Raw genomic sequence first — 144,179 nt, 5'->3', positions numbered from 1 at the left:
GTACTTCATTCCATCCATGCTCTCATCCATCTTGACAAGTTTCCAAATCCTTGCTGATGAAAAGCAGAATTAGAATATAATGCTGTTACCACCATACTTGACAGTATGGATGGGTTTGACTGCGTGAAGCAAAATGATTGGTTTGCATCAGAAGAAATGCTTTTGATATACAGTACTGCAGGCCAAAAGGTTTCAATTTTGTCTTGTCTGACCAAAATGCCTTTTGCCACATTTTAGCGGTATGACTTAAGGTTGACTTTGTTGCAAAGCCCATGTGGGATTTTAGATTTTTCTTTCAGTGTTGACCCATAACGATTTTCTGCCATCTGTCACTGATTTCTGTAACTCTTAGAAAATCGCTGACTGATTAAGGACTTTACAGAGACAGGCTTTTTTATTCTGAAATTATGAGAACCACTATTATTACACACAGGAAGAGGGCACTCAAGTAATTCTGTGGCTCGCTAAGGTGTGTGGACACAGCAACGAGTCTGAATACTTCATGACTTTTCAACTTTTTCATGTAAATGATCTATTTACTTCTTTCTTTTGTTTTTTGCTTTGAATGTATGGAATACATTGTGTATGTATAAGAAATATAATTGGTACTTCAAAGTGCCATGACTGTTTTAAAGAAAAAAAAACATGAATGCTCCGAATGTTTAACAGTTTTTGCAAGGCACTGTGTTTACCCTGTTTTGAAACCTGCAGGCTGACACAAAAGAAATAGTGTGGTATATAATAGTGGGTATAGAAGAAACAACATTGTTATAGTAGAAGCCCAAGTCTTTTCAAAAACTCAAAGGGCAGGTTTAAGGAATAGTAATATGTGAGCCTGGTCAGTACCTGGATGGGAGACCTCCTGGGAAAAACAAAGGTTGCTTCTGGAAGAGGCGTTAGTGGGGCCAGCAGGGGGTGCTCACCCTGCAGTCCATGTGGGTCCTAATTCCCCAGTATAGTGACGGTGACACTATATTGTAAAAACAGGTACCGTCCTTCGGATGAGACGTAAACCGAGGTCCTGACTCTATGTGGTCATTAAAAATCCCAGGGTGTTTCTCGAAAAGAGTAGGGGTGTAACCCCGGCATCCTGGCCAAATTTCCCATTGACCCTTACCAATCATGGCCTCCTAATAATCCCCCTCTATGAATTGGCTTCATTACTCTACTCTCCTCCCCAGTGATAGCTGATGTGTGGTGAGCATTCTGGCGCACTATGGCTGCCATCGCATCATCCAGGTGGATGCTGCACATAGGTGGTGGTGGAGGGGAATCCCCATTACCTGTAAAGTGCTTTGAGTAGTGTGTCCAGAAAAGCGCTATATAAGTGCAAGCAATTATAATTAATTATTAATATATTCCAATTCTCGTTGTTTTATGCATTTCATGTCAACTTGTCAAGACAAGGTGTTTTTTTTATTTTTTTTGATTTATAGTATTGAGAATTGAACTAATAATACTATATACTAAATATATACTTTGTTATGCATAACAGAGTGGTTCAGTACAATGGCACAATGGTTAGCATTGCTGCCTCATAGAACAGGGGCCCTGAGTTTAATTCCTGGGTTGTTATCTGCATGCTATCTGTGTTGGCATGCTCTCACCATGTCCATGTGGGCTTCTCCCAGATGCTTTGATTTCTTCTCACAGTCCAAAGGCATGCTGGTAGGATAATTGGATTATTGAATATTCTTTTTGGATTCCTGTATTCCTGTTGTGCGTGTCTGAGTCTGTGTGCGCTCTGCTATAGACTGGCTTCCCATCCATAGTATATCCTGCCTCGTGCCCAATGCTTCCAGGTATAGGCTTCAGGCCACCATGACCCTGAAATGAATAAAGCAGGTATCCAATTAAGTTTTCTTTTGATATAAATTGGATACATACATTTTATAGTACTAGCTTACTCCCATAAGACTGAGAGATACATGGATAAACAGAGTAAATTCTACATGTAGTAACATTCAATTTTATCAGGTTCGAAAATAGAAATGTTGCTATAAATGGAGTTGATATGTGATCTTAGAATACATATGTCACAATTTCAAGACATGCATATTAGAGGGACTGTTTATTTTGTTGTGGTTGAAACCATAGTTAAAATCAAGGCTTTCCTCAAGTTATTGCTCAGGTTTGTCTGATCTGGCTGCAAATAACAACAGATGAATGACCCATTCAAAATATATATATTATATTAACCTGTGTATGTGTACCATATACAGTATGGAGTCTTTCTGTTCCTTTTTGAAAATGATGAACAAAAAGGAAAAAGTTTTCTCCTCGCTCAGATGCCTCACCTGGGACCAGAGAGAGTGCTGATTGTTCTACCATATTTAGGATGGGCCTTTTTTCTTTCAATATTTCTCTTAATGCCTTTCCTACTGTACGTTACCTTCATGCTCCATGCCTGTAATCATCTCTTTCTTACTTGTTACTTCTTAAATACCAAACATTCTTCAATTTTATTGTGTCCTTAAATGATTTCATAAACAAAGATTAATCAATTTTAGCCATTTAACTTTTGATCTGATTTCACATTTGTCTAATTCTGCCATATAGTTTTTCTTTCATAGTCTTTTCGTAATACAATAAACTATGCAATGAATACAGTACAAGGCTAGATTAAGAAAGGTTGTGTTTGTAACTGTCCTTTTTATCTTTGCGGATGAGATTTTATTTAAACAGATTCCTGTCCAAGAATAAAAAAAAACATAGGGCTTAGTAAAACTGTACTTCATCACTTACTTCAAGGAAAATGTTAAATGGTCTGTTCAGGAAAGTTACAAACCATGCAAGTCCTGCAGAAAAAAAAATATATAAGAATAGTGTCATGGAAAATACATCTATATAGAGACTGCTACAAATTAATCAACTTGTGATATTCCAACTGTGTATTTTGGAATAAAGATCTGCTTTTGTATTTTTGATAGATTTCAAAATCCTACCATTTGAAATGGACTGAACAAATCTTTTTCAGAAAATTTTGTCTGAAGGCTTAGTGACATAATTTCAGACAACATCATCGTCTGTGATATTTTTAATATGAAAAATAAAAAACACATTGAACAGATTTTTATTCTTTATCTTTTAATGCACAGATGTTTCAGGACTTACAAGTCAAGAAAGTGACTTATTAAATTTACAGTAGCATGGGAATCTCCCAGCAATATATTAACAAAGCAGCTGTTGAGTTGTCCACCTCCTTATGGACTGGGTAATTCCCATCAACATTTACAGTACAAGTTTCATTATACCAGATAGATTATTTTGAATTACCTTTGTGTTTGTGATTTCTTTAATAAACTGGGTAACAATTTTACTTCAATAACATTTCTGTTAGTAAGGGTTTATATTCAAATTGTAGAAGATGAAAGATTTTAATACTAAATTGGTTATGCTTATATTTATTTAATTACACATTAAACTGTTTTATTAACTTTAATAAACATGAGTCTTTCATGTTTGTTCAAAAAAGTTTTATTGTGTAATTTTAATGCATACTACTGACCTTATCTAGGCAGCTTTCACTTCTAGATATCCATAGTCCAAGTCACCTTAGGTCTGTCCAGAAGTGGTAGGCTCTGGGAACAGTCTTTCTTAGATTTCCTGTTTAGTCTATAGATTTTCCCTTGGGCGCTTACTTAAAGAGAATAAAGAGGATGAAGCTGTGCTTTTCCAGGTACAAAAGTGTCTGCAGTCAGAAAATTACCAGTTACCATCTAAGAAAATAATAAAGTGTTAAACCAGAAATAGTCCATAATAATTACATTGTGATTTATCACTAAAATGCTTCTATGAATGGAGATTTACAGATCAATTATTGAATTATGCAACATCTTATTGTTGTTTGAAAAAAATATATAACTATTAATATGTTCTTTGACATTTTAACTGTTTCTTCCTTCAAACTATCACTGCTCATTATGTAGCTAACACTCCCCTATCAATCAGAATTCTTTTAGAACCTGAAAATAATTGCTCAAAAGTCATGTGATAAGGCCAGATGTGCCAATTGTGTGTGTGTTATTCTTGAGGATTGAAAAGGAGTATATAATAAATGGAGTTACCATGGGTCAAGAAAATTGATATAATATAATAGTCATGATTCAATATCTACCTTTCAAAACAGTTGTTTTCCAGTTATCAGATACAATATTGAGCATTTTGGTATTTGTTACTGCTTGTTACATCATGTTTAACATGTAGTGCAGATTACAGAGCCCATTTTTGACACAACTGAATGTGGATTTATAAAACTATACCACCTCAAAACGTGATTTATATGCCTAGTAGGAATTCTTCTTTGAATTTTACTGTTTCGTGTGGTTTTCAGTCATATGTGTGGTGCAATTAACTTCCTAAGAATACTGTGTTGTATCCTGCTCACTCTATTATCTAACAAAAATAGGTATACTCATTTAAAAAAGACTATGCTTTATTACTACTTTCAGACTACAGAAGTTTCAGAGATGTAAAAGTATTCCTAGTGACATCTACAGTCCATATTTGCAGAGCTACCCCATTGTGCATAATATAATCCCACACTCATTTTGACTAAATTGTTTTAGATCTGTATTTAGTATTTTTGTTAATTGATTTAATAATCATTGTATTATAATCATATTACAGTCACAACGTCCATGACCAGGTTGTTAAATCTGATTCTCTGGAATACTTGAAGAAAAAACTGGGGCAGACTCTTGGATAGGCCAAGTGCCCCCCCCACATTGAAGTCTTTATGTACAGTATTTGTATGTTCTTATGGGGTGCAGGTGCTGAATTCCTGGGGTGCTACAGTGTCTGCATGGAGGTTGTATGTTCTCCTTGGGTGCGTGTGAGTTTCCTCCTGGTGTTCCACTTTCAGTTCAGAGACTTACTGGCAAGTTAATTGGCTTCTGGGAAAACTGGCCCTGGTGTGAATGTGTGCATGTTTGAGCCTCTGCATGCCCTGTGATGGACTGAAGTCCTGTCCAGGGTGTTTCCTGTCTCGTGCCCACTGCTTGCTGGGATAGGCTCCGGCTCCCCCCGTGACCCTGTATTGGATAAAGCAGTTAGAAAAAGAATGGATGGAAGGATGTTTTATGGCAAACCAGGCAGTGCCTGTAGTGGGATATTGGCACTTCCCTTGGTTGTAGGCATTCAGCTTCATCTCATGTGTACCATGCACTAGAATTGAAACAATATCCCGCAACAAATATTCTGTCCTAGCATGTTTTTTAATCTAATAAGGCCATAAAACACTTTATGCTGGAGTACATTTTCAGAGATTCATTATCACTGTAATGCTAATGATTAATTATTGATATTTTCCAACCTTTGTTGTCAATATAGATTATAGTTTTGACATAAATGATCTGTAATCAGTTGAAGAACTGTAAAATAAATTTGATAAAACATAAAAAGGTGCCGGGCAGCACAGTGGCGTAGTGGTGAGCCCTGCTGCCTTGCAGCAGTAGGGCCCTGGGTTCAGCTCTGGACAGTTCTGTTCTCCACATTTTCGTGTGGGTTTCCTCCTGGTGCGGATTTCCTCCCAAAGTCCAAAAATATACTAATATATGTTAATTGGCTGCTTCTGGGAAAATTGTCCCTGATGTGAGTGTATGTGTGTCTGTATCTGCCCTGAGATGGACAGGCATCCCTTCCAAGGTGTACCCTGTCTTGCTCCTGTTGCTTACTGGGATAAGCTCTGGCTCCCCTGTGACCCTGAATTGGAATAAGTGGTTAGAAAATGGATGGATGGTTAAGAAAGTATTCCCCAAGGGATGATTCCTGGGCCATTGCTCAAGAAGTTTGTGAGTTTCTTTCACATGTTTTGATGTTTGGAAAATAATTCTAACAACTATTGCAAACATTCTGCTAATTAATCGCTTAGGCATTGTAGACTGTGTGTTGGAAGCAGTGCCCAAGATAAAAGGTGTCTGCTAGGCAAATAAATAATAAGGAACAAGTAAAGTAATAGGTTTATTCCATGCTGAAAAGCGAAGAAAAGAAAATGAAAAGAAAGAAAACACAACGTTTCGGCTGTGGAGCCTTCTTCGGGTGTGAGAAAGTCAGGGCAGTAAACAAAGGTAATGTAGCATAGGAGAACAAAAGCTGGGAGAGAGGAGGAGCGGGAGGCAGGAGCAGGGGACAGACAGAGTGGCCAATCAGATAGTGTGAAGTCAGGATAGGTGGAGAGAGGTGTGAAATGAAACCTACAATGAATAGAGAGAATTTAGAAGATGATTAGTCTGTCGTTGAGAGAAGGAGGAAGGTGTGATCCTAGCTGCAGGGTAATTTTAGTTTCTGTAGTCTTTCTGATGTAGGAGTTTGGAAAACCATCTTTGAGAGAGATTAGTGTGATCATGACTGTCAGAGGTGAAATGAGAAACAATAGGCTTGGAGAAATCTTTAATCTTCACAGCAGCTACCCACCTGAAATAAATAATAATACAACTGTTTCAGCATCTGCCTATGTGAAGATTTCCTGTTCTCTCTGGGTTAATTTTACTTGATACTCCATTACTCCCATGATAACACACACTCTAACCTAACAGGTCCCCAATAGCCAATAGAAAATGGCTTGATTTGCCACATCCTGGGTGCACATACTGTACACAAATAATCGTTTCTGCTAATTGCGTTTATTTTTTCAACATTCTACAAGGCTGGGTTTCATACGCTTTCTGCTGTAAAGGAAGACATTTAATTGAAGCAATATATATTTCATTAAAGTTTGCTTTTCATTTTTGATACTTGTTGTGTTTTGAAACATTCAGTAAATGGAAATACTATTTTTTTACCCGAATCTTGACATAACTAGAATCTGTAACATTTTCCACAATTTTTACTTAAGTATTATTTATTTTCTAACTTTTGATCTTCCATCAGAATAGTTGGAAAAACCAAAACCAAGCATTTTCCTTTTAAAGCATTATGCAACAATATTCTTCTTTTATCCAAGCAAACTGAGCTGCCTCATGGTGTCAGAAAGCAACAGGCACATTTTTACCACATGAGGCTCTACATGAGGAATTTTCTGTTATGCAGCTATAATTCGCTGTTTCTTATTACTAGTTATTAAGTGAATCACAGGATGAGTAATGCACAAAATATTTATTGTTTATACATGTTGTATACTGACACACTTTAGGTCTCATTAAAAGAGGAAAAGCTTTTTCAAAAAACACAAGTTTATAGATTGTTTGCCAGTTGGCATACTGCCACTTCATTAAGGAAACCACCTCAGGCAATTATGATCCAAGAATTGCAAACCCACAGAAAAGCACATAAAATCTGCAGTAATCCTCTGTTTGAAAAAATGGCAGGTTGCTTGACTTTGGACTGGTCTGATATAGTATAGAAACAGATTATGCTAGGTTAAACAAAATAAGGATAAACTAGAAGTAAAATATACAGCTCTTTATTTTTGTTTTCATTTTAGAAATTCATTTTGCAAACAAAAATAAATGCGTTTACTCTCATTTGTGGTTATTGTCATAGGATGGTAGACAAAAAAAGACTTAAATATTGTGAATAAAACTGAGTTTGTAATTCATTATATTGATATTAATAAATCGTAAACATTTTATATACTATTGTATACAGTATATAGGGATATACTCTAACTGCATTGAGGCAAATGGTACTACACAAGGTAGTCCGAATTGCAAATGGAGATGTTTGATTGTGCCTCACATGGTATGAAGTGCATTTTAATTGTTTTGACTTTAAATATGTGACAATAGCTGTGATTTCCTTTAGAATGATACTGTACCTTATTTGTAACCTTCACATGTGTATCAGTGTTTTTTTATTTTATCAGTCATGATGAACTAAAGTGGTTCAGGTGGGTAGCTGCGTCAGCAGGCATAGGCTGCAAAGGAACAAGTAATAGGCTTATTCCATGCTGAAAAGAGAAGAAAGAAAACACAACGTTTCGGCCGTGGAGCCTTCTTCAGGTGTGAGCCTTCTTCAGTGTGCTCACACCTGAAGAAGGCTCCATGGCCGAAACGTTGTGTTGTTATATTTGATCAACACAGAGGGCTAGATATGTTAGAATGTAGGATGATACATAGGTTTACTAAAGAAAGCCAGCAGCTATATCACCCTCTAAGCAGGTGTGATCTCCTGGAAGCTAAAGTTGCTGCTGCAAGAGGTGTTAGTGGTTCCATTAGGGAGTGCTCACCCTGTGGTATGTGTGGATCCTAATTCCCCAGTACAGTGATAGGGACACTATGCTGTGAAAAAGGTGCCGTCTTCCGAATGAGATGTAAGATTTAAGTCCCGACTCTCTGTGGTCGTTAAAGGGGCACTGCAATCCCAATTTCTCACACCGGTTATTAAATCTCGGTAACAAAATAAATTAATTAATCGCAAAATCGTAAACTATGTGAAAGTACTGTATAGTCGCCATATTCTCGCAAATTGCTGGTCTCACCACGGGCAAGAACGAGAGTTCGCGATAATTAAGTACAAATAGTGCAGCAAACATTCCAGCATGATTTGCATGCATAGTTAAGAAGTAGGTAGTATTTGTTGGAAAAAACGTCTTGAAGCCGAGAGCAATATTCAAAGAGATGCATTCACAAGCCTGCTTGGTTACAATGTCATAGGGCCACTTCATGACTAAGTTTTGTCGTTTCGTTCTGAATCTCAGACAATGACAGCAATATGGCGCTGTGCATTCCTGGAAAGTTTGTATGTTTTCTGATGTAAATCAGAGGTTTTACACGTTACTGTGTACATTTTACTTTCATTGTGGTTTGAAATGCACTCATCAATGCCGATTCTTTATAATCCCGAAATATAAATATAGCTTTAAAAATCCCAGGGCATTTCTCAAGAATATAGGGATATTGTCCTGGTGGTCTCGCCAAATTTCCCCCCTGGCTTTTTTCAATTATTATTTTATATTAATAATATTTATTATTAAGAAGGCTTTAAAACTATCAATATTACAGCAAAATTTAGAAACACCAGTGTCAAGATTAGTAAAACACTTAACAGAGCTCTTATTGAAACTGATGATTTCAATAGCACCTCTGGTTTCATCTAAAATACGCAGAGTTAAGCTGAAAATCCAGGTTCCCTGTGTTTTTAAGTTGAAACATTGCATTGCATGTTAATGTCTCACGATTCATCAGGCAGTAAAAACTGTAAAAGCAAGAATACATAGAATGAGTATTGAAAAACAGTCATTATTTCAAATACTGTAAACATTTCTCTTAAAGTTTCTTTAAAAGAAGATGAAGACATTAATAATATATTCCTCTGCTTTAAAACAGAGTACATGAAGCAACATACAGCCACAGAGTGACTCCTCTTGGTTGATCTTTCTGTATCAATAGAAACAGTAAATTGAGTAATCTGTAGTTTTAAATGTTTGAAATTATATATATATTTTAAAACTGAAAACTAAACCACAGTAATATAGTAATAGGCCATTGGTTGGTGCATTATGTGAGAAAACTATAAGATAGCCTTTAGCTATAATATGCTTGCCCAGACAAACGTGCATTCCTGTCTGAAGTCTTGCAGTCAGAATGTCTAGCATTAGTGTTTCAGATTTAGAAAGGTTTCTTTCCTCTCCACAGTCACAGAAGGCCCTTATAGTCCATCGGGTCTGCTTCAAATTAAGTATCAAACACATTTTCTGTGAGCTAGATGTGAAAGATATGAAAATCTTTTATCTTTGTACTCAGGGCTCTGTCGACTTTGTTTTTTTTCTACAATGGAACATACAGCTGTGAAGAAGAACACTTTGATTACTTATTTGACGATATGGTCTTACTGTGAAAACCATTACCTTGTTTTGCCCTAATATATGTATACTTACAATATACTGGTACTGTATATATTGAACTGTAGTGAACAAATAAATGGGTGAAAAAGAAACATTTATATATTTTACCCGATGTTTTATTATTACCAAAATATGGATTTATATAAACACGTGTAGACATCAACTACATGTATCTGTTCATGTAAATTAATATATTTCATTAAACATTATTTTCTGTCATTTTACCAGATGCAAGCAGCAGTTTGACAACTTTTTTTCAATATTCTGTAGAGCACATGCCAACCAGATGTACACACATCATGATTATCCATTCAGGATAAACAAGCTACTGTATTAAACTAAATTTCAAATATAGTACAGTTTCCATTTTCAAGTATCTGTTTTCTGCTTGTCTCTAGTAATGGATGTTTGAAGCTGGAAGCTGGATTCTTATGGACTACTAAAGAAAGGCAAGTTTATAATAGAAAACTATTGTCTTACAATCAGAAAACCAAGGCCTAAATGCTTTACTTCATATTAGCTCTTACCTCTTTTAAAGAATATTAAAGTACTTTTGTAGTCTATTCAAGTACCATTCAAGATGCAGAAATCATATTGTTCAAAATACTATGTCTGTTATAGAAGAATTTATTTTATTCAAATAAGAAAGCCAGGAATACTTTAAAATATAGGTTTCTGGGGATGTTTTGAATTGGAATTTGAATCTGCAGTATACAGAAAAAATACAGCAAAAATTAATTAGAAGCTTATGAATCTCTTAATTTGCAATTCATTACAATGCCATAGAACAATTAAATCTTGTTTTTTACATGTAATTTAATCTATATGCAGATATGCGTGCAAGTACAGTATATTATGTTAAAGCTATGTAAATGCTAATCTTCTTTAAAAAAATTGGTAGTTGTGAGCCAACTGCTTTTTAGCTCTGAATAAAACATCTATAATACAATATGTCTACATCTGTTTGAAATGCACAAAACGTTTAGCCAGAATTTCAGTTCTGGTTTACTGCATGGAAGACCACAAGTCAAATAAAAGATTTCCAGGGAGTTAAAACATCCACTGAAAGGGCAATCATGTTATTCAGCTACTATACAAACTGTTACAATCTCATTATTCGTAATTTACGGAGGCACTAAAGAAAATTATTTTGCCATTTTGACATAAAGGAATATGAAATTGCATTTAATATGATATGAACAGAATACAGAGCCCTATGAAAATAGTCCTGAAGAAATTATATTTTTTAATTCAACAGTTGGATTTTTTTTTTCATTTTCCATAGACATTCATGCATTGCATATCTAATAAAGAGTTCTTTATATTCTACCCACTGACCTGCAGGTTTAGATTGCCTGACAGATGGTAGCGAGCAAAGAGATTGTGTTTGCTTGTAAAATGAGTTTTTCTCACGTGGCCACACAGGAGTTGGAATTTAGGATAAGGTCTAAATATCGAGGTAGGAAACTGGGATTCACTCCAAAGCATAAGTTTAATAGCAGTACTTTTTATCAGTTCAATATTTAATTTTTTATCACAGCATACTTGCACAAACACTGGGCCTGAGAAGACAATTTAGATTAAGCTTTATTTCATCTTGGCAAACATAATTTAGGGAACAAAACAGAAAATCGAGATTTTGCAAGAATCATTGCGTACTATCGGTAACATGAAAAATAACGTAACAAGGTTAATATCAGAGACAGCCACAAAGAGATATTACATTTTAAAATGCAATGTGAAGTAAAATAAGAAGCTTTGGTAGTTTCATATTTGGTCCTGTTAGATTTAGATCTGATTACAAGCTGTGTGAAGAATAATAATGTCTGTATAGACATTCTATAGATATAGACCAAAACATTTGCTGTTGTTCAAACTTCTTAAGCTAAAATTATGCAGCTGTCATGTTGCCTCCATATATTATAATATATACTACATATAAGAATATTAATATTATTATTGTTGGTACTAATGACAAGTAACATTTGTCATTTTACTGTACTTCCAAACCATTCTGTATGTGTGGTAACAAACAGCCTGTTTGAATAACTAGGAGGAAGTTTGCTTTTTCAGGGTTGTAAAAGAATGAATTAGTACCACCCAGTCAGGTCTAAGAGCTACCAGTTGTGAAGAATTCCTGGTTTCACTATCTGAAACTAGAGTGAATTGGAAAGAAATGTTAACTTTTGTGTTAACTGTGTTCCCCAGAGAAATCAGATTCTCTAAAAGGTCACCAGTTTGTGTGTGGATAATAGTGATACACTTCTCTTAGATTCACTGGAGGAAGACAAGAAGAATTTCCACTGATAACAATCATACAGATTGTATTTTTGATTGAGATGTAGTAAATCTTAAATATCACACAGCATTAGTAATTAGCATTAGCATCCACAGCCATGGTTGTCCCAGGCAAAGATAATATATTATATATTTCATTCTAAAAACATACTACTGTACATGCATATTGTATATTGTCTTACCAAAATATTAGAGAACACTTTTAACAGCAGGTCATTGCATATCCAGTAGTGATTACAGATTCAATATGTAATTGATTTTACTGGGTGTTTCCAGTTATCTATGGAGATACAGTATCTCAGTGGCAAGACAAGAAATCAGCCATCTCCGTTTAGGTCAGTAACGTCTTTCTACATGAAGCATCTTGCTGATGTTTCTGATGCCAGTAGATCCTTGTGGCTGACGAAACTCAAAATGAACACCTCCCCAAATAATCACACTCATTAATGAACAAAACTCAGATAACATTTTATTATTTAAATGTTGGCTACTAATTATTGAGTTATTATTTTCATACACATTGTATTGTGTATAAAATGTCTCTTATGGTACATTAGCTGAGCACAATGAGGAAAAGCCCTGACCTGTGAATACTATTCCCAATACTGACCCCAAGCTTCTCTCCCCATTTGTGTGTCTGTGTGTCTCATGGAGAGCAAGTTGGGGTATGTGAAAAGACAAATTCCTAATACAAAAATTGTATATGGCCAAAAAGTGATCTTATCTTATCTTATCTTAAATATGTGGCAAGGATGTGAATGGGATTTTCTTGCATCTGAGCCTTTCCAGCCCAGAGATGGTGAGATCCAGTGTTTTGTGTTTTCTTCGTTAGAATCCCCTTGGTGCTCACTACTGGTACACTATATGTTTTCATGACTATTAACTGGGATAAGCAATGTTCTGATGTGTTTTTCAGACACTTTGGTTTAAATGATTATTATGACTCTTTCAGAATGATAGTCATCCAACTTGAATATATGTATTTTGGAAAAAAAGTGTTTTTTCTAAGTTCTGTTATATCTAGTTAATTTTGTAGTGTTCTCCAGAAACGCTTGTATATTGACATCAATAGGCTCAATTTATCATCTGTTGTAAATAAGTATGTAATGACTTACAGTGTTTGCCAAGTGTGTATTGAATCAACCAGGACTGCAGCCATCAAGTTGGAATAACTATAAAGGCTTTATGTAAGCATTTGTATAAAAAGAAACCATTGTATTCTATTCTAATGAGAAACGTTCATGCACAAAATTGGCAAATTAAAATAACCTTTGTTCACATCTTTGAATGAGAGAGTTTATGTAGGTATTTCATTCAATAAAGGATTGTATAGTGTAGATATTCCTTTGATTATGAAAATTGTTCTGCTAGGTCTGTAATGTATGGGAGATTCATTGCAGTGCTGAGGTATCCACTTTTGCACTATGAAAATGAAATTTTTGTTCTTGTCTGTAAAATAAATCTCTAAGCTACATAAGTTTCCAGAATAAAACTTTATACGTAGGAAAAAATGTAATTAGGAGTCCTTAAAGCTCTAGCCCTTAAACATTTTTGATAAACCATTTTTGAGTTGGAATAATCCCAAAAGCTTTCATAAAGTTTCCACAGGAATGTTTGCATATTAGAATATGGGTCATATTCATGAAACCTTTACAGTTATTTTAAATTAGGATCTGTTTTTTTCTTCATAAGAAAACAAAAATTATAATGTGACCTAAAAGTTTTGATTAATATAATCTTCAACAATGAAAAATACTCACAGTTGTCGCAACTTTACCTTACATTAATCTTTAACCTTATTGGTATAAAATTATGTGAACTTCATTGCAGTTGTTGATAACAGTGATTTGTTGAATCTTCATCTAATCAACTGTATTGGAACATTCAAGACTATAGAAGATTCTTATGAAACATACAGTAGCATAGTTTTCTCGTTATTTATATGTACTTCCCTTGTGTGATGTATGGATGAAATAATATAAAAACATGCCTCTGCATGAAACCTGATTCCTGGACATTCCCTAGTAGTTACTGCTGTGGCTATCTAGGAGCCTGAACAAGAGCAGTTCAGTGCAGCGCAGTTAGGATTTAGATTGAAGAGTAAATGTGAAGTCCAGGAAATTCTCTGTTTAGGTTTATATTAAATAACTAAGTGTCTAATCCGTCTGACAATAAAGGTGACCGTTCGATAGACATGCTAAACCAAATATAAGTAACAGAAGTCCTGTGAAGAGACAGAGTAACATGGCTTTTATGCTAGGACTGGCCCACAAAAAGTTTTTAACAAAGGTCTCAGCTATTGAAGTGAGCATCACAGTCATATAAAGACTAGGAACAACAGCAAATATCTGATTTAACGATGAACTGTCTGATCTCATTTTTGTTTAATTCATCTACATAACAGGAAAGCAGCAGATATTGTAATCTTGTTCTCCAGGGATCTCAAGAAAAGAAACACTAGAAAACTAGTATGTTCCCCCATTGATTGTTTGATAACACACACCAGAATACTGGTCCAAAAGCAATTCCTTGTTTGTGAAAAAATATTTTTGAAAAGAACAAGGTTTTCACTATGGATTTTGAAGAATGAATATTCCACATTTAAAACACTAATCTGGTGGTTTAGAAACAGCACAATTGTTAATCTTTGTTCATTGTACTGACATTTCTGGCCACTTCAAAATATTTTCCAGATACAATAGTTCCATTCTTGTGTTATCATGTCACAGGTCTCAGCTTTCATCGGATGACATTTTTTAGGCAACATGACTGTGACTTGGGATTAGATGAGAGTAAACAATTTAAACTTTAAAACTTCAAAATGTGTTTTTATGTACTTTCTTTGTTGAAAGAGGAATTGTTTGGATGAACCTTTGATTACATTTTAAGAATGAATATAGAACATAATTATTGATCTTTTATATCCCTTTTAACATACAGTACTTCACCATTATTGACAGACCTAAAATAAGCATGCTTTCTGTGAAGACTAATTGCACAGTTTGTTACACATTATTTAAGGAAATGCTCTTAAGATACACTAAGCAACATTTCCAAAAGTTATTTTCAGACGTACAGGTATTTTTGGCCTAAGGCTTGAGATGCCTCTTTCAGTAGCTCATATATATGTTGTTTACTAGTTGACTATAAATATGCTTGAGGCCGACAAATGTTTATGTACAGGTAACAAAAATACTCTACACTTACTAAATTCCCATAAAATAGAAGACAATATACATTTTTAGACAACTTTTTAGGTTCCCTTCTTATGGGTGATGAAACACAGTCTTATCAAGTTTGAAGAAACCATATAAAAACATGTTTTATTTGAAATCAGTCTGAAACGCCAATGTTATTGTTTAGGGTTGACTGGATTGTGATTATATATGTGGTATTATTATCATACACAAAAGTAGAACAAAAATGCATACTACATGTGTATATATTACTGTACAACAGATCAAGTCAGTCTGTGGTTTTTGCATGATAACTACAGCTCTCTGGTGTAGTTTCCTTCAAACTAAAAACTGCATTACTCCAAAAGAAAATGAAAATATTGTCTTTCATTTTTTGGAAAGCTGGCTTTTGTTTACTAAAATGCCTCTTTAATTTATTTTTTCAAAGGACACCAATTATAGAATAATTATACAATAACGTTGTGTTACAGTTTGGCAGATACTATACTGGTTGTATAATCACATGGTTTCAGCTTCAGAGCTGGAATACAAACCTGAAGTTTTATAGAGAATTGAAGACAAAGCATTTTTCATGCTAAGCTCTTTGCATTTGTGTCAGTTGTGTAGTGTATGACCACCATTTAAATTTAAGTTTTGGCTTACATGACTTTCTAGCACTAAAATACAACCCTTCCCATATAATTGTGACTTTCATCTGTGCTAGGATGAAGCCAAACTTGAATGGTGATTTACACAGTGAACATTGTTGTGACTGACTTTAAGCCTTCAGCTTGACAGCCTTCATCTGTCAAGTCTTTTATTTCTGTATACCTTAGTAAAAGGAAATTAGTATTACTAATTGCACCCTCTTGAAAGTTTAATAGAGACAATTTGCATGATCTTTTTGAAAAAAAAACCAGCAATTTCAAAACCATATCTGTCCTGTTTAAAAACTGATGCTTAGATTATGTTGCACTTCTAAAAATGCATGATGACCAATTTCTCCACATTAAAGCAAACACTTTCTTTTTTATTGCTTGTGATAAGGCAGTTAAATTATACTAATTCATTTTGGTTTCAGTCTTAGGAAACACCATGAACTGGAGGTCTGTCACTTTTTGTAGACCTGTGGTAAATGTACTCTGTGTTCCCCAACCTTTTCGGTTGTAGTTCCCTGTGTGAACATTGCTGTGTTGATAAAGGTATGTATAAACTGACAGACTATTTCATTATGTTTTAGGTATTTGTCTACAACCTGGACTTCAGATTAGTCTTGTTAGGAATTTCTGAAATCATTTTTACTGTGAATGATGCATTATTTTGTATCCCTGAATATGCGTATCTGCTTGTCCTTTGTCATGCTCTACAGTCTGATCATCTAAAAAAGGAATTTTTATTTAATTCTGTGGTGCTAATGAAATACTGGTAACTCCAAAAATAAAAAAAAAACATTTGAGTAAATGAGGAACACAACGTAGATTGAAAGCAGGTGCTTCCACACAGGTGTGGTTACTGAATCAATTAAGCAATTGTAACATCCCATCATGCTTAGCGTCATGTATAAAAACTGGGTTTGCCCAGTTGCCCATTCTGGCTACCACGGCTAGCAGCATGGCTAGAAGAAGAGATCTCAGTGGCTTCGAGAGAGGGGTGATTGTTGGGGCACATTTGGCAGGAGCTTCAGTGATGAGGGCTGCTCAACAGGCTGATATTGTGGAAAAGTGGCTAAGATGATGGAAGTCTGAGGGACAGACATCACCAACTAGGGGCAACTGTGGGCGAAAGCGCTTACTCCTGGACCATGATGTCCATGCATGGGTTCAAGATGCAAGGCGAAACAGACGAGCAACTCTGATTTAGTTGACACCAATCTAGGCATAAACAGGCCATTTCATCGAGTACAGCCCATCAAGAACTTCACAGACATTGATAATCTTATTACACCTAAAAAATCACTTTAACAATTAAAGTGGTGCAGAGAACACAGGCAGTGGTTTACCGAGCTGTAGAAAAATGTCACATGGTTAGATGAGTCATCCTTCACCCTGTCCTCACCAAGCAGACAAGTATATTTGGCCCGTGCCAATAGTAGTCTATAGGCTTGAGTGCTTGTTTCCCACGGCAATGGCTTCTGGTTGCTCTGTTATGATGTGAGGTGCATTTTCCTGGCATGGTTTAGGTCCATTCAACCCCTTCCAGGGCAAGGTAAATGCCAATAAAATTAAAGCCATTCTGAGTGATCATGTTCATCCTATGATGAAGCATTTCTATCCTTAGGGGAGTGGAATCTTCCAGGATGATAATCCCTCTATCAACAGGGAGGAGTGGTCACTGAATGGTTTGATGAGCATGAAAATGATGAAAACCATATGCCATAGCTGTCACAGTCAGCATTGTCACAAGGGGCATTGAGGTTGCTCTGTCTGCTTTTGGTGGCCCAGCTTCCTTTTAAAACTCTTAATGTTGGTGTTTCCTTTATTTGGTAGCTACATGTAGATGAAAATGTTATTCAAAAGTCATGTCAGATGTACAAATGTTAATTAGAGCATTGTTAAATTGTTTTTAGCACTTTCTTTTGGAGGAGGCATAACACAATGGGAGAAGCAGTCTCTTTGTAATATTGTTGACCTGTGGCCCACTATCCTTTGTGGTACTTTTTTTGGCAACGGGAGTGCCATCTATCCCTGGTAAAAGAGATTTAGCTTATCCGGTTATACAGTATGCTCTGTTTGAAATCGAATCTGTTTCCTAAAACCTTTTATAGCTGTTCCTGTGGCTCATCTGCCACATTTCACTGCAGAGCTGGCTGAACTTCAGTGCATGCTTTTTGGTTCATGTGGGGCTTTATCCTGAGATGGTCTGGCATCCTCAGTGAGGATAAAAGCTACTGTCTTAGTATAGGCTCTTACTGTAATGTTAATGACTTGATAATCCAGTAAATGAGGCTGATGGCTATAGAATAAAGGCCACAGTGGTTTAGCAGAAAGCATTTTGTTATTTTAAACTTTTCTGTAGTGGTAAATCCAGAAAAGACACCTCAGATAAAATTCTTATTCACAACGACAACCTGGAGAGTATGCATTTACACAGCAGGGAAAGTAATGGACCAATTAAAGTGTACCTTCTGAAGAGTACAACTGCACTGTCCACCTGGGATTTGAACCCACAACCCTCTCTTCCAGAGCCCTAAACACTACTCCTTTGTTTTGAAATGCAAGATTTCAAATTGTACTGTAGGGTTTAGGGCTTGGAAGTCTCCCACTGAGCTCAAGTGAGTAAGAAAAAATAGTTTGATAACTTCCTCTTCACCCTTATTATACTCACTTATATAAAGGAAAACAGTTCCGTAGGTCAGAAGAATTTAACAATTTTTAGAAGAACAAAACAGAGTGTGCCATTCTGATTAGGACTACTTTTAATAGTAGTAAAATGGTACTATGACCATCTAGAAATACAACTTTCAGTATCATCTAAGTTCATTTACAGTACACTGAAGCACAACTACTTAGTTTGACCTTTAAGGTGTATTTTGCATATTCTAAAGATACAGTATATTGGGTTGTCAATATACAAGGAAATTAATCTGTAAACAACTTAAAATAAGATGGCTCACTCAATTCCTTATTTTACAAAAACTCAGATCACCTTTCAAACATAAAATACTTTAAACCACTGTCATTATGTTATATCCCTGATGCTGACTAAATTAGAAGCAGACTGACAGAACCGATTTTTGAAATGTAATTAAGGAGTACAAGGAAAATATATGTCTAAGACATCAACACTCCCTCTTCCGGTTATGAGTTTTTTCTTGTAAGGAATTAAATTATACACACTTTATTAAGCAGAAGCAGATTCGCTCCAACTGTATTCAGCTGTGTCTTGAATAGAATTCAGACGAAAGAATAATGAGAAGAGTGACAAAAATCAATAGTATCATTATGTTTTATAAACCAAAAAACAATACCTTTGTTGATGATATATTGTAAGATATTAAGAAAATAATAAGTAATCAAATGCTGATCATTATTCCCTGAATTTAAAATTAATGGCTATTGATTTACATAGCAAACTAATCTTTTTTCTTGTTAAGCGGAATCTTTGGAGCTTAAACACTGAAGAAATCATAGGAGATACATAGTATCTTGCAATATTTAATTTTCAGAATTGATGTGACTTATATTACAAATATGAGCAACAATTTTATTATTTGTTCATTTTTTCAAACATGCAGTACAGACACCTCTTCATGCTTATTGTAAAGTATTTTACAATACTTTTCAATATTGATAAAGCTTTTCAAAAAGAACATTTTCTTGAAAAACAATATATTTTGTATGACTGAAAGCGACCTGGGAGAACACAGGAAATCAGCAAAACTGCAATATGATGATAAATAAGGAAGAAATAAAAACATAAAGAAATAAACGTTTGTTTACAGCTTACTCTTGTAGTCCTAGCATTTCATACCAAGCAGCTTTTCATCTAAATTGAAATATTTTCATGAAACACTTTATTTTCACAGTTCTAAAAACAGTTTAAAATGGTTTAGTTAACAAACATATACCTTCTGTCATTACATTGTAAAATACAGTATTATTAAAGTTAAAAGATTGCACTGAATTATATAGCTACCACCTGTAGTTCTTTTTTCCTGAGCCAATGATGATTTTTAAAATTATTTTCAGACTCATGGAAGTATATCCAAAAAGTACAGACTCCCTAAAGCTGGGCTTTCAAGAATTTGAAAACTTTTTTTTTTGGCCTCCACAAATTATATTTGTGGTTTTGCATTCAGTTCATATTAATTATAAGATCCATACTGTCAAGCTATATTTTGGTACTTGACATGCTTTAAGAACAACTATATATAGTGACCTAGATAGGCTGAATAGTGGCTTCCCTGTCTGTGTCCTGAAATGTAAAATTACATTACAAGAGATACTGGTTTCCTACAGTACTCATTCAACATACAGTAGGAGCCAGTGAAAAAAAGTTTTTCTCAGCCTGGCAACAAATGTTCTAAAAGAGAAGGAGTCATTGTTGGTAATGTTTTCAGAATTGTGTGTCACAACCCCCCAGAAATGTAAGCAAATGCAGGAGTTAAAAAAATAATGATATTTATTTGATTTTTGTAGGAGAGTTCCAATATTACTGTTGGAGTTTCTCTATAAAACATGTCATATCTATGCCAAGGAAAATTAAACACAGGAGTTGCACGAGGCATAAAGCCGAAGAATCACAACGACAATGAAATGACCATGAATAAATTGAAATACATTTCTAATATAAGATAAATTGCAATTGCCTTTTTTCAATTGATCAATAATTTCACATGTCAGACCTAGCTAGTCCAACCCCAACACTAATGCCTGTAGCACTCCTCTCTGATAAACTACGTCTCGCCTTAACCTTTTTAAAAACTGGGTCTTAGTTTAAGTTTGGATAGTTTGATTTATCCTCATACTGTATATCCATCATAACTGAACCCAAACACTAACCTTTCCTCATAGAAAGTTAAATCCAATAAAATAAAACCTAACTGCAGTTCAATCCTGCTTAGAAAGCAAAGCAGAAAAACCTACCTCAATCCTATCCCTGGCTCCTTACCTAAATAAGATGGCATTTATTTAACCATTTCATCACATCTTAAGTCTTAACACAAAGTCAGAACCAAGCTTAAACCTCAACATATTTTATGTAAACTCTAATTCTCAGTTAACCAAGCTATAACAGTAATTCCAGACCTAGTAGAATTTCCTGACAATGAAAATCTAACCCAAATCCATACAATATATCCACCCGCAAACCTCTCAATGAGAGGCTGGCACTGTGAAACTTGGGAACAGTGTTGATTCCCATTTCGGGCACACTAGTCCTGCTGCTTTGGAATGGTAGGAGCCACTGACACGTGACCTGCTGCAATATATCACTGGCACGGACACCACTTAATCACTGCTGGAAAATGTTCTTGGCATTTGACTTGCTCATTTGCTGCTGTGGTACATCTCTGTATGACCATCTCTCAGTGTACCACATAGCCTGCTGGGTCCTCTGCTGGCATTCTGTGCAGTTCATAAGTCATTGGGTCAGCTGCTGGGTCTCTCACTCTGGGTGTAATCAACTCATCTCTCACAGAAGCTTGGAGCTGATATCCTGCTGCAGGTTCTTACACAGTGAGAAGATGAGGTCTGCTCCTCTTTAGCTTCTGCAGACACTAATAGTTTCCTTCTTGCCAGTGTTTGTATTCTGAAAAGGTAAAGTACAGACAGATCATTAAAGAGGTGTCTTTTTCAGTGTGCTTGAACAGCTGATGGTTTACCATGTGCCTAACTTCTGGATTCTGCATATTGATTGAATCTTCAGCTCGATGTGAACTTTAAAAGTTACTCTGTTTTGGAAACCATCCTCTTCCTTCTGGTGTGTTATCAAACAGTGTCTTACACCCACTGTGACATCATGGCAGTATTTGGAGGTGCTGAGACGAAAACAAGGATTTTAAGGCAGGATACCCAAACTTTATTAAACTACCCAAAGAATGAACTGTAACACAGTAACAGTGATGAGCAGACAATCTAAAAAAAAAAATTCAGGCTTCTTACAGCAGGCTTTCTTCTAGAGTCCCTAAACAGCCAGCCCTGTCAATTAAACGTACTGTAATTAAACGTAATTTAAATTTGTTCAATAGCTGAAAATAATAAATCCAGCTACAACAAACTTCACCCTGTTAACATATATCATGTTACTGGCATATCTGACTGCAAACTTACAGTACAAATGATGAACTGCAACAGGTTTCCTGAAGGAGGGAATTCCCTGAGGTTGCTCATTGTTTGAGGATTCCCTTCCCTCCCTTTTTCATATGTACAGCACGTTCAAATTGCACTGCAGCCATTTAGTCTCCTGTTTTGCCAAATTTCTGTTATTTCTTGACTCACCAGTCCAGCAACTGTAACCATGATTGAATTCTACAATAAGCAATATACTGACTGGAATCTATTTAGGAGGAAAAAAATGAAGTTTTTATTTTGTGCATATGATTTAAATATCACTTGAAGATGTATTTTAATACGTATAAGAAAAGTCCTTCTGCCGATATTTTGAAAGTAATACGGTATAACCACGCTGCAGTTAACTTTGTTGTTCAAAGCTTCCAATATCGTTCCGTCTGTCCTTTAATCCTTCTGCATTTTGATCTCATTTAAGTTTTTTTTTAAAAACAATTGCTCGACTTACTTTGACAGCACGGCTCTTGCACACAACCGCGGCTAATAGCCAATCGTTTCCATCTGTGAAGTCAAGAAGTTGCGTTTCATTCTTGGAGATACCCATGGAGATGCCTAGGTCAACCGAACTGATCAAATATGCGGGACAAGGAGCTGGCATTGCGTGCTTATTCAGGAGATAGACAAACACCATAGACTGCTTACATGGCTATTCACTGTCGCACTCTCCTGTCATTCCTTTCATTCCCAAACTACTCCAAGAAAATTGATGGAGTTTTTTGGAAAGCAGAGGAGGGAGACTTGGCAAGCGGTCTAAAACCGATGGGAGGATCCCAATGCAGATTTTAAGACCGGTGATTTGCTAACTGGAGGTTTTTTTCCTTGTCATTTTGCTGTGATCGTGGGTCTGGTTTGCGGTGCTTGCCCAGCCCTCCTGACGGTGTGGCTTTAGGGGGATCGGATGGTCTTTGCATTTTGATTAAAGCCCAAATACCTTCAGTCTGAAGGCAGGGCACAGGGAAGGGAAGATCGGAGGGGCCTGGAGTGGCTGTGCGAAGAAAAAACATTGCTTTTCACTTATGGCTTTGTAGAACAGATAAATCACATTTGGGATTGTGGAAGGGACTGAAATTCGTATAAGTTGAAGCCGCCCCGTTTTGTTCACAGTTGTGGGCGCCGATCATGGAGATGCAAAGGTGGTCCACAAGGTGGAAAACGAAAAGGTGGCTGTTGGACTCCACTTTAACCACATTCATCACTTTTACTTTCGTTCTACTGGCTGCAAATGTCAGAGCAGGTAAGAAATGGCAGGGGAAAAAAAAGCTTATGGGAAAGTTTTAGGCACTGTCAGTAAACTGAAGGCACCAAATCTGACAACAAAAATGACTTGCTTTGCCTGACCTCATATGATTATGGAATTCCATGTTTTTAGAATTGCAATGTTCCCTTAACCATAATTTATTCCTTCACATTTATAGTGGACAAATCAATCAGTTCTATACTGTACAAGCTAGCATTATCGATAAACACAGTATAAGCAGTGCCAATATACGTTTGAACCTACAGTGTAAAAAAAAAATCAATACTTAGTTCACATATGTACAGTATAAAATGTACATGGGATCAATACACATTGGATTAGTTAGCGTTACTCCAAAGAGTAATTTTGTTTCCTTATTGTGACTACAAAACTGTAAATAATATTGAACTTAGTTAAACATATTTTAGGTAAATTGTTTAACTTTTTTTTCCCGTTAAGATTTTTGATCGATTCGGTCGTGAATTCTTGGAAAACGATATGGTTTTTAACTTGCTATTTTTATATGAACGCTTAAATGCACGCTTTGAACGTGCAGTTACGATGCTGTGGATGTACCCGAAAGAAAGAATGCGTTCTCTTTAAAACTGCTTTAAGAAATTTGTCAAGAAGAAGTCCTTTGTTTGAACTGGTGGTCCGTTAGGTGTGTGTGGACACGGTTAGCAGGGTGGAATTCCACAGGGTTGAAGATTGCAGCCTCACAGTTTGGTAAAGAATTCTGCAGCCTCAAGAGAGGTGCCAGTCAGCTATATTCATGACTTAAGGGGATGAAATATTTAAGTACTACTGAAGATCCCCTAATGATCCTTTTCCTCCTAATGTGGATCTCAAGTTTCATTGTTGAATTTTTTTGCTTTGAGTCTGTCTTTTAAGTAATTTTACACCGAGATTACTTTTGGCTTAATGTAAAATCGCCAATGTATTTTACATGTGCTGTTATACATATTGCTTAAAATCCTATTTGATTTGATTTTTTTCATTGAACTCAATTATTATTTTAACTCATGTATTCTTTGGTATGTGTGTGGAGAGCTGCTGTGTCTAAGTGGCACGATGTATTGTACACATATTTTTGTATCCTCAGAAAAGTACTGTTGTCACGAAACTTGATTCGAGGGCGTGATAATCAGTGCTATTTTTTTCGAGCTCTAGTTCACATCCCTTCCTTTGTCGTAACTTCTGAATTTTTTTAGTCTTCAACTATTGGAAAAGAAACTGGCACTGAGAATCCATCTACTCTCCCAAAGTTAAGAAATACTTGATGCTAGTTTAACTGGTTCTATAGTACAGTACAGTATATATAATCTACTGTATATGGAATTTGTATATTTAGTTTCCAGTTATTCCCCAAAATTGGATTAGGCATCCTAACAATGTGAAAGATACTGGTGTCAAAATGTAGTAAAATTATATACTGTATGACAGACTTAAAGCATGAACTGTTACAAACTGAAAAATACCCTTTCACCATACTGACCTAGTTCTCACTGAAGCCCAGAGCACATTTTAGTATAGTTTTGGGTTGATTTAAAGTGTTAAAGTTAGTAAAGAAGGATAAAGTGACTGATTTATAGTATACCTGAAAGCTGTTGTGGGAATGCTATTTTTAAGAATCTTGTACACCCAGAGACTGCAAATATCCCACATAGAGAGCTAAGCAGTTATTTAGTGTTTGTCTACATTGCACTTCCCTATTATTTTAAAGGCTTCAAAGAGCAGGCCACTATGGGGGCCTAAGCTTGTTTCTTAATTGTGTCTGAGTCATACAGTAAGTACCGATGTCCTGAAATTTGTTATATTAGGTGCATTCAGATGTCTGCAAGTCATGATGGATTTTGTGAGTCAGGAAATTTAAGAAATAATGGTTTGATTATTTTAGGTAATGAAGGCCTTTACATTAAAAATGGATTACAAATTAATCACTTATCACAGTAGGGAACAGTTTTAGGTAATGTAATATTGTTTAGCAAGTACCTACTGGTTGTAGTTCAAAAAGCAAAATAATTAGTTTTAAATGTAGATCCAGACATGTTTTATGTGGAAAAAATGTTTTTCTTTGAAAACCAAATATTTGGGGAAATAAACACTTTTCTGTATTTAACTTTACACGTGGCCTTGCCACAGTTTCAGTAATTTTTAAGCTTTTGGTATTTTCTTTGTACCACTTTTAATGTATACTCTCTCACTAAATCCTATTGTGTATTAAAAAAAATCTGTGAGTTTCTGCCTTGAGTATTAAATGCACAGACATACAGTATTTCCAAACTCTAATGGCTCTGCTTATTTGGATTCTGGATTAAATGCTTGCTTTTCAGAAGTGTACTGAAGTTATATACAGTATAGCATACTAAGGGCATACAAATTTAGGAATACATTTTGTACTGCATTCATTTTTCATATATAAATCATATGTATGTGATTTATTGGACTCATGTAGACATGAGACTTGAACATCCCATGTCTTGTGAATGTCTATTACAATGTAAATGAGCAATTATAGTGTGATTTACAACTGTTAATTTGGAAGTTGTGACTTGTCAACCTTTAAAACAGCAGTACTTCATACATTAAGTAAGTAGTTTTGTGATATGATCATTGGATTTATTCTTTGACTGCTCGTACTAAGTCAAAATATAGGAATGATATTGAAAGAGAATTCAAAAAGATCAGTGGATGTTTTAATTCTGTGATTCCAAGCATAATACATCCTTGTTTAAAGTCTGAGTGTGTCACAGTGCTTTCAGAGAAGAAGGATTGTGGATGAATAGATTATTTGAGTCCCAGGGATCTGCAGGTGAAAAGGTCCTTTCTTTTTTCGCAGTACTCTGCCAATGCTGATATATGAAATAGCAAAGGTACACAGCTACCGACTCTTTCTTTTACCTGTTTTAGTTTTGTGTACGATTGTACAAGGAGATGGCCCACATGTAACACGTACTTCCTCAGACAATGCAATACCCTTTAATGATGCATTGTAGATTTACCTGTAAACCTGAAGGGCTTTAAATCTTTATATTGAGGCTGATAAAATGTTTTCTTTTCCTAAACAAATCATAGTATTTTTAAAAAATGTAATGGGTAATGCTGGAAATTGGCCTCTTTAGAGATCAGGAAAACTATTAATGTTTAACTGTCTGTGCATTAGCCCCCCTCTGCTTTGCATTAACTCTCTCCATTTTGACTCCATTTTGAGTTTTTAATGCACCTTTTATTTTGCAGATACTCTACAGCTGTTATTTGTAAAGAGGTGGCACTTTATTTATGCAAAAGCAAAGGCAATATATTATTCTTTCATCAGGTGCAGTATTTTAAGAGTTGTGTGCTCTTCTGTGGTGTTTGAAAGGATTCAGACTGCTGCTGTTTTCTGGCACCTACATGATAAGGTCATACCCTGGCCAGATCTGCACATCTGGAATACATAGAAGGCCTGCTGGTATGCAGAGAGGCATTTTGTATCTCACAAAGAAGTCCTTACTTTGGTTTAAAGAAATGATTAGCTTCAAATATTTATCATATATAAGGTTGATAACATAAATGTCTCTTTAGCTTGGTGTTTTTTAGAAAATTGGAGGTTTTCTTGGAGTTCACTTGTTGATACGGTTTAAACATTGATAAATATTATTTGCACATGTAATTGGCCATTTCTTTCTTTTTTTGCTTTTTGTTACACATAAGCAATAATGAGTTACAATGGTCTCCTGAGGCAGGACATGTTCAGTAAGCACACAAACTAGCCAACAAAAAGAGGTTTCCTTCAAGAGAGGGAATAATAGATGTGACAAGCCTTTGCCGTTCAATGATTTAAAGGGTCATGATTGTGTTTTCAGCTCTGGGAATGTGGTGTTTTGAAGCCTAGTAACAGCTTTTAGCTTTGTGCAAAGCCCAGATTAGAAGAATTTTAATTAAGGACATTTCAGTTGCAGTTTGGGAGATTTGTCCTGGTGTCAGAAAACTCTCAATACATATGTTTTATCACATGTGCATTACTGAAGGTCTGAAGAGTAGAGGCTAAAACGTTGCAAGTGCCAGAATTCTAATTAATCCAATATGCATACAAATAATACTTCAGAGAGCAGTCTGTGGATCTAACACCATGTTGTGCAACAAGAATAGATTGATACTACCTGGTTTATTTGCCATGATATATTAGTAATAAAACATAGATTATTAAAATCAGCTTACCCATAGTTTATCTGGAGTATTCCTTCACATGGGTTCCTGAGGAAGTCATGCAGATTCGTAAGAGCTAGATCTGAATTGGCTAAAGATAATTATGGAAACACTTAGTGATACTGTATGTACCAAATGAAATTAGTTTTTAAAATATACTTACACCTTGTCTCAACAGATTTGATTAATACATTTATAAAGTATTTAAACAAATAATTATCCTATTATCTTAACATTAGTGTTACATAGACTCATATACTGTACCATAGGTTTTGTTGTCTCATATTTTAATGCAGGTTAGTTAAAATTTGTTAGATGTCATTTCCCTCATGGTTTTGCATTTTCTTTTCAATGCACCTTTAAACCATTTGTTTTATTTTTTCATTCTGTGAAATTCATTTTTATCTTACTTCTTAAAAGGAGTTTTCACAAATCTGGTGCTGACCCTAGTGAACCTAACATACAACTGCATTTTTAAAGTTAAAGTTTAAAATTCACTTGTACTAAAAAGGCAACCCAACTTCATTTTCAGATAAAATGGTACAGTACATGCAAAGAACACCATAGAGTAGAAAACTGCAGTGCCATGCAGATATTGTGTGTAGTATGCACAAGGAAGGAAGCAAAACCCTAAGATACACTTTGTATGCCAACACACACATGGAGTGCTGAGCTAGATTCAATGAGCTACTTTTAGCTGTCACTTGTATAATCAAGCTGTCTACTGTTAAAATCTTTCCTGGAGCCACTTCTTTTATATGGAAAGAATTTCCCTGTATTTATTTAATGTAACTGTCTGCTAAATTTTGGTTTCTTGACAAAGAAAAGTTTGTTGGATATAGCAGACTATGTATTTTCTATAGCCTGTCAGAAAAAAGACAGAATCAAGTTTTTTAGCTGAGTTCCTCTCCCTCATCAAGTGTTTAAGAGCTCACCATATTGTGTTTCTGCTGTGGATGCTATATCCATTGTATGTGCCCCCCGAATTGCTGTTAGTCTTGCTTGGTTGCATATGGTATTTAGGCAGTGTTCTGCAGTCCTTATGAAGGAGAATACTTTTACTATGACCACTGAGACCTAACTTTGACCACATTTTGGTTTGCCATATTTCCGTCCTAGAGATGGTTTTTCCATGATGTATAGTTGACAACATGGTTTCCTTATTTAAGTTGACTATTAAGCATGATAAATAGTTTATTTGTCATTTAAGATGTTATAATATACACTAATTATGTTAAATTAGGTTTCTTAAAATGTGATTAAAGCAAGTCTAAAAATATTCCCTTACATACTGTAAACTTTAAATAATTATGATTTTCTGCTTTAGTTGCCTATATGTAACACATTTTACTTTTACATTTTCATGAAGTGTTATTAATGCAGAATTGAGCAAATTTGGTAGCTTATTCCTTGTTATCTGAGATTGGACTGCAAAACTCAACATAGACATGCCTATTTCACATACATGTCACACATGAATGATGTTAAAAGTCAGACTTATCATCACAAAAACAAATATATAGAAAACACTCACTATTGAGTATTCACCTACATTGTATAATATCTCATGGAAACTCAATTTGACAATGTGGTTTGTAGTATTAAAGAACATAATGCCTAGATAAGAAGGTTCAAGTAAAAGTATTTTCGTTTCCTTTATATTCTACATTTGCGTCTAAAATCATAATTTTGATACATTTACCTAACTCATCCTAAAGTCCTTTAGATCTAGCTTTTTTTCCCTCTTTTTATGTTGAACATTGTTTCTGACACATTATCTAAAGAAGATGAGACTGTTGTGTCCATTACAAACCTTAAGTCCTTTCATTCCAATTTAGATCCACAACATCAATGAGTGATACCATATGCTTTTATTCCAGACTGTTTTGATTTCGAATAGCAGAGAAGCAGGGTCCCCAATTACACCAGCAGCAATAGTCTTTTCATCTTTACAGGCCTATTACTTATGTTTCTCATAAAATACAAGTGCTCAGCCTGTAATGACAATTTTGTAAGTTGTCGCATGCTAACAGAGTACAGAGGGCCAAGAGGAAATGTGTTTCAGAAGAAGTTTTTCTAAAGCTGTTTCCCTCCAATAAGATATTTTTGTTTGTTTTTATGACAAAAAGATATTGTTTTTAATTTGTTTTTTGCAATATTTATGTGCAAAAACTATGAGGAAGCTGACTGTAGTGTTTTAGGTCCCTTAGTAAGACTCTTATGCATAGTTACAAATTCTGTGTGATGTAATAGAACATACCTATATTACCTAAAAAGCAATCTTGCACTCTTAAGAATGGTTCTGCTAAGAGGATTTTTTATACAAAAAAGGGTATGTTTTCTGGTAATAATAGATCTATCCCAATAGCAATCACTATTGAGGGAATGTTTACCGACCTCATGGAGGTAGTGATGGAAGATTCTTAGATTTTGTCTTTGGCTTTAACCTGGTTGTCTAAAGGGCTAAAAACCTGACCATCTGGATAAGGGGAAGTGTGTCCCCTCCCCCACTTTGACTGAGATGAGCCCAGGGGCAGCTGTAAGGGCAATGAAGATGGGACTAGTGAAGTGTTACTGACTCCTGAATGCTGTAAAGGAAAGTCTAGTGACTCTTATTTATATTGAGGAGGGAGCAGATAATTGCTTATAAGAAGGACTTATCCGCTTCCTGAACATTGTAAACTCCATTTGCAGATTAACAAAATATGTAATCATGTCATCAATACAGTGCTTAGGTAGCACTTAAAGATAATGTAAAAGATCTCAGTTGTAAAGTTTGCATTTTTAATCTAAAGGTAATAAATCATTAAGTCCTTAAAATTGTTAAATTAACCCAAAGAGGTTACTTTCATGTTGAAAGAAGGACTAACAACATTTCAGCTGGAGAACACTCCTAAAGAACATACACACATTTTTGCTTTCTACATTTCAGCATGGAATTAACCTCTGCTTCTTCCTTTTCAGGGTTCACACTACCACAGTCCCCCCTTTGAAATCAGTATAGACTGTTATGTAATTTGTGAACCCATTAGAGTGAAACAGACATCAAGTGTGTATATTTCTCTGCTTCTTTTCTACAGCTGATCCAGTTGATGTGCTTAAAGTATTAGAATTTCATAATAGCCCCGAAGGAGTAAGGAAAACATCAGGGTTCTGCACAAATAGAAGAGACTCACAACCAGACACAGCCTACAGTGTCGGAAAACAAGCACAAATCAGTGCCCCAACAAAGCAGCTATTTCCAGGTAAGTAAGACATTACTGTATTATCTGTCCTTTTGGGATTTGTTTTGCTCAGTAATAATAATACATATTTGATTATTTATTGTAATCTAAGAAGTAATTTAAAGATAAGCTTTTATTTTATTTAAAATAACATATTGTGAGGGTTTCAGTGCTATACTTTGGCCCTCAAAGACATTGAAATTGGCAAGAAGTACTTGCTACAACTGAGCAGTAATTTCTTATGAGACTAAAACTGTAAAGGTGCCATGCCTTTTGCTTAAATAAGAAACTAGCTTTCTATAAACTAGCTATATTATTTTCTTCAGGGGAGGAAATGTTTTCAAAACAATATCTTTGAAGCGGTTTACTACAGTCTAAAGAACCATTCATTTTGGAAAGGGATATACCAACTATCAAGGGTAGAGGGAATTTAGGAAAGAAAGAAATGCCCATCCAATGAAGAATGCATACAAAATGGCTCATAGGTTATTATGTAGCAATAATTCCTTCTTATGATTTTTAAGTTTGAATGCACATTTAAGTATGTATTGTTATGAGTGATAAAAAAAGTTTTGGAAGCTCTTGATCATTCAAAAGCAGACATAAAAAATAAAATCTTTCTATTTAGAGATTGGAGAAACAGATTTTAAACTTACTGTTTAACAGGCAGTTTTTAAATGAATATATGTTTTGATAATTGGTTGTAATGCAATGGAAAACGACATTCAAGATAACAAATATAATTGTCTTAAACAGTATAACACACAGTTAAGCAAAATTGAAAAGGCCTTGGAACATTATGTGCTCAGTGGCTGTATTGTATTATTATTTTTTGTTATCATTAAATATGTATTGCAGTCATTTTTGTACTGTATATGTTGAAAGAAAAGAGCACAGAGGCTTCCACAGTGTATGAACTTAGCTAATTATTCAGAATATAGTATGTAGATCGTATTTAAAATATTCTACCCAAGAATGCCAAGAGAAGTAGACACACAATGTGTTGTTATTCTTTCCCTTTCTAAACCTGGCTTTCATTTTGAAATACACTAAGCTGGTTCATTTTGGACTTTTAATCACATCATGACAAAGAATCTTCTTTTTCCATTTACTTTTAATGTGAATTAAGCTCCATTAGTGTTTGTAATAGTGAATCATTTGGTAGATCTTTTCAATGTGCAACATTCAATCTGCGTGTTTTGCAATTAAAAAGCCTTCTGCCAATCTAACATTTTTTAAAATTACTCTTTCTATGCAATAGGAGGAGTGTTCCCTGAAGATTTCTCTATCCTAACAACAATTAGGCCCAAGGCTGGGTTACAATCGTTCTTACTGTCAGTGTACAATGAGCAAGGAATTCAGCAGCTTGGAGTAGAAGTGGGAAGATCCCCAGTGTTCTTGTACGAGGATCAATTCGGCAAACCTGCCCCTGAGGATTATCCTTTGTTCAGGACTTTAAATCTGGCTGATGGAAAGTAAGTGAAGGAAAACAAAACAAACTATTCATTTTGAACTACTTTTTCCTATCATTGATTTCTCAAAAAAGATTTATAGGTGTCAAGCTCTACTGTACTGTTGTGAAGCTGTAAGTTCTTAAGCTTGTTTTCTACAATCTCTATGTCTTTATAATGCTGTTCTTGAAGTGTTTTTACAATATACAGGTGATGCAGTAATAAGCAGTGTACTTCATATTAATTTCATGGTAGCAAATGAACCATCTGTCATTGAAGTTGATGACTGCTGCTTTGTGATTCCTGTGCCTTTAGATGCTCTTTGTGCTGTCTTTGAAATCAGGTGCTGGATTTGGTTGCCGACTATTTTAAGTAAACTCTTATCTCACAAAGCTAAGCAAAAGCAGATTCTTATGTTTGGAATAACTGTTGATGTACAATTAAAAGCGTTTTGAAACAGAAAACGGAAAAGCTAACACCATTCTATTAAAGTTTTTAAAATAGTAAATAGATGATATGCAAATTTGCCATTCAGTGATTTTACTGATGAAAAAAAAAACTGTGAATCATGGTAAGAGAGGCTCTTACCTCATTAGCTGATGGTTACTTACTGGGTGTTGTAAGCTTGTTCTCACTCTAAGGAGCAGCTTTGTGATGCACACCAGTAACCAAACAAATATAAGGGATTGTTATTGTATCCACATATACATATTGTTTTATTATAGTCTTATTAACTGTACGATGCTCTTTTTTGTGAATAATATAAAATGCATTAAGTGTTTTCATTAAATCTTACATTTACCTGAACCTCTTTTTGGCAAGTATAGTTGAACAGTTTTGGAAAAATATATTTTCCAGACTGGAATGCATGCCCTTGGTACACTACAGTCTTGCAGTTGCTATACATGTGTGAATCTACTCAGATTTTAAAAACAGTTACTCTGCAGGCAGTGGCATTCATGTAGTGTTTTCAAATGATTGCATTTTTTTCCATAAGAAAAAAGATCAATATTAAAATCCATTAAATCAACACTGTTTTAATATTATTGATTGATGACCAATAAACCATGAAATAGTAAATACAGAGATCTCACTTTACAGATTAAATATTACTGTAAATCAATGCCTTACATATTTAAATTATATACAAAGACTGCCCTTTTCATACTGAAATAGTAATGTGTCATGTATCCTTTTAAAAAATAAAAATTTCCTACTCTGCAAAACAACAAAGAGCAAATTGATCATATTGATAACCCTGAGGACTGAGACCATCTGATCTCATTTATAGCTGAGCACACATAATTGCTGCCTGTTGTCCAGGAACTAATGCTCTCAGTAGAGCAATTTAGTGTTTCACTGTCTGGCCGAATTCCAGGAGAAAGGAAAGGGAAGGGCTAAATTGCCACTGATCATTTAAATTATTATCAAATTTAATAATTCCCTATGCAGTACACAGTGTATTGCTGAAAATAGGATTCAGCGTTTTGGTAGGCTTCTTATATAATTTTACAAACAGAGATGTGTGATAATATTAGTCCTGTTGGTATGAAAAAGTGTTTACTTAGCTAAACAAATAATGTTGTGGTAGCATGGTAGCATCATAAAAATCTCGAATGTTGATGAAAAAACACTGTGGCAATGCCTATTTGTAAAACTGCTGGGGGTGGTGTTGAAACATTCCTGACAGTGATGTCACAGCCAAAATGTAATTTTAACATCATGCTGTAGCATCTTCAATTGTCATCTAGAGATTTTGTAACATTCTGACATCTTAATAATATTTATGAATATAAAACAAGTGATGCCTTTCAAAAATATACACAAAGTGTCTCATGTTTTTGTAAAGCTGCTACATTTCATTTGAATGTCTAATACAACCAAACTGCTTTCTCCCAGTAATAGTGTAAAACAGTTTGTCTAAAGTAACTAAAGCACAACCTTCCATTAATATTTGGAAGTGCTGTTATAACATTTTGAATTAGATGGGTTTTATATTTCACTGCAAACAACTTCAAAACAAGAACTTCAAAACTCTTCAAGATTCTGTCAATTCTGTCAACCAAAGCTGGGAATGAACTGCCAACTTGTTATTCATGTTTTAATTTCCAACATTTGTTTTTAGTGCATGCATCAGTTTTAAGCATGACAAACCAAATTTGAATAAAGCCTAATGGAACACAGCAAATGGTTTTAGTTAATAATTTCCTCATCACTCACTTTGAGTGATTCTATTTTCAAATAATTTTAAAGTTTAAAAACGCTTCATAGAAATCATAACCTTTCTGAGTGCAAATGCAAAAAGTGGATTACAGTATATTTTGGGAAGCTTTGTATTTCCTTGTAATGTGATTTTTTTAAAGAACACTGTTAGAGGCTGTTCAAGCAGTGACTTTTGGTGAGCTTATGTTCAATGGCCAGTAATTTCAAGAGCTTTGAAAGTCTCACACCTGGACCGCTGTAGATCTTAAAGCAGGTACGGTGCTCTTTTGCAGCCTTGAACAATAATGTAAACACCTAAAAATAAAATAAAGACACATTTCCATACTGGCGTACTACAATGTTACTATCTATACATTGAAGGCATTATAAAATAATTTATTAGCTTCTCTATAGGTTTGTGTTTTACAAAAGGAAAATGTTTTAGTATGTTTTTATTCATTTTGAAAATGATACATAACTTTTGGTGTCCCTTTCATGATGTTAATAATTAATCATGTTTTGGATAATTTAGGGGAAGTTATACTGTATGTGTATTACACTTTCTAGAGTAACGGTGATTGAAATGCTTTAAAGTTAGCGATGATTTTTAAAAACAGGATACCAGTACATACATAGACGGAAATGGGATGCGACTAGGGAAAATTCAGGCGATTTATTATGGATGTTTTAGAAAAGTTTTTCACGTGAAACAATCATTTAAAATACTTTAAAAATGAACACCGAACAGTTTAGCTCTCAATTTGTTTTGCTTCTGGGGACACTGAGAAATCATTATCTGGTACTCTTTTTTTCTTTAAATTGCTAATTTGATTTATTTCTGATAACATACTAATCCTTATACTAAGGCTTATATGTAAACATGGGTCTCTGGAGCTCTTTGTGACACACTTCCTACAATGTTCACCGTAACTGTCACACTGAATAACCCAGATGAAGGATTTGGATTTCTATTTAATGAGTTTAATCCAGTGTTGCAAAGGCCAGAGAGTGGGGGCAAGAATGCAGTGTACCACTCCTGGAATGTATTATTTAAATGTAGTAACAACCTGACCTGCCTGGGAGGTAGGTGTTTGATTCACATTGCCTGTTAACTCTTCGTCTCCTACATGAGTTTTGTTTTTTGAGCATGGTTTTCCCCCTTCTTTTCAATTTGAACAGGTGGCATCGAGTAGCTATCAGCGTTCATAAGAAATCTGTAACCTTCATTGTTGACTGTAAAAAGAAAATCACAAAACAACTCGGCAGAAGTGACCATGCAGTCATTAACACAGAAGGCATCACTGTTTTCGGTACCAGGATTCTCGATGAAGAAGTCTTTGAGGTAATGCAATACTAAATTATTCAACTTAATTAGACATATGCAGGTTCCTAAGCTAAAAAACCTCAGTGGAAAACTTCAGTACATATCTATAGTATGTATTTTCCACATGGTACTGTATTTTGTTATATTTCTTGTATGGACAGAAATAGAATGATTACTGATTCTAAAGTGAAGATTTACTATCATGCTTGTGAAATTGCCAAGCACAGTATACCATGATGTACTTCTTGGCAGCAGTCCAATTAGAAAATGTAAAACAAGGTCACTATGTCCTAGACATTATTTTCTCACAGAGTACGTTTAAGAGAGAATGTAGCACAACACATATTACATAAATGCATACATTTTCAAAGCCACTGATGTAAAAAGATACAGCTGAACATAGGGTGAAAAAAAACAGGTCTTATTAAATTAAAAAGCCTGTATTTATTCCTGAAAATATTATTTTGGTTAATTTGTATTATTCTATTTAAGACTTTTTGTAAGTAAATATTGCCATTTATGTAAACCTCTAATACATCTGTAAAAAACACAGATGTAGTTACTCTGAAAATGGTTATTCTGGGGGGAAAAGCTTCATTTGAAAGACATTAACAAGTTTTCAAAGAAAAAAAGACCAAAAAGGTAAAGCAGAAAAAAGTTATTCCATGAGTCATCTGTAGCATATTCAAATATAACTGAAACAAGTATTTACCATATTCATTTTCTATATAGTATGTGCACATTTAATTTCTTGCAACAAAATAATATTGGGCAGAAGCACAGGCTCATAAAGTACAGAAGGATGTACCTTGTAATTTGTGAATGGATAGTTTGATGTGAAAATATTTTCAACAGCACTAATCAAAGTTTTTGAAAACCAGTAAGAGCTAGTAATTATTACTACATCCAACCTTTCCTTAACATTCTTAAAATAGCACTATATGATACATTTTATCCTGTCTGATGCTATTTTAATTATTGTATTATATTTTTGATTGTACGTTTAAATGCCTAACTGTTGTGGGAAGACTCCCTAATTTTTCACAACAGAAAATAAGGTCATAAATATCTAATTACTGTAGGTACAAAAATGCTTCTACTGTATGTACAACTATATGTTATATTTTTCCTTTAGATTTGTTTCTTCTAGCTTTAATTATGACATGGGTTTTCTTTGCCAGGGGTTCTCAGTTCTTTGTTTATTTGAAACCATATATTCAAATTCATTTTTATTCCTACCAGTGTCCTAGAGGTGCAAATGTAATTCTAACAGAACATTGGAAAAGCTTTCAACAACATTGAAGCTTAACAATATATTGCAGGGAAATTTGATGCATCTTTGTGGAATGCACATTAATAAGAGCTGTGTGCTAAATGTTTGCCTTCAGCTAAAAAAAGACCTGAAAACACCAGCTACTTAAACTATATCCCTGCCTGATTAATTTTCAATCAACAAAAGTAATCGTTTTAATACTACACATGAAGCCCACACAATGAAGCCTATACTGTAGGGCGTTTGGTTGTGTGTGACACAAATGTGAGGTTGTAGAAGGGCCTCTCAGCATTAGTATTTAACTTTAACAGTAGATTTTAAGCCTCTCAATCTTCACTTCCTGTCATGATTGCCCTCCTTAGCCTGTAATTAAACTTACTTAAGGCAGGACGAGCACTAAGGCTCTTGGATTGCTTCTAAACAAAATCATAAAGGGAGTTTTAGGTTTTCTGTACCATTGCAATGAAGCAAGTTGGTTCAACTGCTGTTTTGCCTTTTGTTTTCCAAAAGTTTATGTTTGTAACTGTTTATTACAAATTCGACTTATTTTTTCAGTTGTTTTTGTTGTTGATTGTCTGTACAGGACTCTTCTTTTTCTAAACACCACAGAAGAAAATAAAAAAATACAAGTAACTATTTAACAAGCTTAAAGCATTTTAGCAAATTAATAATATTATTTAGAGGTAGCAAAAGAGTTTGTTTTTAAAAATACCTAGATACCCGAGCCAAGAAAGATAACAGAAATCCCCTTGCTGTGACACCTTTGTCTAAGGCCATTATAAAAAATCAAAAGAAAAATATTTCATTATTTGTAATATAATCAAATAATTATTTGATTTGGTTCATTAGTTTTATGAGAGAAAGAGTGTTAGTGGGATTTTATACTGACATGAGCTGTTATCTTTAAAAAAAACATATTTAGGAAACAAGAAAGGGATGCTTATTTCCATAGTACTTGTGCAATATAGAAAGATAAGACCTTAACCACTTTGGATTTTTTTCTGGAGTGCTGTAAGGAATATACCGAATAATTAACAAATTTGTGGCACATTATGGCAGTTGATTTACTGCAGGGGAAAGTTGTATGGGACATCTTTAATGCTAGTGGGACTGTGGGCAGCAGTTTTATATTACTTTCAGACCACAGCAAATGTGTTTGTCATCCACATAATTACAGCCTAAAATTCGCCAAAATCGTACTTGCTATCCAAGGTAAACAAAATGTTCATAAGTCTAACAGCTTAAGTGACGCCAGTTTTGAACTTCAATACCTATTTAAGAAAGTCTAGAATGTGTACTAACACCACAGTCTAAACTATGGCTTTATATTACTGTATGTCTGTGTTTCTCTTTTTTTTCTGAGAGCTTTGTGTTTTCATGAAAATATACTGTACTTGGAAAGACAAGCAAGCCAAACATTACAAAGACTGCACGAGCAAAGCTGGGCAAGCTAACAGACTTGAACCATTTTTGATTGCTCTAAATAGCACCACAGTCTACAGTTACTATTTGGTGCAATGCATAGGTTAGCTGTCTGTAGGCAGGAAGTAGTAAGAAAAAAAACAGACATTGGCTTTACAATTATGTTAAAATATCATGAAGAACCTAGGACTAATGAGAAGTTCTCATTATGAATAAATCAGACTTGATGGCAATGTGTAGTGACTTAAAAGATTGAGTCTGCTGATCAATTTTGAACATGTTTTCTTTGAAACAAACAGAAAAATGAAGAAAACTTTGAATGCTCACTACAGAAGAAACTGTAAAGGATGAAGTAAAGTGTCTCAGAGATAATAGAGAACTTTTAGACGACGAGAGGAAAATGACTGCTGTATTAAATAATAATAAATAGAAAAAAAATATTACAAGCACTTGACGCCTTAAGGCCTGATGTTATTCTAATAATTGTACTTGGGAAATAAGAGGTGTTATTCAGTGACCATTAACAAAAGTTAAGTTAAATTAACAAAAGCAACTGTCACTCAGAGGTGATACTAATTAACTGGAAAATGCTAATATAGCACCTATAAATAAAAAGGGCAACAAAATTGAACCAAATAATTATAAACCAATATGTCTTATATCTATTAATTGTAAAGTTAGTATGAAAATTATCTTTAGAACTAAATTAGCGGATCATTTGTATAGCAATGGGATTTAGAGGACAGGTGGGATTTTGAAAAGGTAAGTCTTGCTTAATTAACTTTACATAGTTCTGCAAACAAGGAACAGTCAGCAGTTATCATTACAGAACCTATGATATTGTATGTCATAAAGTGCCTCATGAGAGTCAATTGTCAATTGCAGGAAGTAGGCTTTGAAGGAAATGCATGCAGAGCTTGATGAAGATGCTTGAGAAAAATGCAAGCAGAATGTTAGGATATACTTGTTGTAAACTAAGTTATGGAAGCCGATAGCGTGTATTCGTTCATGAAATGGCTGGATGAGAACCTTGGATCAGTTTAAAGTTAATGCATAAATATTTTAGATGTGCTGAATGGCTTCCTTCTGTTTGAAGCCTTTCTTGTGTTGTTGTGTTTTGTACACTTCAACATGTCAAAAATATTCTCTGCTGAAGACCGAATCATTACCATTTCAATGAGACACTGATATTTTTTTCTACATCTCAACACACCTCTTTCACTTTGAGTTCAACAAAATAATCCTCATTTTACCAAATTTTCCATTGATATTTTAGTAGATTTCCCTGTTCTCTCCTTTTACAAAGTTGCATTTTTCACAGAAGAAATGTTCTCAGTGTGAAAACTTAGTTTTGGGTGTACTACTGTACCAAATCTTAGATGTAACATGATGCTAAATCATGGAAGAATCCTCAGTGAATCCTAATGAATTCTCTGAATGGGAGAGCAAAGACAGTGCAGCTTGATCAGCCTGCAACACTCCATATGAGGATATATCCATATCCCCAGGGGGATAAATACAGTAAAGTAATTTGAACTGACTTGAATTTTGGCGATAGTACTGTATGAATAGGTAAAAAATCTGTATTTGCTCCATAGCTTGGAAGTAGGAAAATATGATCAGGCTTAAAAATAGCAGCTGTTTAAAATGCTGAGAATTACTGGCTTTGGATGGAAAGACCATTTAAAACAAATCCAAAAAACATGCCTTTTCAGAGCTATCTGCTCTTATGTTTCAAAATCTCTTGTCTGTGTACCAGATTTAAAAAGAAGAGAGCTCAGCCTGGGTTCTAGACCATTTACTATTTATTGTTGAAAATGAATACAAATCTGTCTCTGTGTCTCTGTTGAGTAAAATTCTGGATGAGGATGTTTAGTTCTCTTTGATGTATATTACAGGTAATGTGTAATGACAGAAAATTGTTTTTTGTGGGTTTTTTTGTAAGCTCATCCTATAACAATGGAAAAGACTTGTGATCTAGAAGTGTGAGAGCAGAGCTAACATTTTTTGGCTCTGTTACATTTTGGCCTCATCCTCTTTGGCACAAGTTCAAAACCAATAACAGCACAACTTTGATCTTTTGGCTAGTAAAATACTGTATTCATTCTAGAAATCTGTGCTTCACAGAATATTTGACCGTTTTTAATTTTAAACAATAATATCAAGTAAGGTAGCCATTTGTAAAGGTAACCAGCTATCAAAGTATTGAAAAGAGTTTCTAAAGCTAGAACTATTTATATACCACAAAATACAAATGTTTACCATGCATTGTTCTGATTAGTGGATTGTATGCATATCAAAATCGTTTTTGATGCTAGACCTCCTCATATCCTATTAACAATTGTACCTCAATTTTATCCCCACCAACTTTCAGCTGTGAAGCACACTTCATGAATGAAAGTCTTTCATTTCAATTCCACACTTCTTGATCCCCAGCTCAAGCCCCCTGTAGAGAGAAAGCCATGAGACCAACTATTCATCAGAGTTTTGACATTTCTCGTCAGACTTATAGATGTTATCCCCTTCTCCTCTGTTCTGCACTCTGTGAAACATGCTTTACTGCTTAACTGGTCCCAGTAGAACGATAAGATATCAGTTGACTGCTCATTGCATTCAGTTTGGGGATTTGGTTGAGTTCAGTAGCCACGGCAAAGAGGATGTGGGGAGATATTAAAGTCAAAACAGCTATTGAAGTATGCATTGTGAGTTGCTGTCTGGAAATGGCATTAATATTCAATCTGCAGATGGCATCTGTCTGCCCTCAATACTTAAAAAGAAACTTTATCCCTCCTTTGCTCACAAAGGCTGTATTTGATGAGAGCTGAAAAGTCTGGAGAGCATAAGCCTTTTTGTTTTCCTTAGTTGTCTGTGTCTTTACTCTGGTTCAAAACGTAAATCTCCACTTCCCCTGCTTCATACAAACAAACAGGAAGTCTCAGTATACTGCAGGTTTCAATATGAGTGATTTGTGTAGCTACTGGTTCACAGCTGAGGCAGATGTAGCGCATAATACCTTTAATGTCTTTCACTTATCTTTTTGTAATTAACCCCAAAAAGAGTTAAAACAATCATGTTATGCACAACAATTATTTGGATTTTTCTAAACTAAAAACTGTTTCCTGACTTCCACTAATATATACCCTTATTGCACTTTAAGGGATACTGATTAATTTGATACTTTGAATTGTGCAGAAGAATATAAAACAATATGTAACATTAATTTTTTCATATTTACATATAGTACAGAACATATAGTATATTGTTACTAAGTAACATTTCAGTAATGAAAGTACTATAAGTATATTACTCTAATGATCAAGCCTGTCAGTGACCACAGTGCATTCCACTGCATGCTACTGAACTATAGCAAATTCAGCTTTGACCCGTGATAAAATCTTGACATGCATATTTCTGCCATCACCTCTTCTGAATGGGGGTACCTTCTAAAAGTTTGCTCCAAAATCGTGGTAGCATTATTTTAGTACCTACGGTATTTATTGGTTATCTCAGCTCAAAGGCTGACAGAAATTTGTGATCTATAAGACAAAAATTGTACAGTACTTAGTCATTACCTGGAGGACATTCTTGGTATAAGAGTTTCAGCTATTCTTAAATAAGTATAAACTATTGTTTAGTATCCAAAACCACAATTGATTGTTATCATACAATAAAATTCTGCCCTTCCTTCATTAACTTTCTTTTCTTTCGTTACATTTTTAATAAACAAAACTAAATTGATATTTATGTTTAACTGTAATGTGTTCTTCTTCACTTCAGAGTGTAATATTAGTGAAGAAATAATAATTGCACCATCTTCATTGTACTACATAATGTTATCAATGATGTTTTCGAACATATGTTTTCAGCTTTCTCCTAGTTGCTTGTGGTGTAGGATGGTATTGAATACATTTATCTTTTTTGTGCATTCATAGTTGATCTGAATTACAGGCTGTCCTTCATCTAAAGTTAAGGCTACTATATCTATAGTTAAGGCATGTCTACAGGAAGATATTCTTAGCTATTGTTGTGACTGTAGGGCATTTTATTAATTTGGTAGGTGTTGACTCAGGCTTAGCATGTATTAGGGCTTGCCAGGTGTCCATACAGACTTGACCGTTTTAAGAAACCCACATGTGCTCTCAGGTAAAAATTCCAGAACTTGCATATGCTGGATCATCATAACAAGACGATTAGCTCTACATTTCTGTTGGGACACTTTTGTTTTCTGTTGGCGAGAAACTAATATTAAATTAGGTAGCCATGTATTTTTGGGAATGTTTTAGGGAGTTCTTTGTATAGAAATCTGGACGTAGAAATCAATCCTTTCTTGCGCTCTCTCCTCATCTTTTTTGTCTCCTTATCTGTTTTAGGGTGTATACGGTATGTGGGGCATACTGTATATACAGAGAGATCTCTCAAAAATAAATACTAATTGGATACTTTTAGTTTGATAATTTGGGGTTCATGACATGGAACCCCATGTTGGAGGTAATGCAAATTAATAGATGAGATTTTGAAGCAAAAATATTTTTAAGAAGCTACCAAAAAATGTACTACTTTTCCTTTTAAGGAGAAAACGGTATTTTATTTAATTTGGCAATATACTGTATTACAGGAAATTATATAATATCTATAAATGTTCTGTATATTACTAATAAATTAATAGTACACAGAATTTAATTTTATTACTCTTCTTATTTAATCCTTTATCACTAATCATTTGAATTATGCATATTTTTGTTTTAAATAATGAAATTATGGCTAATAAAATATGGTTTACTTTATATTCCATATTATGGGAATCCTGAGCTGATTAATTTCTGTTGACTCTATAGAAGTTTGCGATCTGACAGCAGGTGTATGGATGACAAATGACTGGATGTCAAAATTATTTAGAGTTTGACTTGATCTCACTAATTTCCGAAAAGATTTTCAGACTTGGCATACACAGTAAAATAAAATTCCTGTTGTGCCAGTGCTGGCTTTCATGGTCTGGTAAATATCTGAAGCATATTTAACTTGAATATGATCAACTAAAAAGGCAAGCTTGTAAAAAAAAAAACAGTATTATTAAAATGAAAGGTTATGTGCAATTTGTACAGGAGTCAGTGGCTCTCAAAAGATGTAGGATAGTTACTTTTCTTCTTTCTATAGTTTTTTTTTCCCACTGCAAAGTCTTGTGGGTGGGTCTATTTTCCTTATAGCATGCGTAAATCTCACCTTCTGAGATGGTGTAAAAGAGGGAGATCAATGTAGCCTGCAAGACTCCAAAATTTAAAAATGTGAAGAGACCTTCTGTCCTTCCTGGCTAGGAATCTCATCCATGTTTGAAGTGTTGCTTGTTTTATATTTCCTGTCAAGATGTTTTCAAACAAACTGTGATGTTTTCACCTGGGCTTCGAAAGGCCTACTCAACAAGTTACAGCATGCTATCTGTTTCCCTCTACTTATATGAGCTTCTTTATTCAGCTGTTCTCAGATATGACCTTTTGGCTGCACTACACACACATTATATACAAAATAAAGTAGTTCATAGAAGTTAGACATATCTGTTTGTGTCTTGTATTTCAGCTAAAGGTTTAATATACAGTAATCATGCAAATATATATTTATAGTCATTGTCATTGTCATTGAAAATGTTATAACATCTAAACTAAACAATTTAAGTATTGTTTGAGATATATTTCTATTCGGTCTGCAAAATAAAGCTAAGACTGAAATGTTTCCCATTATAAAGAAAGAATGATATGTTAATATTCTTTCACAGTACAATCTTTAGTAAAGTAAAGATGTAATGTACTTATTTAAAGCATGAATAGAACAATACAGCATTTAGAAATGAATCTGGATTTATGATGAATAGTAAAAGCTTAAAAATTGTAAATTCAAATTTTACAATTTTCAATTCAAAGTAATGTTCAGCATTGTAATTGTCTGTAAATTGTAGGAGTTCTGAATTTCATTTATATGTGTGTGGTAAACTTTTATTAGTGAAAGTCCTAAATACATGTTCTGAATTCCTAGATGAAATATTTTATGGTAGGGATGATAGAGTGATTTAATTCTCAACATTATTGTTGAGATTTGAGTTCATAACTAGCATTTGGGATAAAGACAATCCCTAATCCCTGCCTACCACCTGTTTTCTAGGATAGAAATATGGCACTGTTTGTCATGGTAACACCCTTCTACCATACCCACTGCCACCTTTAGTGTAGCAGCCCTTTGTTTTGTTGTAGGTGGTTTCACACTTGTTCAACCTTATGGTTAGTCAGTCATCCCTCAGACCAAGTGGGTTAAAGGCATATATATCTATAAAAGCCTTTTCTTTTTCTCAGTTGCACTGTTGGTGTCTATGTGTATGTTCCTATTTAAGCTTTGTGTTCTTTATGTAATTTAGCTTTCTTTATATGAAAAGCTTTAAGTTAATACAGTATGCTCTTTGGCAATGCATACATATTCAGTGACGCATAGAATGATTATGGAATAAAACTCTGTTTTTAAAATAGAATCAGTTCTACTTTCTCCTAGACCTGGATAATGGAAACTACAACACTATTTTTTCATTCTGGGGTTCGAAAGAATCAGCAGTGATGAGTGCATTTCAAACCACAATAAAAGTAAAATGTACGGTATATAGTAACTTGTAAAACCTCCAATTTTACATCACAAAATAGACTAAATTTCCAGGTATATGCAGCTGTATTCTGTGATTCAGAATGAGGCAACAAAACATCCAGTGACGTGAAACAGCCCTATTACATTGTAAACAAGGCTTGTGAATACTGTACATATTGTAATATTGCTCTCAGTTTCCAGGCGGTTTTGCCGACAAGTACAACTTACTTGTTACACTCGTATATTACATTACATTAGTCATTACAGTGACTAGTGAGCAGGAAGGGCAGCTTCATGACGCAATTTGTCCAACTCTCGATCTCGCTGGTGGTTTGCGACAATATGGTAATCATGCAGTACTTTCACATTGTTTGCGATTTTGTGTTCAATTCAAAATTTGTATTTTTTTCTATACCGTCAATGAATTTATTTTGTTACAGAGATATTGAGAAATTGGGACAGCAGTTGTCCTTAAACACTTGGACTGTTTAAGACTTTTTGAGCTAAATGCAGTATAAAAATTTATATTTAAGCTATATTATGATGGAAGTAGACCAGTGCTACAGTGCTATGTAAAGATATTCTCAACAATGGGGTGATTCAAATCTAGTAGTATTACAAACTGTATTTGAATCACACCTATTCAACAACTAAAATCTGGTTATTGTGAGTGAGAGCATAGAGCACAGAGATTATTTGGCCACCGTTCTGACATGAAATAAAATATTAGAAGCTCTTTATTTAGTTAATTATAAGAGTAATTTAAGCTTGCTGTGTAATGAATCATTTTCGATCTAATGGTCATTTCAGTGGTTGAAATCATTTTGATTATATGAAATGTACTCTTACGTTTTTATTCTGATTTGCTTGTGTGATTCACAGAAGATTCTGGCTTCTTTGTGACTTTATAGACAGTAAATGTACATGAATGAATGATTACACAATGAAATTCCTGTTTTTCATATAAGCTGATGTCACACACTTAATACTCATGTTTTTTTTTAACAACGAGCCATTCAAAATTTTTACCATGTTGTAAAGTTTGGGAACCTTGTCCATGTGCATTACACAGTCCAATGTTATGAACTCCAGAAATAATCTGAATGTTGGCCATGTTTATGACAGATAGCCAATGAATATAAAAACGGTCTGTATGTCATTTACTTAATAAATATTAGACTTTTAAGTGGGTATTATCAAATTTACCTAGCATATCAAAGTGATTTTCAAGTAAGGAGCTACTTACAGAAACACAATTAAAGCATTATGTTTCCATATGTTTCTTCACATAACACTTAACAAACTTTAAACATTGATCATTTCAGGGTGACATCCAGCAGCTGCTTATTGTGGCTGATCCCAGAGCAGCTTATGACTACTGTGAACACTACAGCCCAGACTGTGAAACTCCTCATCCCAATGCTCCCCAAGCTCAGGAACCCCAGGTGGAGGAAGAGGTCAGTATCTAACTAAGGTGTTTACTTAAGGGAAGAGTCTCGGGAAAGACCACTGCTGTCTTTTAAAAGGTACTGCATCCAGTAAATAAATAAAATTAAAGCAGTAATAACATGTAAATAAGCTAATTGTCTACTTCTCATTCTATTATGATTTCTGTGTTTATTGTTGAACAAATAATTTCATTCACATGACACTGACTCATATAATCTTCTTAAATTGCTGTTTTTCTGTTATCAAACTGTTTCAGAAAAAAAACTTCTCAAAGCAGGTTGCCATGATTCATATAACGAAACAAATAGCATTGCACAGGGAGACTAAAGAAGTGTTATGAACTCAGTCATGTGTGCCTTTGATGTACTTCCCAGAGATGTTTCTGCATCAACAAAGTTAATGTTTTAACTCTAAAATATTATTTTTTCCTTTCCCAGAACAGTTAGATTATATGGCAAATCTAAACAACAACAGAGAAGAATAAATACACATCATATTACAATACATGCAACACATTAAAAAAGCAAAACCAGAGTTATTAATACTTGTCTTGATTGATTTCTTGAAGCATACTGTATAAATAAAATATTCTACGGTATTAAATCAAATGTATCGCAAAAAAGCAAACGTTTTCGCTTGACAATTTCATAAAAACATCTGTTTGTTCATAATAACAATAATAGAAACAATGTTAATAGTGTTTGATTTTCCATCGTGGAATCTTGGAACTTGATTCTTCAAAACAAATGTGTTGTCATTCCCTATATTAAATTGAGCGTTTAAAAAGTTCATATCAAAGCCAAAGTTAGTGTTAATTCACTAACCTCTGAATGAATCAAAAGATCAGTTTGTGCTTGTGCATTTGCTTGATTAAATTCAGAATGGCTTTTTTTAAAGAGTACATTTTTTAAGGGTGTAATGTGACAAAATACAAAATATACAATCAAGAGAATCTAAGAGAGTAACCTGTTTTACCATTATAAGAAGTATTGTCTTGTCTTGTGAGATTCTAGATTTTTGTGAAATTTTTTCCAACATATTGTAGTGTTCTGTTGCGATTTTCCAGTGGTATTTCACTAACTGATGAGATCACAGTGGAAACATTTCCTTGCCATGAAGACAGAGCCCATTTTCTTCTTGCTAGTGATTTATTCCGTTAATGACTTTTGCAGATTGTCCTTTACACAGAAGGAAATTGTAGACGCATAATCTTTAGAGCTCCTACACAGCCAGCTTGAATTGGCTTCAATTAGTAGATACTTTCCTTAACTTAAAAAAAGGAATATCTTAAAATGATTAATAATTAAATTATTTTTGTCATGCCTGATTTAGATATCTGCTTAAAATAAACATTTAAAACCAATGAGTTAAATAAATATCGGTTTCTTGTCTCATGCTATTATTTCTTGGATTTTGTTGGCAAAATGATCTCCAAAACAAAGGAATGCACCCGCTCTATCATTGCAATCTTCACTACATTTCATCTGCATACAACACTGTTGTTCAATGATTCGTATAATGGTATTTTTTAAAACACGGAGCCATTTTTATAAGTTGTTATCATTTTCTGACCTTAGTTTTGCGTTTGATGATGTGATACAGTACACCACCTCATGCTAGACTGACCCTTGTTAGCATGTGTCAGCACAAGTGTTTTTATTTCGTTTTTGGTTTGTCATTTTTTATTCCACCAGCAGACCTTCTATATTTCATTCAGATATTCAGCTCCTCTCCACAAATGCTTTTGGCTTCACTCACACTGTAACATAAATTTACTCACTGCCTTCTGTTTGTTTTGTTTTTTTTCTCCAATACAGCCTTTTGTGGCTTGAGGAAAGCAGCCAACTCATCAGCTTTTAAGTTTTTTTATTAGCGGAGCAGCTGTATTGGGACTAACATTTATCCTTTTTGATGGATGAAGAGATATCAGGGTTTTATTGCCTGTTAACATCATTCTCAATTATTTTAACTACTGATTCTCCAAAACTATTCAATTCTGTAGTTCAGACAAGCCCTGCATTAGTAAATGGGATTGCAGTATCCTTGGTTTCAACCCACTTGGCCACAGGGGTAACCCCTTCTTAGACAACTGAGGTGTCCATCCCCCACAAGTAAAGTGACCCAAGAGCTGCTGCATAGGCATAGAATGGGGATTGTGGAGGTTTGCTGAGCATTGATCACCGGGGAGGAAAGTCTGCCTCACATTTGTAGTGATGTGGTCACAGGTGATTGGCAGGAAAAGGAGGCTGCTCTTTCCGCCGAACATTTGTTATTAACTACATTAACAGGTCTAGCTGTAGAATTTAATCACCTAAGAATTTAAGAATCCATTTTTATATTAAAGCTATTCACTGGATAGGAAAATCAATTTTCCGTTTTGTGTAGTTTGTCATTAAAAAAACCCAACTGGTTTAGTATGTTACTTAAAAGCAAATTCAGCAATTTGAAGTAAAAGAAAAAAAATCCTAATCCAATTGGCCATTGTTGAGAGATCATGAACTGTGCTCCATTAGCTAATATGTAAATTTTGCATTGCATTTTAGCCTTAGAAAGTACAATTACTCTTTGACCATAATATGGCCACCAAAGTGGTATAAAAGTCCTTAGTTGGCTCAGATTTTTAGTTTCGGCATACAGTATGTTGTAGAAAATGCAAATAACAAAAATCAGCCTCATTGGCAAAACTGCTTATCTTGTTCTGTGTTCCAAGATTGTCTGGTATTATTTCTGTTTGAAGTAGAGGAAACAGAAATAACAAAATAGACATGAAGGTTTAAATGCTTTACTGCTGTGTTTAACCCTTATTGCCATGACAACAACAGATTGATTTATGCAAGGGACAGCCCCTCTCTAAATAAAACTAATGCTTAAGGACACATTCATTGTTGTAGTTTTTTTTTTGTTTGGAACATTAGTTCAATCTTAAGACAAGTCTAATAAACCTTTTTATGCTTAGTTTAGCCATAAAGCTATGCCACAAGACTAATAAAATAAAAGTACTATGGGATTATTGTGAAGAAATCCAACATTTCTATTTTAGAGCCTTTAAAAACTCAACAGATGCAATTGATTCCAGCACTTAGTTGTGGCATTTTTAAAACCTCTCAGTATATAGTGGTACATGAAAGTGTTATTTAATTGTCTCAAAGACTACTAGTACTGATTTATTTTATCTTACTTAAACGTAAATATATAATATACATTAATATGCAGTTCATTAAAGTCAAAGCTGGCATTGCTGGCAGTAATCTGAGTTTAAGAAAGCAGGGTCTATCCCATTTCTCTTATCTGTCAGTTGTATCATTAATATAAGACAATTTTCCATTTTCATTATGTGGCTTTCATCAAAAATAATATGTTAATGAAACCTGTCTGTACAGTATACTGCATATACTGTAAATATATATATTCAAATATATTTAAAATTGGTTCTTAAATCCCCATAGACAGCAATGGAGATTTAGCTACCTAATGTTCTGATCACAAGGATCAATGTCATTATTTAATATTTTCCTCTTTCAGTGGATTTTCTATTTATACTTTCAAGCCACTGTATTTAATATGATAAAGTGATACAAAGGCAGATATAAACCTGCAGCAATAAGCATTTGGGACAAGAAAAGCTATAAACATGCAATAGATCTGATTGATAGAGTAAAGCAAGGCAAAATGAAAACATGCACAGAACAAGGTGCATCGTGCTTTCTTAAACAAGGAGACTTGCACCAGAGCAAGGAGATTTGAACCGTATGAACTTGCTGTATTATTGATGACTAAAAACTGTCCTCAAAAACATGCAAAGTGTTTAACAACTAACAGCACGTCAAAATGTCTGACAACAGGTACTGGCGACAATACAGTATGTCACAACTGTTGTGACTATGACATGTTTGACCACCTTTTCCTCAAAAAAGGTTTTTTAAAATTTGCTTTTCCTAACATTTCTGTGCTTGGATTTTTCCTTTTGCGATCTAGTACACTACTACTGATGACTTAGTAGATTACAGTGAATTCTATGACTATGGTGGAGAGTTATATGAAACTGAGACCCCCCCAACTGAAGAGGCTTATACGCAACCAAAGGTAAAAATAAACACTGGCCTGTTTGTCCTGTGGTGTCTCCCTGTCACTCATTGTGTGAACCCCCCTCCAAGAACAACACCACTGTGTGTGGTCTTTTCATGTCTTCTGTCCATCGCCTTTGCTTTATGTCATGCTGAGCCTCTCTCATTTTCTGACTGAAAACAGTTCAAATTTCTCTTTCAGGTCAGAAATACCTGGAAGGTAGAGGTGCAGTTTATTCATGTGCTCTAACATTTCCCTCGATACGTGCTGCTTCTCCCCTTTTTCTTTCTTCATCATTTATGTTTATTTCCATTCCATCTTTCGCCCACGTTTTTTCAGAAAAAGAAACCAAATTCCTTCAGCAAAAAGAAGAGAACGGCAAAGCCCAATAAAACTAAGGACAAACCCCTAAAGGTCACAACCAAAAAATCTGAAAAATTAGCCGCTAAGAAGAAGAAAGTGATGCCTGCAACCCCAGCAAGATCATCAGTCATACTAGGGGTAATGATAGATCAGACAATCAAGATCTTCTTATGGCCAAGATGGGAAGATCTCTGATAATAGACTAAACTCTGCCTAACCCCCTTAGATACACACAACCCTAGATGACACTAGAGCCTGGCAAATAACCGGAGTTCCTCTTACATATCCTTTTTCTATTTTAATTCTTCCTTGTGTTATTTTGTTTTCTTTTTCTTTCAATGTGACATGAATTCAGCTAAACAATGTAGATGAAGATTACTATACACCTGACAATGACTTCGGAACTGTAGAAGGTTTTCAAACTCAATCTCCCACTGAATCAACTGGACCAAATGAGGTAAATATTCAACTTTTTTTTTATTAAACTGTGCAGTGCTTGAAAAGTTAACCCGACCCAGGCTGTAAGAATCCACTCTAAGAAGACGTAAGACCGAGGAAGTTGACGGTATGAAAAGACAAAAACAAAACAATTCAATGTAATTGTTCTGTGCTGAGTAAGAAGATGACTCCAGCAGTGGAGCTTTTTTACAGTGAGCGCTACAAGACATAAAGCTAAGAAATGCATTGCTGAATAGTTAGACAGGACATCTTGTTTTGAGACAATCCAGGAATTAGTTAAAATTCAACTTTACCTGTGTAATGGGTAATCCTCACAACTAAATTCATATTTTGGCTAAGAACACTGTAATATGACAATACAGGAATTTAATATTTTCAAGAAACTGGCTATAAAAACACATACATTAAAATTCAGGAGACATTATTCATGAAAGATATTCTTTATAAAAAGTTATTATGAATAGTATAGAATGATGTAAAAGAGCTTCCTAAATACATTTTCTAGCTTTATGTATTTTATGTTAATGATGGGTAAGGCTGTATTAGGTATTAAGTATTTTATACAGTAATTTCTTGATCTGTAATGTATATTTTAATTACAGAAACCATATTAATAGGACATCTTAAATACAGCTTAATAATTATTATTGTCCTTGTAAAGTCTGTAATGAACAGCTTGGGTAGATGTACTAAAGAAAACAGTTTTGGAGACATATGTTAGAAGATCACCTCAGCAGGCAAACTGATGTATCTGACCACCCTGTAAGCTTATATACAGAGAAAACATGTCAAAAAACAATATTTCATAGCACAGATGGAGACCTCTGGTGGCAAAAAGCATCAGAGTTTGGGAATTCATTTGATTCTTAACAGTACTGCTCTTTTAAACAGTGATTAAGTACATTTGGAAATGCCCTGAATAATAAAAGGAAAAAGAGTTCTGTACACATATCCTGTTCAGTAACTGCCAAACAAGATACAATTTTACAACATTCTGTCCCATCATTAAAACGGATATAGCACTGTATCTGTAACTTCCAAAAGTTACAGTTCCATTTTTTGTTCTGTTTTTCTCTTTTTGACTTTCTAGTTAAGTTACAGCCTTACCTGTGATTCACAATATCAATAACAGACAAAGCTCTTTAGAAGTAATTAGAATTTGTAGGTATGATCAAGACTACCTAGAGCTGAAGTCTGCCTTCAATTTAAATAATGCTTTAGATGCATTTTAATGCTTATTTATATCTTGTAAGTATACTGAAATGAGTTGATCAAATATTAGTTACTATTAGTTTTTAACTAAACTTTGATCAGTGCATTTCAGGCACCCTTTCAACATACAATCAACATACATTTTTTCTAACTCAAGCTGCAAGGATGTAATGTGACTGTTGTTTTTAGGCAATGGTACAATACAGAACTGTGAACATTCTCTTTCACGTTCTGGACAAGAGTTTGTTCCTTTGAAGAGCTTTTTCAAAAAATGCACCATTTTTTCTCTTTCTCTGTGATTGTTCAGATTAGCTTTGTGTGTTGCATCTGGTGTAGGCAAGTCAATAGAGAGGTCAAAAATAACATTACCTCTGACCCTTGAGATGCACTAAACTTCAGTAATCTGTTGATTTATTAGTGTGGGAATGTGGCAGAAGTAGAATACTGCACCAAACCTACTTGAAACCTTATAAGGTTATCGTACTTTAGAGTTAAATATGCTTTGTTGTCCCGCTATAATTTAGTAAGTTTATTAAACATCTTATCAGAATATGTACATATTGAGTTGAAAAAAGTATGACACATAGTTCACTTAGAAATTACAAGTTAAATTCAGTGCAATTTATTTGCTGAGCATTTTGAAATATTAAAATTTGTATTTTGTAAAGAAATTCTTACCTGATGGAATTTAATGAATAATTTGTACTGTATTGGCAATAGCCTGATATTTCACTTTTTGTTTTGAATTCAATCGAAGCAAAATTTAATATTTAGGTGAACAGAATGACTTTTTTGAACGCGGTTTCAAAAATATTGCAATCAAGTAAAGGAATAGTAATAAGTAGTAGTTACAATAGTTTCTACACTGTGAAAGGTTATGCATGCTATTTTAAATAAGAAAGTGTGAAATATTTTATGCACATAATTTGCTAATATCTTAGACCTCAAATTATTTTTACTTCAAATCGTACTGCTAATACCTTATTTCTATCACTGTGTGAACTATGAGAAAAACAGGTTCAGTTGTTTAATTAAAACCATTTACTTCTTATGCAAGATAAAAGCAAAACCCAAAAGAATTTATTCCATACCCTTGATCATTAGGGATGCCAAATTAAAGGGGTAATATTCCTTCAGTTTTGCAGCAATTGGTGATTCTTCTTTGAAAAAATGGTGCCTTATGAAGTTACCATGTGCAATGAATTAAATTGCACAGGAGTAACACATGTTGCTACTAAACAGCAACATGCCATTGTGATTATAGCAAAACTATTGCACATTCGATTAAGAAGTAACTGCTCTACATCAAAATTAAGGTGTTACTGTTCTGCAGTCATTAATTTGTTTATGCAGACTTTCTTAATTTGCAAAGCTTTGTTTGAATAGTGAGTGCTCTAACTGCTTAACTAACAAACATATTCCTTCCATTGCGATACCATCTGCTACATTGCTTGGAATAGAATAAGGCTGTTGAAGAGGAATATTTTGACGCATATGTAACTGGAGTGGAGAATGGTCTGGAGCCAAATATCACTGAGGAAACGGTGGAAATCAAGGGAACAGTGGATCCAGGTGCCAGTGAATATGATTTTAAGGAGTATGACCTTAAAGAATATGATCTTAAAGAAACTGAAAAAAACTATGATGGGTACTATGATGAATATGAGACAGTACCTACTGTTGATGAGAAGGATACCTTTGGGCCAGGTGTTCCTGCAGAGACTGGTGTCACAGAAAGCAACGTAAGTTTTTTTCCAATCCTGCACTACTGGGTGTGACTGTTTGCATTATAAAGTAAGGATTCTAACCTCAAAATGTAGAACTCAGACACTAGCAAAACAAAACAAATTCTTTTCACCTTTTTGTTTATGATATTTGCATTTTCATGGAGATAAAATATCAGAATGATATTGGGGCCACATAATTCAGACCCACAGACTGGCTTATTGTTTCTGAGAAATCTTTATTTCAATCCGTGAACACGTCAGTAAATGTGACAATAGACATTTGTATATTTTTGTGTACATTTTTATATCATTTAAATAGAATATTGTGAAATGAAGGAAGCTGTTCATTTTCTAATTTTATTAAAACTTCATAATACCACATAAATGCATTTAATTAAAAACAATAAGACAAAAATGATACACAAGCACAAAATGTAGAATAAATTGGAACTGCTTGAAACTTGTTGTCTTCACAAAGCAGATACAGTAAAAAGTAGCATTATGTTAATTTAGCATTAGTTGGAAAACAATGTTATTATGTAACAATTTTTAATGCACAAACCTCTATGATGACGAGTCATGATGCTTTCTATTGAAGTTGCACAAATACTTCCAAACAAAATTAATTCTGAAAAATAAAGCATGAATAAAGAAAAGAACAGCCAAAATTCCGACCTTGGATAATATCATATAATCATATAATTATTGTAAATGTATCACACTCTATGAAAAATGTCATGGAGACATTACTGTTTAAACCTTGCTGAAAATGCACTCCTCCCTCTACACTTCATCCTGGAGGTTTCAAGAGCATTTTGTCAAGTGCTTGTTTCACATATGGCTTCAGGGCAGATCACCTATTCCACATTAAAGATCCAGCTGTCAGTGACAGACACAAATAAAGAGGCTTATAAAATGCTGCAATATTTTAGTATGTTTTCATACCTTTTTTTTTGGAAACTGCTTATGTTCCATCTATCTGTACTCAAAACTCAAAGTTGTTGATAAACATTGACAGTGGGCATATTTTGTCTTATTTTACTGTGATCATTTTAAAATATTCAGTATGGGAGATTAGACCATATCATATTCATATCTGTTATACACTAGGCTTTGATGATTTAAAGCTCTCCAGCCATATTCTGTTGCACTTTGCAAGACTTTTGGGATGATGTAAATATCACTTAAGGTGGGAAGAGTTATCTTGCCGGTCTTGGGTTTTCAACATTCAACAAAAAAGATCTTGAAGACTTAGCTTCATTCTTAAATATCACTCATGTGAGATGATTGTAGATATACAGTAACATAAGCTCTGAAGTTGACAGCTCCTGCTCAAGTTTTGTTCCTGTTACCTTGTACTTCATTCTTTCAGGATGGTTTTCACATGGTCTGACATTGTTAGTTGTTACAGACAAGTTATTATCACTTTAAACAGGCTGGTTATTAATATCTTTACAGTATGCAATAATGTAATAAAAGAAATGCATATAACTCATATATCTGCTGAACTACTGAACACTGAAAACACTTATGAATAAAATGGAACAAAATGTATATGCATTTATATTTTCACTGCAGTTATTGAAAAGTGACATTATGAACACACTGTACCAATACTTATTCTGAGACTGCATAAAAATAATATTAACTTAATACAATGACAAATAATAAATGCTTGTAGTCTAATTGGGTAAGCAACTCACTACCTTAGCTACCTTTGTCTGTCTCTTCTTCTGTCAGCCTGTCTCTTTCTCTATTATATCTTCTAACACTGTAATTATACGCATATTATATGTACACATAGAAAATCAATATTTTAATAAGCATATTAATTTCTCCTTGATGTGCTGAATGTAGACAATGTTAATTTGTCATTGACATATTTGTAGGTAAATGGCGGGGGGTATTATGGAGAGAAAGGAGAGAAAGGTGAACCAGCAGTCATTGAGCCTGTAAGTTTGACTTTTTTGTAAGCTGTATTTCAGATATAAAATGTTAGAAATACGTATTACCTGTGCAATAAAATCTTTAAGGCATAGTAATGTGAACCTTGACTTCAATTTACATACTTTGTGTTTTGTATTACTCTGTCACACAGAGAGGGAGAGAGCAAGCACATTTATAAGGGGGTTTAGTTACTGGTTTAAACCCTGTATTTGATTCTTTTATGTGCACACTCCATGTAATACTTTCCAGTGATTTATAACTTGCTGTAAATACTATTATGTCTTTAAGGGAATGCTTATAGAAGGACCCCCGGGATTAGAAGGCCCTGCTGTGAGTATCAAATTTGTTTAAACATTTTTACAAAAAAATGCATCTACCATTTTGTATATTTTAAAATGATTTTTAAAAAAAAACAATTTTGAGGAGAGCTTTCTCCTTGGTCTGCATTTCAGCAAAGCGGAGACAGTAAAACAATGCTTTGCCATGCTCGTTTGCGCCATTGTGTTTCGCGTTGAGTGTGTTTTTTATTTGTACATGCAGGGATTTGATTTTTGTTCTGTTTTCTCAGGGTCTTCCAGGCCCCCCAGGTCTACAAGGTCCTCCTGGCCCTTCCGGAGATCCTGGTGAGAGGGTAAGAATTCCAATAAGAATCACAGCCTCTGACAAGTCCTCAGTAAGACCTAATGGAGGTCCTTATCTAATGCATCACTTCCTCTCATTTGATAGTGCTGTGAAGATTGTTTCAATGTTGCTGAATTGTGTCTGCAGGAAAGTAATGCATTAGTTATGCTGGCTCATTATTAATAAATAGAATAATAACAATATAACAGTTTATTAATGCCCATTAAAACTTACTACGTGATATACAGTATATACCTTATTTCAGTAGAAATACGTTATAAAAAACATAAATGTTTCTAATGAAAAATCAGTGAGTATAATCTGATACATGTAATATTTTGTGTATTGATCAGCTGACCCACTGTAATGATCTTTTTTGCCTAGTTATTTTGGTACACTTTGTGTCATACCGTTCGAAACTGTGAACTACTTTATGGTAGACTTGTGCATCGGTCATTTTGCATTATTTCTATTCTCTTTCATTAATATATAAAAGCCATGCAGCTCAAAAAGCAATAGTTAAAAACCACTATATGGTAAATCATTCCACAAGTAAGCTTAACAGAAGTCTTCAGACAGCTAAGTACAGTGTGACATGGAAAATGTCCTTATAATTCAAGGAATAATTGAAAAAATGAAATACACTTAAGGGCAGTGAGAAATAGGATATTGTAAATATTGTTTTGATTTTCCTTGTACTGATTTCATGGAAGTTACTGGTTTTCTCTGCTTATTATTGAGGTCGTTCACTCACATGACAGTCTCAATGGCCAGATACGTTCATTAAAAATGTTAAATTCCTGGAAACATTTATTCTATGAATGTTGAAGGGCCTTGAAATGTTTATAGTTGATTGTTTGTGAGCATAAGTGTTACTAAAAGCTGGATTACTGTTTGTTTTCAAAACTTCGGTTATTCATTCATCTCTGGTGGCTTACCCATTTAAAGAGAGTACACTCGGGACCGACAAAGAATTCAGATCTTCTTGTGCACCAGCTTTTTCGTGCACACAAACATACATTTTCGTTCTCGGTCATTATATGAACACAAAATGCAATTCCATTGTTTAAAATGAGCATTTTATGCTTTTAGCAATCGCAAGGAAGTAACATCATATTTTAAAATACAACAATTTCACTCTTTTTTGGGGTCAGGCAGGAAAAAAGTCATGTGCACTAGATGGCGCTGTCTACAATAAATCCCTGCAGAACAATGACCAATGAAATGAACACTATACTAGTATAATACTAGTATTTTCAGACTGTAAATGAGGAACAGATGAAAAGCAGTGCTTTGAACATATATCGTAATTCTACTACTTCTATTTACCCAAAACACTATATTATTGTTTTCGCTAAAATATGCATGATATCAGCTTGAACTAATGAAATATGACTAACCAGTTTTTGAAAGGATTATATTATAAATCAGCTCAGTATCATTAATTAAAATAAATTCCTGGAACTCTGATTAAATCCATTTTGGGGAATAGTCTCCATGGAATAAAGTCAGAAACCCTGCAGTATAATACGTTTGTGATTTAATTAGGAAATTCTTGATACAAACCTTTTCATTTTCTTTGTTGAAGATTTTTTAAAAAGTTCAAAAAGATTTTAGTAATAGAAAAGTATAACACCTTTTATTCAGTTACTTAGAAAGCAATGGGGATTTAAGGACACATGTGCTTTGTATATATTGTCCCTAGTGTTTGTCTTGTATTTGGGATGATGTATATTAACAAATTAACATCCATAATTACCATGAACAGCATAGTTTTACTGTTACACTGTTATATTTTCCTCCTTAAATACCCATCCAATAGGATATACAGTACAGGGCTGTGGAATAATTTTGATGTCAATTAATAGGTTCAGGGTCCTTTATGCAAAATATTTAGGTGCTTAAATTCCCTTCTGGGATTCTCAGAAATGTCTGCTTTTTATGTCATGTCATTAAGAGACCTTTGTGTTTGAAATAGTCTATGTATTAATAAGAAGCCTTCTCCTTTTCCATTTTCATGTGGTCAAAATAAAATATAAAAGTACAGTTTACTGTGTATGAGAATCAGAAAAAAAATATTTTATATAGGGATAGTTTTAAAATAATTATTCAAGCTGTTATTTTATATCTTGTACAATGAAAGCAAATCCTTTTAAAATCCTCTATAAAGAATTTACATGGTTTCAATTAAATAGTACTTACAGTAGTAGTCATGTAAATTAATTATCCACCACAAAAGAAACAAAGTTCCTCCAAAGCCCTCCAAAACAAACGTGCCCTAATTTCTTTGGCTTTCTCACTTCTCCAAGGCTTTGAACAGTATGTTTTGGATCAAACTTACTCTTCCATTCTCCAAAAGCCTTTATGGTTATGAACAACACCTTGTATGAAGGATTAGGACGTCTAAATTAGATCATTTCTGCTTTAAAATGTTCTGCTTAATAATGTGGATAATTACATGCCTTGACAGTTTAAACATTTCGGAACACATAATTGTAACAGTCAACATCCTTCTAAAGAAACCAGACTGTTTAAGGACCTAAATACTGAACTAGAATGTTTCTACTGATAAAGTCATTCATTTCCTCTTTGCCCTTTTTTAAGGATATCATGATTTTATAATTATATATTGATTTTTAAAATGGGTAGTGAGCTTTGGCCAAAAGGTACAGTAATATCCTCAGGCTGTGGAGGATGCTTTCTTCAGCATTCTTCTGATACTTTAATGAAAGCATTCCTAACTCTAAGAATATTTGCACGTTCTTAGAGTTACCATGTGTTCTTGCTCTCTCTCCTGATGCATGCCATTGCCTGGCTTCTGTCAATCGTGTCAGCCTTTCAACATGATTTATTGTTTTCTTTGATAGGGTCCTCCAGGCCGAGCCGGTCTCCCAGGTGCTGATGGATTACCTGGGCCTCCAGGTACCATGCTGATGTTGCCAGTAAGTTGTTCATACTTTTTCTTCACTGAACCGTCTCATGTGACATTTGAAAAAAAAAAATCAGTTTCTCGTAATAAAAACGAGTTCAAATAAAGCATAGAGAAAAGGAAGACCTATTTTTTTTTAACAGAGGACTGCACAAAATATGCTTTTTGGAAATCATGACAGTGTGTTTCCTTTTGAAATGTATGGAAACAGAATATTTTCAATGGATCCATTATCAGAAAGCCTGGGAAGGGTTGAGATAACCCAGAACCTGGCCCAGAAGCATAGGGCACTAGGTGGGACTGAAAGCCCATGTTTGCCTTCTCTCTGGATGGGACACCAGTCCATTAAAGGACTGTGGAGAAAAGGACAATTTATAGCCGATAACCAATGAAAACCTAGCCGGTATATCTTTAAGAGGTGTGAGAAAATGGGAACACCTCTAGAAAGCCCCTGCAAATGTACAAATGACACACGTGGTGCCCCAGTCCAGAATATCACAGGACCCTGTGAGGAAGCAGTGTAACTGCTGTGCTACCATGCTGACCCAATTTTTGACTCATCCTCTTTCAAAGAACTGTGATGGTCTGCTTAGTATAACCTTAACTGTTATTTTTTGTAGTTTTCCATGAACTATGTCCTCAGGCTCAACAAATACCGAAGTCTTAAAAGTCCAGTTAAATGTGAAAATTAGAATCGAGATCGATTTAGCCTTTGTCAAAATAAATCCTCATATGAAGACTCAAACATATGTGTTGATGGATCTTTTTCGAAGGGATGTGAAATACTTGAATAGTACACTATGGAAATCAAAGGATTTGTTCTTCTAGATGTATTTGGTTTATTTTGTTAACAGTTCCGTTTTGGTGGGGATGGTGAGAAAGGACCAGTTGTGTCGGCTCAGGAAGCTCAGGCTCAGGCTATTCTTTCCCAGGCCAGGGTAAGTGCTGCGGAACAGTAGGAAATGACTGCCAAATGGCCTCCCACTTTAGACAGCTGTCTTTGAAGTGCTATATTGTGACTCAGCATGCCTATCTGTTTGGACAGATGCTGAAGATAGTTAAAAATACTGCAGGGGTTCAGCCCCCATACTTTTTCAATGGGACAGGTGTGTGACGTGTAGTAGCATAAAGACAGTCAAGAACTTCTGCGCTGAAATATTACTCACTTTATTTCTGATTCTTCTCTCAGGAAATCCTGACACATGCAGAAAAAAATATTTAAGACAGTGGATTTGCCTTTTCATCAAGATGCTTGTTTTGAATTTTAAATGAAAATTGAAGGAACAACACTGTTCTTGTTAAACATACTGTATGTGTTTCACTGACCTTTTGCGTGCATGATGACCTAATGACCTACAATGTCGAGAGCTTTGGTTAGCTTGACAGTAACCACTGTGTGGTCAGACATTCTTATTAATACCAGTCTAAAAATATCTGAAGTAGTATCGCTCTGAATAGATGCATAATTTCACATTTGTTTAAATATAACCCTCTAGCTTGCCATGAGAGGTCCTCCAGGTCCAATGGGTCTCACAGGAAGGTCTGGTCCTGTGGTAAGTTTCCACTGCTTTATTTTTACCACAAAATGGAATAAAACTCAACACTTTTCCTACCCTAAAATACTGCCTAAAACATAATATCTTGCACAGACAGTGGGTTAAATGTCCTCTAAAACATTTCTGCTAAACAATGTAAAATGGATGAATATGTGTTTGTTTGCACTATGATTACAAAATATTATATTGCTTTCAAATTTCACAGTTAATACTGTAACACCAAATTTGAAGAAAGAATATCAGGTTATCAGGTAAAATAATGCAGTCCTTGCACATTGTTTTTCTGGTTCATGTGAGATCCTAGTATTTGCTTCTACAGAGTAACTCTCACCATAAAAAGCTGGCTGCCTCTGTAACTTTGCTATCTTCCCATTTATCTCTTTTCATGGTTTCCATTGCCAGCAGACCAATTTACAGTCATTAACTCTCTGGTGGTTTCAAGACAAGTAAACACTTGTCTTCCCATTGAACATGAAGGAAGGCACATCTTTGCCTCAGCACAATTTGCTGAAGGCAGGGATTTCAATGAACATTAAATGTCAGTGTTCCATGAAGTTATTCTGGATTTACCATTTTGTCACTTCTCTCTTTTATATTTAATACAAAACACTTTTACACAGGAGACACATCAGTTGCAGGAATATAAAAAAGTCCTGTTTCTAAGAAAAGGAGTGGTAGACATGTCAATATTTTACACTTAATACTATTGTGAACATAATTTCTTACATAATTCATAAGGTAGGAATGCATTCTCACAGAATAAGAACACAACCAACAGTGGAACAGAAACCAAAGGGTAGAAGTGGAAACTAAGGGGATGTCTATTCAGAACTCTGATTCGATAACACCTTTGTACACAAAGGTTTTTTGGCAGCCTGGTAAAGCTATCTGGACATGTATGCAAATAGAAAGGATGAGAACCTTGAATCACCAGCAACCAGCAACCAAACAGGCTTTATGGCCTAAATGCCTTGAGCAGTAAACTAACTTAGCAGACACAGGGCACAATCCTGATGGGTCATTTGCACATTCACTCACATTTGCATACAGAAGGCAATTCAGAAACACCAATTAAACTTAATGGGAAGCATGTTTTTGTGCTATGGGAGGAAACCAAATTACCTAAGAAAACCCACACAGACATGGCAAGAATATGAAAATTCCACACAGAGGACGCCCCAGGCAAGATTTTAACAAGGATCAAGGATCCAAGAGCTCTGAGGCAGCAATGATAACCACCACACTGCCCTTAAGTCATTATATAATTCATATGTAGGATACATTTATGCTTTCATATCTTAAATAAGTAGGTGTCAGCTTGCAGAGGAACAATTAAGAGGGCAACCATAGTGCCCTGAGCTATAAGTTATATCTGGTTGTGCTAAAAAACACAGAGCATGTTATTTTTCATTGCTTTGTGTGTAACCTGCTAATTAAGAATGCCAGACTACATTATATGAAGAAAGAAGTGATATATCAAAAAGATAATCAGAGTTTCCATTTAAAAAGCAGCATTCGGCGTATTTAAAGTAAGATGGCTGGCAACAAGTTTAAAAATCTGTAAATCTGAAATCTTATGCTCTTCAGGAACTTCTGATTATATCAGAGTATGAATAGAGCTTTATTTATCTTATAATGTGATGCGAATGGCATTGAATAAAATGTGTAAATGAGCCCCTTTACGGCCTAACAAAGTCATTAGTCTTTTCTTAATTTTGTTTCTGAAATAGCTTTATCAATTTACAACAAAGTGGTGCTAAAGAGCGAAACATGACTTCAATGATACATTTAGCTCTACACCCTATGAAATGTTTATTTAGAACTTATATTTTTGTGTGTAGTATTTTTGTTTTACAGAAGTGAAATGTGTAATTAGGCTTATTTGTTAGAATGATAAAAATCAAACCTTAATAAGAAAATGGTTGCTTCGTACAGCTGGCACATGCTGTAACTTGCTAAGCATTGCCACATTCTGTATGTTTGTTGTACACATCTATATTTACTACACAATTAGTAGGTACAAGTCCATTTATAGTTCTTTACAGTTCTTTTAGCTGATGTTAAAACCTATTGATTTATCATGTTAGTGGCATTAATATCTTTACATGCCAGCTTTATTTCACATTTCCATTTTAATTTCTTGACTTTTCTCTTATCTAGGGTCTTCCTGGGTCTCCTGGTCTCAAAGGTGACAGTGGTGATCCTGGCCCTCAGGTAAGCTGTAAAAAAAAACAACAGCACAAGATGCTCCCATGTTGAAACAAACTCCATGTCAAAGGTGGATCAGTCTTGGAACCTCAACAAAAAAACTTTTCAGTTTTTCATGTTGTCAATATAGCCACATCTTGGTGGATGCCTTCATGCGTTCATCGTATATAAACCTCTTACCATAAAAGTAAATTTTGAGGTTTTAAAACTGGTCCTGATTTGTCTGGACTATATGTCAGGTGATTTACTTGCTCAAAGTCACATTCACAAGTGGTAGCTTCAGCAACACAGTACAGATGTACTTCTTCATTCAGTATTCTTGTTCTCTTTTGCTTGATGACTTGATGACTCATCATCAAACAATATTATATACTATAATACTTTCCTAGTTAACACATGCTTATACTCTTTTATACATGAAGGAGAGCTTTAGTGCTTATATTCTTGTTAAGTCTTAAGAGTTCCATTATTGTAACTATGTTTTACCATCTGTAACATCATGGGAGTGAAAAGCTCATTATCTCCTCATTAAAGATTTTTATTTGTAGACTTCTTAATTCTTTTGGTACCACTCTTGAAAACTATGGTGTATATAAAATAATGACAACCATAGCCACATGCTATCAATTGTTTATTAAGGTATTTTATTCAGGCAGGGGATATCTCACTTTAAAACAACATTTCTGTTCAAACTTGGGTTGTGTCACTGGGATTTCTTAAACACTAACTCACAACTGGCAAAGCACAGCCAGGATAGGGGCTGGAATTATTTGGCCAGAGTTTTTTCATATTTGTGGCAAACAGTGACTCTTGTGACTAATGTTGCAATTACACAATATCCAAATAGAAAATAAATGTACAATAGAAATGTACAGTAGAATGCTATTGATATGCTCCAGAGTAGTATCGGCTACTTGCTCAGTATGGTCCTGATTCCAATAGAACAGAAATAACCCTGATTTACCCAATAGTGTTCGTCTGAGATTCATCACCTATAGTAAGGGCTGATGGCCTTGCCTATGTTTGAACATTAATCATGAGGAATATATTGCACATCATCAGTCTGACACCATATTCACCATACACTGTAGTATTTAGTGCCTGTTTTGCTGAGCTGAACAAGAAACAAATCTCAAAACTCCTCGCTATGTATCTGGTGCTAGCTACAATAAATACAATTAAATATTTCTTGTTAAATGTAAATGGGTGTTGTCCAATATTTTTTTCTCTCCTGTGACCCTCCACATACATTAAGTGACATCTCGTGCCACAGCTTGAGTCTATGCCAGTAGACAAAGGATATGGAGCTAACACATACGTGTTGTTAATGTCTTATAGAGGAGGACAGACCATACTGTACCTTACTTTCACCAGTAATCCCTCTAACCCTGTTGTCCATCAAATGAAACTTCCACAGTGGATGTCTCTGGTGTCATCAGTTCTCCCCCCTATAGAACAACAGCTGATCATGACTCTCCAAGGCATTGCATTCTTATAGTGCAACTGGATTAAACTTTGAACATATTGGTGGCACAAAAAGAGATGTGCAAATCTGTGTTATTTAGGCTTTTACATACAGTATACCAAACCAATACTGATATCTTGCAAAAATGGACTCCACTTGAACAATTACTTTATGGCTTCATAACAGAAAACATCATTCATTCACATAAACCCTGAACTGGTGGGTTTTGCAGTATGCCAAGTGGATTGCTTCATTCCTTTTGGATAATTCAATCCAAAGTTTTCACTTTTTAATACAGTATTGTCTGTCTCATGTAACTAATGCAATCACTAAAAAAGCCTTTCTCAAACAAGAACGTTTTCAGGCTAGATTTAAAAATCCCAGATTTCTTTTCGGGTGGTGTTTCAGAGTTTAGGATAATAACAAACAAAAGCCTTGTTACCTATGAAGTGTAGCCAACCAGTGGGATCACATAATCAACCTTAATCAATTAAGTGAATTTACAACATGTATGGTCACTTGCTTTGTTAAGTGCCTTGGGCCACCTTGTTGTGAAAGGCGCTATATAAAAATAAATTGAATTGAATCAAATTAAATTTAGAGTAATGAGCAGTAAACACATAACTTATTGTCTACAGTAGATACTGGGGAACCTAACTATGTAGAGCCTTAAATTTAAGCAGGAGGTTTAAATTTAAAAACAGAAAGCTAGTAAAAAGACTCCAAGACAGGAGTGACATGATCTTGCGTCATCTAGTCAGGATTCCTGCCTTCAAGTTCTAAATGTATTGTAACTTAAATGCAGTTTTAGAGACGGCTGCAAGTGGAGTTTTAGATAAATAAATACACCAATCACTTTTTCTGCTACAGACACGGTCTGCACAGGACAGCCTTCAGATGGAAAGGTGGACAATTCTCAGCACATGAGTTTCAAATCAAATTGTGATCCAGTATTATATCACCCTCAAATTCTTTGAATTTCTATGTCACTTCCCATTGATCACAAAGCATTTTCTATATAGAAGGGGACTCACTTCATCTACCATTGAAGTGTAGCATCCACCTGGATGACAGGTGGCAGCAATTAATTACCAACAGGTGATTTATCTATTTGCTTTTTAGGGCCCAAGGGGTGTTCAAGGTCCCCCAGGTCCAGTGGGAAAATCTGGCAAGAGGGTAAGTCTAGACGTTTTTGGAAATAAGAGTGCTTTTTACCACATGTTGCACTGATGTATTAAAAAAGTCATTTTAGATTAATTAAACCTGAAAGTAAAAGTAGCATTATTTTCTATATCCACAGTTTCACACAAATGAGAGTATTTAATATAAATTTTAAAGTTTATAATACCATTGCTATTTGCAAAATATAACTTCTTGATGGTTGTACACTTACTATATAATTGTGTCGCTTTAATCAGTGAAATTGGAAATGTGTTGATATTTTGTATAGATGCCAAAAGTGTCCTGCCATTTTGTACCATATGCACATGAATAGGTTTGTTTAAGGGCATAAAGTTGACCAAATACAGCTTAAAGTTCTAAGTTAATGTATTAGTTTGATGTGTGAAATCGTTTTTAAGGGCCGGGCGGGTGCTGATGGAGCCAGAGGAATGCCAGGTGAATCAGGATCCAAGGTGCGTCATAATGGTTGTTTTATTTCCTTTTTTAGAAGTATGAGTTGCAACTGTTAATTATTGCAAATTTACTATAACCCACACTATGACAGGCAGAATGGGGGTTAATAGGTGGGCAATACGTTATTGTGACTGTATTGTAGGTGTGTGAAAATGCACAATGATTTCCAACTTTTAACAACTTTATGTCAGTAAGAAATCAAGAGCTATAAATTTGCATTTTATTAAAAACATAAATGAAAAGCAAAACTTTTCTTTGTTCTAAACACATTGAAGAAGTTTAAATGAAATGCAGCTTGAAAGAGTATTCACACTTCATAGCATAATATTTACTTTTTTACAGGGAGACAGAGGTTTTGATGGACTTCCAGGTCTGCCTGGAGAGAAGGGTCATAGAGTAAGTGTTGATGAATAATTTCAGCATTCATGTGATTTAAGGTTTACCATTATTATGCGCTGCCTTCGGGTCCAGGAATCACTGAGAAAAGCTTTGTTGTCAAAAACCCTGCTGAAAATATTATATTTATTGTTTATTGTTAGCTTTTGTTCTTATGAAATGATGCAAATCCTCAAACTAATGTGACAATCCATTCTTCTTGTAGAGTGAGTTAATCTTCTAATTATTGTATGTAAGTATGATCAGCCAAAAATAAGGATTATTTACTGGATAAAGGTGTTGTGTTCTTGGTTTATTTTGATGATTTGTAGGTGGTTAAATGATTTAAGGAAGTTTACAAAACAATTGTGTATGTTATACTACATTACATGAATTTTTGCCCATCATATTGACTTATTTATCTTACATTTGGGATGAATTTAGCTTGGAAAATGGATTTCAAGTATACATTTTATTTTTTAAAAGTAGCTTAATCATACTGTCATAAATTCAAAAGTGCAACTTTCAGTCAAATCAATACCTGACTTGATTGAGTTAGAAAAAAAGAGCAGAATGGACTAGAAATCCCTTTAAAGTAAAATATAAATATATTTTAAATCCATTAATGTTTAAATATAGGTCCTTTTAGAACTTGCAGTATGTTGGAAAGGATAAGTGTATCACTGTAACATTCTCTTTGGATGACAGCACTCTTTCTATTTGAACAGCAAGGATGAAATAACCAAAACTATTTTGTGGACTAAATAAATTTGCAGTGCTGAAAAACTCTCGTGTGTATTCTTACATGAGCTCTACATTCCAAATTGGGACTTGGAGAACAAAATGACTTCTGTTTTACTGGTTAAGGAGTATAAAGTTGCTTTCAGTAATACAATTTAGCCTTGACTATCCATATTAGCTTGAGAAAACAAAATGAGGAAAACAGATGATCTTATACTGTAGGAAACTGAAAATATTTCAGTATTTCATCATATACTTTTGAGATAACATATAATGATAAGCATTATAAAGGCAACACATAACTATCTGAACCAATTTCTACTTCTCAGAACAGCTAAGCAGCCTTGAAAATAAGTATTTTCATACAAACTGCATGACAGATTTAGATAATATTCTTCTACGACAAGGGATCAAAGGGAACAATGATTTCCATGCTATATTCCAAGCCAAGACTGAATAAAAGAAAAGAAACTTGGATGTATTGAAATTGTTTGGTATTTATATTAGAAAGCCAGGATGTAGCTGAGCTTTGTCATGAAGTAAAGTCACAATCAAATACAAATTTACGTCTTCCTGAAATACTAAGGCTTAAAGCTGGATTAAGCCATAAGCCATTTGACCCACCCACAAATTGCTAATTACAAACCCAGGCTTTCATGACTGCTTTCTACTGGATAGAAAAATGAGCCCTCTGGAAACCAAAAGCTGCCATCAAGCACAAGGTTTATAATTTTTGAATAGATGGGAAGGTTGATTTTTTTTTAAATTCAAATTTAATGCATTAAAAATATCAATTAAACAGAAGCAAGCATGGTGTCTAATTCTTTTCCTGTGACACAATAGTTGCTGCAAACTAACAAGTAGCCTACTGCAGTTCTGCCATGTTTTTTATCATCACAGAACCAATGATGGAAGTTTTGAAAACTAATATTTGTTACGAATAAATGTACTGTATTACTCTATAGTTTTGTCGTCTATAGGTATTTGGCGTCCATTATATTGACAGCATTTTAGCAGGACAGTGTTTTTGTGAAAATAGTTACAGTGCATAGAAACACAATCATTAATAGTTTCCAGAGCTGAACTGGATAAATATTAGTGAGGAATCCTCAACTTAAATCACAGACTGGACCTAGAGGCAGCCCAGCTAGATGGCTGTAATGCTTGACTGCTTCTGTGCTGCATTTCCTGTACAAAACTGTATACTAGGTTTCACAGTACTATGTCTATGACAGCTTTATCTTCTTTTCTTCTGGTCAGTGCAGGGCTACATTGGTGAAGGATTTGATGAATAAGAACATAAAAAAGGCTTTCAAATGAAAGAAGGCCTTTCTGCCCATCTAGCCTGTTTGGTAGTTAATAGCTAATTGATTCAAGGATCTCATCCAGCCATTACTTGAAAAAAGCCAGGGTGGCAGCTTAAACAACATAGATGAGTAGCTAATTCCATACTCCCACAGCCCATTGAGTAAAGATGAGCTCGGTTTTTAATGCCCGTCCAAAAAATGTCATATTCAAAAGGAAGTCCAGAGTTTTACAATTTAAAAGGTATAATGCACCAGAGTGTGTGGTGGCACTTATTTGTTTTGCCTTTTGGAGGTGGGGGATGTATGGAATTTACTGCAAATATACAACCTCACAGGGCTTTTTAAAAATGTGTACGGTATTTGAAACGCAGATTCAAAGTGTCACTTGAAGAACCTGGGAAATGTGATTCTTAAAAACAAAAAGGTGTAATTTTTCATGTTATAAAAAATATAGAGAATCTAAAGCTGGAAATTAGATATATATTTTGCCTTTAGTTTTATAAAGCCTTAAAAAGGCATGTCATATGAGGATGTCAGAAGTAAATTATAAAAATATTAGTATTAAACCTATATAAATTGATTGACTGATCACAATTTATGTTAGAATATCTGAAATATCTAAAGTACAGAAAAGTGCCTAAAAGTTATTTTAAATGCGAAGGAAACAAGTTATTAACACTGAAATTTGCATTCATAAACTATTTTAATGTGTAAATATTGGTTGATACACTTTAAATAAACATTAGCAGAGGAAAACTCTAACAAATGTATTCAATGTTAGAGGGTTTAGAAATAATTTAGAAACAGAATTTGCAATCCTTAGTCAAATTATTACTGAAAGTCTCCATTGTTACAGGCTTGAATCAAGAATATTAAAAAAATTCTGGTTTTGTTTTGACTTCTCCTTAATACTTAAGACATATGAACCATTTCTTTATCAGTCTTGTGTTCTAAATATATCCTTGAAGAGATATTAAGATGTTTTGGGATTTCCCTACAATTGACTCAGTACAGCTGGGAGTAACATTAGAATTACTAATTTGGGCCTCTTGATTTTCAGTGAAAGTTTTCCAAGCTCCTGCAGGATTGCAATGGCATCAGTAGGGGGCGCACTTCTCCTCTAGTTTGGTCTGAATTTGACATTATTGCAGACACTGTAGCCCATCAAAAGTTGAGTGGGTGGGTGAGAGGAGCCTGTCTGTACTTCCACATTCTCCTCTTGTGGGTACATGGTTTATAGTTGTGAGCCAACACATAAAGAGACATTTGGCAATTTTACACTGGATGGGTATATTATGTATACATAACTGGCTATTTAAATATGGAAAATGAAATGGAAAAGATTCATATTTCTACATTTGACTATTTTCAAAAGTGAAAGTGGTAATCTCTGCCTAAATTTGAAGGGCTCATACTGCTTGGAACCCAGGTCTTCAAGACATTAGATCACAAGAAAGGTATTTTTGGTCACTTCAGAGTTCTTAATCCTGGGCTTTTCAAATTACAGGACAAGGGTGTACAGAGCAGGGATATAGACTTTCAAAAGGACTGCTAGAAATAGCTGTGTGAGTTTAAACAATACTGTGCGTCTAATCTGGTAAACATCATAATAACACATCTTCCTTTGTGCGTTACAGGGAGAAACAGGTCCACCTGGCCCTCCTGGTGCTCCTGGTGAAGATGGAGAAAGAGTAAGCCAGTCTGCTCTCTAATTTGCTCAGAATTATTGATGCCAACTTCTCTGTGTTAGACAGCTAACAATTTCCTTTTGGTCTGCAGGGTGACGATGGAGAGATTGGACCAAGGGGTCTTGCAGGAGAGAGTGTAAGGATTTTCATCTTCTTTAAAAAAGGTCACTTTTGTACTTGGTGTCTAGCTACTAAACAAGCACATGTTTATTTTGTCTGGAAGACAGTTCAAGCTTAAAATGTTGATCCTTTTATTTATGCTGCTATTCTACTGTCTGAAACTAATTCCATGCCCAAGGCAGCTGGCTGTTTTAGCATTTAATAGCTGTGCCAGAGAAAGTACTTTTAACATTTGACCTTACCTGGTGATACAGGAATCTGCTTTTTTCTAAGGTATGCATATGACAGTCTCAGTTCTGAATTGTATTCAAGATGAAAAACTACTTTTACCGACAATTTCACACTTTTAAAAATTTGTGTGAACCCTAGTATATCATTGCTACTGACAATCTATTATTAAAGTTTTAAGGAAATCCTTTAAAACTCTTTGAAGAATATCATATGCCCTCATACCCCAGTTGTTCAGTCATTGTGATTGCCTATAATGAAGTTAGTATCTAGATGGATATCATTTTCTTAGCTTGTTTCACAAATTCTTTATTCTTTTCTATACTTATTTTGTAATATAATAGGGATTTGAGGGAGTATTTTTAATATATCTTTAGTATTTTTTCTGCACTTCATCATTTGTAAAAAGAGAGTCAATATTGAGAATCAGAATTATTAAAGAAGGTGACTAAAGAAAAAACACATCAATGTAAGTTTCAAACTACAGAATAGAAATACCTGAGGTATTTTAGGTGAGAGTTAATTAATTCTGATGCAGTGCACTTGCCTGTATAAAACCACAAGATGGCAGAGTAGCTTGATCAAAATGTGATTCCCTTACACTAACCTAATCCCTCCATCATTCTTTCATTATCTCCACAGCAGTCAAAAGCCATAGTCATTTCAGATTTTAATTTATACAGAATTATAGAAATCTTACACAATTATACAAATATAAATATAATATATGCTATAGGATTTTAATTCTGCACATCAATCAGGTGGTCAGCAAGCACAAAATGTATTAACAAAATCAGTAGCATTTTTATATGTGAGCAGCTACTATTATTATTGTTAATGGTAGGTTTGCATTATGTACACAGTAACCACTTACAGAGTAACTTACAGAAATGTGATGAGAAAAAAAAAATTTAATATGAAGTACAGTATGTACACAACATGTAGTAAGTAAAGTTGATAATACAGTGCAGTGCATTTAAGTAAAATCAGTGCATTTTAGGTAAATCAAGTACAAAAAATAAGGATGTTGGACTTATATCAGCACAGCACATTAAAGCTCTGAAATTCTGCAGTGTATTTAGACAGGGGGTGATACAAATTATTTTGGAGAAGCTGATTGCAAAAATTAAATGATGCCTAGAGCAATTACAGCATAAAATAAACGTAGTCACTAAGGTATGAAATGGAAATCAGGAGGGTTTTTGCAACAGTGATACAGTACAACTCTGTTTAAGGCTCTGAGGCAGTACATCATAAGTCTGACAGTTTGGCAGTCTGTACAATAACATTTTGATTGCTAGCTTATTGTTTTACAATATCGGACAGTCTGGATCTTTTATCGCCGCCTGTTGCAGACGATAGACTGAGATTGTGTATCATAAAAAAGAAACACTTCACAATTCACTATTTGTGCAGAGGTCTGACTTGACTTTACCTGTTTTTGTATGTTTTCACCTAGGGTCCAAGAGGATTGCTCGGACCACGAGGGCCGCCTGGTCCCCCTGGGCAGCCTGTATGTTCATTATTCATTTTCTTTTCACACTGTATGCATTCCAGAATCCAAATCTCCTAAAACCTTACTTTTAAAATAGAGTATACTTATTAAATGAGTTTTTCCACAGGGTGTTGCAGGCGTGGACGGCCCTTCAGGTCCAAAAGGAAACATGGTATGGAAAGACTTTTTATGATTATTTAATTTACATCATAACTTTACAGTTTTACCTGTAAAAACCAACACAATTATATTTTTTAAAAAGCTGCACATTATCAAATGCCTGAGCTTGCATCGGTAAGACCTGGTTTTCAGTTTTCTTTATTAAACATCATACTTTACTGATATGTAGCCTCCAGAGGTTAAAGACGCATTAAGACATTTGTCTTCTCCTGACTTATAAAGGTCTGTACAGCTCAGAACACAATGAAGTGAAACTGATGCTCTTCCCTGTGGCCCATTTTAACATGTCACAAACACACCATGCACAATGACTATGATCAACTAGCCTTTGCAGGTAGATTTAATAGCTGAGTCTAGACTGGCAAAGAGCTCCACTGTTTTTTCCTAAGTAGTGGGAATCATACAGAGTTGGAAAAACACTTTGCCAAGTCACTTTTATGTGACTCATATTAAATATTTTACCTGTTGGATGCAGTTGGTTAACATGTATCATATATTCCTGGCATATTCACAAATGTTATGTTTTTTTAGGTTGCTGTTTCGTGTTAAGAATTATGCTAAGAACATTAAAAATCAGCTGCTAAATTCTACATTAAAATTTTATTTAAGTAGCTAAAATCATTCTTAAAATTTACAAATGACTTGTTGCATTCTAATACTTCACTGCCATATTCTTGATTGAGTATATGCCAAATAGGTAAAAGAGCAAAGTGCTATTGTATGTTAGTGTTTTGACACATTACAGATGTACTTATTGTTTAATGCATTACTCAGAAGTAATAATTCATCATCATTTAAAATAATAATTTGTATACATACATAAGAAGGAAATATGAGAAATTGGTTGTTTCCTTTTTCAAATCTCTTGTCTTAAAATATTATTTTATAATACATATGTTTATATTATATTTTTCCTAATCTCTGTATAAGTTTATTCAAATATCTATATTCACTTAACAGGTTTTACTATTGCAGAAAAAAAACAGGCCTTTGGCATTTTTTATTTGTTGCTGAATATGATATTGATATTGTTTTCTTTTTTATTTTAACAGAAATAGGTGTTTACCTCTATGCAATACCAAAAAGACCCATCCAAATCATATATAGAAAAGAAATGCTTTCACGTACTTCTTTTTAAAAATAATTCTGTCTTTATTTAGGGACCTCAAGGTGAGCCGGGGCCTCCCGGACAGCAGGGTATCACAGGCCCACAAGTAAGTGTTAAAAAAAGTTTCTGTTGAAGTAGAAGAGTTTTTTTTGGGGGGGGAGGCTTGCACACCTGTAAGTAGGCACCTTGATCATTTCTCTGATTCCTCCTCACCAGGGAATACAGTGTAATTTCCTTGAATGCTGTGAGTTTCTTGTCATGAAGGAAGAAACTGAAAGCATTGCATTCATGTGGCTGGAATTCTAATCGAGCCACACCTGCTGTGGCTGTGAGCAGGATCAGGTTACTGTCTGCATGCCAGTGTAGGGGCCTTTCTGCAAAAAGAAAAAAAAACAGCTTTAAATCTGAGAATTTATTTTATGAAAGTTTGACACAATCGAATGATGTAACCTTTTATTACTGTCATTTTACTGTGTACAGTGCCTTTCTTCAGTGTTTTTGCACGATAGTAGCAAAACATAACATTCTGTTCTCTTTTGTCATATAGGGTCTTCCTGGTCCTCAAGGCCCTATTGGACCACCTGGTGAAAAAGTAAGATCTCATGAATCATAGAATTTTCTCTTACTTTAAATGATAAGCAGCAGAACATTGTATAGAGAATTTATTACAAGGCTCTTCAGTTTTTAAGACTTAAATTGTTGCTACAGTAGGTGATCACATACATATCTTGGCTGTGGTGAACTAGCTAGTGTTACAGGAAGACATCCCAGGGGTGGCAGAATACTCAGAATCAGACATACTGTACAAAATTAAATGGGACACATCATAAAAAGCAAGCGTAATAAGAATATATTGCTTATCTGAGCTACTATATGTCTTATAGTGTCATGACTCACAACAAATAATAATTTCAGAACACTATTTGTACTATTTGTATTCCCCTGGGTGTCAATGCTAAAGACAGTGTTGGAAAAGTACTCAGCTGTTGTTGTGACATTTAACCTTTGATATGTGATCTCTCTGATCAGGGACCTCAAGGCAGATCAGGTCTTCCTGGCTTGCCTGGCTCTGATGGACCTCCAGTAAGTCTTTTTGCAGCCTTCATTTCATATTTCTCCCCTTTTCAGTAATCAAATAATGTACATTGTGAGCAATTAAAGCATATATATATATTTGAAGTTATCATTTTCTGCTCACCCTTTCCAAGTTTGTTACAGTCTTAAAGAAAAGATTTCAGAAATGTTACAGGCCTGCAGCCTTTTTCTTTATTAGCATTGAATCAGTGGCACTCCATCAAACCAGCCACTAGATGGCAAAAGAAGGATGAGCTTTCAAATCAAAATAAGGTTATAAAACCACAAAGCTATAGGTAAGCTAAAAATTATAAACATGTTTTTTTGAAACAGGTTAAAAACTCTTTGTCTTGCCTTTGCCTTGCTTTCTAGTATTAGAAAGTACTTTGTGCTCACGTAGAGGCTCAGATTTTTGGAACAGCTTTTTATCTGAACCATGAGATAAAAGGGTCAGGTGGGTGGGTGGGTGTTTTACAGTAGTAGAGTCTTTAGCAAAATCTCTGCAGCAGGATCACTGTCTTTGAAATGTGCCTCCTTTATCAGTGAAGAAGATGACCACATATTGCTCTGAGTGGTACATAAAATGATTTAAAAGCAGCTCTGTCTGTCGCAATTTTTCTTATGGCATTGTTTTACTCCTGTCATGCAGTTTTGGAGTTGCCCTATATACAAAGTAATTATCTGACATCAGCCAAAAAGATATTTCCAGAGATTTTTCACAGTGAAGAGGGAAGTCTGTGAGCCTGCATTCCTGATGTGATCATAAGCACAGCTCTGACTCTAATTCCCCATCACTCCGGTGTCCACAGTTCAGCAGTTACAGAGAAATCTGACTCAATAAACTACTAGCAATCACACCTAAAATAAACACATGCAATAGGTCTTGTCACCATAACTCTTCTTTTTATCATATACTTAATATGATATAAATAAATTAGTATTAGTATTTTTGTTTAAAATGAGAAAAAAAAAATTTTGTACATATTACTTCCACATTTAATTCCACATCAAATTAACATTTTCATTACAATCATTGCCTTCATAGGGCCACCCAGGTAAAGAAGGACCACCAGGTGAAAAGGGTACCCAGGTAAGTTAAATATTTAATTTAAATCTTTGTGAAATTGTAAAAATTAACATAAAGGTAACTACTGCTAATAATAAAATACGGGAATATATGCCTGTGTATATAGCCAGCCGTGAAGGAGTTATAAAAGCTCCATATGTAATTTTTGAATTCTTGGGTTTGGGTGTTTAAACAATGTTTTTAGTGTTAGTTCTCCATTTCCAGACTGAGATTCTTGCTCTCTCACATCTTGAGATGTGAGAAAGGCCTGTAGGTGTCTTATAGGAGCAGTTTTCTGCCTTTCACAAATGTGTTTCAAATTCAGGAACTTGTTTAACTTCAGAACTATTTAAGATGATAAACAACCTTAGCAGACTTGATGGTTTTTATTAAGAGGTAGCACAACATTATTACACAAAACAACAAATGGAAGTATTAATACGAAAGCAATCCCATTGCATTATAGACACTTATAACTATAATTCAAAGACTGAAATACTTAAAAGATTATTCCTCACAGTCATATTTGGATTGTTTCTATGTATCGATAAAACCTATATATCCTTGCATAATGAGTGAAAATGATATGTTCATGATAGTTTTCTGAATTCAAATAATCAATTTGTAAAAAAAAATATTGCCATTTCAATTTCAGAAAAATTGAAATGAACTTTATTTGTTATTTAATGGGCATTTTATGCTAAGGATGATTTCTTGACTAACATGAATCACAAAGGCATTCAGCCCTTTTGCTGTCATTTGTTGAAATGGATCATTAAAAAGAAATAAAACTAAAAGAGCTGATAGCAGCCTAGATATTGGAGAAAATAAGTAAGATACATTACTTTGGCAGACTCGTAGTGTGATTACTAAAGAGTCATTTTTTTGTATTTGTCTTATTCTGTTTTTCCCATGCTTAATCAATTAATTCTATTTCCAGGGACCGACTGGCCCTCAAGGCCCCATTGGCTATCCTGGCCCTCGTGGTGTAAAGGTAATTCATAAACATTATTTTCTTTACATGTTAATCTTCCATTTATTTCTGAGTAACTCTTTCATCTTTTCTTTAATAGGGGGCTGATGGTGTACGTGGACTTAAGGGTGGCAAGGGTGAAAAGGTAAAGATATTTATCTTCAGCTACATTGTAAATACATATATGTCATCAGTAAAAGCTGTGAAAGATTTGATTATATGTACAGTATGTAAATCCTATATTTACAGTAAGCTGTATGTTTAGATGATTAGATTTAATTACCCTAATTCAAGAGACTCCAGAAATATGGTGAATCTTCCATCCTTTATTATGCTTTGTTGAATTCAGAAAGTAATGTTTTTTGTTGCTTGTGTTACACTATTGTAACCAGATATTATAGAAACCTTAAGATAGCCCACCAAAAGCTCAGCAGATCTTCTTAATACTCCAGCACTGTGGAGCTTTATAGATCAATGAAGTCAGTGCACTGCACGGAGTGAGTCTTACCAGATAATTTAAGCTGTGTGTGGAAGACATTTGTTAGACTGATAAAGAATTGGTCCTACACACCAGTGAGGACTAGCTGTGATATTTGAGGAGAGGTCTAAAAGCATTCAAGAATGAAAGAATGTCAGAGAGAAAAACATGAAAATGTCTACTTGAAATGATGGGCCTGTTTTGGCTAGTTGGGACTTCCTAATACATTCTGAAATTTGTTGTACCTGGTTGGTAATTTAATTAGAATTCGAACATTGGAAAATAATTTGATTAAAAAAATAAAAAACTCAGCTTGATATATAAATATGTAAGTGAAATAAGACTAGATAAGCCTTCTTGCAGGTATCCTATTGATATGATGGATGCTTATTTCTGTCTGTTTTGCTTGAGAAAGTCTATTCTTCACATTAATCTGAACTGTGCACTAGTGGTGCATCAAAGGAATTAGTCAGTAGCTTAATTTTAAGCTCCCTGATGTTCACACTGAATAAATAAACAGTGATTAAGAACATCATTAATTGCCCATTTATCTTGTTTGGTCATCAGAAGACTGGTGATGTTTAAACTTTAGTATGATATTATTGAAATTTAAATTTTGGAATAGATACTGTATCTGCTGTAGAGAAGTGTTATTGCCTTCTTGATAAGGTTTATATTCATATTTAAATATACGTGCTTGTGCATTCAGATAAATAAAAGTATTCTATGAACAGAATTTATAATCCTGTACCTAATAGGTCAATTCATTTTGTGTATATCACCTTATACATCATTGAAAAACCAGCACATTATTCCTGCTGTAAATCATAGAGGTTACAGAAACAGAATGTATTAAAATGATTAACATTCCTACCTTTGATAGCACGCTTTGAAACTTACATGAGATCTAAAAATTCTCAAGACTTTAAGACATTTGCTATACTGTATATAACTGTAAAAGATATTAAACTGCTGCTTTAATACTTGAAATAAAGTATTTTGAAATGTTTTTACTAATGCTGAATTACTTTGGTTGTTCAATGCTTCCTGCAATGTGAAAACTTGCTTCCTTTTTAAGTTTTTTTTAAGGTAATCGGTTTGGCCAATGTCTAAAACACAATGCATTTTTATTTTAAACTATATGTCATAGATTTATAGAAATAATAATTTTGCTTTAGAAATTACAAAGTAAGGACTAATTGCTTTTTCTCTCACCAGGCATTAGCGCTAATCAAAATAATATGTACCTCATGTAATTGTACTATACATTTACTTACACTGAATTAAACATCTTAAATCAGGAGCTGAAAACTGTTTAATTTTATTGCTGACAATGTGGAATTGTTAATTGGTTGCCTTTTCAATCAAACCAATTTGAGAGAAATTTATGCTTCTGCAAAATTGAATAGAACTGGATTCCTCCCTGTTTTGTGGTAAACAAATGTCTTTCTTTTCGTAACATCATGTGAGGTTTTACCGAATAATGCATTTCACAACTGTAGGCAAAGTGGTGATGTCATATTGTTATACATGTAATTCTTGCCATCTTGTGATAAGATTGTAATTCCACTATTAGGTACAAATAGATGAACCTGTAGTTTATATAGTTTGCACATTTCCCTTTATTACATAAAGTGCTTTTAAGAGCTTTGATCTATTTAATATAAGAGCAAGAGTCTATTGATCATTTTCCCAACAGCTCCATTGGTTTAATTTATTATGTTTAATGTCTTATTTCAGGGTGAAGATGGGTTCCCTGGTTTCAAAGGAGATATGGGTCTCAAAGGAGACAGGGTAAGTGTTATGTTACGAGTAGCACCAAGAAAATTGCTGTATATTACAGATGCTTTGCATGTGTGTACTGTGCCAGTCTACTGGAGTTCAGTGAAGTGCCTTCCTGATTTTTTTTACTTATTACTTACAAACATACAGTCCCGTATGTTTTACCTTACTTTGATTGGGAATATTAATGTGAATTCTGAACAACAGAACAAATAATATTGACATATTCGGTCATTATGGAGTGAAACATTGAGTCAAACCTTTAAAATCTAGGTTTTGCAGTGATATCTTTATCTACAAAATTGGGGGCAAAAGAGCATTTAGAGATGTTGAATCTGGAGGTTTTATTACAGGATGAAATGCATTTATGTTATTCTTCATGATCTGGGACCTGGCATTAATAGTGATGGTACTCTTAATTTCTAGGGTGAAGTTGGATCATTGGGACCCAGAGGTGAAGATGGCCCTGAAGGTCCAAAAGGCCGATCTGGTCCTAATGGAGAGTCTGGTCCTAACGGACCTGCAGGGGAGAAGGTCAGTATGAACCCTTTAATTGTCCATTTTCCTGCATCTCTTTATATTCAACAAAAGCACAGCCAGGAGCATATAAAGAATATCACATTGCATCAGTAAGCCTGTTGTTCTCATCTGGATGTGTTTCACGATGTTGCCTACTTGGCCAACTGCCCTGAAGAGTTCTGATATCCTCCAATATCACTGTTGTTAAACGGTATGAAGAAGAAGTGATAGCACAGCCAGCAAGGTGCACAAGACACTGCCTCTTTTAAATTATTGTACAGAAATGTATATGCTTTTGTCATATATTAAAATCCATTTTCTTTAGGGAAAGCTTGGAGTTCCAGGGCTGCCCGGTTACCCAGGAAGACAAGGTCCTAAGGTATGTGACAAAGCAGGCAGGTGGTATTTTTGTAATGAAAGTAATATCATACATTAGCCTACGTTTTGCACTAACATTACAAGTCATGTTTCTGAAATGAATTATTAATTTCATTGTGATACATGGCGACTATTAAAAATCTTAGGGCAGCATGAATTGAGAAAGGGTTGTTGTCTTTTTATTCATGCAGATCATGCCATTACGGGGAACTTGTTAGATACAAAAAGGTCTTGTCTGATGGTAAGAGTGCTAGCTGAATGAGATAACCTTTGATCTAAAAGGCCTATGGAGATCAGCAAAATCAAGATACTAGAAATGACAGAAAGGAAATGGTTAATTAAGAATCTAAATATGTTTGGATATCACAACTAAATGATGATATTCTTTTATTTAACTAGATACAGTATTTTGGGTGAGAATAAATTATCATTCGTAATAATGACTTGGCTAAGAGGTTTGCACCAATGTTGCACAGAAAATAAAGCAGTGAAAGAAAGACGATCAATTAAAAGTAAATAGCATAACATGATATGACATCCTAGGATTTAGCAGTGTTAACAAGTACAAGTGTCAGGCAGAAAAGATTTAATTATAAAAACTGAAAACAGCCTCAAATATGAATTTGAATAGTTTCAGCTTACTGTGCTGAATGTTCCAGTCATTAGCAGCAGATAATTCAAATTACTTGCACTCAAAGTCAGGCATTGCTCTGGGGAGGTTCCGTTTGATAAACTTAAGTTGTAGGAAGTAACTGCAATAAATTATTATTAAGGAAGGACCATGCTTTCCCCATTAAGGATATGTAAATTATTTTAAGCCACTCGAGCATTTATTTAGTATATAGAGAGGGCCCATCAATCAAAAAATAAAAATGACAGTGGTGAGTATAATGGGGATCACCAGTGATAAATCCTATGGCATAAAAGTATATGATATCAGGTTTCTCAAGAGCAGCCACAGAGGCAATTTTATAAACAGAATCATTATTGTCAAAGATGGTGAGGACAGACAGACTGTATGAAAAAAGTCATACCTAGAGAAACATTTAAATAAGATGTGCTGTGATAAAGGAATCAAAATATGGACTTGAGTTTGAAACTGACCAAAATGAGTTTTGAAAGCTAATGCATTATACGGCTTTATGCCTACATATTTATAAAAAGTAAATTGCTCTATTTTTGTTTTGCTTAAAGTAAAAAGTTTGCAATCAGAACTAGGGAGCAGTTAGATTTATTATGAATAAATATAGTATCATTTTATAAGATTTCTACAAAATGCTGGATGAATTGTATTAAAACAAAATTGCCGGTTAGTCATTACATAGAGGTATGTAGTAGCCTTTGCTATTGCCTGAGCAATATTATTAATAGAGATGGAAAAAGAATACATCCAATGGCAGAATCTATTGTGAATCTTTTAATAGTAGAGGCTTTAAAACAAATCTGCTAGATTGTCCACAATGTATACAACTTTGGAAGGAATTCATAAACCATGCAAGGGTTCACAATAAGACCAACACAAGGCAATGTTTTCAGAAGGATTGAGTGATTCACAGTATTAAAAGCCTTAAATATAAATATATAAATCTGTAAATACTACTGTTATTAAAATATTAAGTGTATATCTATGTGTGTGATTGTTGTTACAAAAGCGTAGGTGTTGCATAACGTGAAAGACACTTTCAATGCCATTTTACCCAGTAACATGCCCTCTATTGTCAGGAATAGAGGTCAACCAAGTAGATTACATGAGTTCTTTGTTTCTCTTATTTATAAGACTTTATGTGCAAATTATGTACAAAGATGTGAGTCACAGATGTGAGACCTTCTGCATTTCAAAGCTACCCTCACTCATTCCCTCAAAGACTTTTTGTAAATGACTACAGACTAATAGAGACACATTAGCTTAGGGAGGTAGCTCTGGTTTCTAAATAACAAAAAGGAAGTCCACTGCTATTGCAAAATCAGTGCCAGACTGTGAGAATAATTTCTCTACACAGGTAATGCATCCCAGAGGTACTAGCACTGCCCTTAAGGGACCTTACTTATTATGCTTACCTTTACTCAAAACCTTCTTCTTCTTCAGAAGAGCCATATGTTTGCTCCCTTGCATCTTCTTCTGCATTCTAAACCCTTGTTTTTAATTGTGCTAATTTAGTTACCTTTTTCTCCTTGATACCTTTTTATTTTCTTTTGTTACAAATCTTACTACAAAATGCTTTGAGAAGTTACTTTTAAAGGTGCTATATATATATATGAATGTCTTCTTCTTCTTAGTTTATTGTTTCTTAATCTTGTCTGGTCCTTGTCCACAAAGGTCTCTATCTAATTCGGTGAGATATTTATGCATTCAAGAGTAGTCAAGATTAGGAATTTGACATCCTTCTAAACTTCTGTTTAAAAACACCTTTAATTTCATTGACAATTTTCAAAAGCGCTTTAATGAATCCATGCCAAAAATGAAAACTAGTTGTAGTCTAAAAAGTTCTTGGTAACATTTTTTCCATTATCCTAGAAAGGCAAAATGTGTTTAGGTCTAAATCAATTAGCATCTGACTTATCACCCCCTTTGAAACAAAGAACAGAAACAGAGAGAGTCCACTGGGATTTTAGCAGTTGGAAAAGAGATTAAATAAGTGGATCAAGTTTAGGCTGTCATTAAGTTTTATAAAAATATGGTCCAATACCTTAATGACCAGCAGATGTATGACTGTCAGTTTTAAAGTTTAGTTGATGTATACTATTGAGTAACTGGCTGTATTATAAAAATCTAGGTCTTGGTTGCATGAAGCTCAACTGAATCAGCATCTTTATTCAGTACAGTATCAATCAATCATACACACAACCGGAAGTAATACTTATTTTGGAACATCTTATATTTTGTGTGTATTTGTTTCTAATTTGTTTGAAGGAAAGCTAATCAGTGGGATTCTTAGAAGCCCTAGCCATTTACCAAGCTGTATTATTATAATTAATTCATCTTGGCAGCATGGGGCCAGATCAAGAGCTGTTGTGTTTTTTCAATCTGAGCATAATAATTGGAGTATGCTTGAAACAATCTTTAAAAAAAGGTTTTGGCAACTTCAACTGATCGGAGGAAAGAAATGCTGCTACATTTCAGGTCATGTAGAATTCTTGATAATTCTTAAAGCATCTTTTACATAAAATCATGAAATGAACATTCTTTTTCAAGATGCTTCTAAGACCTCCGACATTAGAGCCTCCCGAGATCTCATGTGACCCTTAACCCAACCGAGTGAATATGATCACTAAGCACTGATCACTAAGAACCTTATAAAACAGTATAATGAACATTCTTTTTCAAGGTGCTTCTTAGACCCCTGACATTAGAGCCTCCTGAGATCTCATGTAACCCTTAACCCAACCAAGTGAATATGATCACTAAGCACTGATCACTAAGACATTATAAAACACACTTGACTCATGCTTGTCAGGAGTGTTTGTGAGTATGATGTCAGGCATGGTTGTCATTCTGTATTTGGTAGCATGGAGTCAATTTGACTAGGGTTGGTTCTGTTAATCTGGAAACAACATTTAATAATTAACAATGAATAATCTTGAAACAACATTAAATAAAGTGACAATTTGAATTAGTAATTAATTAATTAAATAAAGTATGATTTCTAAAATGCCAATAATTCTATAATTAAAATGTAAATTAAAAAGTTTAAAACAGTGCCATAAAGTAAAGTAATCTGCAGTTAAACAAAGCATTATTTTTTAATTGATATTCTTAGAATAAAAATGATTACCCATTGTGGGGATTTCAATATCTAAATGTACTGACATGTTAAAATCATCTCACCTATTTTAAATGTTATATTTGCATAATATCAATTGTATCATGCAATTGCCGTTTTAATCACCATTTTTCTTTTTAGGATACTGGCATTTATTTTGATAAATAATTTTTACAAGTACTGTTTCTTTGTTATGGTTGTAAAGGTTTATAGTTTCAGGAGTTATGACATTTCCTCAGTCTGACAAGGCTGTTAATCAAGACTGGACCCTGAGCTTTGCATAAAAACATTACAACAATGATTTACATTTATTGTCCGCAATTGGTATTCTACATTGAAAACTTTAAAAAAATACACAGCATACTGCAGTCTAATCAAATTGCTAAATGTAGTACTGATAACTTTGTTAATGCTTTCAATGCTGCAAGGACTGAGAGTACATTGGTAAGCTGTTTTTAATTTCTTGTCCGAGAAATATAAGCTTTGTCTGCATGATTTCAATGGTTATTACTTTCGATTATAAGATCACTAATGGAAAATTTAGAACATATCATAAAGAGTTTTAGATTTAAAGGGGTAAGTTTCTGACCATTGTAATGTTGCATCTAGTAAATCTGAATATTTATTGTCACCTTATTACCTATTCTTCATTCTTCAATAAGAGCAGTCACTTCACTAAGCAGGATTTAAACAGTAAATGCATGACTATATTCTTAAAAAATACTTTTTTAAAATCTGTACTTTAATGTAATGATAAAATAAAATGTTGTTTTCTTTAGTGTATGTTGATTTTTTTTAGAAATCTTTGATCTACAGAAAGATAAAGAGCAATCTTACAATCCCAGCATTTCTCCCCATGCAATATTTTAGCCTCAGCTTGGTATTGGATCACACCAAGCAAACCAACCAAAGCTGACCAATACAGTATTTCTCTATTTAGGGATTCTAACTACTGTAATTGTACTCAACTGCGATAATTTTATAAAGTGAGAAAATCCTTGTTATGTTCAATGCTGGCTTCATAAGATCAGTAACAGATATAGTGGAAAACTACTGGGAAAACCTTTGGACCAACTTGAGCACCAACGTCTGCTTTTTCTCTGTTCTTGATTTTAATTCTTTAGGGATCAACTGGTTTCCCCGGATTCCCAGGAGCCAATGGGGAGAAAGGTGCCAGGGTAAGATATAAGATTTGAATTGATTTTAACAAAATTGTTGTAGCCAAATAGTGGTATATTGGAGAAAACAGAAGTCACATTGATTGCTAGTGTAATGATTCAGTTTTAAGATTAGCCTAAGCAGTTAAACCTCAATATTATATTTTGATTTTATACTTTGAGCAAAGTATATTCTGGGATCTTCTTAACAGAATTATGTAATTATATATTTTCCCATTACCTGCAACTACTGTATATAGCATATTTAATATAAGATGTGAGTAAGAGCCATGTAAATTTTGAACTGTTTTAAGATGCGTTTGTTTATGCATTTATCACTGTTAGACTTAAAGAATTATTATACATTGCATGAAGAGATGTTTAGCCCAAAGTTACATATTCTTGAAAAACATGTACATTGAGAAATAATGATATTAAAACAGGCCGTTTGGAAGTAAAAAAGTCATCTAATTTACTTTGAGTGAATCACAAACGAATTAGGAAGTATTATAAGTACGGTTTTTAATTTTTAAAAAATAATATAGATTCTTCTTTATATATACTGTATATACACGTTGCTGACAATTTTTTAAGTCGTCCACTATTATTGGTAGCAAAATACCAAACGAGAAAATTCTACTTACACCCTGGCAGTCTTTGGTCTAATCTTTGAACACCAATTTAAATTGATGAAAAGCGCTGGACTGATGGGCTGGAACGGCAGAAAATGTCAGTGTGTACAGTGTCTCAGTACACAGACTGCAGATGTAATATATACAGGTCAGAGAGTTGGCCTCTATCCCATTATCAAGAAATCCCAAAGGGAATGAGACTGTTGAAACTGTCAGACATTCTTCCCCCAGCATCAGAGTTGAAGAGAAGCCTTGTGACAGAACGCCCACTGACAGATTACTTAAACAACCAAGCACCGAAGAACACATTTTACTTTCACACACTAGTTTTCTTAAACAGTCTAGACAATAGATATATGCCCAATAACGACTATGTTAAAAAAAAACAGAGTTGTTTTGAAAACCCCTTTCACTGCTTGGGACTTAAATGTTAAGCACGTCATTCTTGTGAACTTTAATATTTTAGATCTGTGTTTCAGACCTTTCCAGTAATGTAAGGCTGTGTAGTGCAGCAATGAAATTATGTTTTCTTTCTGCCGCAGGAAGATCCATTAATTTGGGTTTCAAATTTTAAATTTCTTCATAATGTTAAGAAAATGAGGTCTTGTTGACGCGTTGTATTGTTTTTTTTTTCCTGTCTTTCTGATTTGTTTTTTCTTTCTTATCATTGAAAGGGTGTTGCAGGCAAGCCTGGTCCAAGGGGGCAAAGAGGTCCAACGGTACATAAGACTTTTTTATATTATATAGAAATTTAATAAATGTCACTTCAATGGCAACAGGAGTTAATCTGGTTTATAATATATTACATAGAAACTGAGCTCTTTTTGTCTTTCCCTCCAAAATTAGGGTCCACGAGGAGCTCGTGGGGCCAGAGGTCCAACTGGAAAACCAGGCCCTAAGGTGATTATTTTTTGACTTTTCTAATGTAGTATACATTATGTTTTTATTAAATTAAATGAACATACGGTATGCACAATATCTAACTTCCTGATGTGTTTGTTGCTTTTCACAGGGCACTGCGGGCAATGATGGTCCTCCTGGCCCGCCTGGTGAAAGAGTAAGTCCAGCGAAGCACAGTCTACATGAAAATGTGTTGTACAGTAAATTACGGCTGTGGATATATTGAATTTGCAATTGCTCCAGCCAATGTTGGTATTCTTTATAACATCAAGAAATCATTCCAGTAGCTCCCAGTGTGGGTTGTGAGTTTGATTTAATCGTTTTCATGGCTCTATTTTCTTATCTCTTATTGAAGATAAAATGGCAAAACCTTTTCCCTGGGTCAACTCTGGCAACCAATATTTTTTTTAATTGAAAAGGCATCATAGAAGAGTTGCCTGTCAGTACATTTCAAAACCAGATTAATTCATTTTCGTTTTCCAATAAAAGCAGGTTTACATGCTATATGTTGTTTGTTTCTTTTTTATGAAGAATGCCTCCATACAGTATGTTCTGCTAAACAAAGTGTGATCTTCAATGAATAGATTTGTTCAAAATGTCAATTTCAGATTTCTTCATTTCAGGATCACTATTATTATGGGAGTGATTAAACACTACCTTTATGCTAAGGTTATAAGACTGAATTGCAATCTTAAGTTGTGGCACTGAAAAAAGATACTTAACCCTACATTTTTAGGATTAAGACTGCTTATTGCAATAACTGACTTTTTGTGCTTCTACTTGAAGAATTTTTTTTTTAAAACTATTCAATTTAAAGCATGTACCTGATTGCTTTTCTTAATACATTGAAAGTCAATTTTCTTATTTTGCCAGTGTTATTGATTTTAAAACAACTTGTAAATAGATGCATTCGTAAGTTTTGCAAGTCGCACTTTTCTTTTCTGCTTGCTGTAGTGTTTTGCATCTTAATTTAGCTGTGACTGATGATGGCAGGATGCTTCATTTTATTGCTGACCTGACTTTATTTTGTTATGTGCAGCTTCTCTAAAACCCGCCCAGCATGTTACAAGTATGTCTCTTTACTGTACGTTGCGCCTTACATCTTTTCTCTGTATTAAAGGGACCTCAAGGACCCCAGGGCCCAGTTGGATTTCCAGGACCAAAGGGCCCCCCTGTAAATATCTATGTTTCTGTTATGTCCTATATAACTATCGTATTTCCAAATTTTGAATCCAAGTAACAGACTCTTATGGTTCCATATGCACAGAAATTAAGTTTGCATAGAAATGAAGAATTATGAACTCTCTATGGTATGTGAGATTTCGCTTTATCAAATATAGAAGAAAGAGTCACTCACCAAAATAGCTACATTAAGTAAATCTATTCCTGGAAATGTTTATCAAAAGATATTCCAAATTATAGAGCTTCAGAAGAAATGCCAGTATAGTAACTAAACAGAAAAACTTAACAGAATTGAATTTGTGCATGTCCTCTTCTATGAGTGTTAGATCAATTGTAAGACAAAGTTTTCATATACAAGTTTTGGCTGGTCTGGTGCCAACAATCAGTACAGAAAAGAACTGCTTATGTCTATTTTGTTGTGCTTTTAGGGACCACCTGGAAAGGATGGGCTGCCTGGTCACCCTGGTCAGCGGGGAGAGACTGTAAGTATACTTGTTCTCACTGTACAATAAGCTGTACCACACCTGGGTACTTCACTGGTCACTGACTTAAGCAGACATTTTTCGCCAGGTGAGGAAAAATGGACAGCAGTTTTATGGCTATATACTGTAGTAAGAAGTCTATTTTTGTGCACCTGGATAGATCTGTCTCCCTAAGTCAGTAAATAGTTATAATACCAATGAGACAGGTGTCAGACAGCTTGGTATCTTTCTATGCTGGATGGCTACACAATGCCAGTGGTGACTTGATAGTATTAAAATTATATTACAATACTTCTGTTATCCTTATCAAACAATATATTATTTGCATTGAGGCAATCAGGTTTTAGAGTCAGGAATTAGCTTGACATACTATATACATTAAGTGTGTTGTTTTTAAACAGGGAGTTGTATAAAGTATGTCTTGCTTCATATTTTGTCATTTCAATATTGAATACAGAAATTGTCTTTCAAAAACAATTATGTCTACCACCTGTTTGAAATAATGCTTTTGCTAGGACCAAATAGCAAACTGCATGATTTGTTGTACTTAATAAGCTTTGCAGACTAATACTTTAAAATATTTCAACATGAAGGTCTACTGAGTTTATTTAGTTGTATTTTCTGTTCAGGCTATTGATTCAAGTATGCCAAGAAGCAATAAAACTGCTAAAGGCTTGATAAAGTGTTACCAGCTATAACAGTTTTCTTCATCATTTCTTTCCCAAGTGATTTTCTAGTGCCAGAATTGGCACATTATTGTTTCCTCATGCTAATGATGCATCAATAAGAATCTTCATTAAGCTTTTTATAATGCCTGATTTATTAGCGAATGAATTGCATTGGGGATTTGCACTAAATGAATTGATTTTAGCAGCAAAATACCTCCACACATAAAATACACTGAGCTATATTTTGAAGGATACTTACAGTACAGCCTTATGCATTCTCAAACAGTTCTTCAAAGAACATGAACTTATAATAGAAGAAGCAGAAACACACTTCTGACAAACAGTAGCATTCAAGTTTAAACCAAATTGCACTGAATATCTTTCTGTATGTTCCATTGATTCAACCAAAAATTTACTTTAAACTAATTAATGTGACAAGCAATATGAAATTTTCTTGGAAGTTTTATAAAGTCTGTCTCTGTACTTGTTGGTTTCTGGCATGGCTGGCTATTTATGGAATTCACAAACTCTGATTATCTTCCTTTATACGTGTGTAGCAGATATGAAAATGTAAAAGGAATGGCAACTGTGATTTTTCTTTTAGTGTTGCACTAAATGAATGTTATACTTGTGTGCTTTTGTGAATGGATGTTTGTTTCTTTTTTTTCCTGGTCTATAAATCTGTTTTTTGCTGTTTGCCAAGACCATTGTATTGTGCTCGGCCTCATTCTGTGTTTCATCACAGCAGAAACACCAAAGCTACAGTTCATTACTGACCCTTTTTGTGACTTGTTTGTGTCTGGCAGCCATCTTTTTTTTTCAGGCTTTAAGCTGTGTTAAAACTGACCACAAGACGTAGCTCTTTCCATCATCCGTGATTTTTTTTTAAAGAATTGTTCTTTTAGATAGTTTGCTAGATTTTTTAGCACTTATTGTGCATCATAGTATTGTATTATTTAATGCATTCTTATTTAAAACATTCAATTTAAAAGGAAGTAGAATAATTTTAGATGTTTCTGACACGACTCTGTTCATCCTTTTCCAAAATTTGAATCCTTCGCACTTTTACAATAACTTAGGCAAAATATAGCATTGAGATTTTGGCTGAAATAACATAGTCATACAAAGAATTAGTTTTTTTTATAATAATAAGCCAGTAAAAATGCCTGAATGTTTTATTGCATTCTTGCTTCCTAGAAATGACTTTTGGATTTCACCAGAATTTATGTGTTTAGTATTTGGGCTGTGTAATAGCATGAATTAGCACTGCTACAGTACTAAGGTCTTGGGTCCTCAATTTGATTTCAGTATGGGGAGCTTCTATGTGGCATTTACATGTTCGAACCTTCTCCACATGTGTTTTCTGCTACCTCATACAGACATGCTGGTTATGTTAATTGCTGTCTCTAAATGATGTGCGTACCAATGCATGCCCTATGATGGACAGTTGTCCAGGTAGTGCTATACTTACAGAATGAGTTGCAGGCTACTCCCAACCTTTACCAGGAATGAACAGCTTTCTGATGATGGATGGATGTTCGTAACACTGGTTTCTACTTTACTTCTTTTTGCTTGAATCTTTGCCACTCTAACTTCAGCCACAGTTAAATTCTACAATAAATGGATGACTCATTTGGCCTCAATGCAGCATGATAGTTTTACTCACCACTAGGTGGTAAATTGGTAAGTGAGCAACTGTAAATAAATGTACATTCCATTTATTTACATTGTTTAGGATGCCACTTTCAGCAAGAATAAATAACAATCCAACTATTATTCAGGTTTACAATCTAGCAATAAAAAAGTAAAGCCTATTTTCATTATTTCATTAAGAGCATTGAAAGCAAAACTGATATAATAAAGTATATTAAAGTATATTCATAATTATGGTTGAAGGGAGTATAGATCAATGTATTAACACTGCAGTGCAAAATGAACAGAACTATATTACCTTTAACGTGCATTTTTCAAAATAGTAATGGATTTTTTCTGAAAAGCACCATTTTAATTCTTAGCGACTAGCATATGAACAACATAACATATTAATTAAATTTACAGTATACTTACTGTACTAACAAAGTGTTAATGAAATCTGGCTTCGTTTACAGGGTTTCCAAGGGAAGACTGGTCCTCCTGGTCCTGGAGGTGTAGTTGGCCCTCAAGTAAGTAAACACTTGATCCTTAATCCCTTAGCATGCTGCTCTATGAAGTACACAGTAACAGCCCTCAGCTTCTGACCCTTGTGACCATAGTACTAGCTTCAAAAACTAGGAGCGGGATTGCTTTCTTTAAAATCTTATTACGATTCAGGGAGGTCAGATTCCAGTGGAATTATTAAAGTTACAAATAGTTATACTTAATGAAGTCCTTAAATAAATACTTAATGTAATAAAAAATCTATAAAACCAATAAAGAATGATATCAGTGCTAGCATTTAACCCTTCATACATTATATCTGCATTCATTATACTTTATACCTATATTCATTAAATAAGTCATGAATCTTAATGATATTGTACCGCATCTTTCTGGATTAATTAAATAGCTTACAAAGACTATGGGACTTTTAAACAGTACTGCAGTAGTTCCCAGTGGATGAAATTATTCATTTTTTTCTCACAATATCCCTGACTAAAGTGTCCTTCTTCTTGTTATTTAATAATTTGTTGTCATTAGAATATAACCTTCTAACCATATCCTGTTTAAAAAAAATATCAGCTTTCATGTTTTGGAATGGAAGTTTAGAATGTTTTATTAAACATCATAAATTGATCTTTATATTTAATATTATTGTCTCTGCTTGTTGTGCAGTTAATACTATAGTGTGTGCTATCATACCTCTTTTGGTTTTCTGAATTGTTCATTCATCTTAATGGCATTATAACAAAACTACTATATAATAGAAATCTGGGAAGAAGGTGAGATCCTAATCTCAGGTCGCCTCGCACCTGGGACTTCACATAGCGCATTTCTTTCATAACGTTCCTGCCACCCTATCTATACCCTTACAGCAGCTCCCTGGCTCAATTCTCACAATACAGAGGGGGGTTCAGTTCCCTTAGCCAGACGAGCCAAATATACAGTACATATCTAGTCACTCTCATCTTTATTAGGATCTAGCCAAACTACAGAATACATATTGGTCAGATAATGTAATTTGTAATTGAAATGTTCTTACTAACACAGAGCTTATTTGGTGATCTAACAGGGCCCTACTGGAGAAACAGGTCCCATCGGTGAGAGAGGCCACCCTGGGCCTCCTGGTCCTCCAGGTGAGCAGGGCCTACCCGGTGCTGCAGGAAAGGAAGGAGCAAAGGTAAAGACAAAGTCCATCTCTTACTTCACTAACTGCCGTGTTTCTTCAGGAAAACACAATTTGCTGTGCAAAACAGGTTAATAAACTTCATTGTGTCACTGTACATCCATCTGAAATCATAATGTGCACTTTAACAATGGCAATAGTTACGACAATTGTGAAAGTGTGAGACCCTCAGTGAAAAAACTTTGAACTGAATACTTGTCACCACGTGACTCTCTGTGCATATATTTGATCTGCTTTCAGATATTTAAGAATGAACATCAAGCATGGAAGAGTTAGTTATAGAGTCTTTTGATCTTGATCATTTATACAGTAGTTATGAGGATAGGTGGGTCAGATGGATGAGAACACTGATCCTTGGAAATTTTATTGAAGGACATGTTTAGTAAGTACAAAAAGTTTTGCGGGCAAAGCACTTTTCCATCACCCATCTTCATTATTCCTGTATGGATTTGAATAGTTTATCAAATATACCACTAAATGCAAGATAGCTGCTATGGTAGGGGTATTTTCACACATTATCAGCCTTTTTCTCATTGGTATTCTGCTTCCACTCAAGCTTATCCTGCTGGGACTACCCATGTTAGTTTTAAGATACCAGATACGATTTCTTTGTCTCTCACCTTATTGATCCATTCAATATAGGAAAAAGTAAAAAATAATAGAGGCTCATTTCCATCCGTTTGGAGACTTTGTGCCTGTGACGCAAATGTACCAGATTTTTGGGGGGAAATTTGGATTTTTAATTGTTGGAGTGTAATTAATTTTTTTGCCTGAAATTCCTTGTGCCCTTTGTTAATCAAATCAGCTGGCATCCTGCTGTTATGATGTTTTGCGTTATACTGTATTAAATCATCTGTTTGTCTAAGCCCCTAATTTAGCTCTATTACCTGAATTTGATCAGCAGACCACTTTAAAACAGCTACAGATAATGATTTAATTGCATTTCAAGTCATTTAGTACTTTCTTGGTTACTGGCTTTGTCTTCTCTTTACGTGTCTTCTCTCTTTACGTGTCTTCTCTTTATTTTTTCTGCAATGCATCTTGGCAAAATAATCATGTTCAAAGAACAAAATAATGATCTGGGGTGTAATCTTTTCTGTCAGGGAGATCCGGGCCCTCAAGGTCCTTCCGGAAAAGATGGTCCTTCTGGTCTTCGAGGATTTCCTGGAGAGAGAGGTCTTCCAGGGGCTTCGGTAAGAAATACCACAGACTGGCCATGCTGTTTCATTTAAAGTTTTTCTATATAATTATGAAATTAACGGTTATACAAACTAACCTCTTATTAATACAGAACCCAGCCATACTAAAAAGGATTATCATGTTATGTACTGTAGATAGTATGTACTGGATGCAACAAAATACAAAATATTAAGCAAAGCAGACAGACATGAACCAGTAGCTTGTAGCTTTGGATTTGAAAGGCATGGCATAGGAAGCTTATGCAAAACACAAACACTGAAGCCACAGCAATAATATTTTTGTGAGAAAACCAGACAACATCTCTATATTACACATTTTGATATGGCACGCACAACTGTGTTAGTATTTAGTAATGAATTTTAGTTACACAGGGGACTACAAGTTGCCCATTTCGCCTGTCAATAGCTTAGAATTCATGAGTAGTGTATTGATTGCTGTTTGTTTTTTTGTGGACAAATTATTTTTATTCTCCCAGTTGAATTGCTGTTCACACCAGGCCCTCAGATTCTGTTTAATTCAAGTGCATTACCATAATGGTGTAATTTATATAAGCATAAAAACAGAATGATGTACTATTTTTGTGAAAAGCTTGGTTTTCCATATGTTCTCTGTGTCTTGGTTTTATAGAATATCCAATTTGAACTATTTAGAGTTGATGAAAATAATGTATGATGTTTGTTCAGCAATAATAATGGAGTTGTTCTGCTTTTATATTTTATATTTATCTTTCACCCCTTTTTTAGACATTCACAGTTATAAGTATTTTTAGATACCTTTATCTTGATTAGTATTCAATGAGAATACACAAAGTTAAACCTTGAGCAAAAAGTTTGATTCCTTTTCAGTCTTCCTTGGTTGATCTTCAGGGATACAGATTGCCCTAGGGGCTGTAGTCTTTGTTACCATTCTACAGTAGTTTACATTTCCACGTTCTTTCAGTCTTTTATGATGAATTGGCCACAGGGCAAAATATGGGCCAATAGGAACAATCTTTGAGCATTGTAAAAAGTGAATATCATCAAAGCACTTTATCAAACATACAGTAGTAGTAATAGAAATGTACAAGTAGAATATATACAGTATATACAGGTTGCATTTTTTCCTATACAAGATTATTCTTTAAAAATTGATTACTGAAACTACATGTACTGTACACACTTTTGAAACATAAACTAATTTTTATATCCAGTAACAAAATATGCTGCAATGAAATTGAGTTTGTAAAGGCATTTTGCATTCTTGTGTGCAGCAAAGGACTAAATTTTCACAAAATCACATTAGCACAGTCCTATATAGCCAGTCATAGGAGTGTTTTTACATATTAACATGGCTTTTGTGGAGAAATTGACTACAAGGCTGTTTTTGATAAAACTGTGGAAAAGCTTTGACTTGAAAATAGACATGCTCCTGCTGACAATAGAAACAAGAGGTACAGTAATTGTGCTTCAGCCAGCATCACATAAATAACAAACACCTCAACTGGAGGTCTCTAACAACTTAATGTAAATATTAATTTTAAAACAGATACAAAGAACTCTTTTGTAACACAGTTCTATGAAACATATCTCATTACAAAAGGAGAGTATAAAGTCTATGTTCATTTGTTGCAATTGCTAGTCCCCTGTGGCTTGATCAAAACATTTGGATTCTTTAATTACAGGGTCCAGCTGGTTTGAAGGGAGCAGAAGGTCCACAGGGTCCCCCTGGCCCAGTTGTAAGTACTTTGTTGCCATGGTTACATGTCAATGATGAAATGGTCAAGTCCTGGAAATAGAACACACTAGGAAATCTACCTTTTAAATAATCATGTGCACAATAACAAAACCAGGCACAATACGACAGACAATGGTTTCTTTTCAGATGTTCTCTTCACAGTTGTACTTCATAGTCTTGTGAAGTACTTGGTATTTTATTTTAGCACAGCTAAATCAGTGCTTTTGTTTTGTCAGAAATGACTATATATTCAATATATATTATACAAATTAAAAACTAAAAAAGTATTTTACACAATGGTGGTTATCACTCACTTCAGTTAGGCTGTTCATAATTCTGTATTGTGATGTATTTTAATTGCTTTTCCTTAAGTATTTAATTGATTTGCTGCAGTCAGCAGTGATATATTCAAGCACTAGAGGGCAGTTTCTAACCTTTAAACATTCAATGAAAGAACTCTTACAATCAAACTTCCTAAAGATAAATAAGGTATCTGGGTAGTAATTACTGTCTTCTGACATTTCACCTTCTGTAGCTGCCAAGAAAGATTTATTGTGACAACCTGAAAGTTACTATGTCCAGAAGGCCTGTTAAAGCTCTAATGACAAGCTAGTTTTTCCTATCTTATTTCTTTTTTAAGACACCAGATAAATATAATTTTCTGTAACAGCTATACTATTGTACGGCCAATACTAGAAAACTATAAACTAGTTAGTATTATATACTAGTTACATTAGTATTAGTATATATATACACTAGTATTGTGAAGTAAAAATGCAACACCAGCTTTGTTTAAAATAAAGATTTTACTTAATTGTTTCTGAACCAAACTAAACCTTTGAAAAGATACATACAATATTTAAATCTAAAATAATTCCTACATGCCTAACAGAAAAAGAAAACAATAAACAGTAAATAGAAATGTATAAAAGATTTTTACCAGTCCCTTGTTCAGATAATTCATAAAATGTCTTAGGTTTGGAACCTTCTGTATTAAAAGTAATGTGCTCTCACCTTGTATTGTTCATTGTTCCCTACAACCTGAAAGAAAAATGCTAGGTATCATATACTGTATCATTATTTATGTTTAATACTTCAGGTGTGTTATATTGTATATCAGGCTCACCCAGTTGAGGCTCACCCAGTTGAGGCTCACCCAGTGATAGTTTCAAGATCTTTCAATGTTTTTTATTTGTTTTTTAACACCAAAATAGCTGGCCTTTAATTGCTGCATAGTACCATGGAGTAGCACAATAAGCAACTGTGCTTGGATAGCACTTACTGAAAAATAATTTGATAAACACCACAAGACATACATATTCTAATATAGAAACAAGTAATAAGTTTATTCCATGATGAAAAAAAGAAGAAAGAAAACACAACTCGAGCACCTGAAGAAGGCTCCATGGCTGAAACGTTGTGTTTTCTTTCTTTTTTTTTACAGCATGGAATAAACCTTTTACTTGTTCCTTTGTAGCCTACACATGCTGACACAGCTACCCACCTGATATTCTAATATAGATGCACTTAATATGAATATATACTGATCACTTGATTGCCACCTTCCCACCTGTTCTTAAATACACATTTGTTTTTACTTACTGTCTGTGTTTTCACATTGCAAATCTCATTTTAAATTTTTTAAGTGCATACTAATGGTCAACAGCAGCACTGCACAGTCTGTAAGGTAGGCAGATGGAGGTGAGATCATTGACATTGTCACTGCTAATGCACGCAAGACACAAGTGAAAACAGAAATACAGCATCCCGACATCAAGAAAAGCAGCTGTCACTCAGCAGCAAAATGCAACCACCTTGACCTTTGTATGGAGAGAGGATGGTTTCAATCAGGCCCAGGCCATCAGAAGAATGTAAGCAGAGGCAATAACAAGTTCCATCAATGTACTTCAGGAGAAAGGACTCGTCAATCACATCAGGAAGGAAGGCTCTTGAAGTAGAAGAGAAAAACAGAGAGTCACTGTTTAGAAGAGAAAGAAAATTAACTGTGTACTGCACAGCGATTGCTATGTTGTAACACTGAGCTATAGCATTGGCAGGTAATACATTTACATGATTACCTTGCGCCCGTTGCTTGCCAGAATAGGCTACCCTGTGACTCTGTACTAGATAAAGCAGTTAGAAAATGGATGGATGGATGACACCAAAAGAGCAGAAAAGCTTATGCACCTGGTTCTCAAGTGTCAACCTTTTCTTTAATGAGGTTATGCATCTGCTGACACACAGTTTGCTTGAGCATTATTGGTGAGCGTCAGTCAAGTACTCTGAACCTGCTTCGCTTAAACACCAAGAGAAGACAGCTGTACAGATAGACACGTCAATGTGTTTTTTATGTCAAAGTGATGGTGATTCGTTTTTGATTAAAATCTTTTTGAGTGCAGATGATTCTTGGTTATTTTGGTTTGGCATATTAATCAAAGCACAGACTGACGTCTTCAAGTCTTACCGAAGTGCACAGACATGTTGGTTGGATTGAAAATAGATGACATTCACATTTGGAATTCTCAGTTTTTATTACCTTTGAACCACTGCATATAAAGACGAGGCGATCTCTTAGAACACACTAAATATAAAATGGCAGTACAAAAAGCTGTCATATACTCTTTTGACAACTGCTTTGACAGTTTGGCAGAATGTATAATTAAGAATAGATTTGTCAGCTGTCACTTTGCTATCTGTTCAGAAGGAATATAAAACTCTAGATGCTTCACAAAACAATTGTTGATTACTTATTTAGAGTCATTAAGGTCTGAGTCTGATTTGGGGAGGCTGTCTGCATATAAAGTAGTTAGTGATGTGAATGCCTTCTGCATTCACACATCTCAACTGCAATTATTGAAAAGTAAGAAAACAAGAAAGACAATTAAATAGATGGAAAATGAGCTGCTTCCATGGTTTAAAGAACTGTACAGGTAATGGGCAGAAATCAATGCAAGGGATGAACAGGATGACTGAAGCATTCAAACAGACAATATATATTAATAGTACAGGCATGACAATAGAAAAAAAAGCTTTTTGTTTTGAAGAAATGTACTAAAAATGATTAAGTATAAAGAGCAATTGACTTTTTTGTGGAAATACAATTCTATATGCATCAGGCTGAAAAGATGCCTGATGTATATTTTTGTTTCATATTTAAGCACAGTGTGACATATTTCTTTAAATTCAGAAAGATTAAATACATTCTAAAATTAATTGGAGCTCATATTAATGCTACAATGTATACTGTAAGTACACAAATACACCCACTGTAAAAAATAGTTACAGTGTTCACCTAGAGACTAAAAAGAAGATTATCGTAGATATGAAAAACTTTTGTTTTGAAAGGAAACATGGCAGTTGGTTTACATGATTGATGACATTACAGTTTAGCAATTCTTTGATTATGAGTTTTAGAAAAGCAATGTGACACATGTGACCTTTTATAATGAGGGGCCTCTTTAATTCACTTAGTTGACTTAATTCAGGACCACATCAGTGAAAACAAAAATAAACAGAATTTTCTGTAAACATCACTAGATCTTGGACACCCAATCATTTAAGGAACCATTTGTTTAGATGATCCACTACTTAGCTAATGTTCTTTAATAATAATAAAATGGTGAGCAAAATTGTTGTAGCTTTTTTGTTAGATTTTTAAAAACATGTAAATAATAAGATTTTATTTTAACCAAAATAAGTAATCAGAGAACAAATTCCAAATGATAAAGGTTACAACGAGAGGAAACAATATGGCCGGGTGGCTTGTTTCAGACTTCCACAACCCTTTACAGCCTTTTGTCTAATAAAGTGCTTCCTGTTCTCTGTCGAAAAAGCACTTTCCCTTATGTTCCTCTTATCTTGTTTTTGTTTCATTCTTGATTCTGAAGAAGTTGACTGGGATGTTTTTGTAAACGCCTTTTAAGATTTTTAATACACAGATTATACTCCTTCGTAGTTTTCTCTATTCAAGATTAAAAAAAAAACATTTGCTTCTTTTAGCCAGTCCGTGTAGGACATTCCTTTAGGTCTGGGATTGTATCAGGGAATGGTCTTCAGGATCGTATCAGTTGAATCATTTTTGTAATTCAGTGACTAAAATTGCACATAATACATGAGGTCTAAATGAGGTTTTACTTGTGCATTGTGCAACTATAAAGTAACACTGTTTTGTTTGTTTTTGGTCTTTTTATTGAAATTATGCTGCATATCTGTCCAAAATAATAAAGTGGGTCTAGTTGAGTATAGAGGGTGTACATGTGGACATGACAGATGCCTATTATCTGAACAATGTTTTGAATATAACTGGAAAAAGAGAGAATGGACTCCCTTAAAAAGCGAAAGATGATGTAAAAGAAATCTGTCAGATTTTACACAAGAATCTGGTTCTGTAAGTAATTTTAAAGCCATGTGAGAGATTGGAAGATCAGTGCTATATCGCTATTTCAGAAAAATTGAGTAACCCACAGTATAAAAAATCTTAGGTATGTCTATGTACTCTAGATGGTTAAATAAGTGTGTTTTTACAGATCAGTTATATCACTGAGAACCTTTAAGGCTGCCATCTATGATCTTATTCAAGGCAAAATGGATGTAGGTCAATAGGAGTCTGACTTATCACTCCCTTTGAAAAGAGGCAAAAGGTAAACTTTCAGTCCACTGGGATATGAGCTGGTTTATGAGGGACTGAATATTGTGGGTTATTGAAGCAGACATTACATGAGAAGCAAGGATCAATGACCAGCAGATGATATATTGCACAAAAAGAATTGATTTTATTTTTTAAATATATTTACTCTATACAGCATCCTTTAATATTTCTTTTTCCATTTTGAGTTAATTACAATGAGTGCTCAACAGTAGCACTTGTTTTTTCCAGTTATTTTATATAAATAGATGCCCTTACAAATGATAGAAACATAATCTTTTTAATCTAATCTTTATAGGTTATATGCTGTACAGTACACTTTTGTCTTGATGATGTGGCATCTCTCTGTTTTAGGGTTCACCTGGTGAAAGAGGAGCTGCTGGCCCTGCAGGGCCCATAGGCCTCTCCGGGCGTACAGGACCCCAGGGACCCCCAGGCCCAGCAGGAGAAAAGGGTGCACCTGTGAGTATACGTTTCACCCTAAAGAACCAAATTAGGGAACCAAGTGAAAGAGTGGATTGTAATGTCTTCCGTTTCTGGACACATAAAATCAGGTTGCTGGTTTACTGTACGTGGTTTGAACTTTGTACATCTTCCATTCATCCATGGCTGAATAAAATCTCAGTTTTTGACCTATTATGAAAATGATCTTGGTGAGCAATAAAATTTCCGGCACACAAAAGAAGCCTCTACCTTTCTTGAGTAGCACAGTTAAGAACCCGTCATTTACTGGAGGGACAATGACGATGATGTGTATGCAGTGTCATCGAAATGAATAGTAGAAATATGGTTTTGAAGATGCAGCTGCTTTTGAGGATAATAGCACACTTGAAGAAAAGTTCTATTAGCAGTTCACAGATTTTTTTTTGTTTCTTGTGTTATTGTTCATACTCATAACCACTTACAAAGATCCAAATATAAATGAACACATAAAAATGGATAGCTTGTTATATTATAAAAGTTATTACTTTTTTTCAGCCATTATTAAATCTTCACACTTCAGTAACTTTCTGTATATGCTTTGCATAGACACATGACTGCCGCAGCATTTAACATTTTAATACGTAACAAAAGTAATTCAATTTCTAATATGCTTACTTTCATCATTTCAAATTATACATGTGAGTTGAATTTTTCATAACACTATTTAACATTCAAGTTATACTGTCCTCTTATTTTCTATAAAAAAGATGTGCACTGATGATGTAAAGCATTATTGATTTATACTAAGTGAAACTCTGGCCTATAGCATTAGATGACCTTGCAGTTAGAAATGTGTTGACAAATATGAGATGAACTGAAAAGAATATTTCCTAGTGAAGCAGAACTATAGGATATGTAAATAACTTCTATAAATGCTTTTCAAATAAAACAGATAGTAATATTGTTTTCAAAGGTAATTTACATAATATTGGGGTGGTCTAGATTTAGCAAGAAGTTATGCTTAGTAGTAATATCTCATGTCTGTAATGAGTCTACTGAGCTCTACATGGATAGATGCAATGCTGTTCCTTTTGAAGGTTTAGTGAGGGTTATACTGTATACACTATTGGAAAAATCTCTTAAGTGTGTACTGAGCATGTTATGTCAGGGATATTATTGGCGATTCTTCTTCTGGTGATGAAGGATCATCAACAGGATTTCATCTTGGAATAATAAAATAAACAATGCTGCACCATGACACCAAGAGAATGATACAAGTGATACTTGAAGATTCTGTCTGAGTTGTCAGATACAATAAGATGGTGCGGACAAAACACAAATAGAACTTCTGCCAACTATAAAGATGTGGGCCCTTCTCAACCCGTAAAATGATAGTATTAGATTAATAGGATCTTCTGTAGAACACCCAACCCCAGCACTGCATCTTGAATAGATAACAGGAACCTTGGCTCATCTGATAATTACTTATTGCCATAGACCAATGTTGATGTCTGTTACACGAGCCATCAAATACTTGCCAAAGTAATCCATAGTATTGATGGATATTACAGTTCATGGTCAGTAGAAACTTTGTGGAGTGGAGAGCTTTGGAAATAAAAAACCCAATGGCCTGCTGCAGTTTTCATTTTACGTGTTTTGTTTTGCAATCTGCAACACGATCCCCTAGTAATCAGTGTTTGGTACTGAAAAAAAACTGAAAGAATCACAATTGACAATGTCTGGAATACATTGAATTCCCGTACTTTTTCTTATATAACAATTTTTTACCTTGTTGCTGGAAGAAGACACATTATAAGAATCCAAGCATTATCCTAACCATGCTCTGATAAGGCAGATGAGGCAATTTAGTTTTACCAAGAAGATTTTAAACAGTGTATATTTTATGCAATTGTATTTATAATAAGGGATATTGTGGTTCTCTTAACAATAGTGATGGTATTATTACTCTGATAACTATTATTAATAATACTATATGAATTCCTGTATGTGCTAAACTTTTTCCCAAAGATAGTAATTCAATAACAGAATGTTGTACTTGTTTGCTTAAGTATCTTACTTTCTGTGTTCCTAGAATCAATCAGGGCAAAGAGATCCTCACTGCTCACACTCTCTTCCTAATGTGTATTAATTGTTCTGTAGGGTGAGAAAGGTCCACAAGGACCTGCCGGCAGAGATGGTATCCAAGGTCCAGTTGGTCTGCCTGGCCCTGCTGGACCTCAGGGTCCACCTGGAGAAGATGGGGATAAAGTAAGCAACCCCAAGCCTGTGCCTGACTAGGTTTGATCAAAATCACAATTGTACAAAAAAACAAAATTGTCAAAATCACAATTGTGTTTCCCCCCCCCCCCCATGCAACCCCACTGTTGCAATCAAAACTGCCGTTATATGTTAGGTCATGTCAGATCATCCCATCAGTTTTAGTAACCACTTATCCAATTTAGGGTCATGGTGGCCCGGAGCCTATCCTGGGAAGCATTGTCACAAGTTGGGATACACCCTGGATGGGACAGCAGACCATCACATGGCGCACACACAAATACACACACATTCACACCAGGGGTAAATTTTTCAAAAGCCAGTTAACCGACCAGAATGTCTTTGGACTGTAATGAGACACCAGATTACCTGGAGGAAACCCACACAAATGTTTAAAGAACATGCCAACTCCATGCAGATAGCACCCCCAGGTGCTGAAGACAGGGCATCAGTTTTGTGAGGCAGCATTGCTAACCACTCTGCCACTGGTGCTGCCCCATTAGGCCAAGTATAAACCCAAAACACTACTGGCAATGTATTTCTACTATCAGTTATGTACTTTTTTAAAGTGATATACCCAGTATATACCCATTAGGTTATCCGTTAGGTTGCTGTTATGTTTTAATATGAAGGGCTGTTAAAGTAAGGTTTTTAGTAGTATTCGAGAATTTAGAAGATAGTACGAAAAATTTTAAAGCCTTGTCATTTTCTACTTTGCAGCTTACCAGTCAATAGGAGGGCTTGCTAAACGCAAGACAAACAATCAATTTTCTGTACAACCCCTAGGTTCTTACAATGCCTACACTATTAAATTGGTGGCCTGAAAATTACATTACAATGGCATTAAAGCTAGCATGTGGGATTTTAAATTATTGACAATGAGAAGGTAGAGCAGATGACATTGCTAAAATGACACCTTACATATGTTCACCTTTTTTAAAGGGAGAAATCGGTGAACCAGGTCAAAAGGGAAGTAAAGCAGATAAAGGTGAACAGGTACGTATTTTCATACTTTCTTAATTTTGAATTGTGCTGCTTTATAGTGAGGCTTCTGTATCGTTTCATCAATAAATGTCTGATAAACGTTAAATCTATTCATGTTGGAATAATGAACACATATCACTAAATAACACATATGAAAGACGGGTGCATTTTTTAATATACGGTAGACTTGAAGCTTACATTCACTCAACTTACACAGTCACAGCTTTTATTAAGAAAATGCTTTATTCTCTTAGTCAAGCACGTCTATGAGAGTTAGTGAGCCTTAACAGTCATCTTATTTACTTTGATTTATTGTTTTTATACTTTGTATTAAATATCTTTAATTACTGTAAGAGGTTAGTAGGGTTTTTATCAGGGTTATAGGGTACATCAAATTTGACTATAGGGACATTTGCTTTTACGTGCTACTCAAAATCCTTAACCCACCTGTAAATTATGAGTCGACTGTTTAGAGAATGAGATACTCTGTGTTCGAGTGAGTTGTGGAACCATGGTAGCCATTTATCAAAGGACCATTCATTCATGTTTCAAGTTTAAAAAAGTCAAGACATGTCTCTTTTGCTTCCTCTAGGGCCCACCTGGTCCAGCAGGTCTTCAGGGTCCTGTAGGTGCCCCAGGACCTGCTGTAAGTATCTGTTTCCATCACTGCAAAATATTGTTGTAATCTACCCTGCTTTCATGAAAAATTTTGAGTATGTGAGTCACAGTCTACTAGCAAACACATAATTGCATCAGCTGATGGAATTTTATTCAATGCAGTATATTAAAAAAAAGGCAATTCTGTAACTTGGCATAAGACATTATCTCCCTTTTAATCTATTTCATGTTTTTCATTTTGGTCCTCGCCTCTAGCGAGAATGAAAAAAAATATCACCTATAAAACATTGCACAATTTATATGCTTGGCAAAATGTGTCCATTAAGTAACTTATGTAAACAAATAGGTATATATTGTTGCCTTTTGTTGACTTTTTTCACTGGCTTACTGTTGGGACCTTGTACTACTGCAGACCTGAATGTATAATTCCATCCATGGTGTAAACCATTTTCAACATACAATCTCAAATTGTCATCTCCATCTAGTTGTTTTCATTGACTTTATCTTCTGCACAACGTCTACCCACTCTGACACAACATAAGTGATTACCTATGTGGCAGGAATTGATAGGTAATATTAGGTATTTCCTGACCTTATCTTGTTTGTAAAACATTAACTTTGTTTCCAGTTCACTGCAGTGGTACTGTACTGTGGAGCCTTCTTATTGGATGGTTATTGATCAGTAGCTAGAAATAAGATCATCCCCACATTTTGTAAGTGTGCTGTCACCAAAGGCAATTGATAGCAAAAGGAACAGTATTATCTCTTTCACATTTAATGTACAAGATGCAGTTTTATTTTGAACTGAGAACTGCGCTATTGTCAGCAGTTCCCCTTAATATAATGTATAAGTGACATCTTTGAAGGTCAGCATATTTAATTTGTAGAACTTAACCGGTGCTTGTAAAATAGTAATAAGCCAATATACAAATTACACATAACTGCATTGCTTTCAGATTTTAAGATGTGGATGTTCTTCTTCATGGCTGTTGCTCAACGGCTCTTACTTTATTTCCCATCCCGTTGCAGACTTCATTTTAGAAATGAAGAACGAAAGCCAAGGTTTCTCTATATGAGGAATACCCAACCCTAAAAGGCAACACTACCTTTATATTCTGTCATGAAGGGATGGTGTATGATTAGAATTTATGAGCATGTCAACAGTCTTTTATCATTTTAATTGTGTTGCTGTATGTGAAGGCTCTGTACGTATATATTTGTCCTAAATTGAAGACAGTGTAAATTGTTTCATTCAGGGGGCTGATGGAGAGCCTGGTCCCAGGGGACAGCAGGGAATGTTTGGACAGAAAGGAGATGAAGGTTCTCGGGGATTCCCTGGCCCTCCTGGGCCAATCGGACTCCAGGTGAGTCTCCCAACACCGAAAACAGGCCCATCCGTGGTTTTATAGGCTGCCGATACAAACGCTAAGGTAATGATTCCTGTGATTCCTGCTACCCAACAAACATATCCATTGATCGGTCCATAATGCTTTTCAAAGAAAGAAGGGCTGACGTGGCTTTTGGTGGGAAAAGCTAATTGAGGTCATAGAACCGACCTTCATGAAGGGTGCATTTGAAAATACTCATCTTACGCAGTGATTTATTGACTGGAGCTTGGCAGCCACCACTTCTTATTTTTGACATTCCCATATAAGATTATGTTACACGGGATGATTCATAAATTAAATAATGTTGTTATAACATGTTGCTACACAGAAAGCTTGGAAATATTTGCAAGTAGAGGACATCATCGCATTGCAGTTAATACATTATAGAGATGTAGTCAAGCCAAATATTGGAACTAGCCCGTGGCAGTTGATGTTTTGAATCAACAACATGTGATGAAGATGTCCTTGAAAATCAATCTCCACAGCTCAGTGGCATTTCCCTATGCAGTAATGTAATAAAATCTGCCATTGGTTTTCAGTCACTTTTTATTATGATCATATTGGGTTTTTGGGGGGGTTTTTATGATCATATTGTTGTCTGTGCTCACAGTTTGTACAAAAAAAAGTGGAAGTAAAAAGAATGTATATACAGTATGAACACAGCATTTCCAACCTCTTTTATTAAATGTACAGGTGTAATTGGGGCAGACACATATACTTGTTATTTATAAATTTGACTTTGAAAATTATAATAAAGAAGATATTTGAACCCTATTAACTGAAATATGCACACATTTACAGTGTAAAGTAAAAGATCTTGAATTCTGCAGCTGAATTGTTACATAAAGGAATGCTATTGTAATGAGAGAAGATCAGTAAGTCATTTAATGTAATTGACTTTCAATTACACATAGTGCATTTTTTTTCTGACTTATTAATTGCATTTGCTAACCTTTCCCTATAGGCAGAATGCTATTAAATACTTACCATTCATTCTAATTAGTGGTTTCTATAATGGAATTTGACTGATGGAAGCCAGAGGTCCCTATGGGATCTCCTACCTGGTTTAAGTATAAAATGACATGTGTATGTAACCACAGGGATCTGGGTATTTGAGAACGTGTTTATAGTTGAAGGTTGGGTAAATATCAACTGGAATGAGGGCTGTAATGACTTTGCTCCAATTCCTGTGAAAGGCAACTTTCTGCAGAGGTCAAAAATAAGGGAATTATAATGAAGGATTAATGCCATATGAGAATAGAAGAAAGGTTACACATGAAAAAAGCAACCTGTCCCATCAAGTCGATTTGGTTGCTGCTAGCTAATTGAACTGAGCATCTCTTCCGAGCTTGAGAGAAGCTAGGATATTGACTTTAAGACCATGACTAGTTAGGTTGTTCCCATCCTTCACAACTCTTTGTGAAAAAACTGTCCCCTGTTCTAAATGTACCTCTATATATACAGTAGATATAGACTGTATAGATATACAGTATATGGATATACAGTATAGAATATTCTGTATATACTTATCAAAACATTATTCCATGTAGTTTTATGCATAAAAAGAATGCATGGAATCGAGGTGTAAAGAATTGAAACATCTGTAGAAAATGTTATCATATAGTGTATATACAGTATGAAATGCATAGCATTAATGCCCATCCATAGCAAATAATAGTAATCTTTGGGCTTATAAACACCTGTTCCTAATTGCATCTGTACATTTCAAGTGTATGGCAAGAAAGTCACATTGACAATTGTAAATATTTCTTTTGATTTGAGTGTTCACCAATTTATGTTTTTTAATCGTGTGGAAGCCATATATTTTTAAAAGAAAAACTGTTGGTGCACCATAATTATTTTTGAAAATTGTATATGTCAAATATACCAGGAGCATTTTTTACTAACTGCTATTTTTAAGAGGCTGAGAGATACGTGAGAAAAATATGTATAATCTGAATTATAAATGACATAAGCTAAAATTTACCACCAGGCTGCTGACTAATCAATAAATGTCACAAATTAATGCTTTGCATATTAATGAGAGCATTTTTTCATCAGTACTTTGCAACATATTTTCCAGAAGGCATTACAAATCTATTCCATGGGGGGTTATTAAGTCAGTGAATATAGTCTATTTATGAATTTCCTACCAGGTAGATTGCGTGCTACAGTTATCAATAATATATTCCAATAGTTTTATTCATGCACAATTAAATGTGCTGTCGACTTGCCAATCAGCATTTATAATTATGTTGTTTTTTATCTTAATCTTTAAACATGTGCTGTCTTCTGTAAATGCTAAATGACACCATAGCTAACAGTGTGGCTACTTAAGGGCAAAGTATTTCTGAATGCACAGTAAGGTACTTGCACTTTTTTACATATAACATTTTTTAGCCCACTCAAGTCTATTTTTAGATTTAAATATCCCCTGAGTGTACTAATGTTCCAGTCTGACCCCTGACATAAATTAGGTTTACTTTTGGATTAATTTGATATTAGAGCCTCTCAGATACATTTTATACAAAAACAATTCCACAGTCCGAAGTTCCGTTGCCTTTTTAAGATTTGATTGAAAAGCTAAATCTAAATTCTGTGAGGTGCCAATTGTCTCATAGTAAATGTTTGCATAATAAGAGAAAATTCTATTTGACTAATAAGTGCAATCCTCCATTTTTATAGCTGTGACACCTGTGAAAAACTACATGCTGCCTACTGAGTTGAGAATTCCTTCTTTTTAATCTCACTATTTATATTTAATGTGGTTATAAAAGGGTGTTTCAATAAGTAAACCTATTTCATCAGACTATATCTATAGCTTTCATTTTTAAGTTCAATTTGTTTTTCATGAAGTGAGATTTCTGCTTGGGTGGTTTAAATCCAGAAGAAAATTATGGACCCACATTAGGGACAATGACAATGATTCAAGTATGAAGGCACAACAGAGGAACGATACCACATGGGTCCCACAAATCCTCAATGAAAATCATAAAGCATATGAACTGGAGAGGTCTACTGATTTGCTGTTACAAACCGGGTAGCAAGTGACAAAACATGTAATGGAATTAGCCAAATTCATAAGGTAAAATAGTCCTGCCTATATAATCAAGAAGTCATGATGACAATTGTTTTGTGTTGATAGATGTCTTAAGACAAATCAGCACTGCTTAAGAACAACAAGTTGTTGTGTGTAACAACCATGGACCAGCTAGAAGTCATTAATAAATTTGAAATTCCAATCAGAGAAAACATGAGGAAGGGACCGTTGAGATTTGTTTTTTGTTTGGATGGAAAGGGAAAAATAAGATATTAATTCATCATCCGTTGAGTAAATTGTGCTACAAAATGGGAAATCAGACATTTTGAAAACGGGCAAATTGTTGCTCATGTTCTTAACATGTATGCAAGTAACATTAATGAATGATCAAGTTGGGAAAAGTTGTGCTCTGATGACTTGTTTTGCCTAAAATTACCCTTAAACCCAGGCAAATGCTTAGTAAATTTCAAGAGGTGTATTGATAAATTTGAATTAAATTAAAACAGATGCACACATAAGCTTTTGCCACACAGGATTAGTGAATTGTAACAATGTAACAATTTAATATTTTTCTTTAACAAATACATATATATTTAAGTTCCTGTATGTCTTGTATATTTAAGTATGTAAAAACATCTAAAAAGAGATATTCAACGGGGCTCAAAGATGCAAGCCTAAAAACAGCCTATTTCTATTTATCTAAGGCTGTTCCACTACCAATGGAGTGCAAAATTAATCCCCAATTCAAAAGTCATCATCAGCACTAGTTACAAGTCAACATTGGCCAGAAATACATAGCCATTGCATTTTTGTATTTCAGGGTCTTCCTGGGCCCCCAGGCGAGAAGGGAGAAAACGGAGATGTTGGGCCAATGGTGAGTGGTTTTCTTTAACTATAAATACAAAACAAGGATTCTATTTATTTAAATTAGTCCAGCTGGTAACTTAAAATCCATCATGTCTACTGTCAGTTGATAAACATGTCTATTAGGACTGCTAACACTACCTGAAGATAAAAGTAAACAACATGCTTTTCTCTCAACAGGGTCCACCTGGTCCTCCAGGCCCAAGAGGTCCTCAGGGTCCTAATGGAGCTGATGTAAGAAGCACATATTTCCCATTGCAAGACCTTGTTTGCATTAGCATTTCTTTTATTTTTGTCATTTTCACTCCATTTTCAACTCTCCTCCTCTTACACAGGGGCCACAAGGTCCACCGGGTGCATTAGGTTCTCCTGGAGCTGTTGGTGAAAAGGTGAGAACTGATACCGTTCATTCACTTTTTTGTCCTTATAAAGCTTTGGCCTCCACCTGTTATGATAAATGACAACTTCGTGACGACTCTGCTTTGCCATGACAACTCAACTTTAATAGACTTCAGAGTGACACCATGCTTTCAGACTTATCTTGTCCATTTTTTCAAAAATGTAGTAGAAGCCATTAATTACATCTGGAGGGTTATGTTTGAGTCTGAGCCCAAATGTTATTAGTTCCTATGTTATAACAGTCTTAATACTACTATTCTCCAATGCTGCTATTTGACAAACTTCCGGACTATCAATACTCAGTGTTATACGTCTGGGTTCACATATTGTAAAGATACAGTACTGTATGAAATACAGAGGTAGATTGCCACTTTGGACTCACTGAAAAGAAGTATAGGCTTTACTTTTAATTTTGACAGTAATATCAATAGTAATGTGCAAGTCTGTCTTTTTAAATATACATGATGATTAGTACATGGTGTCCCAGTCCCCAGGATTTAAAAATTATTTAAAACATTTCACTATACTGTATAAGCAATGTTAAGTACCCACAGAATTCTTGTTGTGCTGGCAAATTAACTCTGCATTTCTAATGTCTGAGCTCAAAACATACAGTACCTCAGGGTAGATTTAGGATCGAGAAAAATCTTTGTGGGCAAGTATGTGATTCAATATTATTTGGTAAAAAAAAAATTAAAAGTATGCCTCCAGTGTGGAAATCAACACTGAATCATGTTTAATCAATGTTCTGTGTTAAATATTCAAATGACATCATGCAGCAGGTGTTGTGTGTGTAATGCTATGATTAACAAGTCAATTAAAAGAACCAGCACCAATATGTCTGAGTTCAGCAGATGACTCTTTTACTGCATTGTACAGAGGATGAGTCTGGTGAGTAGGGTAGGGGTTCCATAGTTCATAAGTGCATAAAAGAATTTCAGAAAATTTGCTTTTTGTTGTTTAATTCTTTCAGCTTTATGTATGTAAGGTTGTATGGCTCGCTTTATAATTGCCTCCTGCAGTATGGCACTTGTTGTAAGCAATATTAAAATGCAATATTTTTATTTTTTTCTTCAATAGGGTGAACATGGAGAAGCTGGCAACCCAGGCCCTCCAGGAGAACCTGGCACTGGGGTAAATGGTGTCTTTTTTTCTAGTAATTATTCATTTGAAAATTGCCAGTTAACCATTCCTCTCGATTCTTCATGCACTGCAGTGAGGTATTCCTTGACAGCACTTGACAACTATGTAAGAACACCAGTCCTCCTAATTAAACTACTTCAGCCATCCTTAAGCAAGCATAACTGGAAGCTTGTTTGCAGACATTGCAATTAAACAAATAGACAATTGATGCAGCCAATTTAAAAATAGAGCTTATACTATAAGTAGCTGCTATGCAGTTTTAATATTATAGTAATACCAAAAGGTTTTAGTATCAAAAGAGAAAATATTTGCACGTTTTTTTTTTTCATTTTCATCCTTCACATTCAAAACACACTGCTTCTTGTTTGCTTTAAAAGTCTGTGCCTGGTCTGGAGTAGTCTAAGTATACAGTAGGTATGACTTCTTTCAGGAATTTGTAAACCCATGCATCACTTTATGTCAATGTGCTGTCTGCTTAAAGCTTATTATTTGGACTGACTGATGGATGCACAATGTCTCCACAAGTGATTGAAAATGAACAGCTTAACCATTGACTAAAAAGATAACTCCCTTAATGGAATGATTAAGCAGACATTGATAATGATGAATGTCCGATGGGTATTCAATATTAATGAAGTACACATTGCTGTGGTTTGATGTTAAAGACCTGGTTGTCTTCCAGTTGCAATGATAGTCAATGTTGTGGAATATTTATTTGAATTTGACAAACAATGACCATCAGGAGACAATTCTAGAAACGGACTGCTGTTTATATTTTTGATTGACTTATAAAGTATTGTAAAAATAATTTATATTTGTGCATATTCCATTAAAATGTATGAAAATTGAACGATAAAGTGCTATCTTTTATTAATAACCTTTATCAGCTCTTGTATTTATAGATGTTTAAAGGAGTATCTTAGAGTAAAATAGAGTCATGCTGGTTCTACTGCTCAATTGCGCTTTTGTTATCCTTTCTAGTCTGTAATGTAATGTAAGGTTATGAGCAGAGAGCACTTTGGTGTTCATTATTATGATGGCATTTACAGGGTCCAAAAGGAGAAAGAGGAGAAAAGGGAGAGGCTGGACCACCCGGTGCTGCTGGTCCTCCTGGCGTCAAGGGACCTCCGGGAGATGATGGACCCAAGGGTAACCCTGTAAGTTATCCTCCTGTAGCAGTGGACAGCAATTTCATTATTCTACTCGTGAATCTGGAACACACTATTCAATCAGAGTCTCTGGTCCCTAATGCCAATAAAACTTCTTTTAAAAACCAAGAGTAAGCCTTGTAGGCTCACTTATGGGTATCCTCCAATGTAAACTAGAATAGTATAGGTAAATTATTCTATTACTTGTAATATGGTTATGGCTTTGGAGATTTTGAAAGTCTTATTTTCCAAAGAAACTGCCACCTGTTTCTAGGGAACATTGGTCTCTATGTGAAGAAGAACAAATTCATGAACGTTTTAATTGGGCACCAAGACTTATCCCCAAGATCTATATTCAGTACAGATTCATTTATATTACTTTTACAGAGACATTATTTGTTGAATCTGGTCTCATTTCTGTTTTGTGACTAAATTTAGAAAAGAGCAGCCTTATTCCCTCAATTCCCTTTACCAATCTACCCTAACATTAGTGTTTTTTCCTCTTTACAGTTGGTAATTTTCACACTGACCCTTGACTATCAGTACTGCCTCTTACTGCCAGTTTTAATGTACAATATATCCCTGACCTCACTGTATATGAAGGCATCCTTTGACAGACCCAGGGTGTAAATCAAGATACATTGCTACACAAACCACAAGAAGATATTACAACTGTAACACTAAGTTTATATTCACCACTCAGGACAAATTCAAAAGGAGGAAAACTTTTAATGTGTTGGTGTTGAAGTATAAATGGTAAAATACCTGGTTGAACTTTGTCAGAATTTAAATTTAGGTGGCCCAGTCTTAGACATTCAGAAACTCTGCCACATACTTGGACAGGTTGGATGAGGAATTTGTCCATTCCTAACAAAACCAAATGAAATCTAGAATTTGTTCTGCTTTTGTTTATGGAAATTGTGCATGCTTTCTGGGCATTTAACAGGACCAGTAGAAACTAGCCTGGTGCAGTATTAACACCTTATGGAAGGCAACTTTATTACTACATTTTTCTGGCAAAAAGTTAAACCTTTTACTATATGCTCTTAAATTCAGCACTGGACAGTGCACTGTATCCCGAATCTGCTGTGTATTCTAATGAAGCAGAAACATTCATTGTTTTCTGAAAGTTTACAATGCCACTAAATCATCTGAACAATTGAATCCCATAGCATCTAGAAAAAGTTAAACCACTTGAAAACATGAAGGATTTCACATCATAGGTACAGTATTTACAAAATTACTATTTTCCACATCTACATACAATTCCACATTCACATACAGTACCATGAAACCATCAAGGATTTCTGCATTTTGTGTGTATTAATGATTGCAAATTGATTTTTCTTTTTTATTTAGGGCCCAGTTGGGTTCCCTGGAGACCCTGGTCCTCCTGGTGAGCCCGGTGTTGCTGTAAGTACCAAATAGATCCTATAAGTAGTTTTCCAGTCTTCTGATTGCTTTGGGAAAGCTGCAGCCCAGAAGACAAAATCTGTAGCAAATAATCCTTCTGCTTATTGTTTTAAAATATTTATAATACAGTTCACAGAAAATGTCATTTTGTGCATGTCTATAGTAATTTAAGATTTAACTTGACAAAGAAGTGATTGATTAATTCTAGGAATTATTATTTATTCATAATTTCAGGGGCAAGACGGTACTTCAGGAGATAAGGGAGAAGATGGTGAAGCTGGTCAACCTGTAAGTTTTTTTTCTGTTTTAATACTGCAAAATATTAAATAAATATACCTATTCCTTGAGATTCTCTTTGTTTTGACTATAAAAGTATAATTTTGTGAAAGAAGGAAAAGTATTTGAGAAACTGTGTCTATTCTCTGTCAGTATATAGCATATACTGCATATTATTCTTTTTGGATATATGAATTATAGATATTAAACAGAACTTTTAAAAAATGCTACTGCAATATATCATAGTCTTTGGATATAAATTATACATCTGATGAAAAATATTATTTTAAATTTACTTTAAATTCTGACTAAAATTGTTATTATAAATCTGATTTATAAACCATAAATCTTATGTATGTTTTTAAAATTGTATTATTGTAACAAAGATTTGTAGCTCCTTACCTTTTGTAGTGTAATGTAGTTTGTAGTGTAATACAATGTCTCTTTTTTAATGGCTCAGTGGACTATAAAGTCAAACTTTAAAAATGGAAAATGCTTTTGTAATCACTGGCTAAAGATTTCCCATTCACAAATGTCTAGTTTTATGAAAGTTCTATGAAGTTCCATGACAATTGAATTCACTGGATTTTTGCTAAATCCACACAGCTTAATGTACAGTAATTATACAATTATCTCTTGAAAACACAGTATCTTACAGATAATTTTAGATTTAAATTTGAAAAGTGCACTGTATTTCCTTAAATAACATATTCCGTGAAAGGAATTTCTGCAGCCTTATTTTGTTATTAAATGGGGTAGTGGACATTTCAAACTGTATTAATGTTTTTTTTACCAAATACTTTTAACAGTATATTTTAGCTGTATTAGTTGGCAGAGTGTTTGTTACTGCCAAGTACTTCACAATACAGGTCCTTGTGACCTTTGTATCTATTGATTTTCTTCTAGCTGAGCTCTAGATTTTGTATTTGAACGCATGATTTCACTTTTAGTTTATCAACTAGACCTTTTTGAATTGTTTTCAGTAGTGAAACTGAAGTAATTCAAAACACAATCTTAATTGGAAAGGAAGACGACTCTAAAGGTCCAATTAACAAAGATTATTTGTTCAATTAAGCAATTGAAAGTCTGTTTAGATTTGAAATGTCATATACTAGGGTCACCAAAAAAAGTTTTAATAAGCCCCACTCTAAAGATTGCCTCTTCTAGAAGAAAATAAAAGTGTAATATAAGATAATATAACTGTTAGTTTAGATAACATAAGATGGTTTCATACATCATATATTTGTAATTGTTGTTTATAGAGTTTGCGTTGCTGTTGTATGTGAGCAATATCTAAGCATTGTTTCACTCACTAAAGTAATCATCCTGTATCAGAACCAAATACAAAATGCTATGTAGGAAGTTCTGGGACTGAGGGCCTACAGGGTTGGTTAAAGATTGTCATTGCATTACACGAAGTGACAAATGGAAACATCATTGTCGTATACTTAAGCATGATCACCAAGATAATATTTAAAATAACATTTACAAATTCTAAGCATTTTTCAAATTAATTGCAAATTCAAAGAATCCAGAATAAAGCTCCTATTCATGCAGTTAATGTTAATTCCTTGGAAACATTCAAGAAATGGCTTAATGAGGGATGGCTTAATGAGCCTTTATGATCATTAAATCAAAAGTCTTTTGAGTCTTTTGAGCTCTTTTATTTCATATTATGATTTAACTGGGTCTCGATTGATTAGTGACTGCCCTTCATGAAGTTTAAATGATTGTCTGGGAGAAGGACAAACCCTAATCTCACCGACTTTCACTCTCCTTGATATTAATATCTTGCCTCCAGAGCTTCCACTCAGGTACAGTATGTTCTGTTACATGGCTCCCCCCACCCCATCACCCTTACAATAGCTCTCTGGTTTATTCCTTCCAAAACGGGAAGGTCTTGTACTTATGGTCAGGCTGCCATTCCTGCTGTATATTGGGGAGTTATGCCTGCAAACAAATCTCTATTTCTGCCTCTACATCACATTAATTAGGGCTTGGGCAAACTACTGAACGAAGAACTTTGGAAGATGCAACAGCTTATTTTTTCTTTTTTAGGGTCCTCCTGGTCCTTCTGGGGAAGCTGGCCCACCAGGTCCTCCAGGCAAAAGAGTGAGTTTAATCCTCATTACTGATGATGAATTTAAGACCACATTAAGTTTTCCACTTGTTTTTTTAACATAAAATATGCACAATTTAAAAGTGGTATTATGGACCTATGTCCCTTCAATTTTATTTTCAGAACAAGTTGTTTTTATTCTAAGTTTTCTTTAAGAATAAATAATACAAATCAGGAAATATGCAATATATCTACTGGCTGTTCTGTGGGTTGCAGTTTCTACTCTGTGAATAAACATGTAAAATTATTTTTTTTGTTTTTAATTGAGCAATAAGATCTCATCTCACAATGAAGGGTGCATTCTTAAATAAATGATCATATAAATTAATGATAATGCCATAGCAACACATTATTACTTGGCCTGTTTAGATGAATAATAACTCCATAAACTGAAAATCCAAAAGGAACATCTTTTTATTTTACTAAAAGTAAAATTAAATAGATTCTATGATAATTGACAGAATACTACAGAACCTTAAAAGAGGGTAATTTGTTTGACCTTATCAAGAATTTTATATTTTCACATACAGAATACCATTTTGCATGAATCAGAGCTCATCTGGATAATATTAGCAGACTTTAAATATTAAATTATTGTAAATAATTTAGGCCTTGATTTTGTCTGGGATCTAAAGAAGTACAGGAAGAGATGACTTTAATAGCCTCCAAATATTTAACTTGCTGAAATGTTTTATTAGAGAATTTCCCCCTTCATTCTGCCTCCATTTGATTTTAATTATTAAAATTAGTGTGACCTTACATGACTTATTTTGTCTGCCAGCTCTATCGTCAAATATGACCCCACTTTATTTCAACCATACCTTACAAAACAATGATGTTCTTCAAGTCTGCAATAGCATTCAACATCAGTAACTGCCATAAAAATGATATTTTGAGGATTTAATTTCATGCAACATCTGAAAGTTAAGGAACATCCTAAATTCCATACTGTATGTCACAAAAACGTCAGCCCTTTTCTTGGTTTCCTGAGTTGCCACAGATTTCAGATGCGAGCAGGTGATTTCTTTTTTGGTGGACTGTGTCATTAGTCAGCATTAGAAAGTTTTGAAAGACACTATTATACCCCTGTGTTAAAATGTTTAATGTAAGAGTTTGCATTATTTGCTTTATTCGTTCTGAAGGTGCAGTTTGTTACCGCAGCAACGGCTTCTGTAGCAATCTATACTTTGTGTAGAAATGAAAAGACAGATAAGATGTATGCCTAAATAACAGTATCAATAGTTGAAAGTTTTTTGGGGGATTATTTTTACATAATCATTCATTATAATCAGTGTATCTGATCTACAGTATGTATTGAATGCACTACCAATAGTCTTCCAGATTTTATTGTAATTTTAAAAGAAAATAAATATACTTACTGTACTGAAAGAGGGCAGTGCCAACTCTCCCTGTCCATGTAAACTAATATACTCCTTTACTTGTGTTGTATAAAATTGTAATAGGCAATGATTTCATACCTTAAATTTAGTTTGAATCTCACATGTGAAATAGGGGCTAAAAAATGCATCTTATGTCAGACCAAATGTGTTTGATACATAGTGTATGTTTTTAATCAGCCTTTAACCATACAGACCTGATACTCTTTCACTGTCACTCTGGATGAAAATGGCAGTGGTGATTTAATAGGGTCATTGTATTGAACTACTGCTAAATGGAAATAAAAATATCTCAAAGCCTGCATGGAATGAAGGGAGTGCTGATATTAAATCTATGTGTGAAATTGAAAATGCACTAAAAAGACAAAGAGTTGGTCCCAAACTCATTTACTTCACTCAAGTAGAACAGTGCTTAGGATGACATATGGAGATAGCTTCCCAATAGAATATTGATCTAAGTTAGTTGAATGGCAGCAATGTAAAAACAATGGAATAATGCAATTTCTAGCAAAGAAAAAGGGAAATGAAGTTGTCATTTTCAGTACATGCACCTTGAGACATGATCCTTAAAGCCTCATCTATAGGAAACACTTTTTCAGAAAAAAAATAAGTTTTATGACATGTCTCATTTAAGGTGATAAAGTGTTATTTCACAGTCAGGTTAGCTATAAACTGCTTGACCAAAGAGGTGAAATGAGTAAACTTCTGGCACCAGAATTGGCTTTCTGTCCTCTAAATTTTTTTTACTTATAGTATATGTTATTTTTATTCAGTTTTGCACCCAGCATATATAAAGGTTTTATCAAGCTTAATTTGAAATTAAAATTCCATAAATTAATACATTTATTAATTAAAACATCATCTTTATGTATGTATGCTGAACATTGTAAAAATGTACCTCTTATAACTTTAAAAGAACAGAAAACTATTTATAGAAAAATGTCTATTTTTGTTGCAGGTACACTCATTTGTTATTGAACATACAGTACATGGTGCAGTAAATGCCCTGGTTAACATTTGTAATCAATAGGAATGACTAACAGGGTTTTTCTGTGAAAGTCACAGGCCTACAGTGTGTGGCTACCATTGTAGATTGCAGGTTACATATGTTGTCTTGTGGGATTATTCCCTATTTTTTGCCCAGGTCCTGAAGAAGCATGTACTTGTTCTCTGGTCTCTGTATCCCGACATTATCCCAGGTCATCCGTCAGTTGGGGGTTCATGTCTGGCAAATAGGGTCTTCAGGACATACATGTCACATTTACATATTGTAACTGACACATTCTTTTGATAAGCAGGACATATTGTTTTTTTGTTTTTTTTTTATTTTCACCAAACTTGACCTTCAACAACTTAAATTAATCTAATCACCTGTGTGCAATCACCTCTCTCACTAATAAAATGAATTAGTGCAAAGTTAGGCAGGTCTTGCACTGTCAGTCATGAATAATCAAAATAATGCCCAAAACATTTACAAAATATGTATTGTTCTAAAACGATACATACATAAATAATACATATATTTTCATGCTCAGTGTATGTGTGTGCATATAAAATATTTGATAAGTAGAAGCCAAAAAAACAAATTAAATTCATAATAGGTTATAAGCTCCTAGGTTTCATTCACTTTACATTTATAATATTGAAAGTGATGAAGTCTACTACAGTATATGTTATCTGAGTCAAAGGAATTAGCATTTTTCATTATCAAATGCTTGATAACCTGAACAATATAAATATTAAATGTATCATATCAGACGTTCCAGTTATTAATGACCTAAGGAATAAGCTTAAAAAACGCTTTTTCATCATAAGGAGTTTAAAGCCTTGGAATGTTAGAATAATTTCTTTCAGTCTCAGGTTATTTCCTCCTGAGAATCTATAATAAACAGTTAAGCAGTTGTTTTGCATTTAAGGTAAACTTTTGCTATGTCAGCCTTTTGCTTACAGCTATTTGAAATGATTTTGAAATTCTTCAGCCTTCAAACTCTAGGGAGCTAGTCTTAGGACTATTTACCATGTCTGTTTTATTTGTAATCATTAGATAAAGTGTTTAGGTATTTTAGGCTTCTTAATCAATATTGATATTGTATTACTCATGTTACAAATATATAATACAGATTGTTGCATTCAAAGATACATTTTGTAAATCACAACCTCTTGTAATACATTTCAAATAGAAATGTTTGTATTAATATTCAGACAATGTGTTTGATGATAAAATGCTGTTATAATTTATATAATGCATTGTCTCAGAATTCATTCAGAATTGTGAAGGTTTTTTTTTTCCTGATATAAAGGACAACACTGACATGAGCTGTGAGGATTGTAGAATGCGCCTCTCTGTTCATGATAATGATAAGCATTGCTTTATGCGTATATTATGTGCAAAATGTTTCAGCTGAATTTTTCTACTGCAGATCAGAATCAAGAAACTTAAAAATAATCTTTTCCATTCAGTTTCCCACAGATATAATAACCAATTAAAACTGAGCAGGTTTCTTAATTATCTTTTTTTTTCTGGGGATTACAAAACAGTTTGATGTATAACATTTTCCATTCCATGGTGATATAATGATTCCTCTTTCAGTTCAAAGGAATGTTTGTTAGGGGAAACTAATGACCTGGAAAATCATAAAATAAGTCAAGGGCCTATAGTTACATCTGACCTCATAAACCTTTGTGTTACTCTTTCTCTGGAGGCTGTAATCATGCAAAAGATAGTGGTAGGTACACAAAACCCATGTGTAAGTGCCAAGCTGCTGTTAAAATTAAAATAAGAATTAAAAGTATTTTCCTATTTTGGAATACATTTTTACTCAGCTTAGAAGATGAGTATAAATATGTGTACTGCTTTGTGTTGTAAATGATCTATTGAGAAAGCAATCATAGTAAAATTATTTTAATACTGCAGTCCATTATATAATGCATTAGGTTTCCACTGTATGTACATAAATTACTACAAATTAATACAAAATTATTACAATTATTACAAAAAGTAATATCCTTTACTTTTATGTCTCTGCCTTTATGTAATATCATACCCCAAGAACTTGATCACATACCCTGTTTCTTGTCTTGTTGGCATATAACACAATGTGTTTACATGGTAACAGACCAAGCTAAAGAATTTGTTGTTTTTTTTCTTGCCTACCCAAGGGTCCTCCAGGAGCTGCTGGTGCTGAAGGCAGACAAGGAGAAAAGGGGGCAAAGGTATCATGACTCCAGAATCAATCAGATTGAACTCCAGGATCAATAAGCACTTACTTCAGTGATTAAAGCATGACTTTGTCATTTAAAGTGTTCAAACGACACCGAAGTTTTTCAAGATTGATCTGCAGGCTAAACTACTTTTAGCTGCCCATTATTGGACTCAGTACATTGTTTCATTTTTATACAGTATACTGTATAACATTTTTAGCATGAGTGCTACATTTTGTAGTGCTTTCTCTGCACATATAAGTTCACAAATGTAGTTTTTAAGTCAATAAAAAAGTGTTAGCAAATTATTCCCATTGTGAGATTGTCTCTTGCTAATATAATAACCATGATCAATGACAGCAGTCCGTACTAAAATGTGATTCAAACAGACCTACTGAAGATTGGATTCTAAATTATAGCCCTATAGGGATTTCATATAGTATAAATACTGCATTGTTTCTGTGTCATTGGCCATATTGAAATTCTTGCTTAATAAATCCCTTGATAAAGACAAAAGCATATCTCATGTTGGTGAAGCATGGTCCAAAATCAATGTCAGCACAAATAAGTCCCTTATATACATTTTGTCACTTATCTTGACATGAAATACATGCTAATTGTGATGTGCATGAATGCCATTGTGCATTTTTCATCATAATGGATTGATTTAATTCTAGCTGTCTCAACCCTTTTTAGTTTTTGATCTTACTATTGTTCCATGTGAGTTTATTTTATTGCCTTTGATCACTCCTGTTCAATGAGTGATGATATACTGTAACCTTCTGTCTACTTGCAGGAAAACAGATTGTTTTCAGTCCTGTTCTTAGTAGACACATTTTATTTTCTTATTAATGACTGACTTCCTTTCCCTCTATTTATATGATAATGTGATAGTTTTCATCAAAATACAGTCAACATGATCCTATCATATATGCATGTCCTGTATATAACATCAACAAATGATGGTAACTGTTGTTTTGTTTGGCATCTAATTACAGGGTGAAGCTGGTGCTGAGGGACCTCCAGGCAAAACTGGACCAGTTGGTCCACAAGGTCCTCCTGGAAAGCCTGGACCAGAGGGTCTCCGTGGTATTCCAGGCCCTGTAGTGAGTAGAACGACACTGCTTTTCGTGCTTTAATTATAATCAAAGCATTTACAGTAAACAAATCAAGGTTCCATACTGATAAGGAAAGTTGATTTTTAACTGAAGAAAACAAAGAAACATGATTTATCAAATACATCAACAAATACTGTATCTACTATAATACGGTTTTGGTTTTCAATTTTCCCCTTCTTGTGTGATGTGAATTTCAGTCAGGAGGTGCTTTTCAGTACAAAATGTACAATGTAAAGTAAAACAAACAGTAAAGAAATATCTCAGTGAAAGTTCTTATGTGGTAGGACTTTACATTCTTGGCTTACACACCTATCTAATTATTTTCAGGGTGAACAAGGCCTCCCAGGTGCTTCCGGACAAGATGGCCCTCCAGGACCTATGGTAAGAGGTTGTAAATCCATAAGAAATGCTGACACAGTAATAGCCCAGTTACTAAAATTCCTTGTGTTTCACTCTGCATATGCTAAATGCATCTATTTAATGTTTAGGGACCACCTGGTCTTCCTGGCTTGAAAGGTGACCCTGGCACTAAAGGTGAAAAGGTGAGTGACCTTCAAGTATTCTAAAATGAAGATAAGTGTTGTCACAAATTGCTTAGAAAACAATCTATGAGTGCTTATATATAGTATAAATTTTCCAAACTAACTGATACTTGTCTTAACTGCCTGTAAGTACGGATACTTAGCAATGTTACCAAGAGGCATACAGTAAGTGTATTGGCACAAGCACTGCAAAAAGATCGTTTTAGACATTTATGAACATTTGGTAAAACACGTAAACTCTATCCCTGTAATAAAAGCAGCAAGGCAACAAAAACATGACAGTTTTGAGACCAAAGACCTTTGTGATTTTTATTATAATTTTTAATCTCACCTTCTACAGAGACGTAATTTGCAATTACCTGTGTATACCACTTTTTTGGTATTGTGGCATTTTGCACAAGTCCTCTTGTGATTTACCCTGTCTGTATCTGCCTTTGCCAGGGTCACCCGGGTCTGATTGGTTTAATTGGGCCTCCTGGTGAGCAAGGAGAAAAGGGAGATAGAGGATTGCCTGGCCCTGAAGGTTCTCCTGGTTCCAAGGGTGATTCAGTAAGTGCAGTTCTGGCATTTGCACCTGTTCGCTACATTTATTGTGTTGAATTTGAGGTTTGCAGTAAAAGCCTGCAGCAGACCTTAATAGGTACATTAAGTCTGGAAAACTATAATGCTGTTAATGATTGTATTATTCTGAGGTACATTAGAATTTCAGTTCATCTATCATTTCCCTGTTGAATTATTGCAAAACCTTTTGAAGCTTGCAGTTTCTCAGAAGAGTTTATCTTCTTTTAATATTGTAGTTTCTCTACAAAGAAGGAAAATAAGATTGACCTGTGCTGAAATCAAAGTGTTTTAAAATTGGCTTTGGCCATTAGATTTACATTATAACAAATAGATTTAGAGTATATTTTGCAACCTGCCATGCTGTTTCTGAAAGCAGGATGGCTATCATCATAATCATCTTGTTCATCTCAATGTTGCATTAGAGCTCAAACTGTAATTACTGTATGTTTCAGAATTATTAAATCACATGTGGTTGACCCCAATAAAGTATTCATATTCGAAAACTTCACAAATTAGCATTGTTATTCTAAAGTAATATGTTCAGGGGAGAAGTGACTCACCTCTATATTCAGCTGCTGTGAATTTCCAAGGGGATGTCCATAGGTGATGCTGAATTGTGTGTATGTGATTATTTTTTAGGGTATCGGTGGCCCTGCTGGCTCTCTTGGCCCTCCTGGTCCTCCTGGTCTGCCTGTGAGTTCAGTTTCATTAATTATTTCAATGTTAAGCAAATCTCCACATACTTGGTATTAATTAAACTCTCTTGCTTTGTGTTTTCTTATCATAGGGTCCCCAAGGTCCAAAGGGTGCCAAAGGTTCTACTGTGAGTCAGATATGTTCTTTAGTTTTCAGACCACTTAACGCCTCAATATTACAACAAAGGTTTTTCATCAATACAACCTGTTCTGACAATTTTTCATCTGTTTAGGGTCCTGCTGGACAGAAGGGTGACACAGGTCTGATAGGTCCCCCTGGTCCCCCTGTAAGTATATTATTTTATTCCACAATTCTTTACTCACTGGGCAAGTACCAGACAGGTTTCAATTAAATGAGTTCAATTTGATTAACTTTTAATCCGTTTCTAATACTTAACCTTAAAACCATAGTTTCAAACCTAAGTAACAGTTCTTCACTACAAGAACAAGAAGAATGGTGAAAGGATGTGGTTTCAGTACATCTCTATATTTAATGTTGGCTTTACAACTTTTGGTCTTATTCCAGAAAATGTTTTGTTTTTGTTCAGGGTCCCCCTGGTGAGATTATCCAGCCTCTACCAGTCCAGTCTCCAAAGAAGACCAGAAGGTCTTCCGAAGATGCCCAGGCTGACGAAGCTGGTAACATCCTTGATTACTCTGATGACATGGAGGAGATCTTTGGCTCGCTCAATAATCTCAAACAGGACATTGAGCGCATGAAATACCCCATGGGAACACAGAGCAACCCAGCAAGAACATGCAAAGACCTGCAGCTTTGCCATCCCGAGTTTTCAGATGGTAAGGCAGCTCTGAACACCGTATTGATCATATAGCCTGACAAAATACTTCCTTAAACTTAAGTTTGCTGTGAATCTAGATTTCAGTAGAAGGATGAATAAGAAACTCTCCCACACAAAGTATCATGTTAGCATTCAATCATGGTCAAATTAATAAACCTTTTTTAATTAAATCATAGCATATTAAATCAAATCATCACTCTATTTAGATTTTATGAACCTGTTAGGTTTGTTTTTTCAATGCTTTTACTACCTAAAAAAATATTGTTCTCTGTGCACTAATCACTTAAGATGTTTTGTTGTACAGTATATCCCTTAATAGGGTAATCAAGTTTTGAATCAGGCACTTGCATATTTTGTAAAGATTATAGTTTTATTATTCCTGCAAACTACTACCTTAACATAAAAGTATCTATTAAAGAGACATTGAGAGAGAGGGAGATAGAAATATCAAAACAGATTTCTAGTAGTATGTTCAAGCACTATTCTTGTTGTCAATCTAATAATAGTCTAACATTGTTGATATAATTGTCAGGTGAATACTGGATTGACCCTAACCAGGGCTGCTCTGGCGATTCATTTAAAGTGTACTGCAACTTCACTGCTGGTGGTGAGACCTGTATCTACCCAGACAAGAAGTCTGTGGGAGTGAGTGAAACCCATTTAATACAGTACATAGGTCCTTTATTGTTCTGAATCAAAGTAAGGACTCTAGAAAAAAATGGTGAATTTACTAAAGATAAAACAGATTTAGTAAAATACAATGGAATTATCATTTTTGAGAAAAAGAAAAAAAGAAAAGATTTGATCTCTGTTAAAAAGGTTTCTTTTTTACACTTTTCAATTATTTTTTTTCTATTTGGATCTCATACCAAAACCTAATTTATTAACAGATCAAATCACCCTGACAGGTGTTAAAATAATCTACCTTACCCCGTGTGATCTCTTTTTGAAAGAGGGCAATTACATAGTAATTCTAATCACACGAATAGATGTAAGATGTTCAACTTAATTGATTAATATTTTTTTTTTTACTGGGGGTGATATGGAATTTTAAAATCAAGTTAACTATTCACTTTTTAAGTAAAACGGATGAATAACCTTGTGGCATTTTATAACTCTTCCTAGTATTAGATTTTCAATACTTCTAATATTTTTCTGATTTGAATATAAATTAATTTTTGATCCATTAATCATCACAACATTGATTTACTGCTGCTGAACCAAGCATCTGATCTTTTTGCCTCAACCTCATAGATTTCACATCCGGCTAATAGCAGAAAGGACAAAAAAATGTTGTTAGAACAGACAGAATTAGTTTTCAAAGATGGGTTAAACTATCTGTGGATCCTATTGAAGATTAATATTTAATCTAAATTCATATCTGTTTAAATATATATAAGCCATAGCAACATCTGTGTCCTAACAGGACAATATTAATTTCTAAATGCATGTTTTTCCCATATGAAACACACAAGCATCTTTATCCTAAATTATGAAAAATAAAAACAGCTAATTCTTCCTACAAATTACAGTATACAGTAGTTGCTTACTGTTTTATGCACTAAATTCAATATATTGCTGGCTAAAATCCAAAAACGTTCACAAAACATTTAGTCTCTTTTGCCAAATCATTTAAAACCTTTCCCTGAAATGCAAATCTGTGGTTTTTATTGACTTTTTTATATTTTTATTTTACAAATTCTTCAAAATATGTATCATCAACATATTTCTTTGAATTAGTAAATAAGCTGTTGTACTGTATATCGTTTTAAAAGCTTTACAATACAATTTGATTTTAAGAAGATGTTATTTGTTTAGATCCTTACAGCTATCTTATTGGTTGTGTATAACAGGTTAGGCTATCTTCTTGGGCCAAGGAGTCTCCAGGAACTTGGTTCAGTGAATTTAAGCGTGGTCAAATAGTAAGTATATTTAGACCCTTTTCCATTATGTTTGTCCTTAGTGAGCTTTCAGTATTTGCTTTAATACTGTATAAAAGCTAGCCACTAAAAGATTTCTTTGGTGCCTGGTCTACTTCAGTGTTCATTGTGTATTATAAGCCATTAGTACCTTTTAAGACATCTTAAGACATAAATAGAACCATTTCATAGATAAACAAAAGATGAACCAGTAGACACTGAAACAGACTGGTGAAAGTTGTGGAGGTAACAACATATAATAGGAGTTTGGTGCATTGTTTTGCCTAACTTATTACTACATTAAACTGTTATTTTGTGTTGATGATTATGCTTTTAAATGTCCTTTTTAAAAATGCATAATGTTGTGCTAAACAACTGTTTCTCATCCCCACAAGAGGAAAGGGAAATGAAAAAACAATTAAGCTCTTTGCAGATAATTTAAAGAAATAATATATTTATGAACTGCCACACACAAATTCCTTTTGCAAAAAATAACCAGTTCCCCTGACAAATTATACTTACAGTAATCTTTTGTTTCAGTGACTGAGCATGTGTTCTGTGCCCTGTTGTGTTTGTGTATTGTGTGAGAAGGGTACAGTACATGTTTGCCTGATTACACAAAAGAATTGGTAAATACTTTTTCATAATGAAATTCGGAATTTATTGCGTAGATTTATTGATTTATTCAAATTCCATATAGAAGCTGTATATCGTTAACAAATGTGTGGTGCTTTGCTGAATATGGTTGACAGTCAATTTAAAAGGGGGTATTGTGGAGTATTATTGGCAGGCCTAGAGTTTGTTAGTTTTATCCTACTTTCTGTAAGTACTACTGTATATATGAACTGTTTTGCGTTACTTTTAATTCAATCACATTGATACTCAGATTTTTCTTTTACAATATTCTGTTTTTTTTAATCAAAGTGTTATCATCTTGCTTGTTATTTTCTAACAGCTCTCATATGTGGACCTTGAAGGCAGTCAAATAAACATGGTTCAGATGACATTCCTGAAACTACTGAGTGCCTCAGCCAGACAGAATTTCACTTACAATTGTCAACAGTCTGTGGCCTGGCACGATGTGACAACTGACAGCTATGACAAGGCTCTCAGGTTCCTTGGATCAAATGATGAGGAGATGTCTAGTGACAACAACGTATACATCAAAGCCCTCTATGACGGTTGTGCAGTAAGTGTATTTCATTAATATTATTACATAATTGTGATGAACCAAATTGAAAAGAAGCTGAAAATGTGATTTTCTGTTAAACAAAGCAACCTATCTTGTCTTCGTGTCTTTGTAGCATTGTTGTAGGAAGTCACTATAATGGGAGTTGTGTGTTTTCCCAGTTTGCATGGTACAGTGCATTATACAAATCTTAATCACCTTAATCTTTATCAAATACAAAATGCAAAATATTCTTGTTTGTACCTTTGCAGACTATTATATCAATGGTCAACAATGTTGCAAAGACTTGCCCCCCTGATCTGCTACCCCAATTGTTGAATTATCTGTGTATACTGTAGCTATGACAGTGTTGCACAGGAGCATGTGAACCCAGTAAGAGACCTAAAATATTTCCTTCCTTTTTTCGCAGATGAGGAAAGGCATTGAAAAGACTGTGTTGGAGATCAACACTCCGAAAATTGATCAGGTGCCAATCATTGACGTGATGTTCAATGACTTTGGGGATCCAAACCAGAAATTTGGATTTGAAGTTGGTTCTGTCTGTTTCCTTGGTTAAACTCTGGGCAAAGGGCAGATCAACAAGCAAGCTATGACCTGGTACCACCATCCCACTTCATGCCACATGCAAGTTTTGAATAAGAACGGTGTAGAGAATATGTTTTGCCGTGTATGTATGTATTATCTAGAAAATACTTGTTGCCCTTGTAGGGCCAGAATCACATGACTTAAACCTGTTATGGAAAATCGAGAAGGACATTTGATGCCGTGACAGAGAATGGTGCACAGGCAACAACATAAGGGGGTATGCTGTGCAGTGAAGTGACCTCCTTTCTGGATTCCTTTGGTGCTGTACAAGATGACCACAATGGTGCTCATTCAAATCCAACAATGAGGTGCTAAGAAGGTGTATTTTAATAAACTGTAATTATGCTTTTGTACAATACTGTTATTTCCGAATCCATTTTCAAAACTTGCATGTGTGTCTGCCTCGCATCTGGCTCTTAATTTTAAAGTTCGTTATGAAAAAATATATAAGTTAAAAAATAATATGTTGTCAATGAATACTGTGTAACTGATATGAAGCAAATAAAATGAGCATTTTCAGTCAAACAATTCCCCATTTCGAATTACAATGTATTCCCATTGTATATATTGACCATAAAAAGAGCTCCAGAAAGTCGTCTTCAAGACCTCAGGTGACACAACTGGAAAGCCTTCACCTGCACACTCAAAGCAACTTCTTCACTAACATTGTTTCTTGTGCTTCTTTTAAGCATTCAAGGCATTCATTTTTTATTTCCAATTTTTGGTGCTATACCTCAAACTTTCTAGATAATCATGAAAATTCAAGGCTGTTATACGCTGTATATACCTTGGTTAAACAATTAAGTTTATATATTTGGGGTGGGGATTTTTTCAGAGAATAAGGGTGCTTATTTGTTAGACATCTCTTGTTCAGATATTTTGTGAATGCAATAAATAGCCTTCTAGGAAACCCATTTTTGTATCTAAAATAAGACTGTTTTAATGTGCTTTTCTTGGTTCATTTAAAATATTAAAACTGGATTCTAAACAACAAAACAATTGAATGTGTGCATTGTTTGCTTACATATTTTGTAAAAAAAAATCTGTACAATAGAATATCTTTAATTAACTTTTTTTGTAGTACCTGTCCATTGATCTGTTAGCAATAAATTTTCTTGCACTTCAAATTGAGAATATCGATGACGTAATATGTCTAGGTCATGTGATTCTACCTAGTTGCAAAGCAACACATAAGGGGACTGCTACGTTCAGAGCTTTCTTTATTTGACCCAGATCAGCCTAGTCAAGATCTGTTTAATTTAAAGCTGGTTTGGTATTTCCCTCTGAGTAATCTATTGGTAGAAACTGGCAGTAGAAACATTTTTTAACTCTTGAGAATTCCCTTTGTAATTTTTTTCCATAATATATGTAAGACTTGAAATAAATGTTTGGTAACTTTTGCTTTATGAGTTGTTAAATTAATTGGATTAAGCTGGAACCACAATACATTGGCTTGCCAGTATTATTTAATTTGTAATAATTGTCTGGCTTAATGTGTGTAAAATAAGTAAAAAAGAACACCTTATGGATATGCATTTCATTTTATTTTCAGACCAAAGTTTGTATCTGTCAGCATCAAAGAAAAATATACAAACTTCATCAATAAAGATCAAGTCTTGACAACCTAGTTTATTCTTTCATCTTTTCATAGTTACATATTTGCCTTTGTTACGCTGTTAAAATTTCTGTTTACTCAGTTTTTCATATATGAAATGAAATACAGTATGCTAACTACATTTCTTTTACAAAAGTTAATATGTTTAAGGATTTCTTTTCCCCCTTTGGAAGGATTAATTAATGGAAATCTCAAGGTAAGTGAAGCTTATTTCTGTCTTTGATTTTTATCTATTATGTTTAAATTTGATCTATCCAACTGTATACCTACAATTCATTTTAAAATGTATTGTTCTTAAACTTATGTTTTAAAAGGATGCCTGACATGTCTTGATATGTAACAGGATGTGATATACTTACTTTATTTTATTTTACTTAAAGTAAAAGAGGAAGTTTATTAAGTGTTTGTAATTTATACAATTTACAGGTTATACAATGTAATTTTTACATTGCACAGGACTAGAAGATTTGGACTGTCTTTTCTGTATTTATATATTCTTCACTTTGTCCATTAGATCCAGTTCAGTTGTATAGCTTGGTTTCTGCATGACGTTAATGTTTTATAGAGAAGCAGTAGCTCATGCATTTATATTCTTTAGCCTTTACTCAGTTTTATTGTCGAGCCTGCTGTGAAAATTGCAGATTACTGCAAAAGCTTCTTGTGTTAAATATAGCTTCTTGTGCCACAGACACTTCACCTATATGTACAGTATATGTAGTATGTGTAATTATACATTTTCTGTCAGTTAAGGATCCTTACAAGCTTGAAGTTAATTAACTGTTAAACTCTAATTAGATATTGCATAAGGTGTGAAACAAGATGCTACAATTATATGAAGCTTACAGGGATTCAATCTTAGGACAACTGTAAAAAATCTCTGTGTGTATTACTTATCAAGGTAAGCAAAGGTTTGTATAAATGCAGTACATGTGTTGCAAAAAAGGAATGCTTATACACCTGCTCGCTGGTGATGCTTTATTCCAACACAATCATTGCTTCAGGAGGCTGACATAACAAGAATTGATGCTGTGATAACTTTCTACTGGGCAAGACGTGCTTAAAATGAAAATGTGATATTTAACTTGAAATGTGAATTAAAAGCTTGAAGCACAGTAGTTTTCACAATTCTATGGATTGCTATGGATGATAAAATGTCATAATGTCATGTGTCATGTCTCTTTTGAAGTGAGTATGTATATATATGGCTAAAAGAATGTATAGATCATTTTGTCCCTTTTAAAAATGGAAAGAACATTAAAATATTTAAAATCCCAGACACGTTAAGGGTATACATGATTTGCATGCACAGAGTGGATTATTTGTGTTAAAAAGACATACAGCAAGAATACTTAATTTACAAATGTTCTTAAACGTTTTCAACTGTAATATGCTTTATTATCTAAAATTTGGTTTGCAGTAATTATGTGTATTATGACAACCGTGAGTTATGAACATGGTAGGTGGAGTAGGTCTCTGTGACCTCTGGCCTCCATGCCAGCTTAGTTTTTTGTTTTCTTTCCTGTTCTTATGGCAGTACACTTTACCTGTTGGGTCTAGGATGCCTCTGTGATGCCTCTCAAAACAACCTAAACTGTTTTTTTTAAGCCTCCCTGGCTTGCCAAGTTCCATAGTCCTGTAAAGTAGTCCAATCCTTTATTAACGAGCACTAACTAACTCTCCTTCCTTATAGAATAAATAAGGCTTCACAGCCGAAACATTGTGTTTTCTCTCTTCCCTTTTCAGCATGGGATAAACCTATCACTTGTTCCTAATAATAATAATAATAATAATCATAATTAATGTTAGTGCAGTTTTTGTTGTTATAGTTCTGGAACAGTTTTAACAAAATGCAATCACTGTTCTGTGTGGGACTATGGCCATGTGAAAAAAGCCTACTGGAAAACATCTGGTCCTGCTTTTGACATTGGTGCCTGCTGATGCAGAGCTCCAAAAATAAGCAGCAATTAGTCAATACAGTCAGTGTCAAAAGACCTACCCAGTTAATTCAAATTAAGTCAAGATAAATTGACTCCAGTTGGCAGTTTTAAAACATTAGTATGCATTGAGCAACTGTGTTTTTTTCTATTTTAACACTTTAATTGTGAAAAGAGATTCCAGGAAACTCATGTTGATGGAACAGCTTGGAGAGAAATTTCTCAAGGTCTAAGTTCAGACGGGTTGTTCCAAAATAAGACACAGAATATTAAATCACACAGTTCTTTTCCCCTTACCAAATATCTATTGCAATACTTTCTGCTGTGTATTTAAGCATCTCCTCCCCAAATTCCACCTGCTTCCTTGGCATTAACGTTCTAGAAGGATGAGTGACAGCATATGACTCCCTGCCCAGAGGCAGCCCATGATCAGGCAAGCGAAACTTTGAAAGGTTTTTTAGAGAGCCAAAATGTTTTGGATGGGACCTAAGACAAGTAATACTTTATAAAAATATATTGCTTAATGAACACTTTTAAGTGAGTGCTCCTGACTGAACCTAAATTACACTGTGGGTCAGCCTGCTTGGAGGGGCTGTAGAAATGTGATTAATTTGACCAGAATTCATTCCACCCACCATCCCCACCCCCTGCTGAAGAAAAACTTGTCTTCAGACTGCAGAACTGACTCCACTGGGATTGCCTCTATTTCAGGTTAGCAGGTATTGAGCTGAGGGCAAAACACATACAAAAGGAACTCATTGAAAATAGGGGAGTTTTATTTATTCAGTTGCCATTGTGATGAATCTGCTGTTCTCTGCCTTTGTGTCTTAGATGGCCTTCAACCTTTGGTCATGCAGACTGCAAAACACACACTACAACTATACCCAAAGAACCAGCTTTCCTTAGTAGCTTTAAGCAGCATTCACAAGTAGCTGTCATTGACAGATTAGTTGTAGATTTGAAAAGGTCTTTTTTTGTTCATACAATCTGTTATTCCCCTGGAATATGAATTAAGGTGCATTCAGCCCCAAAGAAATACAGATTCAGGCAGCTTTACTGTTTGATCTGATATCAATGATGTTTAATTTTATATGGCCTCATCTTTATAACAAGAGCAATATGGATCTATGCAGTAAAATTGTACTTAATTAATAATGATTAATGGTAAGGAAGTAAATCACCTTTTGCTCAGATTTTTTAAGCTTTTCTTTGTTTACTATGTCTGGTAATTTTTTTTTCTTTTTGGTAACATACAAAGCTAAAGAAAATGAATGATCTTTGAAATATGAAGCATATGATAGATTATTTCTAAAAACATAGCCGATATCAACTGACATTCCCATTTAGTACTGAATTAATAACTGCGTTGAAGGAATTTCTCCATAACATTTTCATCCTTGAATTCTTTTCTGTCTCTTCTGTAGGTTAGTTTACTGAAAATTGAGCCAAAAGAACATTTGTTTGAAAGGGGAAATACGAAACAAACTCTCAAGAGTCATGGGATGCAATCCCAGGGAAATCCCAGAGGAAATATCTGTTCTATACTACTTACTTTTGGAGATTATTGACTTTGTCAAGCATGGGGCACATTGAGCTGCCTATCATGGATAACAAAAAAGAGGATGTGACACTTAATCATATGATGCAGATAACCACAGAAAACAGGTTTTTCAACAAAAACAGATATTGGTTGAAAAGAATGGTATATATGTTTGGCATGGTGGCGCTGTGATTAGCATAGCTGCCATACAACACTGGTGCCCTGGGTTCAATTCCAGACCAGGGGTGCTATCTCTTTAGTTTAGAATTTCTATGTTCTCCTGGTGTTGTGTGGTTTTCCTCTGGGTGCTCTGGTTTCCTCCGACTGTCCAAAAGCATACTGGGAAAACTGGCCCTATGTGTGAATGCGTCTGTGCCTATGTATGCCTTATGATGGACTGGCATCCTGTTCAGAGTGTGTTGCACTTTGTGCCCTTTGCTTGCCAGCACAGCTGTGGTTCCCCCGTGACCCTGGACTGGAAGAAGAGATCAGAAAACAGATGGAACATGCATGAACAAATACTTTAGAAGCTACAATAGTTAACATAGATCAAAACAAGCCTAGATTGTTTCAGCTAAAACAGCTTAAAACCTATCGGGAAAAAAAATCAAGAGAAACAAATTATATTATAGTTTTCAATATACAGTGCATCAAATATGATATTTTAAGGCATACGGCCAACATTACAGGTTGTACGAGCTGGCTTGCCAGCGTGGTGACTGTCACCGCCCGTCCCTGAGAATAGCAGGGACCTCAGTCGCCAGGCTGATGAGAGATCTCCCTTTAGCTCAGCTAGCTGGTTCCCTCTTGAGTGATGCCACAGGCCTGGGTTTGAGCCCACAGCGGTGGAGGGCCGACCTGAGGCGGCAGCGGTGAGGGCGCATACCCACATGAACCATGTGGATGTACTATCATAACAAATTATTATTATTATTCACAAATACTTTAAGAGTTTGAAAACAGAGCACCCAAAACATTTTAAATGCAGTTTATGAAATACAATAACTTAAGGATAATAAATATAAGATATATTCAAAGTCATTTTAGGGTTAAGATTAGTGTTAGGGTTCTAATCCTTTTCAAAGTGATTGTTCAAGCACGGTACCCACTTTAGTTTATTCAATGCAGTTCATGAAATACTATAAAAAACGTACCTAAGATTTATCCAAGGTCATTTTAGTCATACCAGTAAAATCAGTTACAGACCTATTTAATAATTGACAAGCAACCACATCCTGTGATCACCAAGGGAAAGATTTATGTCAACTTAAACTAAGACAACTCTGTTCTTCTCAGTTTCCTCCTTCTTGACTCAATCTACAGTACATTCTGACTGTTTCTGTCCTTGCCCAATATATCTAACATTCAGTTAATGCCAGCAGAAGAGTATCATGCATGAAAAGGGCAAGGACAGATAATTAAGTGCATGCATGCTGTAATAATGTAGTTAAACATAATAAAACATTGCATGAGCTATATCACATTTGATATGTACTGTAAAGGAGTAAAAAAGTTTGTTTTTCTTTTGAGCAGAACATTTTTCTGTAAAAATGTTTTTCTTCTAGTAAAAACAATATAACATTATTTAAATTAAAATTATTGTGTTATCCACAATGAACTCCTCTCCTTTGTAGACGTACAGTTAATATGCACTTATGTTTTTTAAGGGACCAAGGAGACTAATAACTATGTGCCAAATCGGAACTGTGACATCTGTCATTTGGTGTCACATCGTCAAATTATTCAGAGGTGATTAAAACAAATATTCACTCTACAATCTTATAGACTGCCAGTTTTTGTCATTTATCAAATCTATTCAACAAGATAGCACAAACAAATATGTCTGTATAAAATACTGTATGTATCTGTGTGTTTGCAAAGCATGTCATCCATCATTGACCTATTTTTGTCTCTTTCAAAGCCTTTCTAAAAGTTAAACACCTTAGCATTTTACATGTGGTTCTGTAAAGGGATCTCAACTTAGCACATTACATCTAATTTAAAGTGTAGTTTTCTTTTGATAAATATTTTATAAAGCTAAAGGTTTCTGTTTTCGTACTAGACATTTTGTCTCTGGAGGTCTGCATAGAAAACCATTCATAGTCTTCTTTTTGTGTGTTTTAGAAAAGAAGTCACAAGAGAAAAGACTTTCAGTTTTCCAAAGGATAATGTATGAGGAAAGTAAGGTTAGAGAGCAACGTTTATCCATGTATAATGTCAGTAATTACCTGAGCTGTCCACTGTGTGTGTAGCACAATTTATCCTCTTTGGCTGGCTGAGTAATGTTGCTCTGAGAAAGAAGTTCTGTGTTGAGATGTATTTCACACTATTAGGCAGCAAATGGAAAGCAGAATTATGCTAAGCACAAAAAGGAAGCCCGCAGACATTAATATCATGCATGGCAATCAAATGCAGTAAGCAGTGAGACTGCTGTCATATGAACCTTCAATAATACCAGAATCATAGAGCCCCTCAGCTGTACTGTACATCTCCACAAACTGATATAGAGTCTTGTGGATATATGCCATTAATGTTTTTGTTTTTCACATTTTTGTAATTTAATTTATATCCTTCAGAAGCCTTTACTTCTCTGTTGTACACAAGAAGACTTTCCCTTAAATAATTTGTCTTTATTTTGTGTGTGTTTAAAACATTTTTCAAGCTTCTTTAGCACTTATTACTTTTAACAAGAACATGGATTACCTTAGCCAAATACAACATAGACATGTCCCTTCCAATCATTCTCATTCAATGCACCAAGAAATGGATACTGTCTCAGTAAATGTGGTGCTACTGAAAACAGTTAGTCAACCTTTCCTTTGCACACTTTTGTTCAGCCTGAAGAACCCCATTTACAGAGAGGATACGTACTGTATGCAGTACTCACAGATTATACCTGCAGGAGTCACAACCAATGAGTAACTGTATCTAAGTGATTTAATATGTACAGTACACAGTGCATCATTGCAAGAACATACCAATATTAAAAAACACAATCTGCTGCTCTAATATATGTCAGCACAATACCTATGAACTGGATCAAAATATGATGGAAAATTGATTCCCCAGATCGAAACTGTGTACTCAGTAAATATAATTGGTGAAGAACTGCATATGGGTGACAATTGGCTGGATAAAGTAGAAAATCATTTAAAGGTAGCTGAAAATTTGATTTAGAATAAGTGAGGGAGACAAACTGTGTCTACAAGAAGCTTGAATCAGCATCTCCTGGTTATCTTCAGGACTCAAATAACAATAGCAATTCTAGCTACTGTAGGTACAGCTCACATGAATGTGATCTCCAGAAGCCTGCCGGTCAAGTCATGTCAGAAAATGTGATACAACCTGTACGGGCATTGCAAAGCGACATTGGCCACAAACACGCATTTCCATTCCCTCCTGTCTCCTCAAGATGCACCAAATTCTACAGAATGAAACTACAGCCTTGTTTTTTTATTTTTATTCCAGATGCAGCATTCCTGTTATTGTTAGTCAATCCCCGTACCTCTGTTTGACTTGAGTGGAAAGTGCAGGCAGCCTCTGAAACTGCCCTCAAGAGCCCTTGTCTTTACTTGTCTGAACTGGATGACATGGCTCATTGTGGGTCAGTACAGAAATAGGGGTATGACTTCAATGTCTGTATTCCTGCCCTGGAGAGGCTCTACAGAATCAAAAGACAGGGCTATTCTGCAGTGCAGTACTGCTTTCTAAAGTTTTCCCCATTCATTATTGCCTCATGCTTGACCAAAAAGTAGCTTCAATACTTTATCTGATTCTCAGCCATCATCCACTGGTTCTATGGTATTCAAATGGGGTCTTACAGCTAACGTTTTCGTCAGCATCTCTAGGTGTCTCAGACATTGATCATCGAGAACCTCTTGCTTTTGGACAGCAGCATTCCCGTTTTGACGTCAGATGTCAGCTTACAGCAATGGCTCCCGTTGGACTCTGTGAAGCCAGTGAGTCAAACTGTTCACCCTTCTTTTGAGTGCTTGAAGTTGTTTTTATTCTGTCTACTCAATTCTGAGTATACAAAGAATAGAATCACCTTGTGTTTAGAAATATACTACATACGGCATACAATAGGAATATCAGATAAAAACCATGAAGTAAATGTATCTCTCAAGCCTATCATTCACGACCTTACAGAGTAGTCTATCCCAGTTGTCATGGCAGTGGGATACACTTAGATAATGTGAAAGAGGAATTAGCAGGGCCCAATTTAAAGTTGCTCTAGAGAGGTTATGCACTATAGCAGATTTATCTTTTAGGACTTAACAAGGGAAGATTGATGGTGCTTGCTCTTGTTACATCAGAATGTTTGGAAAATCAGTCTGTATGATAGATACACAGTTCATAATATCTGATGTATTTTTCCTCCCCTTTTTTACAGTATTCTCTCAGTCAGCACAATGGTGCATTGAATAAATGGATTAATTTTTTTATTCATATTCCTGTAGCAGTTCTTTGAAAACAGAGATGTAATTTCTAGGTCAGAGTCAATATAAGTGAAAGAAAAAAATGAAACTATCTTTTTTTTTACTCTGTTTGACATCTACCAGCATAACGTGAACAAAAATGTAAATAATTTTCCCAAGATGGAATAATTCACACTGCCATTAAGAAATAAAATTAAACTTAGAATGCAATGTTCAGATGTAAAATACAATTAGAACTGTACCAGTAAATGGGTTTGACATACACTGCATATTTATGCTTTTTTAAAAGCATGTGTAAGATATCAGGTATGATGTTTGCTAAAATGTGCTGCAGTATTTCTTGATAACAATTAAAAAATTGTCTAGAACTTTTATTGTGTACCTTTACGATGATTGACTTTACAATTTTTTATATTTATTTGACAAATATATGACAAATATATTCGTTTTGCGAGGTGTTTTTTATCAATATACAGTATGAAGAGACTAAGGGGGAAATGCTCATCAGCTGATGCAGCTGCAGTGTTGTCTGAACAGAGCATGAAATGGTTAGTTATTGGCTTGGGGTAATATGTAATGAGTCAGTGACAGAGCTGGGGCTTGAAGTGGAAAAACATTCGAAAACGAGCTCTTTACCTTAGCTGGTAGGCCACAATGGCTACGACCAATCACAAATTGTAATGAAATGCCGGGGGACTGCCTATTCAGAGCATATAAATATGAGGTTCAACAAAATATTACTCACCTACAGGATTACACACTGTTTCAGTATGTAACTCACCTACAGGGTTTTATTTGTGTGTTCTGTTTAATCACTGTATGTCCTTGTTTTAATTTTAGAAAGCAAACAATCGAATTGGATCTTCAATCAATTTTTAAATTTAAAATTGTCTTGAAAAGCAAAACAGGCACATTTGCACAGTGTTCAGATTGTGTTACTTTTTTAATTAGTTGACTCACAGGCATCATTTTGATCCCTCTTTTCAGGTGAAGTTTCTTTCTGTCTTTTGGGGGTCTTTTATTTAAGATCCGTAATGCTCTTCTATTATTTACAGAGTCTCATTTAAGGAAAGAATATGAAAAGAGCATACTCAATAAGTTTAACATGGTCTGATAAAGTATTATGCTTTGTCATCTTACTGTGAATCACAATATTTGAAGACGTCTGTGATTGTCAGCCATCACCCAACCAGAATAAAAGCAATTCCTTGGGTAACGAGTAAAAAACTAAGAAGCGGAAGCTACCAGAGGCCAATAGGAGAGATCATTGGAGAGATTGGAGATCATTAGCAAGGATCATTGATAACAGAGTTCAGATCATTGAAATGCGTTGCATCAGAAGGAGAAGGAGCTGATCAAGTTCTGATATGGACAACTTCCAATCCATTATACTGTATAACAGTGCTGATGAGCAACTCATCTGTCAGGTTCTTTATTTATTAAGAGTCTCACTAAGTGAATCAGTGCTCAATGAGAACCAGGCTTCTGTCCCTATTTTATATTTGACCTTAGTATTGTAAATAAAATGCACGATTTTTACCTGTATGTACTGGATTTGTGTAGTTGTTACCTTCTTCCCCAGTGGTATTACAGTATATACTTTTCAGACTTGAAAGTCTTGTTAGCAAGGGAAAATAAATAAGATGAAGTTTTAAGTCTTTGATCAATTTTTTTCACAAACATCTTTTGAAGAGTTTAATAATATATATATATACAGTATACATTCTTTGTTTATAGTAAAGTATTTGGTAGGATGCTTGATCTGATTTCCTGTTATGTGACAAAATAATAGACACTGACTTTTTAAAATATAATTTTTAAAATGTATTAGATACTGATATTTTAAAATATAATTTAATGAAAATGTATTTAAACCCAAACATCAAATTTTCCATGTCTTCTGGAACATATGCACGACCAACAAAATTTCAACTTGTAAACAGCCAGGAAAAGTGGCACCAATGAAACTCTCAACACCAGATCCCCACTGCACAGAAATTGCTGTTATGCTGCATCTAGGGCTACAGCACCAAGAGGGCAGTCAATAACATTTCTGAGGGTCATGAAATACATGTGAAGAATGTGATGCTGAGAATCCCTAGGACTTTCTTGAGCAATACAAGATGTCTTTAACTCATAATCTCTCTCTCCTTTTCATTCTTATACAGTTGCTCAAACCCCAACATCATTCAATTGTAAACAAACCATGAAATGTTCAGCTCATCTATTTCTTTTTAAGGTAAATGTGAGCATATATTCAAATTTGTAAGCTACACACCACTCCGGACAAGCCTTTGCAAAGCTCCCCCTATTTGATTAATGAAATAACCTTTAGGAGCTGGCTTTCTACTGGAATTTATGAACAAATAGGACATACAAAATTAAAAATTGGAAATGCTGTCTGGGGAAGATTAATGTTCTGTTTTATGTTTCCTTTAAAGAGGTGTCTTTGTATTTTCTAATAACAGAAATTATTACACAAAAACCAACTGTAACTTTAGGGAAACGAAACATGAAAAATTTATATATTTATAAATTTATATTTTTTTTTTCTCTTGGATCTTTTACACTTTCATATATCACTGTGTATATGGAAATGTACTATACAACTAAAGAAAAAATGGAAAAAAACATCCCTTACACCCCTGGTTAATAGTCTGTTAATAATTATTTGAGAAATTAATAAAAAAATTGTGCTGTGATGGATCAGTCATTTTCATCAGTTATTTAATTTTCACACTTATGTTTTTGACTATTAAGGGGTATTAAGTATAAGTGGTAGATTGGTTGTAGCATTAGTGGGAAAGAATAGAGGACACTTGCATAATAAAACAATGTTATGAGTCTATACTATAAGGTACTACAAGATTCAATGATTTAGGTACTTTCTATGTTCCGCATATCACTCTTGAATTTACAGTATTTCAGCACAAGTAGAATTAAATGCTCTTTCATGTAATGCTACACTTTAATGGCAAAATTATATCAAGATGCGCTAAAGCCCTCAGGCAAGTTGATTGCAATTCAAGACATCTTAATATTTCAGTAATATTGAATATTGACTTAGGTTAATTATGCTGTCCTTTCAATGGCCTCAGAGTTTTAAAATTGGGGATGTTTACTTGTTAAGCATTTTTAATGAAGCAATAATATCTTTGGGACCTGGCTTGAGTAAGCAATGCTAATAAAGACCTAACAGTCTATGATTTAAAAGTGTAACCCATTTTCAAAATTTGTTCTGGACTCATTTTATTCAACTTTTGTAAAACAGAATTCTGGACAGGATGAGGCAGAGTCAAAGGGGAGCACTCAAACACCCACAAAAGGATGACAAATACTGACAAAGATGAGATTACAGCTTGGAACGGTATGTATGAGAATAAAAAAGGGACATACTATCCATGAAACTTTAATTTACTCTCATCCTGAAAAGATATTGAATCATTTATGGACTTCAGCATCAGTGTGAAACAATATGTGCTCAATGGTGCCCTTGCGACATTTTAGTAAACAAGGAGCACTTTTTTTCACAGTTGACAACAGTTGAAAATTCAAGGAAAAAGTCCATTGTCAAGGAAAGTTACTTAGAAAAGGTAATCACATGCAAGTAAATGTACTGTAATAGACTACATTTTGAAAGGAACTTTCCTCAACACTCAGACATTACATTCCCCCTGTCTTGTTGAAAATAAATTGGCTTTTCAATCATGTTTGAGCATAAAATTCTGGTACTTTGAAAATGCCTCTTGTACTAGGTCAAAAAAGTGTATGGTTAATTATCCAGTAATATAATAATCTGTGTGTAGAGATTTTCACTCATTACAATTTTTATATGGATATTTAGTGGTTTGCATTAACAACTTCAAGATCCTTCTGTGTTTTGTGGTTTTCTAAATCATTTTTCACAGTATCACTAAAGTTAGCCCCTTCAAATGTTTGTCTTTCAAACTATTACAATGGACTTCAAGGGTAAATTTGAAAAAAATTCTGATCACAGCTGAATCCAAAGTGCTACTGAAAAAGCCCTCAGGCTGACTCTAAGGTTTTCCTGTCAGAAACCTGAGAGACTGTCAACAGTCTCCACAGGGATTCATAACAAAGCCTCATGCCCACTTGCTGCAGTTCAAAGAAAGTATCTTATTTGAATAAGTTCAATCAGCATGTTGGTTTCCCAGTAACATTAGTTAGCAAGGTGTCAGAACAAATCATACTCAGACAACAGGCTTCCCTGTCTCTCTGCTAATTACTCTGAGCACATGCTAAAAACTGCAACCAGCCCTTCGAAATCAACAGCGTCTGAAGGACATGAGGAGTGATTACATTCAGATGACAATGACTTAGCTTGATTGGACTGAGTGAGAGTATGAATCAGAGGAAAGACAAGAGATACATGAGAAATTTTTAAATGAAAACTTTAATAAAACATTTACATCAGGTTTTGAGTGTAACACAAGATGATGATGATGATGAAAAATATGTAAAAATTAGATTTGATCTAAGTAGATCACGTGGTTGCAGTGATTTAAAGATACCTTGAAAACTTGTTGATTTTTGGCCCTTGGTTACTGGAATTGTCCAACAATATTTTATAAGATAAAAATGATGTTTCACAAATGTTTGTTTTTGGACTCAATGTTACACAATTACATCTGTTTATTTTTCTGCTACCTGCATACAATGCCAACAGTGAATTTTGCTGACGTTTTTTTAAATTGTCTTTTATGCTCCTACAGTGTTTCTTATAGTAGTTATACATAAAATATAGATCATTGACATAAATTAAGAGCCACATTCCCAGTACAGATCCCTGAGGCACTCCACACAAATTTCATCACCTCAATTTGAGCAATCATCCCTAATCTGTACTGTTTTCTATTTCATTAACCAGTTCTCAGTTCAAAAACGCGTATTAATCTAAATGCCTACAGAAGTTTTCTGAAGTTCTGAATGTACAAAATCAATGGATATTTAGCACACTTAATCTGCTATAATCTATAAGAAACCAAGGTGTTTTATTTTACTTTAATTCAGAACTTTACTTTTTACTAAAAAGGCTGTTTAAAAATATGATTCGTATCATGGCAGTCCAGTGACAGATGACATCTCAAAAGGCACAAAATTAAATGTGATCATGCCATTCTTATTGGAAGAAAAAAACATGAAAAATATTAAGTGGCATAATTATGGATATGAAAGCTGTAAATTGTAAATTACATACTGCAGATCCATCTTTCTGCTAAGGAATCCTCATAATAGTTGTGCAGCAATTAAGTATGTGCATCTATGTGCAATACTGCAAACAGGGACACACATACAGGTATATTCCATTTAAAGTGTAGCTGTTTTGCTTCTGCTCTTGTGACTCCCAGAAAGACAAATGCTAACTTTGCATTACTGTATATTCTTAGCATCCAAATAATTCTGAAAATATACTTACGTTATTGCCTTTTCAACTGCTCTTAAGAAGACTTGTAAGGAAATATGACAATATCTAACTGTTGTATAACATCTGAATATGTTCTGTGGCCCTCTACAAAATGAAATACTTCCATTAGTTCCATGAAAGGCAAAATTACTCACATGTATCAAGTTGGAAGAAGCTGTCTGCCGACAGAAATCTAATCTCTTAAACTCAAAGATAACTGGCATGTTCATTAGATAAGGCTGCAGGATAATGTACAGTATATTATTTAAGTTGTCTGATGCATTTAGTGAGACTATGTCAGGGAGACAGACAAGGGAAAGTCTGGCACAAAAACACTTGATTACATGCAAGACTCCTGATCCAGAAAACTCAAAGGTAACTTGATTGCTTAGAACATAGTTTGTGATTGGGCAGGTGTCTTCATACAGTATAACTAGAAAATCTGGACTGCAATGCAAACACAGACTTTAAGAGAAAAAGTTAAATACATTTACTGTATGTTGAATTAAATCACAAGGGGTGTTATGCACATAAAACACTTTAAAAGAAAAGCAAAGGTAAAAAAAATTCTACCAAATAATGCATTTTTAAGGAAGTGTTTAGAAAAAAAACATTGCAACAAGAAGGAAAAACAAGTGCAGGCTGACAATGACAAAAGAAACGAGGTTAAAAAACACACTTTGCAATGTGTTGCTATTTTGTTTTCAAATCATTTTTATACCATTACAATTTAAAATTGTCAATTAATAATCAAATAAATTAATGGTGGAAATTAATCTTTTGTGTCCTGATATGCACAATTTTAGAGTCATTAACATTTATGACAGCTGGGAACTCTAAAATGCCTTACATTGTTTAGAAGAGACATGCAGGTTTCACTGGAAACACTCTGTGAAATCAACTCACCAATTCAATCAGTAAGAGACAACTGCAAAGGACCATCCTTTGCAAGCAGGCTGGAAGTAAACAGGAAGAGTGATGATCCAAATACTGCCTGGTAAGTGTATCAACACTGCCAGGAATGTGTTAATGCCTTCAGGCTAATGCCTAAAAAGCAAAGCCATTTGCAATGGTGAAACAGGATGAAGACTGGCAGACCGTTTCAGGGAACATGTCAGAGGTGTGGGGATCAAAGATCTCTCCAAACCAACAGTTCCCCATTTCACATCTAATAGCCATGATCTTTCTGATCTCTTTGTTGCATTTTGGAAACCCTATTGCAGAAACACATCTGAAACCAAAATTATTCTTAACCTTAGACCACACATTCCCCCTACTCACCTCCTTTTAAATCCTCTCCATTAATTTGCAGATATTGTCTTTTCTCTCCCT

The 144,179-nt window shown here is 34.5% G+C and overlaps 1 protein-coding gene across 9 annotated transcripts; it reads left to right on the top strand.

Moving 5' to 3' along the window:
• Positions 1 to 22,981: 22,981 nt before the first annotated feature.
• Positions 22,982 to 129,511, top strand: col11a1a (collagen, type XI, alpha 1a). Of its 9 annotated transcripts, XM_088927950.1 has the most exons (68): positions 22,982 to 23,280; positions 30,552 to 30,716; positions 31,957 to 32,170; positions 35,528 to 35,690; positions 46,311 to 46,442; positions 50,410 to 50,517; positions 50,839 to 51,000; positions 51,218 to 51,319; positions 53,994 to 54,275; positions 56,150 to 56,212; positions 56,496 to 56,537; positions 56,776 to 56,838; positions 59,696 to 59,770; positions 60,612 to 60,695; positions 61,254 to 61,310; positions 63,474 to 63,527; positions 66,109 to 66,162; positions 66,567 to 66,620; positions 66,964 to 67,017; positions 70,682 to 70,735; positions 70,824 to 70,868; positions 72,540 to 72,593; positions 72,703 to 72,747; positions 73,916 to 73,969; positions 74,411 to 74,455; positions 74,893 to 74,946; positions 75,983 to 76,027; positions 76,944 to 76,997; positions 77,077 to 77,121; positions 79,195 to 79,248; positions 79,663 to 79,770; positions 80,081 to 80,134; positions 85,019 to 85,072; positions 86,358 to 86,402; positions 86,530 to 86,583; positions 86,696 to 86,740; positions 87,704 to 87,757; positions 88,194 to 88,247; positions 91,024 to 91,077; positions 92,124 to 92,231; positions 93,341 to 93,430; positions 95,098 to 95,151; positions 100,150 to 100,257; positions 102,379 to 102,486; positions 103,438 to 103,491; positions 104,072 to 104,125; positions 105,354 to 105,461; positions 109,346 to 109,399; positions 109,570 to 109,623; positions 109,725 to 109,778; positions 110,869 to 110,922; positions 111,981 to 112,088; positions 113,439 to 113,492; positions 113,727 to 113,780; positions 115,827 to 115,880; positions 120,444 to 120,497; positions 121,484 to 121,591; positions 121,931 to 121,984; positions 122,092 to 122,145; positions 122,587 to 122,694; positions 123,346 to 123,399; positions 123,494 to 123,529; positions 123,635 to 123,688; positions 123,950 to 124,199; positions 124,734 to 124,846; positions 126,055 to 126,123; positions 127,076 to 127,309; positions 127,719 to 129,506. In XM_088927950.1, the coding sequence occupies exons 1-68, from the start codon at positions 23,166 to 23,168 to the stop codon at positions 127,863 to 127,865; spliced, it is 5,619 nt and encodes a 1,872-aa protein (XP_088784076.1). In that variant the 5' UTR covers positions 22,982 to 23,165; the 3' UTR covers positions 127,866 to 129,506. The 9 variants fall into 9 exon arrangements, with proteins under 9 accessions (XP_088784076.1, XP_088784069.1, XP_088784072.1 ...); XM_088927943.1 differs by lacking the exon at positions 50,839 to 51,000 and having other exon boundaries at positions 127,719 to 129,511; XM_088927942.1 differs by lacking the exon at positions 50,410 to 50,517 and having other exon boundaries at positions 22,997 to 23,280; positions 127,719 to 129,511.
• The last annotated feature ends 14,668 nt before the right edge of the window (positions 129,512 to 144,179 follow it).

Source organism: Atractosteus spatula, chromosome 11 (assembly GCF_055471065.1).
Source record: "Atractosteus spatula isolate fAtrSpa1 chromosome 11, fAtrSpa1.hap1, whole genome shotgun sequence".
Classification (NCBI taxonomy): domain Eukaryota; kingdom Metazoa; phylum Chordata; class Actinopteri; order Semionotiformes; family Lepisosteidae; genus Atractosteus; species Atractosteus spatula.
Note: the sequence above shows the minus strand (reverse complement) of the source record. Positions and strands in the feature narration are given on the sequence as shown.

What these genes read in the sequence shown, in the direction of transcription:
- col11a1a (XM_088927950.1), top strand. Translation starts at nt 23,166, where the DNA reads ATGGAGATGCAAAGGTGGTCCACAAGGTGGAAAACGAAAAGGTGGCTG. An exon ending in CCGGAGATCCTGGTGAGAGG is followed by an intron (nt 56,839 to 59,695) that starts GTAAGAATTCCA and finishes TTTCTTTGATAG; the next exon opens with GGTCCTCCAGGCCGAGCCGG. An exon ending in TAGGTCCCCCTGGTCCCCCT is followed by an intron (nt 123,689 to 123,949) that starts GTAAGTATATTA and finishes GTTTTTGTTCAG; the next exon opens with GGTCCCCCTGGTGAGATTAT.